This window comes from Orbicella franksi, chromosome 3 (assembly GCF_964199315.1).
Source record: "Orbicella franksi chromosome 3, jaOrbFran1.1, whole genome shotgun sequence".
Lineage (NCBI taxonomy): Eukaryota > Metazoa > Cnidaria > Anthozoa > Scleractinia > Merulinidae > Orbicella > Orbicella franksi.
This window is the reverse complement of record NC_138147.1, coordinates 12801000-12906843: the sequence shown is the minus strand read 5'-3', so window position 1 is coordinate 12906843 and position 105844 is coordinate 12801000. Positions and strand designations below refer to the sequence as shown.

General features: G+C 40.7%; 8 protein-coding genes across 13 annotated transcripts; 4 read left to right on the top strand and 4 right to left on the bottom strand.

Moving 5' to 3' along the window:
• Positions 1-15814: 15814 nt before the first annotated feature.
• LOC145482319 (uncharacterized) lies at positions 15815-17066 on the top strand. Its single transcript, XM_081460974.1, has one exon. The coding sequence runs from the start codon at positions 15816-15818 to the stop codon at positions 17064-17066; it is 1251 nt and encodes a 416-aa protein (XP_081317100.1). The 5' UTR covers position 15815.
• A 3613-nt stretch (positions 17067-20679) lies between these two features.
• LOC145482318 (uncharacterized) lies at positions 20680-25580 on the bottom strand. The gene is made up of 2 exons (XM_081460973.1): positions 21914-25580; positions 20680-20684 (listed from the first exon to the last, which is right to left on the bottom strand). Exons 1-2 carry the CDS (start codon positions 25578-25580, stop codon positions 20680-20682), a joined length of 3672 nt encoding a protein of 1223 aa, XP_081317099.1.
• A 956-nt stretch (positions 25581-26536) lies between these two features.
• Positions 26537-27923, top strand: LOC145483038 (BTB/POZ domain-containing protein 6-like). Its single transcript, XM_081461659.1, has one exon. It carries the CDS (start codon positions 26595-26597, stop codon positions 27921-27923), a length of 1329 nt encoding a protein of 442 aa, XP_081317785.1. The 5' UTR covers positions 26537-26594.
• Positions 27924-29741: 1818 nt separating this feature from the next.
• Positions 29742-33525, bottom strand: LOC145483036 (poly(A) RNA polymerase GLD2-like). The gene is made up of 3 exons (XM_081461658.1): positions 33012-33525; positions 31763-31979; positions 29742-31122 (listed from the first exon to the last, which is right to left on the bottom strand). The coding sequence occupies exons 1-3, from the start codon at positions 33327-33329 to the stop codon at positions 30665-30667; spliced, it is 993 nt and encodes a 330-aa protein (XP_081317784.1). The 5' UTR covers positions 33330-33525; the 3' UTR covers positions 29742-30664.
• Positions 33526-34906: 1381 nt separating this feature from the next.
• LOC145481326 (cyclin-dependent kinase 8-like) lies at positions 34907-52401 on the top strand. Of its 2 annotated transcripts, XM_081459796.1 has the most exons (13): positions 34907-35111; positions 35215-35290; positions 37012-37122; positions 40273-40413; positions 41265-41322; positions 43291-43422; positions 43987-44130; positions 46226-46295; positions 47493-47565; positions 48181-48278; positions 49136-49220; positions 49779-49874; positions 51477-52401. In XM_081459796.1, the coding sequence occupies exons 1-13, from the start codon at positions 34984-34986 to the stop codon at positions 51633-51635; spliced, it is 1371 nt and encodes a 456-aa protein (XP_081315922.1). In that variant the 5' UTR covers positions 34907-34983; the 3' UTR covers positions 51636-52401. The 2 variants fall into 2 exon arrangements, with proteins under 2 accessions (XP_081315922.1, XP_081315923.1); XM_081459797.1 differs by lacking the exon at positions 49779-49874 and having other exon boundaries at positions 34908-35111.
• Positions 52402-63435: 11034 nt separating this feature from the next.
• On the top strand, positions 63436-68995 carry LOC145481321 (uncharacterized). Its single transcript, XM_081459789.1, has one exon. The coding sequence runs from the start codon at positions 64877-64879 to the stop codon at positions 68012-68014; it is 3138 nt and encodes a 1045-aa protein (XP_081315915.1). The 5' UTR covers positions 63436-64876; the 3' UTR covers positions 68015-68995.
• Positions 68996-69031: 36 nt separating this feature from the next.
• LOC145481322 (endothelin-converting enzyme homolog) lies at positions 69032-105038 on the bottom strand. Of its 5 annotated transcripts, none has more exons than XM_081459791.1 (20): positions 104901-105038; positions 93730-93984; positions 85318-85508; positions 83833-84090; positions 83092-83157; positions 82856-82969; positions 82335-82457; positions 81689-81825; positions 81091-81319; positions 77950-78048; positions 76698-76775; positions 76224-76324; positions 76019-76077; positions 75153-75204; positions 74662-74729; positions 74042-74166; positions 72952-73017; positions 72516-72611; positions 72030-72106; positions 69032-71333 (listed from the first exon to the last, which is right to left on the bottom strand). In XM_081459791.1, exons 2-20 carry the CDS (start codon positions 93974-93976, stop codon positions 71234-71236), a joined length of 2286 nt encoding a protein of 761 aa, XP_081315917.1. In that variant the 5' UTR covers positions 93977-93984; positions 104901-105038; the 3' UTR covers positions 69032-71233. The 5 variants fall into 5 exon arrangements, with proteins under 5 accessions (XP_081315917.1, XP_081315919.1, XP_081315918.1 ...); XM_081459793.1 differs by lacking the exon at positions 104901-105038 and adding an exon at positions 100461-100637; XM_081459792.1 differs by lacking the exon at positions 104901-105038 and adding an exon at positions 97877-100454.
• On the bottom strand, positions 88488-91358 carry LOC145481323 (uncharacterized). The gene has a single exon (XM_081459795.1). The coding sequence runs from the start codon at positions 89401-89403 to the stop codon at positions 88714-88716; it is 690 nt and encodes a 229-aa protein (XP_081315921.1). The 5' UTR covers positions 89404-91358; the 3' UTR covers positions 88488-88713.
• Positions 105039-105844: the final 806 nt, after the last annotated feature.

Below are 105844 nucleotides of genomic sequence, written 5' to 3'. Positions count from 1 at the left end.
ATGTATCTTTGAAAATTGTGATCCGCAGCAGGGTTTGCTTTATCGCTGCATACGTATCAGTGTAAACAAAGCGGGAATTTCGCTTCTCTTTTACACGTATCTCCCAATTGCAGTATTTCACGGCCGATGGATTACTTTGAGTTCTTTAGCACATACTTATGTCTATGATCTTCATTTAATAGTATCCAAGTTCAAAACAATTCGTTAAAACGTCACTAGTTTACACTCCTTTCGAAGGTTCATTAAACAGAGTTTGAACTAATTTGCATATATGACCTTTCGCCGCCGACATTGTCAAGCTTTCTCTCGTTTCCTGAAAACATACCTGTACGGTCATGGCAGCTTACTTTACCTTTGTAGTTTAAATTCGCTCCCTCATATAATAGAGGAGGGTTTCTTAAATTGTTGCTGTTGTGATAACTTGTAGGATGTAGCAGATACAACTGGACTAAAGGCCACTGTGGCACAATCTCGTCCGCTGTGAAACTCACAAAGCGTCCGGTTTCCTCGACGCGAAGCGACTCGAAAACTCGAAGCGTTGTTCCTGCGATTCGTGCAGCAGCAGTCCGGATAACATTTTCAAAAGCCGCTTTCTCTTGTTTTCATGTCCTTTTTACTTTATGAGTGTAGATATTGTTTAATTGAGTGCTGGCCATTTCACCAAGAGTCCCGATCATTTTGCGATTTAAGAACTCCCACTCGTTCGCTTGCTTACATAAAATATCCTGCAAATATCCAATTAAATAGACTGGAAAGCCCCAGCATCGACTCTCGACCTCTTCATGTCTAAGGCTACTGTTATTATCTGCTTTACAGCTCTGAGATGTCCTTAAGATGTTTTTTGGGGGGCTTCGAACAGTAATCTCTTCTCCCACAATCACTCTAAATTTTCAGCGCGGCATGAGAGTAATACAAGCAGTGACGTCACTAGGCTATTTTGGCCGCGCCAAAATGGCCGCCAATTTTGGGCTTAACCAGCCAACTTCGAACGGCTGAAAAAGCAGTTTTCGCTTACCGTATGAAAAAAAGTTTGCAGTGTTTCCAAGTAAGGTTGAAACTTTATTACTAAGCAAAAATCTCACATACAAAAATTTCGTTTCAGTGGTACTTTAAGCCTTAGCAACTGGTTCTTTCCGGCGGCCATAGGTACACAAAAGTTACCCGATAACGTAATATAATACAATACAAGCGTTGGTGGATCGCGCAATACGATGCTACGGAGACCTTGGCAAACGGACGTAACGTATCATTCACACGTCACGGCTTGACAGATTTTGTCGAATCAATAAGAAATTCGATTCTCAACTTTCATGGCAGATAACTCTTCACTGCTGGACACTGTACCAGTTAGCTACTTTGGTCTGTACTAAGTAAAGATATATTGACAGGCATTCAGACCGTAGGGAGCGAAAGAAGAGCGTAATGAAAAATTAATAGGGAATTGTATGGGCAGCCGTTACCACCAAAAATACAAACGATACAAACAGTCTAGAATAAACAGAAGTGGTTTGAATATCCTTTGTTAATTAGCACAGTTAACATGGAAATGATGTAGCTAAAATGCAGTTGGTCCGGTTTTCCTTGGTGGAATATCATGCTGCAACCTGCGATATCCAAGAATTGGTGAGGGGCCCTTAAGAACGTTCACGCTGATTTTTTCTGCGCATCCTTACTACACACGCAAATTCTCACGCCACGTCATGTGTCGAGCGCGCGCCAAGTAATAAAATGAACAATGATAGGGTAGATGGCCTAAAACATGATAAAGATCTATCGATTAGAAGTTTGAATTTTTTGCGAAACGCACCATCGAATTCCGTTCTTTGTAGCTCTTCGTTTATCTGTGCGGCGGATTCAAATGACTCTTGAAGGGTTAACTTTCAATTGTGAAAACGTTGGCAACATTTGCCTCCGTTGACTCACCTTAGATATTTTTAACTATAAACCCCTGTAGACCATGCTGAATTACGTGCGCCAATTTTTCAAAATCAGGGTCATTTTCCACGTGTTTCATCTCTAAGGCGAAGTCGGTGACCTCCAATTTTGTTTGCATTTCTGACACAAGCAACTCATTATCTGCCTGCAGTACAAATTTTATCAAATTTATCGACTGGAATATTTTCGCGCGAACGTCCTTAATTTTACATGTTTGATTATTTCCCGAACAATGACCTCTGTATAAACTTACGTTTTCCTTCGCAACCCATACTGACTCAGCCTTCTCCATTTTGTTCCGTTGCGGAAGAAAACATTGGGATTGTTAAAAAAAAAGAAAATTGTTGAAAAATATGATAGTATGTGAGTCGAAAGTTGTAAAATAGATCGAAAGGAATAAAAAATACAGGTTGATCGAGATGTGCTGAATATCTGTTCATTAATGATATAATCCTAAACAGATTCATTTTATTTTAATTCAAATTATATAGGCATACTGTAGTATTTCATACTTTTATCGCGAGTATATCAATTTTAATGTTATAGACATATAGAAAATATAGAAAAAAATGTAGAAATACAACTGTTTTTAATGGGGCAATTTTCTGAATTTCAATTCACAGTAAATTAAGTGTATGTCCTGTTATATGTGAGGTATGGACTCAGAATAGAAGGTTTGCTATTTTTCCAATGTCAGTAGTGCTGAGGTCCTAAAGATTTAGTCCAAAACAGGCATCTAAATCATTGCAAATTAACCGATGATGTTTTTAAAAATAGAACATGTCTGTATTCCAGCCGTATTACTGATGAGTTGTAGGAGGTGTTTTTCTATAATAAACAAAAGTAAATTACTCTGAAATAAAGACGTCTAGTTACTTTCAGCGAACGAAAAAGCCTAGGCAATGGTTTAGAACCGAGGCCTTCTAAGTTCAATGAAAATGTTGTCACATTTAATTCGTTGCACTGGTAACTCCATCCTCGGAGAACCAACGGAAGTTTGTCGGGACGATGCGTTATTATCGGGCGAAAGTTTGCTTCAAGAGCGGGGGAGCTTCCGTTCTTGATGTAACTCGCGTCACTCGAAAATATCGCATCATCCCGGCAAGCTGCCTCTGGGTCTCCGAGGATGTGATAACTCCAGCTTTGCTTAGATACTTTACATGCAACTTCGATTTTGTGCAATGAAACTGGTCGTTGTGGTTCTCTGTGACAAAACAAAATTTAACATTATAAATCGAGAATAGTTTACACTGCCTTATCTCAAGTGACTCACTCGGAAGAGAGTAGTCAAGGAGTGGGGCGTGGTAAGAACATCAGAAGACTCACTCACCTAACCGCTCGTGTGGCACTTTTTTGTTCTTAGCGCATTTTGTCATTATCTTTCATCTGTTACTGAACAGACGCACCGTAAAACTGCCAAGCTTTCTTTCTTTCTTTCTTTCTTTCTTTCTTTCTTTAATTAATATCTATACACGGTGAAAAATTCATCAGGTACGATAAATTCCAATAAAATGTCTAAGATCCTAAACCTAAAATTCTGTCCTAATATTGTAGTAACTTACAACAATATTCTACTTATAAACCTGATTGCCATGAATACCGTGTGTTTAAAAATTATGATAGAGAAAGCGCTTAAATTGATTTAATGAACCAAACTCTCTAATGTTACAGGGTAAGCTGTTCCAAAGGGTTGTGCCGCTGTAAATAAAACTATTTTTCATGTAGTTAGTTCTCGGAAAGGGAACAACAAGTTTGTTAACCGAGTCCCTCAGAGCATAATTTGATTCATTTCGCGTTCCAAATTTAGAAGTGAGATATTCGGGAACCAGCAGACCGTTTTTAAAACCATTACAGCTTTCTGAATTTGACGTTGAGATTGCAAGTCTTTCCACTGAGCTGAGTTTGTGAAACAAGGAATCGACATCAGTGTCGTTATTTCTCGTGCAGCACGGTTAAGTTTTGTAGTTTTTGTAGCCTGTACATGTAGCTGTAGCTTTTCTTGCTTAGTCTGGCGATCCGTCAATAAAGTATCGGTCAGAGTTAAGGGTGAGAATGTCCAATTATTTTATGTCTGCAGACACACAGCATTTCTAATTACCTAAAGCAGACACATACCTAAAATTTTCCAAAACTTTTGTTATAGTTACAACTTTATTGTTTGCCGTGAAAACAATCTTACTTTTGGTGTTTGACATTACACGCCTATCTTAGACTAAATATCCAACTCCCCTCTTGTGGAAGTAGTGATACTTTCAAACATTCTCGCTGATCAACATGTGTACGTTACCAACATACTAACTATTTAAGGCTGTCCATTGCTGGGCTACAAAGCAATGTAAAAAGGAAGACCTAAAAGCAAAAGGTTCTGTGAAAAGAGAGATCCTTGGAGAACGGATCATTAAAGCAATTCGTTTGCCCGGCTGTGATGGAAGACTGAGAATTCGTCAATGTTGTCCTTGACTGGGATATTCTCACAAAGAAAGAGTCACTCGACATTATGAAGTATTTTAATTCTATACTGAAGTTACCACTGGGGTTCACTGAATTACCAAGAGCTTTTTCTCGTCAGCGAATAACTAAAGGTTGGGTGTATTCATTCAGTTCTGATTCACTAGTTCAGTTTGGGTGAACAAAAACCTAAAGCTGCATTCAGTGCGCCCATTTAATTTGAAGCGAACATAATGGATACTGCAGTGACACCAGAAGTAACTGATTGCAATAGTGTTGCTATGGGAAATAAACTAGGCAACTTTGTCTGAATTTAGCCAGAGTGAAGGCCTTGCTTATCATGGCTTTAATATCGCATTTAATGGAAGCAAATATCAGATACTGTTTTGAAGCTCGCATTAGTGGTCCACCTTCTTGGTATGAGAAAGGTTGCTCGTCTGCTAGAGAAAATTCTGGAGTCACATTTTTTTTAATAACAGGACCGGTGCAAGGCCAGCAGGACGAACTACTTCTCAAAAAGGGCAAGTTCTTAGATTTGAATTTACATCAAACAAAATGTAAGTCGCAATGACGTGCTTATTCGGAATGTCCTATTTTTCATTCGAATTTGATGTGTAGACCTAATGTAATCACTCGTCTGTCCTCTGGATTAATTTTTGATTTTTTCTTTTTTTTTTCGTGGAAGAAAGAATGCAACAAATCACATCGAAATGGCGTTTGATCTTTAGGAAATTATTCCTAACTAACCAAATTGAAGTTTACTGCATGAGTGTATGGGCTATACTTCATTTACGTTCAAGAAAATAAGTAATGAACCGAGAGGATTTGGTACGCGGACGGTGAGTACATAAAAAAAAAAGACGAGAATCTCAAATCATGTTGAATTCCATGAGGTACTTTAATTTATGCCACGTGCTAAGGGTGACAGTAAAATTAATACTAAACCATCATTAAATAAAAATTTAATTTTCATAGGCCAATTCCGGATTAGAGAGGATTTTGCCAGATTTGCGGCCATCTTAGCTACCCTTTGAGTGCTGTCAGTTCTTACTGATGGGATGCATTTCCAACTTTCAATCCCAGCCTAAAAGTTTTCATCAAACATTAAATGAATGGATCTTTCTGATTATCAAGACTGCAACAGTCCCAGCACCCAACAATGGTTGATAAGCATTTTAACTGCCCTAGAGGTCAGTTATGCAACTCAGAAAAATCAACTGAGAAACTGATCACCCAGATGATATGCATATTGGTTATTGACCAAGTGTGAGGTCAAGATGACTGGATATTGGCCAAGTTCTTTTTTTTTTTTGCGAGTTTGTGGACCGAGACGGAGTCGAGGTCCATAAACTCGCAAAAAAAGAACGAGGCCAATATCTAGCCATCTTGACCGAACAAGCTTGGCCAATAAAGAATTTATTATATGGCTTTCTGGGAAGTTTTTCTTGCGGGACACAGCGGGTAGTCCCGAGCGGGCAAGATAGCTCCATTTTGCCCGTTCGGGTAGCCAAACACAGCGCAGGATTTGATTCATGTTACCCGCTAGCGGAGCTAGCCATATAATAAATCACCTTACATAGATTCTCGGAGCAAGAGAGATAGCCTCTAACAATTAACTTCATGGGTCCTTTATGAGAAGGCTAGACTTTTTCCTGTTCTCATGCACTGTTCTCATCTGATTCTAAATTTAGTGCTTTACATTTTTGTCCTGGTCAATTTTCTTGTGTTCTATTCTATGTCTAGACACTTTTCTATCGCGGTAGCAGTCTCTCGTGCTCTCTACCGCCAGCAGACCTGGTACAAATTGCGGAGAGAGGAGTAACAGAACTTTGAATTGAACGGCTACAAAACATGGGGGACGAATCACTGGGGATGAACTAGGCTTATAGCAGACTTTTTACTCTAAAATCTACTTACTAGTCCCTAGAAACTAACTTTTAACCAATATGAAGAAATTTGAACGTTGAGAAAATGGATTGCTAAAGAAACGTAACATGACCGCAAAACTGCCTAGCCTTTAGTCTGGCGATAAAGCTCAGTTAGACGTTAGGGTAAGATTTCTAACTATTTTACATAAGCAAACACTTGCGTTCAATTTCAGTTTTCAAAGCACTTGTTCTACTGATTAGAATTTAATTGTTTGAGGATAATCTTGTTTTCAGTGTTTGACAAGAGAACTAAGACTAAATCTTCCAATCTCCCTCTTGCAGAAGTAGCTGATGAGTGTATGTTAACAAATTGCTTATTTCACGCAGTCTAAACTGAACAAAGGTTGCTTAAGTCTCTCAGAATATCGCAAAACGATTTTTAGTTACACACATATAAGGTGGGGGTTCTGGCACAGTGGGCAGCAAGAGGGCAAAAACCGTCCGAAAAAAGCCCCCCAGTTACTTCTCCTCAGGCTAAAGCTTCGGAGAAGTAACTGGGGGGCTTTCTTCGGACGGTTTTTGCCATCTTGCTGCCCACAGTGTCCAGAACCCCCACCTTATATGTGTGTGTGTGTGTGTGTGTGTGTGTGTGTGTGTGTGTGTACTGTGCCAGAACTGTGTGTGTAACGCAACAGCAGAGCGAAAAAGCGAAAAAGCTGGACCATCGTCCGTAAACAAAATGCGCGGATGTGCCCTTCACTAGTATATACAAAACTGTGCCAGAAAATTTTTCCTATTGGAGAAGTGCATGCTCAGTGTATACTGCGCCGAGATGGCTGCCGCGGTGAGCGTTGCGAACATCGCTCTTTCTCAGGACTGGCGGGTGAACGATTCGATCGAAAACGTTTTGGAGATTTTCGAAGAAAGCCTCGTCGAAAAAGACTGGCTCGAGATAGGGGTGACGTCGGGCGAGAACCGAGAATATTTGGAAAAGCTGAGGAGCGAAAACTGGCGGAGATTCGACGCGGCAAGAGCGAAATTCGAAGGAGAGCCGCGAAAGTTTTTTAATCATCTCAGCGAAAACTTTGAAAGCTATTGCCATCGACGGCCGAAAAGACCATTGAATATATGGCGAAAAATATCAAGAAAAGAATAGGATGCAAGAGCGAGGAGAGACCCCACATTTGTTGGAAGAGGCGGAAAGGGCCGCGCAGCGCCCCGCCACGCGAGATGGCGGCGGCCAAAGGAACGAAACGGTTCAAATAGCTGCTTGCGGGCTTACCGAGGCCATTCAAAGCCTCCCTCCAGAGCTTCTTGAGATGATTCAAAAGGAGTACATCGCGATAAAAATCAAGGAAAAAAAGGAAATGGGGTGGGACAAGGTACACGAGAATATTTTTAAACTGCCATTCTGCGAATTCAAGCAGCAGATTGTGCCGATGGTTATTTGTTTCGAATATCTGGACTGTTATTTCGAGGAGTGTTGTTCCCCCTGTTTCGAAAAGGAGGGAACTGTTCATAAAGCAACGCAAAGCCCGCCGATAATACCTCTCGTAGAAGCCACCCCTGAGTACAGGAATTTTTTAAAAGTATGCTCTGGGGATGGTTATGACTGGCACGAGTGGTTCCTTTTTGGCAGGGAGCGTTAGCGAAAAAGACGGCGACGTCCTCCTGTCGAATTACATTTAACAAGAAGATCTGTTAGATCTTATAACCGCGCTTTTAAAATTTAACTGTTTGCTTAGCACTACCGTCGGAACGGAGTGCACATTCCAAAGTAGTCATTGATGATTCTTTTCTTAATGTAGACATCACATCACTTGATCAACACAAACTGTATTATTGCACCATCAGTGGTAGCCATTGACAAATCTCCGATGACCTAATGGTCTTAATCTTTGGAGAACTTTCTTCGGGATTGTATGGGCATGAACGATGTAAATGACACGATAATAACACTATTAACAACAGCGTTCTTTCTTAAAAGTCATGATTAAATTTAATTGGTGTTTTCCACGAGTAAAGGGCTAGTAAAGTAGTCACACAAGTCATATAATTTAATAATACAACTCTATCCCGACCGATGTATCGATTTTGGTCACTCCAGTGACCACAGATTGAAAACGTGACAGAAAATTGGCGTTACTTTCGATTCTCACCAAATTTGGACAGTGGGATGATCTCATCATTAGCCAATTATAGGCCATCTTTCAGCTCTTTTCGTCATATCCCCCCCACGGGAGAATTTTGTCAAGTTAGCTAATTTAGTATGCAAGCCACCGTAATGGCGGTCACCGTCGACGAAATGTTTATTTGCTCAAAATTGGGGCAAAATCTTTCGGAGATGGAAGTCAAGACATTTGTAAGGATACAGAAAGTAATTTGGGACCAGTTGCTGGCTTCTAAGACTGAATTTATCCAGAAGTAAGCTGTATTTTCGTTTTCGTGACGAAAGCCACGCGATGAATTAATATTGTCGGCTTTTTCTGCTGTCTTGTTCTGTTTTTTCTCTTGGTCTTTTTTGTAGTCCGCCGAGGCCAGTCTCTCGTCTAAATCAGTTGAAAAAAGTTCGAAAAAGATGTTCCCATTCAAGTTTAAGCTCTCAGCCGATAATTCTGGAGATTTTTGGCCGAAACGTCAGTTTTGTTATGTTGGTGTTTTTCGGTTGCTATGGGCGACCATGGCTTCCTTTGTTACGTCAAGTCTAGGGAGTGAGGTCACAAAAAAATTCGAAGCTTTTGGCGAGTAAACATCACAGGTTGCGTGACTCAAAATTTGGCCGAGTGAAAGCTTGGCTCTGGTCGCATACAAAACGAAACAAGAAGATCTGTTAGATCTTTTAACCGCGCTTTTAAAATTTAACTGTTTGCTTAGCACTACCGTCGGAACGGAGTGCACATTCCAAAGCAGTCATTGATGATTCTTTTCTTACTGTAGACATCACATCACTTGATCAACACAAACCGTATTATTGCACCATCAGTGGTAGCCATTGACAAATCTCCGATGACGTAATGGTCTTAATCTTGGTAGAACTTTCTTCGGGATATGTATGAGCATGAACGATATAAATGACACGATAATAACACTATTAACAACAGCTTTCTTTCTTAAAAGTCATGATTAAATTTAATTGGTGTTTTCCACGAGTAAAGGGCTAGCAAAGTAGTCACACAAGTCATATAATTTAATAATACAACTCTATCCCGACCGATGTATCGATTTTGGTCACTCCAGTGACCACAGATTGAAAACGTGACAGAAAATTGACGTTACTTTCGATTCTCACCAAATTTAGACAGTGGGATGATCTCATCATTAGCCAATTACAGGCCATTTTTCAGCTCTTTTCGTCATATCCCCCCCACGGGAGAATTTTGTCAAGTTAGCTAATTTAGTATGCAAGCCACCGTAATGGCGGTCACCCTCGACGAAGTGTTTATTTGCTCAAAATTGGGGCAAAATCTTTCGGAGATGGAAGTCAGGACATTTGTAAGGATACAGAAAGTAATTTGGGGCCGGTTGCTGGCTTCTAAGGCTGAATTTATCCAGAAGTAAGCTGTATTTTCGTTTTCGTGCCGAAAGCCATGCGATGAAACATTATCGGCTTGTTCTGCTGTCTTGTTCTGTTTTTCTCTTGGTCTTTTTTGTAGCCCCCCGAGGCCAGTCTTTCGTCTAAATCAGTTGAAAAAAGTTCGAAAAAGATGTTCCCAGTCAAGTTTAAGCTCGCAGGCGATAATTCTGGAGTTTTTTGGCCGAAACGTCGGCTTTGTTATGTTGGTGTTTTTCGGTTGCTATGGGTGACCGTTGCTTCCTTTGTTAGGTCAAGTCTGGGGAGTGAGGTCACAAAAAAATTCTAATTAATTCTGGTTTTGTTCAATTTCGCTGAAATTTTAACACGATAAAGCTGGATTGTTAAGGAATAGATTTACCGTCTGCCGATGTGTGGTAGCTATTAACGCTGAAGTGTTATATCGCTTCGAAGTCAGGGTTTTGAAGAGATTTTTTTGCAACGTGTAGGTTCGGCGTGATTTTGTAATCGGAGGTTTCGGTTGACCCCGAAGGAAAAAATATCCGGAAAAGGTCATTTCATCGACGATTCAAACGAATATAAATATGTATATGTTCCGAGCTAAATTTCTGGTGAAAAAATATAATTTTTGACGAGCGCTGGGTTTTTATTTTTTCCCGCGAAAGATGAGATTTATTAATGTTTCAACAGCTTTTGGCGAGTAAACATCACAGGTTGCGTGACTCAAAATTTGGCCGAGTGGAAGCTTGGGTCTGCTCGCACAGAAGTCGAAAAAAAAAACTACGGGTAAACCATGAACCGCGCTCGGCCCATGGCCGCGCGGTTAAAAAAAACCACGGGTACACCATGAACCGCGCTCGGCCCATGGCCGCGCGGTTAAAAATCCACGGTTTCATTTGCATATGATAAAACATGCTTGTAAGTATTCACTTGATTGCGTTTCTTGTGAATGAATATTTCACGCCTGAGTGGCAGAGACAAGTGCGTGATATTACACGCGAAGTTGTTGATTGCTTTCATGACTCGCTTCCGGTTGTTTGAGGCTTTCAGACAGCAGCTTCCCGTTGCGAATTCCTGATGGCTTCAGTTAAAACTGGTTGCATTCCTCTTGGCTTCAGTTGAAGCCATCAGGAATTTTCAAAGCCATCAGGAATGTTGAAGCCAAGAGGAATTTTACAGGCAGATTTCAATTTTTTGTTTATAGTTTGTTAGAATACGGTATTTCTTCTCGGCCAGGTCAAAAAAATAGCACTTTTCACCTTTTTTCGAGGAAAAATTGAGCACGAAACGTGGTAGAACAAAGAGATTTCACTAGAGCGATAAAAAGAAACAGCTGTTCGGGGGGTTTTCCCTATTTCGCACTTGACTGCGTAAAGTGAGTAACATTCTCGAAAGTTCAAGGCTATTTTTGTGGCATGACAAACACCACAATCACCTGTTTTTGATAAGACTAAGAGAGAGTTTTGTGTTTTTTCGCTCAAAATTTAGTTCAAATCTGGTGTTTAATCCGCAAGTTTTTTTCTATATTCTTCCCGGACCTGGTCCCGAGCCTGGTTTATTATTTTTTCGATATCTGGCTGGATTGGACTTGTCTGTATTCGCGAGAAATTCGAGCGTAAAGTCTCTTTAAGCTGGCGATATTTCTGCATTTCACGTGTGATCAGTTGAAACCCCGTGTCAGAAACCCGATTATCATTAAGAGCCTGTGAGACGGCGAGGTTAATCGAGTCATGTTTCCCGATAGCCAGAGAATGGATTCTCGAGTGCTTATTGACTTTGCGTTCAAGCTTCTTGTTGACAACGGACAGGCCAGTGGAAACTGCGCCAGATAAAGCGGCTATCCCGGCAACAGGCGCGCCGACAACAATTCCAACACCAGTGAGTGATGTTGCAATAGCTCCAGAAGAAAGAACTGCGGTGAAGGCGCCAAGGCCAACCAGGGAATAGTGAAGCGCTTTCCGGGCTTTTTTGTATTTTTTCAACACAAGCCTGTAATGCTCGACCTCAGCAGATATTTTTTTTTCAATTCTACTTATCTGGGTTAGCCGGAAATTCTCGGCATTTGTCGTTTCGGGAAGGTTTGGATAGATTCTTCTTTCATTTTCGGCAGGCGGCGCGCTTGGATGCAACAGATTTGCCGAAGACATTGTGTATATATTGAAATTTAATTTAATTCTAATTCAAAAAGAAGCGGCAGGCCTCTGAAATCAAAGAGTTCACCATTTTCATCTTTGACTTTAATGGTGATGCTGTTTATGAACTTGTCTGTTGAAGCGTCACGGAAAGCATTTTGCGATGAGTCCATGTTATAGCTGACTTTTTCATAAGGCTTTCCTCTGACGTCAACCTTGGCAAGAAGGTCTGACTTCTTTCCATTCAAAAAGTTCTTTGTCGAGTCGATGAGATCGCAGTGGATAAAGTAGCAACTCGGGCTGTTAAGCTTTTTGATATATTCTTCTTTCCTCATATCTCTCCCGATTCCAAGAAAATTGGCCAAACCATAATCAACCGAAATTTTTTTCGGTGTTAATGATGTATCCAGGTTTGTAATTTTAAGAACAGAATTGGGGTTATTCGTTTCTATAGCCAATTTTTCTGTCTTCTTATAATATTCAAAACTAGATTTCAGTTCTTTTGCGATGCTTTCCACATTGTAATGCCCTTGAGGTAATGATGCAATCACGTCATTTGTTTCTTTAAAAAATATTCTGCCAACACGACTCATATTATGCCACGAATTGAAAAAAGAACAACTCAAAAGTCTGGCATAGCTTGCTTCTGGGATCGGATCTTCGAAATAGATGGTCTGGCCGTTCTGTTGCGTGACAATAGTGAGAACAACCATTTTTATATTCAACAAATAAAATTGTGTTCAAATAATATGGCAAATGTGTGGAAAGATCCAAACATTGTGATAAAAGACGCAATAGCCAAGACAAACGCATGGATAGAATTTGCAGCACATTTCCCCAAGGCCGATAGATCCCGTTTCATCGCTCAGGGGAATACCGACGGAAAAAACGTAACGGAAGAAATCTTTTTCAAAGAGGGTCCAGGCTCGCTTCAAAGCGTCTTCGGCTCAGACAAAAAATATTGGAGCGAGGAAATGAAAAAGGTGCTCGGTTTGGAAGAAAAGCGGTCGGGGGACATTGGAGGGTTTCCTTACCAGCTGGCGCCGCTTGGTTCAAAAGTTTCCTTGCCCGTCCCTGCCGTACCTTTCGACGGCAAAGCGCAAAGTTTGAAAAAAATATTCGACGCCCCAATCCAAATATACGTCACGCCTGAACAATATTTCACGACAAAATTCCGAGAAATATTTGAAAAAACCAAACTCAGGCACACGTCGGCAGTCGAATCAAAACGCTGGCTGGGAGGGCCTGACATGAAATATTGGCCGCAACAGCTCAACTTCGCGGTTTTCTGCGCGACACAGGGGTGCGGAGTTTCTCGCGAAATATTTGACAGCGGGATGGATCTCCCCCCGCAGATAAGAGCTTTCTACAAATTCCACGTATATTTCACGGTCAGGCGCATTTTGTACCAGCTTGGAGGTATTCAGAGCATGAGCGCTTTGCCCGGACCCCGCCTTTCAACCAATACAATAATCATTACGACGTCGCCTCGTACAAAAGGATATGCAGCGAGTTCGGCATTGCCCCCTCGAGCGATTTCCGCTTCACGCACGGGCCAAACCACGGTCTGGGAAGCGTTTACGTGTACACGTCAGGCGCGACTAAAACTGACTACCAATACCCGGGATGGAACAAATTCAGCGATGAAGGCGGGAAAGCGATAAAAGGGGACTTGATTTATTACATCGAGCCGGGGGCCGCTTCAGATGCTCAAGCGGACTGGTTTGCACCCAACACCGCGAACGGTTTGACGCAGGCGGGGTTGTCGAGAATCAACCAGTCAATTGAGGCTTTCGTTTACTACGTTCTGGGCGCGCAAGTCAACGTCCGCAGCAGCATTCTAGGTTCGGGCGGTCGGGCGAGAGAAGCGCAGAGCGAGTTCCTAGTGCTGATGGAAGACGCGATCAGACAGCCGGACTTGGCCGCGAGCGTGCAAAGGTACCAGCTCGCGGTGGACCAAGCGAAGGTCAGGCTCAATCTCGCTGTAGCCCCCATGGCCTGGCTCATGCCCGCGCAAATGATAATAAACACCGCAAGCACGATCGGTTATAACAACAAGCTGAAACAGGCGGTCTCCGGGATGAAACTGGGGGTGAACAACGAGGTAAATCCAGACACAAAAAAAGCTGGGCTAAAACTCATGGCAGGCGGCCCGTCAAAGATAAACCCTCCCAACAGCCACCCGTCCAACCCGATACACAAAGCCGCAACAGCCGAATCGGGGCGTGGGGTTCCACCCCACAGGAAACCAGCTTCGTCCGAAACTCAACAAGCGCAGCCACGGGCGCAAAAAATTGAGCCCGAGGCTCCTGATAAAACACCGCAACACGAAATTAACAAAACGGCTGTCATTGTTGGTGTAGTTGGATTATCGGCGTTGCTGTTCATGGCTTGGCGGTAAGTGTGGGGTTCCACCCCAGAGCCCCGCTGGTTAACGCTGCTTCTTAAAATATTCTTCGAACAAAAAGGCCACCGCGGCAAGAATGAGCAGCCAGGTGTACTGGGCCAGAAACCCGACGACTTGGCCGGCGGCTCTGAAAAGGAAGCTCACAATCGAGCCAATCAGCCCGGGCAGCAGAGAACCGAGTTTCGCGGCAATATCTTTGAGGCCATTTCCCAAAGCTTTGCCGGTGGCTTTCAAACCTCTGGTGAGGACCCCGATGACAGCGCCGATTGTGGTACCGGCGGCGAGAAGAATGGCGGTCAATGTCACGCCATAGTTTTTGAAGATCTCCTTGACCCTTTCCAAGAGAGGCCGCCCCCTTTCCCTTTCCGCAATCTGAGTTTGCAAACGCGCGATCTCCTCGTTTCTTTCTGCAACTCTGCCTTCTGCAGCTTCTTTTTCAGAGGGCGAGGCATTCTCATCTCGGATGATCGCCTGGTCTTCCTCGCTTTGGCGCTGCAGCTCGCTTTCTTGCTCTTTCAGGTCGTCCAACGGTTTTGTTTGGTAGAGCCTTTCTTCCATGGTGTTTGTTTCACTTTCTTTTGCCGCGATGCTGGCCCTGAGTCTGCAGACCTTTTCTTGTTCTTTTTTTATGTTTTTTGTTTTTTTCGTAAGCGAATCCAATTCTTTTTTCTTGTTTTCAAGATCGGTTTGATAGGTCTTTTTCAGTTCTTTGAGCCTACGCAGCTCTGCTTCACTTTCAAGGTTCGAACCATGTTCGTCGTGAATGCCATCAATCTTAGCGTCGGTTTGCTCGATTTTACGGCTCAGAACTTCCAATTCTTTCTTTTCTTCTTCTCTTTGCGAAGAGAGTGTTTCCGCCTGTTGTAGTTGGATCTCTGCCTCTCTTAATCTTTTGCGTTGTTCTCTGATGGTGTCGCCGTCTTCATCAATGATGTCTTCAGCTCTTGGCCCCAGAGCTGCTTTTTTTGCGTCTGTGAAAGTTTTTTGTAACCCTTGGTCGCCAATCTTGAAAATTTTTGACTCACCCCCCCGGGGGCCAAATGAAACGATATCAGATTCATTACCTTTTTTGCTGAAACCAATTGGGCCCAATTTTTTGAAGTCTACTTTCGGGAACCATCTTCTGATTTTTTCTTTTGCCCCTTCAAGAATGGCCGGTTTGTCATCGTCATGTACGAAACCACCGATCAAAGGGATTTCCTCTTCCTGAAAAGAAGTGTCAGGCATGCCGGACTGCTCGTGAGGAAAAGTACTCATTTCCGTTCGTTCGCCCCCGTGGTAGGGGTCGCCAGGTTGGTAGGGAGTGGACGCCGCGCCTGGCTGAAAAGGACGGGTTGTGTCAACCTCTTGTTTGCCTTCATCAGAGTCGTGTTCAATCCGGTTATCAGTGACCGGGTCTTTGAAAGCAAATGGGCTGTCGCCTTCCGCCATAGCGATATATTTCAAGCCAATTATTTTTCAAATTAGAAATAATCGCTGGTGTTTTATACAAAATGTCAGAGGTGCCGGAGAACCTTCGCGCAACGTACAACAAAAAAACATTACATGCCATGAAGGCCGAGCGCGCGGTCAAGCGGATCACCTTTTCCCGCACTGAAGCCAACCCCGGCGATACTCTGTATGTTTACGTGCCCAAGCTGAACGTGAACGACGTTCTGGTGCCGGGCTCGCTAGCGCTTGTCTTTAACGTCGACCTTTCTGGAGGGCACGCAAACAACTTCCTTGTCCAGAACGTCACGCGAGCGCTCGTTGACAGGCTTCACGTAAAGTTTGGAGGCACTACCATGCAAGACACGGTTGGCTACGGCATCTACAAAATCTTTGAGGACCTTTTCCTTTCGAAAGAAGAACGAGACAACAGGATCCTCGAAGGGATTCAGAGTGAGAAGCTATGCAAGATCCGCTCAGGCGCGGGAGACAAGGAAACCTCTGACGTCGAAGCTGAAAAAAAACTAAATGAAGTGTACGGAAGCAAGTACCGGATCAGGCTGGACCATCAGAGCCTAACCGATCACGGCGTTTTCTACCCGCAGGCCCTTTACAACGACCTCGTATTCGAAGTAACCCTTGCTGGAGCTGAACATGTGGTCAAAGGCTCCGATACAACCCAGCTGAAATACAAGCTGACGAACATCCAGCTCGAGTACGAAATGATCCGCAGCAAGACTCTGGCGAACGAGGCACAAAGCGTTTACTCCAGCGGAAAAGAGTTAGCCTATGACCACGTGATGCGTTCCAAAGTGGTGGCCTTCGAAAAAAACTCCGACACGAGGAAGAACATCAAAATCGACGCGCAAAAAAGGTCGCTAAAAGCCATCCTGCTACTTTTCATAGAGCCGTATGCAAATGGAGCCAGAGATTCAGAAAAATACGTCTTCCCGGATCTGACGAAAGTCAGCGTCACGATCAAGGGCTCGCCCAACATGATTTACAACGACGGCGTCGAAGGCAAGGACATGTGGGAAGAGGCCCAACGCTTCTTCGTGAAGGAAAAAAATAAAACCGAGCACATGGATGCGACAAAGTTTTACACTGGAGATAATTTCGGGCTTCTGATTGATATGCGCACCATGGCGGACCAAGAAATGCACGGAAGCGGCAGGCGCATTGTGAACAGTACAGACGGCGTCCAGCTGGAAATCGAGAGGACAGCATTCTCAGGCGACTTGAACTGCCACGTATTCGTCATCTCCGACTCCCAGCTCAACATTATGGACAGTCAGCTGGTAAATGTAGAGTATTAATAGGAACATGGACCCGAGCAAGATACCCTTCAATGCTCTCATCGTGGGGCCGACCAATTCAGGCAAATCGAGGTTCGTGGCGGACCAGCTCTTCGGCCCGTTCCGCGGAAAGTTCGACTACGTCGTGCTCATCTGCCCGACGTTCACGCACAACAAGACCTACCACCGGCTTGGCGAAAACGATCCGAGAATGGATGTGATAGTCTGCGAGCAGCACGACGTGGAAAGGTGGCTGAAGCTCGTGAGATGGCTTTTCGTGGGCACCAACACGCTCATAATCCTCGACGACTGCGCGGCCTCCAAAGATGTGAAAGGGCGCACAGGCGCGCTGGTGAATCTCGCCTTTTCTGCACGGCATATGGACATCAGCGTGTGGGCGCTGACCCAGAAGTTGACTGGAATAACATCTTCCTTCCGGGAGAACGTGGCGGCGATCGTTCTCTTTTACACCCCTTCGGCGAAGACAACGAAAGCCATCTTTGACGATTACGCCGGCGAGCTCTCCCGGGATGAGTACAAAGGTCTGCTTTCAAAGCTGAAAGAGCGAAAGTTCTCTTATCTTGTGTTCTCTCTACGCCACCCATACGGGAAAAAGTTATTTGAATAAAAAAATGTAAGCTGTATATAGCCTTTCGCAATGGCTGCAGAAGACGCCGCGTTAGCAGAAGTTATGAACCTTCTTCAAACCGAGCCCGAGCCGTCGAGTGGTGGTCCCGCAGGGGGCCTTTTTCCAACCGCCCCCGACATTCCTGCTCTTCGCGAGCAGCTGGCCGTGCTCGTGTCCACAGGCAAAGCCAAAGAGGCCATCGGAGTGCAGCTGACCCACGAGCAGGTGAAGCGCCTGAGCGACAAAGAGGTCGAGAAATACACCAAACTCTACGAGACATACGTGGGCTCGAAGACAACAGAAAGCCTGATCGACAGCTTTATTTTTCTTGCAACCAAATTGGTCGGAATGACTGTCAAAATCAAAGACATCGATGCTTACCAAAAAGAGCTCAGAAACGACTACATCTTGAACAAAGAACTCTCCAATCTGGCCGGCAACCTTGCTTTGAAGTGCGGCCGGTTTCTTGCTGCGGCCAACGCGGTGTTCATCACCACGAAACATGTTGATTTCAGTCCACAGTTGCCGGAGCATAGCCACCCTTCTCGTGATGAAAACGGCTATCCGCTTGAGGACATTGATGAAGTACCCGGCACAGCAGCAACAGAATAACTCGTCACCAATCATCAACAGTGCGGCCAGTTGGAGAGTGGCTGCTTTTGATGTATAACATCATGGAGAACCATCCGTGGAAAAGCCCTGCAAGTATCGAGGCAGAAAAAAAATGGAAAGAACTTCAAGAAGACTTTGAAGAAGTGAATAAATCAAAGCAAATTTACGAAAAAGAAAAAGAGTTTTTTGAAAAATTCTTCCAAATTATCCGATCTGGCAGTGGGATAAAAGAAGAGCATAAAAAAGAACTGATTTTGAGAATAAAGTCTGATGTACAAAAAAAGTTGGAAACATTTCGGTCAAAGCAGCGTAAATACGAGAAAAAAGTGTATCATCTTTTGGAGTCTTTAGATATTGAGTTGTTGAGATATTGGTGTTTGTTTTTGCAGACAGTGTAGGCGTCAGCTCACCCTTCTCGTCATGAACACGGCTATCCGCTTGAGGGCGCTGATGAATTAACCGGCTCAGCAACTGCAGAATAAATGGTCACCATTCATCAACAAATGCTGAGGTCTTGCTGACAATTTGTCAACAATTAGACTTTTTTCATTTGCTTATAATACGGTTCGCTTCAATGTCAACCGAACAATCCGAGAGCGCGCCTGCCGCCGTCACTGCGCCTCAGGTAGAGACCAAGGCAGCGCCTGCCGCCGATGTCACACAGCAAGCGACAACTCCGTCTGCAACCACGCAGCGCGTAAAAAAACCCCAAGCGTGTGGCTGCTGGAAATATGGTTGCCGAAAGAACGCGTCTGGCCCGGGAAGAACAGAAAAAAGCGTCTGAGGCTTATCACGCAGAAAAGCAAGCGAAAGCCGCCACAGCGGCCCCTAAGCCAGCCCCGGATACAAAAGAGGAAAGCTCAAATAGCGGCGGCCTTTTTGGCCTCAGCACCAGCCAATGGATTGGTATTGGCGGCATAGGCGTTTCACTGCTAGGGATTTATTACAAACGTAAAGAGCTCATGGCAATGGCCAAGCCCGCGTTCGACAAATTCAAAACGCCGGAGCCCGCGCCTGAGCCCGCGATTGTCGAGCCAGAACTTGCTCGCGATACACGGCCAAGAGGATTAAAAAAAATGTTTGATTAAGAAATATGCTTTGAATATTTGCGTGTAATATACCACGATGCCGAGCCTCGCGCAATTTCTCATCCATACAGCAGCAATCGGAGGGATTACGCATTTTTAGGTCGATTTCACCTTCAAGACTTGGAGGATGGTGAGACGTCTTACCTACGAAATTCTTCTTGAAGAGGAAGAAATGCGGCGAAAAATTGAAATTGAGGATAAAATCAAAAAAAATTCGTGAAAGAGGTTGAAAAGACAGACGCCCCAATTAATTTTGTTTTAAAGTTTCGCTCTTTACTCATATCGAGCGCATCATGTCCGACAACAAGCTTGTCAAGACCCTCATTGACGCCGCAACTCTCACGGGATTAGCCGCGGGCATCGGCTGGGCCGCGAAAAAGGTTGTGAAAGAGAATTTCACTTCCGATCCCAGCAGCAGCTTCATGAATTACATGAAGTTCACCGCCGTCATGGCGGGCAGCATTGCGCTCAAAAAGTACCTCGAGGACCAGAAAATCCTCCCCGACAGCGTTTGAAATCAACGATTTGAAAAAATCTTCCGATAAAATATAACCATGGCGAGCATCGCGATCATGATTGGCGGGGCTGTGTTGAACGCCACGGCTTTTATCGGCGGCAATTATCTGGCGAGGGCGCTTGGCGGGGGCGACAAAGCCGCGCTTGAAGAAAAGAAACGCCACGACAAAGCTCTCGAAGCTTATCAAGCGGCTTACGCCAAATACACGCGAGACCGGACACAACTTCTCGACTGGATCGCGACCAACGCGCAAACAAAGGAGCAGGCCAAGCAGAACATGACCAACACGGACTACGCCTTCAAACTCTACAACCAGGCACATCCTGACGAACGGATGGTGCCCCCCAAGGAGCCCACGTTTTCAGATTTCTATCAGCCAAGCGAGCAGCAGAAAAACGGTGAACTCGCGTTCGTGGGCGCCGGGGCGCTCGCTTTGACCTACGCGGCCTTCCGGTTCCTTTAAATTTCGGCGGAATATTTTCATGTTGAAGAGAAAAAAGATCATTGTTATACCATGGACTCTTTGGACAAGGCTGCTTACGATGTCGCGTTGAAATTATGCCCAGAAGCAAATAAACCTTCGAGTTTCGAAAGTTTCGAAGAAACTTTATGTCAGTTACAAAAACTCTTGGAATTTCCGTTGTTTTCCCAGCTTTTCAGGGAATGCGCCCCCAAAACATTTGAGTACATTTCGGCAAACTTTGATAAGATTGCCGAAGGCAAAGAAATAGAGTTCTTCGAAAATTGGACGGACGACGCCGCTTTCTTAGATGAAATTGGAAAGCTTCTTCAAGCTGTGGAAAAGATTAATGAAAACACAGCTGCAGATTGCTGAGACTTACGGCTCTCGCTGTGGCTCCTTTGAACATTTTGGCTCCTTACTTATATGGACGCCAAACTCGCGAAGATTTACTACGGCCCCGGGGGCTACTGGAAAGGAATCGCCGCGATCAAAAAATTGGCCGAAGCTGCCAAGGTACCTGAAGAAGCCGTGGCTCATCAGGCAAGCGCTCTGGCAGATATTCCTCCCCGCGCCGAAGCGGATTCCTCGGCCGAAATTCGACGTTCCCACGCCCAACAAGGTCCATCAGGCGGACCTTCTTTTTCTGCCGCACGACAAGCTCCGTCGCGGCCGCAAAGTTTTCAAATACGCGCTGACCGTTGTCGACGTGGCCAGCCGCTTCAAAGAGGCCGAACCCCTGACTTCGAAGAATTCTGATGAGGTTGCCCAGGCCTTTCAGAAGATTTACAAGCGCTCGCCTCTCGAATGGCCCGAAATGCTGCAGGTTGACCCCGGGCGCGAATTCATGGGCGCTGTCACACAAGAGATGGAAAAGCACAAGACATATATCCGGCGCGGGCGCGTTAACATTCACCGCGACCAGGCAATTGTCGAACGTTTCAACCGCACTCTGGCGGAGCGCTCGTTCGGGCACCAGTACGCCGTGGAGATGCTTCTCCCTGAGGGCAAGCGGTCCACTGCCTAGGTGAAAAGACTTCCTGAAGTTGTTTCGGCTCTGAATAACGAGGTCACAAACCTTATCGGCAAGAAACCCGCCGTTGCCATCAAAGAAAAATCTGTTTACGCAAGGCCGTCGACACCTTACACGAGGCCTGTTGGAAAAAGCGAAAAAATCCTCTCCTCTCTTGTCCAAGTTCGTTATCTCTACCAGCCCGGCGAGCTTGAAGGGGGCGTGAAAAGAGCAACGGACCCAATCTGGTCTTTGAAAGTTTTCGGCATTGAAAGATCTTTTTCCAAACCGGATCAGCCCGTTCTCTACTATCTGCGCGACGGGCCCAGGCGCGGCTTCGTGCGCGAAGAGCTGCTGGTTGTTCCTCCGAACACACAGTTACCCCCAGAGCAACTTTGAAACTTCGGCTTCCAACCCTCTAAGTTCGTCATCTGTTAATGTTGACAATATATCCATGCAGGTGTACCCGTAAGCTTTTGTATGGATACCATCGTCACCTATCCATCGCTTTGAATCAAATGGCGAAAGCGAAATTTTGTTAAGATGCATACCGTAGATCTCGTGCCCCTCGCTTCGAAGAATATTCATTCCATGCCATTGCTGCGTCGCGCCGAAAAGCGTTTCCTTATACTGTTCATGCGTTATTTGTTTCTTGATAACGTTCTTTTTCACACCCTTCGCTTTTTTGATATTTTTTTCGTCCGCCTTCAGGATGGAGTACATTTTCGGTCTCAGACCCACGTACTCTGCGATGGGGGTCCCTGCACATTCGTCTTTCATTTTGCCCAAGACCTTTTTGTTCTTGTTTGAGTGGAGGGGATGCTCATTCGGGTAGTCGCTCGTGTCGTAAAGGTCCATGTTGTTTTTCATGTCTTCGTAGACGTCTTCTGTTTCGATCATAATCAGAAGGCTGTCGGTGTCCGTGTACAAGAGCTCGCACTTCGAGCCGTACTGCTTTTTAAGCTGGTTGTAAAAGAAGTCGTACATCAGGACCTTGCTGTTGTCGAGGATCGTCATCCCCGTGTAGACCGGCTTGTTGAGAAGCAGCTTGCTTTTTCGCATGTCGATTCCCGCCATGTCGTTTGAGAATAAAACATGCCTTGAGTACAAAGGGCTGGCGATCAATTTTCTTATTTTGTCCGTCTCGTTGCCGCACACTATTCTTATGTCAACTCGGTTACGCAGGTTTTCCACGGTTTTGCCGAAAACGGAGTTGTTCACGAGCTTGTAAAAGTTCTTTTCGAAGTCGCTCTTCGCTTTCTTCCTGAACTCTGTGTTCATCCGGATGTACGGCTCCATCCAGCGTTCTTGTTCGAACTCCAGCACCCTGTGTACGCGCTTCAGTTTCATGCCCTGCTTCAGATAAAACTGCAAGTTCCTGTAATGCACGACGTAGTTCTTTTTGTCATGAAGCGTTAGCAGCAGCTTCTTGCTGTCCGGGGGTTTCAGATCCAGGTCTTTCATCAACCCCTTTTGGTAGTCCGACATCCACTCCTTTTTTACGGCCTTTTTTTCCGGCGCCAGGGGATAGCTGTTGTGCTCCTCGTGAAGTTCTGGCGGGTATTCGAGATCCACCTCGAGAATGCACCCCTTCTTGGCGTTTTCTTTCATCCCAAGAATCTCCTCCTCTGTGGGCAACTCGCTTTTCCACTTGAAACCTCTTATCGGGAGGGGCTTGCACATCGCCCATCCGTAAAGGTTGTTTGCGTCGAGATATAGGAGGTATTTTTTTGGCTTGCTGGGGTCGTAGCCCGGTACCTGCGGGTTGTTTGCCTTGGCGTACCTGTTGCTCACCATGGAGATTCCGCCCCGCATTCCCCTTTCCACGAAGAGATGCATTTCGTAGTCTGGTAAGAGCTCAAGCTCAACCCCCGTCTTTTTCAGGAGCGCATCCCAAGAGAGGCCTGGCGACGTGTAATAATGTGCCGGATCTAACCCGTACTGGTTGAGGCACAGGTTTCGGAAGTTCTCAAAAACATCCGCCAGCAGCGCGACGTCCGTTTTCACGTAAAGATCGTGGTAATCGCCCAGCGTTTTGCATCCAAAAGCCTCCCAGACGGCCTGCGCCTGTGCGTACTCTGCGTCTGTTATGTTCTCGTCGTTCAGCTTGCTGTAAAACTTCTCTTTGTCCGGAAGCCTTGTCTCGCTGAATCTTTCCCTTGAGTCCATGTACTCGTAAGGATAGATCCCTTTTTTGTAAAGCAGGCCGCTGCCTTTCGAAATCGTTGATGTTATTTTCAACGACTCCTTCGGTATTGCTCTTACAAGTGAATCGAGGCTTCCTTGCAAAAAGTTCAAGCTGTCGATGAAACTCAGGCCTCCGACCGAGAATGTGATATATTTCTCCATGTTGTTGGCGACGCATTTCACCTCTTTCTCCAGCTTCGACATCGCTTGCATCAATTGGTGCGCGTCGTAGCCCCTCAGGTTGTGGAATACGACTGGTATTGGGTCCGTCTTGGGGTTTATTCGCAATTTCTTATTGCATTCACTGTGCGCGGCTCCGCGAAATCTGCCAGTTATGTGGGAATGGTCTTTTACCGCGTCTCTGAAGTTTTTCTTCATCAAAGGTTCTGCGCAGAACAAACATGTTTCCTGATTTTTTGCAACCCATTGGTCAATTTCGTCTTTTTCTTTTCTTTCTCTTTTTGGCCCAACAAATTTTAATTTTTTGAGCGCCGCGTAATAACAACATTTGTGACTTTGGCCGCAATAGCTCCCTGTGTCATGGTCCCAGATGGGCATTGAGTCTAAGAATTCGTCTTTTATCAAACTTTTGTTACAAACGTGGCAGTCTTTTGCGTTTTTGAATTTTTCCCAGTCTTCGGCCGTCATATCAATCGGCTTTGGTGTGGCCAAACTCCCTCTTATTTTCTCGTCTTCCTGCAGAATGTCGCTTAAAAACTTTCCCACCGCGTTTTCGCCCTTGTACGTGTTCGAACCTACCACTTTTCCATCGCTCCTCACAACAAGGTAAGAGTAACCGCATGCCTCGTGCCTTTCGGTCTTCTCTGTGTAGCTTGTTTGCATTCTCCCACGCTCACAGCCCAGAATCTTTCTGATAATTGCCTCAAACTCCGCGTAAATAATGTAGGGCATCTTCATCTGTTTTTTGAAGTTTTCGAAGGAAAGGGTGTTTCCCCCCTCTTCTGGCATCACGATCCTTGTCGGCCTGCCGTTCACAACGTTGCAATATTTTTTGTGATCCACGAGCAAGTCTGCTCTTGAGAAACCGGTCAAGCACAGCATGCAAAAGTGCTTTGCGTCTCTGTGCTTGGTCTGATCGAAAAGAAAAGCGCTTTCTCTTTTTACGTAACAGTAGTGCTGGGTTTCCCCTGACTCGATTAACATGAAGTTTATCCTTGGCACTTTCGCTTGTTTTTTGCTTATCTGGCGCAAGATCACACAATCGTTTTCCCAGCCAAATACGTTAATTGCGAGTTTCGGGTTTTGTGCCTCGAGCTTTTCTATCTGTTTTACCGGTGTGGGAAAATCAATGCCTACGTAGTTGATACCGTCATTGACCGGATATTTGCTTGGTCTTTGCGGGTTCTTTCCATCTTTTGGAGAGAATAAAGCGGCTCTGAGTGCCCACTTCAAACATTCGTTATCCATGTTTTTCACGTTTACTATTGCCTTCTTATTCGCCAGTTTGGCGGGAAGAGGCAGATAGGTCCCTCCGCGAAGTGGCTGATAGCGCGCAACATTCACGTACGCGACCTGTATCCTTTCAACCGCCCGTCCTGATCCCATCTCGGACCAGTGCTCTATTTCTCCTTTTGCCTTTTCAATGAATTCGTCGAATTTTTGTCTTATCGGGTCCTCTTCATTCTTTTTGAAAACGTGCGGTTTATCATCTTTGAAATAGTGCTCCACGTATTGCGCTTCATCGTTTCTTTCTATTGAGAACTTTACTTGTAACCCGAAACCAACTTTAACGCTGTTTAACCTTTGGGTTTCTTGTTCGGCCAAATCGGTGATCTTTTCTTTGTTATCTCTTGCGAACCTCAAAAGATCTTTATTGTTTGGGTTCCTTTCGGATATTGCCATTCTCCACACATGGAGCCATTCTTGGAAATTGTTTTGGGATATTTGGAACCCGTCGTATAATGCGTGAACCTCGTATGTCAACGGCTCGGGAAGGTTTATTCTTTCCTCCCTCGGTATTGGGCCGTAGAACATTTCCAGAACATCGGACGAGTATCTTGCGGCAGCCATCTCGGCGCAGTATACACTGAGCATGCACTTCTCCAATAGGAAAAATTTTCTGGCACAGTTTTGTATATACTAGTGAAGGGCACATCCGCGCATTTTGTTTACGGACGATGGTCCAGCTTTTTCGCTTTTTCGCTTTGCTGTTGCGTTACACACACAGTTCTGGCACAGTACACACACACACACACACACACACACACACATACAAACACACACACACACATATAAGGTGGGGGTTCTGGACACTGTGGGCAGCAAGAGGGCAAAAACCGTCCGAAAAAAGCCCCCCAGTTACTTCTCCGAAGCTTTAGTCTGAGGAGAAGTAACTGGGGGGCTTTTTTCGGACGGTTTTTGCCCTCTTGCTGCCCACTGTGCCAGAACCCCCACCTTATATGTGTGTTAGTTAAATTTACAGCGCGTCAGGCAAAGGTCGATTTTTGGTGCATCGAAAGACGGGAATCTTTGAACCTAACCTGATCGAAAATTTCACGTAAATGGACAGAAAAAAATGTAGTAAAACTTGAAAACCAAATACATATATAAACAATAATTTTCACACATTTCTATCATAAAAATATCTGCGTCACTGGGCCTTCCTTCCTTCCCATCCAGGAAGCGATTTCTGTGACGTAATGACTTTTGTTTCTCCTTGGCCAATCAGATTCCATGATACAATGAAACTCGAGTGCTCCACGCAGCGAATACCTCGCGCAGTAGTTCTGGTGCTACTTGAGCTAAACTGCGATTGGCTTAAAATTCCTACGTCACAGAAATCGTTTCCTGACTCGGGTTCGCAGACGTCATTTTCGGCGGAGACAAGCGACAGCCGGAAATACGTCTGCGTTCGCAGGCTATCAAGTTTGATGATGGGAATATGGATTGAAAATTGAGCCCGCGATGAGGAGCCTTAGACATGCATTGGACATGCTTGACGGTAGCGTGACTCTTCGAAAACGAAACCATCTTAGCAGAGAATTGATCATACGTTTTATCAAACTCGAACTTAAAAGTTCAATCATGTCTCTCGATGTAGCAAGCGGAGATCTTTGGAGTTCGACAGCTAGATGTACAATCAGAGAAAGATGCCAATTTATGTTCAACAACGAGCTCTTGAGCGATGTGAAATTTGTCGTTCGTGACTCTGAGGGCGGAAGTGAAAGTATGAAGAAGATTCCAGCTCACACGTTCTTGTTAGCGATCAGTAGCCCAGTATTTTATGCAATGTTTTGCGGTGAATTGGCCGAGAAGAAAGACTCAATCGATATCTCTGATTGCGATCATTCAAGTCTGCTGGAGTTGTTTCGTTTCATTTATAGCGATGAAGTGAACTTGAACGCAGACAATGTCATGCAAGTTCTGTATTTGGCCAAGAAATACATGCTTCCTTCCCTCGCTGACGAGTGCACAGAGTTCCTTCGAGAAAACTTAGATGCATCAAACGTGTTTCATGTCTTACCAGACGCACAAAAGTACGAAGAGAAAGATCTGGAGGATCATTGCTGGGAAGTGATCGATAAAGAGGCGAACGAAGCTGTGAAATCGGATGGTTTCGTGACAATTGAGGAATCAGTGCTGGAGGCATTAGTCGAGAGAGATTCGTTGGAAATCAGAGAAGTGGAATTATTCAAAGCTGTCGATTGCTGGGCTACAAGGGTATGTGAAAAGCAAGGCCTAGCAGCAGAAGGTTCCGTTAAAAGAAGGATCCTTGGAGAACGGATCGTTAAGGCAATTCGTTTCCCTGTGATGGAAGAAAAGGAATTCGCCGATGTCGTGCTTGACTGTGATATACTGACAAAGAAAGAGTCGTTCGACATGGTGAAGTATTTTAATTCTGTGTTAAAGTTTCCAGTGGAGTTCACTGAATCAAGAAGAGCTGGTTCTCGTCATCGAATGACCAGGTTCGAATCAGGACAAATATTTGAAAGTTGGGGGTATTCTTCCGGTTCTGATTCACTAGTTGTTTCGGTGGACAAAAACATTAAGCTGTATTCAGTACGTCTATTTGGAAGCGAAAACAATGAATATTCTGTGACACTAAAGGTAACTGATTCCAAAGGTGTTGCTCTGGCAATTAAAACAGGCACTTTCCTGTCTGAGCTCATCCAGAGTGAAGGAGGTGATTATGACGGCTTTGATATTGTGTTTGAGCATCCAATTATTTTAAAAGCATATATAAATTACTGTTTTGAAGCTGTTATCAATGGTCCACCGTCCTGCTTTGGGAGCGGTTGCCCATCTCTTATAGAGCATTCTTCAGGAGTAACATTTTTTTACAGGGACATTACATTAAAACGCACTTCTTATGAAAGAGGACAATTTTCTGAATTTGAATTTATATTGAATTGATCGTAAAGTAGGTGCTGTATTTAATAGAGCTTTTAAGGTCATTTCATGTCAAAGGCTAATAAAATTTTGGTCGTAGTCACCCAGGAATGTGGTGTTTCATTGTGCTTCGTAGCTCTTCACACAAAAAGCAATCGTGTGAATAGTGGCGTGAAACTTCTGAGTTTGATACTTTGACCTACAATTCCTACGGTCACCCCAAAATGCAGACCATGCAGACTGTAGACCGTGCAGACCAGGCAGACCGTGCAGACTGTGCAGACTGAGTACTTTTTGTCTAACACTTGACTCACTTTTTTCGCTTCTAGTGACAAAATAGTGTTCAATATCTCCTAAGGTTTGTTATTTATCCACAGGCGGCACAAACTCAACATCTGACTGTTGATTCACGCGTTTAATAGACTTTCTATGGGAAGTTCCCTTTACTGGTCCTAAATATACTAAAACCAAACGTAAAAATAAACTTACATACATTCTGGGCGCAAATATTGTGTCAGTTTTTGACGGGTTTGTGGGTTTATTTATTTTGTTTAATTTGTTGTTTTTGTTGTTGTGGGTTTTTTTTTTCGACGTTCTTAGTCCTCTTAACTGATTCATAAAACAAAGCAAGGACGGTGACTCTAAGGGACCTTGTCCTACAAATCGCTTTTGCTCCACAAAGTACAGAATCACCATCTTTCGCTTAGTCCATCGTGCGTGACGCATACGGAAATCCACGAGGAAAAAATTTCACACTTTTTAGAAGTCAGTCAGAGTGAGTTGTGAAACTCTCCTTGCAACAGATTCAAAACTGGTAAATTTGGCACTCCTTTAACGTTACTTTAGTTGTATAATTTTGAACTTGTAACCATTCATTACGCGAAAACAGTTTCAGGAAATGACGTCAGGTGTAAAATGCGTGCCTGAAGTTTGCCCCAAGGATGTCTAGTAAGAGCTCACTTGGTCAAGTCGTAGGCCCCTTCCTTATATTTAGGCTGTGTCCATTATGAGGTTTCACCTGTGCACGAGTCTAACCTGTTGACGAGGTCCCTCCTTTATATAGAGGGTTTTCACTCACGAGGGCCACAGCCACGCATATTTATTGCAACAAAAGAAAGCGTTTACATAACAAAACATGGCCGCCGTTTCATTGTTGTGGTACACCGTGTGAAAACGCTCTATATATGCAATAGGCCACTTTCGATATATCAAAATTCGGCTTGATATTAAGCCTAGAGGACACAAACAAAAGAAATGGTCCTTCGATTTCCTCTGTTTGTGTCCTCTAAGCTTCACTGCCAAGCTGAATTTTAATACATAGAAAACAGCCTATTGCAGATGCAATTGGGCGGCCGAAAAACGTGATGGTTGAATCATTAGTTATACGAGTGGTACCAGATGATTAGGCCGCTTTTGTATGACTCCAAGTGTTATAATGGGATGCGGTTTCACAACTGCATCCTTTTACTTCGTTGAAACGTGTCTGAAATGAACGTATAGAGGCAGCGTGGCCGACTGGTCAGCGCGTCGGATTCCGTAATCCAGTGGTCCCGGGTTCGATCGAGTTCCGCCTTGACCACTACCTGGATTTTTTTTCACGGTAGCCCTGAGTTAAAAAATCCTCAGCCACGCTTGTAAATAGCCAACTGGTTTGCCTCCGGAAAGTCGGGATTCTTAATTCTTCTGAATTATTTGCTTCAGTTGTTTGCTCGGCCCCATTAGCCTTTGTGCTATAAACACTGCCGAGGGCAATTCACAAATAAAGGTTACATACATATTTTTTATTTTTATCTGACATCTGCCACTTGATGGTATCACTTGAATTTTTACTTTCCCGACTTGAAACAAGAGGTGGGATACGCTCGAAATTTACAATGTCAGTCTTGATTTCGATAGAATTTAAGTATTTTTGGTATTCCGTTCGTGGTAGATATATGTAGTCGACGAAAGCTTTTGTAGAATTGCTGAAATTTTTTACCGATAGCTGACTAATAATCGCCGAAAAATTTAACCGATAACTGAGATTCCAGCACCCCTATCCAGTCCGTCTTCCAGCAGACTGACGATTTGTTTAAATGGAGATCACTTTTTCTGTTTTCAGGGTAGTCGCACTGAAAAGTTTCATTCATCATGCATCTTTCTTCCCTTGTCGTTATTTTGGTACTATTTTCAATTCCTAAGCTCTTTTCATGTCTCCAGTTAAGTTGTCCTTTTTTTCCAGTCTTTCCTTCTAATTATACTACCTAAATATATAAGAAATGGATAAGGCAAAAAGCCAACTGGCATCTTTTTATTGCCGGGATTGTATTTTATCATAATTTTATTGTATTCTATTGTAATTTTAATTACTTAAAAGTAGTGTAGCATGGGGTGTCAACTTTAATAAATGGTGTAATATTTTTATGTGTATTGATTAGTTTTTTGTGTGTTCAGAGTAAAAACTGAAAAACTAACCCTTCTCTGCTTCGCTAATAAATGTATTACTTTGTGGCCCATGTAAACTAGTGTGCAAGTTATATAAGTTTACATAGGAAGAGGTGAAGTTAACAACCCCATAAAAAAACGTCTCTATGAAAAAAGTATTAAAGTAATTTTATGATCATTAGATCCAAGCTTCAAACAGTTACAGAACGGTAGGAGCACAACGAGAAGACACCGCTCTTTGTTCTTATAAAGTCTTTATACATCCAATATTTATGGCCTGAAATGAGCCATAGTGTTGTACTGTTCCAGAGTTTAACAGTACGTTTACCAAGTTCATGGCGTTAAAGAATCTCATGTAAACGAGAATGCTCATAAGCTAGCCTTTGTTTGGCTGTTTTGAATGCCTGCTTTATAGCCCAGAACTGTTCATCTCTGTACACAGCGCGTGTGACATTTTTCCCATCGAACGGGTCTTCGATGCGAATTTTAGGGCGGGTCCACTTTTTATCATAGGGCACAGTTTTGGTGCCGGCCAGACGAACCGATAACACTTTATACCAATCAAAGTCGGTGTAAAAATTGAAAAAACCGACGAGAAGGCTTCCAAGGGAATCTGTATTAGGTGACGTATATGAGGTGACGACTGATGGAAAGGAGCTGCTGGTCAGCTTATAAGCTGTAGCGCTGGCGCTGGACGATGTACTGAAGTGAGATGGGTTGGAACTTTGTAAAGATGGAAGGACAGGTGGGCTGCAACCTCTCTGTAAGTAATAAATGACCAACAATACGACGGCGAAACCTAAATGAAGAGATAGAAATATTAAGCAATGTTCTCAGAGCTTTACCAAAGGCTCATCAAGTTTAAACAAAGGGAATCATTACCGTGACAGTGTTTGGATAAGTCTGATCGTATAAGTAAAAATCTTTAGCATTTTATTTCTCCTTTTTCTGTGTAGTTAAATGTTTTAATCTTGATTGACAAGATATATCACAGTCATCAAACCGACTCGAGAAAGTATTTTTCTACATTTCCAAACGCCTCGAAGTTCGCCAAAAATATTTCGTTACATGGATTATTTTAGCTCTCTTCTCGACTTTTGAAGTGTAATTATACTTTTTAGGGTTAGCTATTTAGGGTCCTATGTTAGGGTCTCTCATGTTTGATATATGACTATCACAACCTTGAGCATGTGTGACCTAATATATCACTCCTTTTATAGCTTCAGTGCATTCCATAGTAATTTGTTACCAAAATAACCGTTATTTTTAAGGTTTCCATTAGAGAAAATATATCTTTTGGGTTTTGGCTTTCGGAAGTCACGTTTTTGTGATAGTTCCCCCTTGTGAAAGTCAGTGTCGAAACCTGGCTAGCTAATTACAAAGTATGGCTCCAAAGACTATTTAATGTAAATAAAGAGCTACAACTATACGTCACTGACCCGATAGCTTGTGGTCATGCGCACCAGTGATTCCCGACATTTTGGCCCAGTACTTCACGATCACTACCAGTGGAGTGACCCTGGGGTCCATTTCACCATAACACTTCTGCAAGTACGTGTTGAATATAGAATTCTGGATGTCAACACTGATATCTCCCTCTAGTCTTTCACTCCGGTCATTGAGTTTCAATATAGGAACAACTGCACCATCGATCAGCTGAAATGACAAATACGACAGAATGCTTTCCTTATCAGGCTGCTCGTTATCAGGGTATCCATAGCGTCGAAATACACGATAGCAGTATAGTCCGTGTTGAACAAAACCTTAACCTGTGTCCCCACTGTACCCGTTTACTGCGCTAGATGTATTTGGCACGCAAATAAAGTTACTGACTTGTCGGCACGCAACGCTTTGCGCTTCGTCACACAACACTGAATTAATATTGCGAATGCGGAAGTAAAAAAAGAGTAGTACGATACGCTGAACTCACAGATTAAAAAGCTGAAATAAGGCATTTTCACAGTCCACGGCACAGTCAGGTACATTTGGCGACTCTTTAGCTTTTCTTTGCATGCTTGTAAAGCGCAAGTAATGGGAAGGGGGTTAACAACAAAAGAAATTGACTGCTAGGATAATGATCTCGGTATTAAATAGTCGCGCCACTCCTTTTTAGATCACTGATTATGCTAAATTGTTTCGTGTTAGTGTGCGGATTGAACCTGCTGCCTGCGACAAAGTGGAACTTTTCACAGTCACACTCTCTGCTTCCACGGCCTGTTTTCCTTCCTAGTCAAGCGTAAATTTTATTCATAATTTATCGCAACTGTCACCAATCCGACAAATGTGTCATTTGTACTAATGTAATGGACGATTCCAAAATGGCGTGATTGGAATGAGTAGATTGTATATACGTTCTTGGATAGTCCACAAACGAAAGCATTCGCAGCAAAACATTTGAAATAATTTCCTTTCATCACGGTATCTGAAATGTGTCTCAACATGACACTTCCATTGTGGTCAATTTACGACTGACCACAATTCTCCAACTGCAGCATATTTCCAAACTCGGCTCAACCAGTGTTTCATAAATGGCCAAGGTATAAACATAGTTACTCAGGAAATCGAAGTTTACAATGAATGAGATAAACGGTGTTAATTGCTTAGTTATACATTACAGCAGTTACCTTTGATTATAAACATGCGGCCATTTAAACTTATAGTCAGTTAAGCGCAAATGGTTGAAATTACCTCTGTGTCAATAAACAATCTTCTCCTCAGTGCATCCCGAATTCGCCTGAGAACTTGAACCCCGCTGTCCATAAATCCATAATGCGTCATTCTTTCTGTTCTTATAAGCGTCATGTCCACATCAGATCCTTCGATGGCAAAGCCGTTTGTTGACGAACCCACCAGAACGAGTTGTCGAGTCGGGAACATTTCCTGTATGTTTTCCTCTAAGCTTTCGCACCATCTCCTCTTCTTTCTCGCTGTCGCCTCACTTTCCTTTACAGATTCAAACTTTTGCACGATTTCTCGGGTTAGAGATTCGCGTGAACGCAGAAACATGTTGTTATTTGAAATGTTTGACAATCGAGTGTGAATCAGTTTCCCAGAAAACCAGACTGCTCAGCGAGACAAAGAGCAAATATTACTGAACCAAGGGAGGGGAGGCTAAGGCATAAATTGTAAAGTGCACTCGCTCGAAGGTAGTGTGGCACACCTGGGAAGGCTTACATTCTTTGACAAGTCCAAGACTCGCAAAAATAATTTGTACAGTTTTTAAAGCTATTATTTTGAAATGGCCAAAGAACAAGAGTGTTTATGATATTATTTTAAAGCTAACAATTATGCTCCGAAAAGCACAAAAAGGTATAAGATTTAGAAACACTAACTACAGGTCCGATCTACCAGCCGGCAGCCGCTGATCGGGGCTAAATAGGATATGAAGGGAAATGAAATTCTAACTGACAGACAAAGGTCAATACCTCTACCTACGGCCTGAAATCGTGGCGTTACCTAGCTAGCTGTGGAACTTATTACCAGATTCACAAAGAACTATAAGAAATTTTTTAAAAGGCCTTTTATTGACCTTTCTAACCAAACTTTCTGCTTAGTCATTTATCGATACATTTGACTATCGTTTTTACTTTTTAACAATAACCTACTTTAGATTGTATTTCACGATCCTGAATTATATTTTTAAAATTTTTACTCGTATATCATGTTATCACTTTTAATGTTAATTTATGTGGAATAACTGTAAATTAGTTGGTGTGTTATTTTATCATGTGATGTCACACCTCAAATATAGCTAAGTTTACTACACAGTAAATTCTATTGCTTTTTTTTTTTTTTATTTTTGTTTGTTATTAAAGGCTTTTGTTCTTGGGCCATCGTAGTTTAACGAGGAATAAAACACAAATAGCGGTGATAAACATATTAAACTTACGCATTTTAATAACTTGACGTTTCGTATGCTAGGCAACATACATTTTCAAAAGTGGAATAAAGACCGTTACAATTTTTGAAAACTACATATGAAATGTAAATAAGACTCCTTATTTACATTTCATATATAGTTTTCAAAAATTGTAACGGTCTTTATTCCACTTTTGAAAATATATGTTGCGTAGCATACGAAACGTCAAGTTATTAAAATGCGTAAGTTTAATATGTTTATCACCGCTATTTGTGTTTTATTCCTTGTTTGTTATTGTTACCCAAAAAAGGCAAATGTTCACTAGTAAACTGTCTCAGTGGGTGGTGGATCTCATTCATTTTCGCACGTTATGTAGTTAAGAGAAATGGACACAAAGGACTTTCATTAAACCACGAAGGGAAAAAAACCCTTAGATGTCCTGCAAGTTTAAAGGAGGGTAGAGCTCGATTGAATCGCATAGTAGTTAATTTTCTCTCTGTCGGTACGGTGTTTCGAATGTTTTTCGCTCCCTTCCAAAGACTACAATCGTTACCATTTAAAACCTTTTACTTCGTGTATGCCTTTGTTGACAAAACGGAACACAGGTGCTATAATATTGGGGTCTGTAATCAATCGTGTTAGTGAAAAGGAGCTGTCATTCCACGTTTCTTTCGTCCGCTGGCCCACCGACCGAAAGCCCCACGCTGAGGCGGAGACTGGAAACTAGCGGTCACCAAGACGAGGGTGATCGTCAATTCAACATGGCGGCCGGTTCCTGAAAGAAGGCTTTGTTTTCTTGTCATGGATTTTGAATTCAAACTTAAATCCAACGAGCAAAGGGAACGAGTTGAAGATAAATTTGACTTTGAAGGCTGCAAAGTAGGCCGAGGAACTTATGGACATGTTTACAAGGCTAAACAAAAAGACTGGTGTGTGAAATACAGTTCTGTTGAACTCGTTCGATTGTGTGCATGTAGCTTCCGCGCTTATTGTCACTCAATGTTCTGTGTTTTTATTTATTTTTCATCGAAGTCCAAATGGGAAATACTTCGCTCTCAAGCAGATTGAAGGGACCGGTATCTCGATGTCAGCATGCCGCGAGATAGCAGTAAGTATAGGGAATTATCACATTTTAAAGTATACGAATAAATTTAAGCTTAAATAAGTTAAACATGTACAATAACATGTAAGCCTAAGCTTAACAGATCTTTAGTATTTTTTTTCGAACTTTTTGCTTAAGTCTTAGCTTATGTTTGTTCGTAATTTAATTAAGTACCGTCGGTACAAAAAAAAAAAAAAAAAAAAAAAAAAAAAAAGAAATTTGCCACGTAACCTCTTTTTACCTATTAAAATACTTTACAGTTTTAAGCATTTTTAATTACGGATAGTTCTGATAGTATAATTTTTGACAGGTGTATAAATCATACCAAGAACTCCTGGCTTAGTTTTCTTTAATTAATTTCATCTCTTGCATCTGACTGAATCAAACCTAAGGCTGGCAAAAGACCATCCAGATTACAAAGCTTCTGAGCTGGGCCATTTACTAGATGATCAGCCCAGGGGGAAGGGAGGTACTCCCTTACATGAGCTTATATGGGTTTGTTTGAGTAAACAGCGTGAAAACATATGATATGCTTTTGCAGGTGGAAAAACAAAATTACAAAGGTGAAATAATAATAATAAGAAAATCAATTATCTTTCTAAAATCTTCTCCTGAAGCTATTGTTCGTTTAGTTCAAAAGGTATTGATTACTTCTAAAACAAAACAGAAAATTACACCCAACCACTCTCCAGAAAGTTGTGGCAACTTGGTATGCACTAAAATTAGACCCGAGTGAATAAACCATTAAATGGGAGCATTGGTCACCCATTGGGATTTGTGATTGGCAGGCTGAATACCTTGGCCTTGTTATATAGGCTTGTTTCATGTTTAAGCCCCAGGGTTAGGGGTGGGTGGGCTGACCTAGGGAATTTGACATTTTCAAAGAAGCCAGAGTCAAATTCCTGACCCATGGATGCCAAGTAAATGCCAAATTTCTACCCCTCAGGTAACTTATTTCTGTCAGACAGACAGGATTCATCAACTGAATTCCTAACACAAAGGAAGGCTCAGTACCAAGTCAATTTCCCATGGATAGCCCACCCCCAAACCCTGCAGCTTAACATTGATGGGTGTATTATGTTGAAGATCTTCAGTGTGGATTCTTACATTTTTAACTACATATAATTAATAATAATGCTTGCTTCAAAATTTTGTCATATCTTCTGGCTGTGAGCTTCATATAGACTGCACTTTAATTTGCAAAGTGATCAGACATGTCACCTACATGTACAATGTACTGTATGGATATCTGGCATTCTGATAGGATCAGTAAAATAATTATATATGGAAAGCATCGTGTGCAGTGATGAAGAAGAATATAGTGAATGTTGAGCTTTGAAAGTCATACTGTACATGCACTAAGGAATTTCACTCATTGGTAGTTTCCTCACTGAACTGTAGTTAATACATAATTTCCTATAAGCAGACTTCTCCCTTGGTTCTGAGGAAGTAGAAAACAATTTTGAGATTTAGTCTAATAAAATTATGTCCTGTAAGTGGCAGTGGAAAAGCTCAAGATTGAAATCGATGTTGCCTTTTATGTTTAAAGTGGACTGAAGCCTTGTCATGTTTATATTTACTTTGCAAGTTTAAGTGATCTACAAATGAATGTAATTAGTTGTTACAATGTACATGTCTATCACTAAATCTAACTACAGTATATACAGTTTACAAGTATGCACTGAACTTGTTATTAAAATAATTCTTTTTGCACTCTCTTTTGTTAGCTTCTGAGGGAACTGAAGCACCCAAATGTGATTGCATTACAACGTGTGTTCCTTTCTCATGCTGATCGCAAAGTTTGGCTCCTTTTTGATTTTGCAGAGCATGATCTCTGGGTGAGTAGTTACTTGTCAAGGAGAAATTTGTGTATTAAACCTAAATTTGTGATCATGTAAAACTCTTGTAAAGTTTTGTAAGAAAAACAGTACAAGGTATTTAAAGTGAAGCGTTTAGCATTTACACTGTACATACATACATACATACTTTATTGTTACCTCCCCAATGGGGCTTTTCAGGAACAATTACTTAAATTACTAAGTTACTAATAACTACACAATCAAAATTCATCTAATTTAAAAAAAAAAAAAAAAAAAAAAAAAAACATTTACAACATTATCTAAACTTTGTAGACGCGAAAAATACTAAAAATAAATGAAGTTTAGGGAGTATTTACAAAATTGTCTAAAAGCTTATTCTTTAAGATACGTTTAAAAACTTGAACTGAACAGCTTGATTTTAAAAAGGGGTCTAAATTGTTCCAAAGTCCAATAGTTCTGTAATAAAATGTTCTTTGTCCTGAGGCTGTTTTAAAAAAAGGTATATCAAGCTTTTGGCCACTCCTAGTTGTACGCTTGGTAACTTGCTCGCGGGTAATGAATTGTGACGTCAGATATTTGGGGGCGTGTCCGGAAATGCATTTAAAAGCCATGGTAGCTTGGCGGTAGTATAGTTGGTCCTTAACGGGTAACCAAGACAAACTTTTTAAGTGGGGAGTTACATGATCGTACTTTCTCGCGCCACTAACGATTCGACATGCGTAGTTCTGCACAGCCTGTAATTTCCTTATATTTTTCTCTGTGGTATTTGCCCAGACGTTCGAGCAGTAGTACAACTTACTGAAAACCAAGGCATTTATCACGGTTGACAACGACGTTCTGTCAAGACAGTGTTTGACACGGCTAATTTGCGCGAGGCGTGCAATACATTCCGATACTGTGGTCTTAATATGATCATCAAATGTCAAGTTCGAATCCAAAATCACGCCGAGATCTTTGGCTGATTGTACTGGGGAGATGTCTTTTCCCAGCAAAGACAAATGAAAATCATGGAGCTTCGAAGTCATCTGTCGGCTCCCGAAAACAATTAATTTCGTCTTGTCTGGATTTAGTAATAGCCGATTTCTGAAGCACCAGTTGCGCACACCGAGGAGGTCTTCGTTCATCTCCTCAACATCATGATTATTTGAATTACAGTGCACATACATACATGTATTAGATTGTTGAATTGTGTATGTGATTTGAAAACAAAAATGTGTTGAGTTAACATGATCAGGGCTTCTGATATTTCGCGCAGTTGCAGAGCCGCAAATTTCAAGTAAATCTGCGAAATCCCACAAAATTCGCTAGAAATCATACCAAATACTCGTCGGCACAACATGTTTGAAAGTTATCTTGGCTGTTGGGGCTGCTTACTTGCTGTAAACTTGCTAAATTACCTTGAAACTTCGTCACTTCAATGAGTAAACAACATCCCAAAACTGCCAGGTGTTCTTAGATTAATGTTGCAAAAAACTGGGCAGCAGCCACGATGTAAAAAGCTTTGTCATTGGCGCATTTCTAGAGCGCACTGTTGTTAAAAGAGCAAATAATGTTTTCTGTTAAAAATAACCTCGTGGTCACCTGCCTCGTGGTCAAACATAAAGCAAAACCTAAATAGAACAGAACTTCGAAGATGAGGCAAACAACATGCAATTGGATAAAGAAGATATTCAATGAAGCAACTTGAATAGTAAACATCTAAGCATAACTCTTGTGTTTTAAATATCCTGTTTTTCTTATTTAATCTGTTTTTATTGTGTTCAACAAGCTTTGTAAAGTGCAATTTTATATTGCGGTACGAAGCCTGAGTAAATGTTCTAAGAGTGTTTAGTTTCATTAAAAACTCTCCTCAAATCAGCACAAAACCAATTGCTTTCCAGTGAAATTTGCCCAGAACACTCCTGCAAAATCTGCCGTTTTTTACTGATCATTTTTCAGTCACGTAGCCTTGAAAATTCCTGCAAAATTCCTGCGAAATCGGCCTTTTTTTCGCGAATTCGTCCCTGAAAATCCCGCAAAATTTGACTTTTTTTTCCACGACCTACCAGTTGCCCTACATGATGCCTTTTCTTTAAGACCAGAACTGCATGGGATTGATAGATTTACATTTTCCTAGAATGTACATTTTACACATGTAACTGTACAGTGGCCCTGATTTCAGGGGCGTAGCCTGAGATTTTGAAGGTCTACGCACAAGAAGAAAAATAATTTCAAGCGCCAAAGGCGTTGCAAACTAGGGGGATCTGGGCATGCTCCTCCAGAAAATTTTGAAATCTGGGGTCTCGGAAATGCCATATCCTGCAATTTCTGAGGGACATTTCAGTAAGCAAATGCGGGGGAAAATGCACTGATTAGTTGTTTATTTTACACATCTCTAGAGTTTTCGGCAAGCTACAAAAACAGGGGGTAAAACAACAGTATAAACAGAGGGTTTAAAGGGCAAAACGTCTACCCTTCATACAGGCATTACTGTCACTCTGTTATAACATTATCAGTGTCAACTTCCATGTGCTTGTGAATGTGCAGAATTGCTAAAGAGCTCAATCTTCTGTCTTTTATGATACTTTGTTAAGGAGTTTTCAATCTCTTCATACTGCTGAAGCTACACTCAGGATACGTCAACAATGTTATGACAGCAACAATGATATACTCTGGGTTAGAATTGAGGGTTGGCATGAAAAAGAGTCAGCGCTTGACACTAACTTTTCAACTTACTAGCCTAGTGGCTAATGACCACTTAAATGTTATTAGCCAAATTTTTTTTTTACCAGCCAAGGCTAGGTCCAATAACAGCAGTATTACTAGCAATAACTAGCAAGCAAAACGCAAGCGACTCTCTTTAAGTTAATTAATTTTCATGTCAAACAGACCCTTATTTCTTGCCAACACGAGAGAGCCACATGAAAGTGGCTTGGTTTGAGTAGTCGTGCTGCAAAATTTTGGTGCTTTTATTTGAATACAAAAACAAAGAAACATCAATAGCAAGCATCTTCCAGAACAAGACATTCCCAGATGCAAGCTATTAAATAATTTTCTAGATTTCAGTTTCAGATTCAAAGTTAGGATGTGCTGCAGCTCATATACTGGCCTTGTGAATTTTGCATTACTATTAAATTAAATACACCTACATGTACTTAACTATGAAAATTGCCTATTCCTCTCATGTAGCACATTATCAAATATCACCGAGCCTCTAAAGCCCAAAAGAAAGCTGTCCCTGTTCCAAAAGGAATGGTGAAGTCTTTGCTTTATCAGATCCTGGATGGCATCCACTACCTTCATTCCAACTGGGTGCTACATAGAGACTTGGTGAGTTAAGCATGTGTACCAGTTGTATTGCCTTTAGTCTAGATCTATATTAGATCTGCTTGAAATTATGGTAAAGCACCATTTTATTATATAACAATATGACAAATACCTGTACATACTGGCAATGCTTTGCCATCACATTTCCAAGCACAGAGGAGAGAGCTGAAAGTTTGACAGGTGCCATTATTTAAATTTTGTCAAATTGTGTAAATGTGATGAAACAGTGTTTTGAGTTTTTGGTATCTCACCTCACTGGAAACAGTTACCTCATCTAAAACATACTTGCTACGTATATGAAATAAACTAAAAGTGTTATAATATTTATATTCATCTTGAGAAACATAAAGATGTTGTTGTTGCTGTTGTTCTTGTTGTTGTTGAAATATAAGAGGGAACAGGAAACAAAATCATCAAATTTTGTGATAATCAATTCCACTGTCATGGTCGTAAATTCCCTTTGTTTCAACTTGGCAAGTTTCAGAATGTTGTGTCAGTAATAGCTACATGTACAACTGTCATGTAGTTAAAGCCTGCAATAGGCAAGTGGCCAATACAGCTTCTGTAGCATTAAGTGACTAGGGGTTTTTCTCCCCCCTCCCCCCTCCCCCTCCCCCCACCCTGTATTGGATGCTAATTCATTGATGGCTTATTCCTGAGCATTAAAATAGACAATTTTTATACCCATTTAAATATACATGTACCTTCATGTAAAAGTGTCTTGCTCCAGAAAATGCATCTTTCTTTCCAAGGCTTGAATGCAGACCACTCTGCAAGAATGTACAGCTGTACATACAGATGCGCACGTATAAATGTGAGCTGACAGTTTTTTTGCTGTACGTCTTTTTATTTAGAAACCAGCAAACATACTTGTCATGGGTGAGGGACCAGAGAAAGGAAGAGTAAAAATTGGTTAGTTGTTGAAATGGATATTTTTTAGTTCAAATGTTAGATAATTTTTATAGTTTACATGCAGTTCATTTGCATGTGCTAATGTACATGTACATGTACATGTAGTCAGGAAGAATTTAAACATTTGAGTGGTACTTGGAAGTTTGGTCTACATTGGAGTTACAATAACATTTCAAGTATCAAATTTGTCTTCTTTAAGGTACAGTATTTCAGTTTGTTCGTCACATTTTCGAACAATCAATCATTGAAAGTTGTCAAAATTATTCTTACCCTAATGATTTGATTTAGACACCCCCTTTCTAATAAGGTCTTCCCATTGTGTGCCGTTGTTAATAAGTGCCCCTATTCCAATATTTCGTAAGTGCCCCCTTCCAATAAGCAACCCCATAACAAAATTAACTTTCAAGACATTGACAAAGAATAATTCTACTGATTAGAAGAAAAAATTATGAAGTCGGCTTTCTGATCTAAATATTATGACTATCAGAGCCTCTATTTTTACAGTTCTAATGAGTCAACTATTTAAAAGGAAACAAGACGCATGTCTGCGTGAACTCGGGATTTTTTAGAACAACACGACACTTTCATGTCATTACCGCCTCATTCCTTATGAACTAGCAAAGTTGTGACCTGGACGTGTGAGTTGACTTTGTAAAAATTTGGAATGCCAGGGGTTTTTTTGTTTTGTTTTGTTTTGTTTGTTTGTTTGTTTGTTTTTCAACCCATTGACACCTGCATAAAATTTCATGCGGCCCACCCCTAATTCCCTGGCTTTTTTTTTGAAATATTTCAGAGCAAGCATAAGCACAAGAATAAACCATATGCGCAGTATTCAAGACACCGCTTATTTAAAGTTGAATAAATGAAGGGCCAAAATATTAAAAAAAAATCAACAAAAAGAACTCAACTTGATGTGTAAAGCTGATAAGAAAATAAGAAATGATAAGCTTATTTTTTCTCTGCTGCATGATAAAAAATGAGAATATTGAATACGCAAAAATGAGTTAATTATTGACTTTGGAGGACAAAACAAAACCGAATACAACAGAATTTCCATTAAAAACATGAAATCAGATTATTTCTTCCCTGAGCGACGAAATAATACAGTGCAGTGAAAGAAAGATGAAAGTCGTAAGTCAACAAGCCAATTATTTTGAGATAAATCGTATGTCAACACAGGTGGCACGATTAATACGTGACATTATGCTGTTGGCGATTGCGTTACAATTTTAGCTGTTTATAAGACAATGCATGAGAATGCTTCGAAAATTGTGTAGAATGCTTTGAAAATACAGGTAGAAAGGGCCACCTGTGATGTCAACTGTGTTAAATTAGAACCCACTTAGTTCTTTTCTCAGGAATTCTTTAGTAGCTGAGTAAAACTCCAAAAAATATATTTGAATGAAACGAATAAACTATTAAACAATCAAACTGTGGAGGTCACCGAACTGATTAAATACACAGAAATCCAACTTGTAAAAATACTGTTGTGTTTGTGTTGTTGTGTTATCGCGACAGTTAAAGGAAATAAAATTCTTCACCATAAAGGTGTGAGCATTCTGTACACCTTGATTTTCCATTCTTGGGCCACCTAAACAGTTACTTGTGTTCTCCTTTTCATTTTAAGTCCTGAAGAAGTATCATTCTCATCTCCAGAGGCCGTGCTCCTTTTGGTCAGCAGCATAATAACATTGCACGTGCATGTTAAGGACTTGACTGTGATTTGCAACTGAACAACAACAACAAAAAAACGAAGCCAGAATTTCAACTCGGGCGTTTCCTTTGGAAAGCCCAAGTAATTAGCACGATGGGTGCTAATTTGAATTATTATGATAATTAAAATTGTTGTTGATTGGCAGCAAGTACAATACTATACACGTAAAATGCTTATTGTTTAGCGCAATTCTGATAAAGAAGGAAATAGCTGTACTTGATGATTTTTGATGTAGTGTTGTTTGATTTCTGCAGCTGACATGGGATTTGCCAGGCTGTTCAATGCTCCATTAAAGCCTCTTGCTGATCTGGATCCAGTTGTGGTGACATTTTGGTACAGAGCACCTGAGTTACTTCTTGGTGCTAGACATTACACAAAAGCCATAGGTATGAGTACTGTTAATATTTTTAGTTTATTTTTGCACAATGTACTTCTAAATGTACATGTGTACATGTATAAATTATATGCAACTGAATCATCTTATTAAAGCTGCATGACTGTGTGTACATTACATGTACATGTACATGTATATCTTTGTAGATTTTATCATAAATGTCGTGTACAAATTAAGTTGTATTAACACTGAACTGAAGTAACAGTTATAACAGAAGCATAATGTAGATGGATACAAACTTGTATTTATTTTACATGCTTAGAGGGACACTGCTGATTCTCCTTAATGAGATGCGTGTATGCTCATTATGTACACGTACATCACAGAGGTTTCATCAAAGGCCGGGCACTGGGCAAATTGACCGGCTGCAAGGACGATTTTAACTGCCTGGTTTGACCATTGAGTGGAAAGTTTTTCTTGTAAAGAAGTTCAGTTTAAATAGTTTTGCCTGCCTGTGAAAACTAGTTGCCATCCTGCTGAAAACATTAATCAAAGGTTCCCCTTAAAATGTCATCAGTTCTTATCCTTATTATAAATTCTTTACTTTTATTCACAGATATATGGGCTATAGGTTGTATTTTTGCAGAGCTATTAACATGTGAACCCATATTTCATTGCCGTCAAGAGGATATCAAAACTAGCAATCCTTATCACCATGAACAGCTTGATAGGATATTCAACGTAATGGGATTTCCACAAGGTGAGTTTCATGTGCTGCAGTGATGTCTGACATAAGATAACCTTCTTGTTAGACTGATGTGATGGCAGGTGTACAAGTAGGTATATACGTACATTTTTAGATTGATGCGATTCGTCAGTAACGCCTTTGATGCAGACAATATCTGAACATACATGTACAAAATTGCTGCAATAATCCCCTGCAAGCATGTTAGTGCTAATCCTATTGTTATCTTTTCTTAATCTATTGTGGTTTAGGTCTTGTTAAATCAAGTGTTTAACTTGGGATGATTAGGTACATGTAGTACAGCCTTCAATAAACAATAAAAATAAAATAAATTATATAGTGTAATACACAATACAATACAAATTTTATTTCAACTCCCCATGGGGGCTTTTCGGAGACAATGATAAAGATAATATTAAAAAAAACAAATACTCAAAGATTATCGATAAACAATTATTGAAGAAGTTAAAAATTGATTTAAGAGGAAGGCTTTCATTTTATGTTTTATGTTTAAAAATGACAAGGGATTCACTTAATTTAAAATGGGGTTTGTTTTAAGACATTCCACAAAGTTACAGTTCTGTAATAAAAAGATCTCTGTCCCGAATTGGTTTTAAAAAGTGGCATATTAAGCTGGGTACAGGGTTGGTATGGGTCCTGGAAAACCTGGAAAGTCCTGCAATTTTATTGTGGCATTTTCCAGGACTGGAAAGTCCTGGAAAAGGGCTACTGGTCCTGGAAAGTTCTGGAAATCTGTTAAACTCAAGTAAAAAAGTATGAAATGTATGGCAGACAGTAAGGAGAATTAACATTAAGATCTTGGGAGTGAAAGGGTTAATGTGAATTTTAGAGTCTTGGAAAAATCAATCTGAGTCCTGGAAAAGTCCTGGAAAAGTCCTCGAAATTTGTTTCTGAAAAAGGGTACGAGCCCTGTGGGTATATGATCTAGTCGCCTGACTGCTAATGTTTCCTCTGGAGATAAAATTTGAACTGAGGTAGTTTGGTACTTGACCTGTCATAGATTTAAAAGCCAACACGTATCAGAGAGGAAGCCACATCAACCTTAGCTGGTTTTCATGCAGGTCTTCTATCCTGACCAGTCGAATTTGAATTTGGAGTGTTGGTTTTTGTGGAGGGAGGAAAACCAGAGAGCCTGGTGCCTTGTAGGGGACCTATGTCCTTTTGTCTTTCTACCTGCCAGTTGGAAAATATATATATCTATTAAATTAATAAATAGATATATTAGATTAATAGATATTAGGTGTCAAGAACCCCTGTTACAAGTTCCCATATAAATTTAATGCATGTTTCAAATGATACAATTTGTACAGTGGGTACATGTGTATGTGATACATGTATCTAGTATTAAATAGTACTGAGCTGGATTAAAATTGACTTGCTCTGGGGCAGCCTTTTTTTTTTTTTGACTTTATCCGTGTTTGCATGTACAGTGGTACATGGCTTTGGCTTCAGAACTTATTAATACTGTACAAACTTTCATTTTCATAAAGGACATGCTGAGTAAAGCATACAAAACAGTTGCAAACATGCACAATTTCATTCACCAGAAATAACAAACTGAATTGCTTTTTGGTCCTTTTCACCAATGTGTGGTCCTTTTCACCAGTTGGGATTCTTAATAAATTGTGTTCTATTTGTAATATTTGTTTGTTTATTTACAGTGTCCTCAATTAGCACAAGAGTGCTAAATACATTTGACCCTTAAATAAAGTTATTATTATTAATGTTGCGAATAGTAGCATAAAGACTGACATCCCAGTAATCATCACAGTTATGTACACAACTACACACATCACTTCAGTGATCATTGAATCAATGTCTTTACATCTTCCTCCACAGTTCAATTTAAGATCTTTCTACATATATTTGCTTGCAGCTTACAAAATGTACGTGCATGTACTTGTACCATGAATGTTAAGTAGAAGTCTTATTGATTAGGTATTTAGTAACCTTGTTCTTTCTCTCATCGATTTTAATGAAACTAGTCATAATTCATTCAGTAATACAGCATACATGTGTATACCTGTATGTAGTTTTGCGTAGCATTGCAACTTTACTTTCCTCCCTTGACTTGTTTGTTTGTTTTCAGAGAAAGACTGGGAGGATATCAAGAAGATGCCAGAACATGGCACCCTTCAGAAAGACTTCAGAAAAGCAAAGTATGGACTATTTTTATGCTAGTTTCAATAGATCAAATTCTTCCGGAGGCTTAAGAGACTAAAACAAAAGAAATTGTTAATTTGTGCGTCAACTTCAAAGTAATTTCCTTTGTTTTAGTCCCCTAAGGCTCAGAGCCACATTAGAATTTTATTTGTTAATTATACTCATATGTTGTAATACTCATATATATGTGCATCTACACCAATACATTATATTACTGTACATTGAACTCACCATCTCTTTTCTGATTGGTCAAAAGCAAACTGTGAATTTTCAAAATCAGCGTCTGTGACGTCATCTCTGCAGATTATACAATAATCATGTCAAGGACACTCAAGGTCACGGGTAATCATGTCAAGTTCGCGCGCTTTGTGTTGCTTGCCGTCAGTGAAGAAGCAAAAACATGACTTCCATTTTTTTTCGTTCAATGTACAATAACACAATTATTAGATTCGGTTTTTGTGATATCCAGAATAATCAAGGTCTCGGAAAGGGTTATCAGCCTCAGCCTTCAGCTTCGGCTTATAACCCCTACCTCGACCTTGATTATTCTGGATATCACAAAAACCTTAGCCAATAATTGTTTATAATTACATTTTTCCTCAAAGTACAGAAATACTGTGTATATTAATGTAGTACATGAAATGTACAGACTATAACAAAACTGGGTGTTGTCCAGTCCAACACTGAGATGTGACTTTGTATTACATATCACGTACGTGTATTATACAAAGTTTTTTTTTGTTTTGATGTTATTTGCCACACAAAAGAAAATTACAATTTAACTTATCAGAAAATTAAATTACTTAAAGTGGTTAGGAAAACTCATGGAAGCCAGAAAACCTGTGTGTTTTAAGGACTCTTGAGTTATATACAGTAACATATGCAGTGAAGTTAGTTTCAAGGCGCAAAGATGACAGTTGAAAATAAGCTAAACATTACACCTGTAAAGTACGAAATTGTCAAGTATCGTTTATAGTTGTTTAAAATGTTAGCCTTAAAGCAAACGAAATTGAGTATGAGTGTATGATTTATTGTCAAGCAAAAAAAAAAAATGGTCCATTGAAATAGACAGATTGCATGTAGTTCGACAACAGGGTAGATAGAAGACATTGAAAATGTGTGCAGTCCATGTGCATTGCCTAGCAAACAGATTGTTTAGTATATTTTGTGTATTTGTTTACTTTTATTTACAGCTATGTAAATGCTAGTTTGTGGAAATACATGGAGAAACACAAAGTCAAACAGGACAGTAGAGCATTCCAACTGGTAAGAATTTAAATTCAGTTAGACTTCTATAGACGTGTACCCTGTATATAAGTTTCCAGCAGCCATGAGTGTTTCTGCTGTGGAGACGAAGGCACCCATGTAACGGGGCTTAATTCCCACTATATTTAATCATAATTTCTTATTATATGGCTTGTGTTTGTCGCCAATCTAACGCGCGCACTGATTGGCTAACTTCATATAGGGCATTATTCTCCCGTAAATGCCCACGGGCAGATTACAGTCCGGCAAAGACAGAGCAAAAAGCCATAAATTATAATAAGTAACTTATTAACCTCGAACGGTCTTTAGGGAAAATCTGAAAGTTCGACCATGTCATATTGACCTCGCTATCGCTATTTTCCCGCAACGACCTCACTCTCGGTTAATAAGTAGTTAATATTACCTCTGAGCTGTGTTTCACAAAGGACAAGTCATGAACGCTAGCTGAAAAAATAGATAGACCCTGAAAGATAGATATGAGTGGCCCTTTCAGAGGTAATAGCACCTGATATGAACAGAGACCCTGATAAAAGAATGCAGCTTTGACAAAAATGTGTCAGCTACAAGCACTGGAGGTGTACACAATGTGTCTTGTATATGTTTGTTAATTTTAAGCTCTCCAAGTTACTGGTGATGGACCCAAACAAAAGGATAACATCGGATCAGGCTTTGCAAGATCCTTACTTTAAAGAAGATCCTTTACCAACACCTGAGTAAGTAACATAGGCTTCTACTGTGAGCTTAGCATTGTTAGCAACTGCATTGTTGCAATCAAACTGTGCTGTAATGTTCCCTCGTGTGACAATACTACATGTAGATGAAATAAAAATGCAAATTAAAATAAACCAGAACCCCTGGATAAATGTATTTTTATACATTTATGTAATCTGCACAACCCTGTTAGAATGGGCATGCTTGAAATAGTATTTCCATAACTCGACAGAAGCAAAGAGCAAGCGAGAGTTCTTGACGTAATGATGAAGATAGCAAACATACTTAAAATTTTGATTAAGAAAGAAAAAAAGATTGTCCTTTCTTTGTATTGCTATGTTTTCTAAATGAAAGAGATTTTTTAAAAAATAACATTTTCGTTTTTCTTCTAGGAATACACTTGCGTATTTTGAACGAGCTTGTACAGCTCTTAGACGTGACGTGTCTAAATAAAGTATTGTATTTTGTATTGTGTATTCCATCGAGATATAAAACCACTCACCAACGTTTTAGAGAACTCGAAAAACTGTGAAACCACTCGGCTATCGACTCGTGTTCCCGGCCCACAGCATTTCTCGTTCTCCCAAACTTCCACTCGTGTTTCTATAACTCTGCAGAAAATGTTTGCAATTTCTTAAGAGAACTCATTCATTTCCGACATACATGTACATGTAACGTGCCTGTGCTGTTCTGCTTCAACAGTTTTTTTTAGTGTAAGTGTTTTATTTTAGCTTTTATTTTTGCCCAATAGAATGAGTTTGTTTCAGATTTCAGTAACAGAACAAAGTATTATTTGTAATACTTATGCATGCATGCTGTATTCTTGTCTAGCTCTGATGCAGCCTTTTGTTGCTTTTAGTGCCTTTGCCGGGATGACAATACCTTATCCTAAAAGAGAATTTCTCAATGATGATGACAGTGACTCGAAGTCCAGTGCTGCAAAGGTAATGGAATGTTACTGGGTGAACCTACATGTAAGCATTACGCATATACCCCATTTACATTATATTGACCCGACATCGGACTGGCAAAATAATGGCCTTAATTCAGCATTTGACCAACTCTTGCAAAGTGTTTGCAAAAGGTATGTTAATTAGACTGATTCAGCATTGGTCAAATTTAGGACCAATGTGCCGATTCAAATGGAAATCGGCCAACTCTGCGAATGTGCAATCTGGTGCCAGAATGTAGGGTATGCATGCTTATTTGTTAGTTGCATGTGATCTTACACGACTATTATCAGGTAATGCATGTGTGACAAGTCTTATCACTGCACGGCACACACTGCGCGCAAGAAGAAACATTAACCCTGAAGATATCGCCGGATTGGCCCACGCTAACACTTAGCACACACTTGTCGCTAGGTAGTGCCGTAGCATCCACTAACAAAGCACATTCCCTTTCCTGCTGAGAAACAGGCCATTGTTAGACGAGGTACACAGTGTTTCCATTTCACAGTGCCTTTATCTCGCTGAACCAGGCCAACATTTTAACACTTCCAGACTAACCCGGGCAAGCAAGAGAACTCGGACAATAACGGGCAGCCGAGTGCTAAGAGAGTGCGCGTCGTATCTGCGCACACGACTGAACAGTTTCAGGTAACGTATCACGTGTTTGTCTGTGAGGGACAGTTCTCTCCACTCTCTGGGGGCACCACAAAATTTGGTCCCTGGGTCAAATCGACGCACGTGATTGGCGGCCTAGGTCTTAACAGCTAACGGCTAACACTCACTTTGTACTGGTTAATAGCATTAGCAGCTGATTAATTTGAAATGATGCGCCCACGAGTTCTTATTAGGCTACGTACCTCTTACCTTAGTTAAAAATAAGCGCTGATGGATTTGAAGTACGCGGGTAGGGAGGTTGTTACGGAGAGGCGCTTTTTCTCCTATGCTCCTCTCGCCCCACTTCCTCAGGCCTCAAAAAAATAGTGGTTGAAAACACTGGGCGCCTGCATTGGTGTCGAGGACTTCGTAGAACACGAGGTTGCGTGCCAACACTGTATGATAATTTCCAAGCACTGCTTAAAGAGCAAACGTATCATGGCATGTTTTCGTCTGACAATGCTACTGTAAAAAAAATACTTCTCCAAGTTAAACGCTAATGGAGCAATAACGTTTCAAAGCAGGTTAAAACGTTAATTGATGACGCCTACTGTGTTAAAATAATACAGTCTATTAGCTTGCGTGCAACACGTGCTTGTTTTATCCTCCGACATCTTCACTGTTAAAGGAACTACGTCACGGGTGGCGTATGTCGAAAAGTTTAGCCTACATGTTTCAAGCTAATAATCCGTGTTAATCTTCTCCATCCCTAACCATCCTTGTTCCTTTATGGTTTATTTTATGTCTTTGGTGTTTTTCTATCTTAGTAAACAGATATTTTCAGGTTTTTTTCAATCCAAAGGTATTTTTGTACCTGACCAAAATAACTCAAAATATCGTGGCATAGCTCCTTTAAAATTAAACCTTGAGATTTATTTTGAACACAGCTGGAAATGCTGTTGTTTCTATTTCTTGTCAACAGGCCCGACGGTGTTAAAGATGTCAATATACAATTTCTCCTTGCCTTACTCCATAGACCCGTTATGGTACTAGTTGAGAAAATATCGTCATACAACAAAGAAATTCCCTGGTGTGATCAGTTGTTCTATCCTTATAGCATGCCGTATTGAGCTTGTGCGAACTTTTCAGGCTCATTCTTGTCACTTCTTGCTCACAGCAATTCATTGTTAATGCAGGAAGCGGGGTTATGCCAGCGATAGTAAGGGCTCCTGCACATGAAGGGACCCGTTGCAGAGACATGTCCCAGGGACAGAGTAAAAACGTAGACACACAAGGAAACGTAGCAGGGACCTTTGGCTGGAACAAAATCAGAGGGTGCACATACGATAAAATGTATTGATCAGTGACCTATTGCAGGACATGATCCTTTAGTGTGAACTGTACTTTCACTGAGCTCACGCAACACAGGCTGTAGCTGAAGCATGGCCCTGCTTAATTTCCTTGTGTGTCGATATGATATGTTGTGATTTTCTCCCTGTCTCAGCGGCTTGTCTCGTCTAGCTTACTGACCATAAACTGTCTTGCATTGATTGTCTCAAGTGGGGAAAAAAATAGAAACTCATATATTTGCCTTTGTTACGTTCATAATGACGTAAGCCTTCTCATTTCCTTATTCTTTCATTATTTGTTTTTTAGCAAAAGCAGCAGTCGTTCGCATTCCAAGGACAGAACAATCAACAGGCCCAGGCGTCCAACAGCCAGCAGTCTGCTCATGTTGGACGGTTCTTACAACAGCAGCAGTTTTCTACAAATAACACTCAGGGCCAGTCCACCCCTACCAACCGACAATTCTGAATTCTGATAATTGTATGCTGCCTGGCCTCTGTGCTGGGTTAGTCCTTTTGTTTTGGATTATACCACTTTATTCCGAGCCGTGGAATTTTAAGGTACGCCACTCTAAAGGCGGGAAAGGCGTTATACGGGTATATCTAGTGTTGTCCCGCCGGCTAAATGGAAGACATAAAATGGCTCTGGTTTCACAGCTTCCAGTGTTTTCCCGCCATAGAGTGACACGTGCTTCACAGCCTCCAGTGTTTTTCTCTACCATTCCCGTACAAGAAGGAGTCGTTTATAAAGCAATGATAAAGTCACTGATTTTTTTTTTCCAGTGCTGCATTTTGTTTTGAATTCATATTATGAAAAATATAACACGAGTGGCTGTACTTTTCCTCCACAAACATGCACTAGCCTTTAGGCTAATGTGTTTCCAAAGTTTTAGATCACCGGTCACGATCCCTGGCTATGCACCTATCACCAGCAGGACATTATGGGCACTGTGCGGAGCTTTTATGATGTTACCGGGGTACATCAAAGAGGCGATAGGAGGAATTCTATGTGATACACTCTGTGGTGAAAACGAAGAATTTCGTTTAGTGTTTTTAAATCTTGCTCTCTCAGCGGTATCTTTAGTAATATCTTCAACCGCTATTCTGGATACTTTTTCAGGGAACTCGTTGCTTAATCTCTAACTTCGATTATATTGCCCACCTCTTTGAAATCGAATTTATTTTTGTTGTTGTATAAATTAGGAAATAAACGTGCAATACATGTAATAAGTCAATATTTGCAATATCTCTCTGTTAATTTAATGAAGGAGCTTTCTAGCTTCTTCGCCAGCGTTACGGTTCGTTTCTGGGCAGAATAGTTATTGTGATTTTGTTACTGGACGTACGGTCATTTATACTCTTAAGGGCTTTTCATTACCCTAACAATCTTGCGGGAGGGCTTGAAACGTAGATTAGTCAAAATCAAACGTCCGTACCAAAACAATGGACATGGAGAACCTACGATCGACATTCTTCGAAACATGAATGGATGACTTTACTTATATAAGTTCTAATCGACCACTTTACAATTCTGTGAAATAAAACTAAGCCTCGACACCAACGCGACGTTGCAATAGTGGCGCTTAAAAACATGGTTATTGAGTACACGACTGTCAAATAAGCTATTTAAGATGGTCCCGCCTACATCAATGTGCACATAACAGGGCAGGGTTACTAGCCTTACACCCAACCTCCAACCAGGGGGGCAGGGGATCACTCTTCGTGTGGCCCCTAGCCTTCGACCTTTCCGGCACGCGTGACCATACCAGGAGTTTAGACATCCCACCTAGCTCTAGGTGTCAGAGACACTACTACCTAAAGGTGGTTATCCTGACGGCTGTCACATTGTCAGCTGATATCAACCTCCTCACTGGTTTTCCGAACTACACACTTCCCCAGACAATCATCGCACATCCCCTTACGGAGAAACCTGGACTCCAAGCCACCATTGCGTGGTAGCTTGATCATTTCGAACACACCGGTGATCCGGGTTTCTGCCGGCGAACAGTCCGAAGCTGTCCTCGCTGCCCACACTGCCTGTCCAGGTCACACAGTTGCTACTGCAGGGGCATTCCTGACCCTCTGCACTAGCAATATGGTTGTGCTCACCCGATTTACCAAAATACAATGCTTTGCAATCCCTACATTCATTACCTCGAATATTAATCCGTTCAAATAACGTGCACCGTCCTCCCTGTCTCACCAACTCGATTTCAGTAAGTTTACCTCTTAAGTAGTCAGTATAATTAAATCCCTTGTTAAACTCGCAGGTGGCTCTGATATGTGTCGCATCAATGAGAAGATGTGTTCGTGCACTAAGTGGCAAGCGATGCTCAGAGAATTGAGGATCGTCTGCCCTTATGGGAATGTCCGTCAAGAAGTCATATCTGAAGGCACTCCTTTTGATCAGTTCAAAGGATTCAACCAGAGTCCAAATGAAGCTTGGCTCGCTGGTGAAATCGCAATACACTTTAAACACCTGGCTACCATCACTCATCTCGTACACTCCATTCTGTACTGAGTTGTCCAAAGCGAAGAAAGTGGCACAGGATGACCGCGCCTCGCACACTTTGCCAGTAAAGCCAGCAACACAGGAGCAGGAAAACTTGACAGTGATATTATCACAGTGTTCAGAGCACGTTCCTCCATTCAAACAAGGATTTGTCTTGCAACAGCCATTCATACAGCTTCCGGCGGGTTCCTGGCAAGGGAAAGTGATGTGCTAAATAACAGTGACCAACCCGGAAACCTGGGCAATAAGTTCATTTACTAACTTTTGCACGTGCCTTTTTGTATTTTACCTGATGAGATGTTTTTACAGTTCTTGAAAGTGTTATTTTTCCACTTAAATCAATCAATCATCAATCAATCAATCATCAGCCCTCATTCAGTCATCAATTAATCAATCATTCTATCAATCTTTAGACAATCATCAATCAGTCAATCAATCAATCAATCAATCAATCAATCAATCAATCAATCAATCAATCAATCAACCAACCAGTCAGTCATCAAGCAAGCAATCAATCAATGATCAATCAGTCAATCAATCAATCAATCAATGATCAATCAGTCAATCAATCAATCAATCAATCAATCGTTTATTAATTAGTGCCCAGAGGCTGACGAGGTCGTTAAGAACGTATGTGTAGAAATCTAAACAACGTCATTTAATTATATATCAGTATTGAACTAGCATGAGGTCCGTATTGGAGACATTGGTCAATTTTTTTTTTTGTTTTGTTTTTTGTTTTTGTTTTGTTTTGTTTCGTTTTTGTTTTTTGTGCACGTTTATGGACTGAGCCACAGGCGAAGTCATTAAACCTGTCAAAAAAAAAGAGAACAACATTTTCCAGTACGGACCGAACAAATCAGTTCAGTAAATTTTTATCAAAATGGCTCTTTTTAACCTGCTGATAAACTGGTGCGTCTCTGCAACCCATTCTCGGTTAACGCGCGCGCATTTAAGCATTAATTTATACGTTTCACACGTCGCTTTTGTGAATATTTGATTTACTAAAATTGTCCTCCAGACATGACAGTCAAAAGAGTTCTACCTAACACAAACCTGTTTATTTAGTGCAATGAATTGAAGACCCAATCAATTTCTGACCGCTATGGAAACCAATCAGAATTCTCCAGATTTCCAGTCCATATTGCGCACTCTCGAGACTTTGCTTTTGCATTTTGTTTTGATTCATGGAAGACGTCACAAAATGTGGTTTTTCGCAACTACTTTTGAAGTAAATTCAAAGTTTCATGTCAACCGCCATTATGGATGCAAAGCTTTATGCTTCGTTCTTTCTGATATCACTTAATGAAACAACGCCGTAGCTGTAAAAATCAAAGAAACTGTTGGAAAAAGAATTTAAAATGTCTCAAAGATAAGGTAAGCGGTTCGTAACGAATAGCATCGATTCACATTCCATCGATTAATACTCGCAAGCATTGGGGTGCTGAGACTGCGCAGTACGAACTGGAAATCATCTTTGTACTAAACTGTAACATTGGCTCTTTTTGTCTCAAAAATGGAACAAAAATAACAGTATTATTTCAACTGAAGCTCAAAGCATTTCAAATTTAACTCGTTCAGTCTTATCAAAACAAGGTCACCTGCAAGGTTATTGAACAGACAACTGTAAAATGGTGTATTTTACTCACGTTTCTGTCGAGTTCTTGTTTCACGTCGAAGTATTTATACCCTTGTGCTTGGTGGAAGTCTTCAGGAATGAGCGAACGGTCTTGGTCAAGCAATTCGCATCTTGTTTCTTCGAGCTGAAAGGCCATGCAACGGCACCTTGCCAGGCAGGCCGAAAGGCACTGGTGAGGAGCATACACAGTCAGGTTTAAGAACGAGTGACCAACAAGAGCTTTGTTACTAGTCACATGACTCTCCTCTATAAAACTGCCTTTGTAACACGTTCCTAAACACGTGAACTGACCCTCAACTGGGGAAGAGAGAGTGACATAGATTGCCACCACGATGATAACACCTTGGAAATTCATTTCTGAAATCAAGAATAGAATATCATGTACTCAACTTTTATGTTTTTGCTAACCTAAGCAACTCAAGGTCTACTTTCCAAGACATTTTCCAGGAAAGGGCATTCTGAGTCTCGTTTCCTCTGATTGACCTCTTTTGCAAGTCCCTTGTTTGCTCGTTCGTTCTTTCGTTCGTTCTTTCGTTCGTTCGTTTGTTCTTTCGTTCGTGCGTTCGTTCGTTCTTTCGTTTGTTTGTTCGTTCCTTTTTTCCTTCGTCGATCCTTCGTTCGTTCTTTCGTGCGATGCCTCTTTCGCTATTTCTTTCTTTCGTTCGTTCTTTCATACTCTCGTTCGTCCCTTTGTTCACTCGCGCGCTCGTTCGTTCGTTTGTTCTTTCCTTCTCTCTTTCTGTCTATTGGTTCCTTAGAGAAAGTCCCTATTTTGATTTCTTTTTTATGACGCTCACAAAAGATAGGTTTGGTCTTGTCAATTGTGGCTCATTAAAAAGGGAAAAAAGAAAAACTCGGATAATAGTCGGTTGTTAAACTACGCCGATAATGTATTCTGACTTCCTAGCAGCATCAGCATTTTGGAAACACCCTAATTAAGCTGGTATGAACACGTGTGAGGATAAAGGACGAGAATTCCAAAAGCATGTCCATGCCCTGTTTTATAAGCGTCGAATTTTTTCCAAAAAAAAAAAAAAAATCGATGCTTGTTTTTGTTTTGTTTTGTTTCGTTTTTTTTATCATTTTAATTTTTTAACAAAATTTCAGCCGTAAGTTTATATTTGTAACCCCCTAAAGAGAGAAAAAGAATATTCTGAAAAGTGATTCAAAGTCGATGGACACGTTGTAAATTGTTAAAAAGATTTGTCTGAAATGATTTCTAAGGAGTAAAAAATATGTAAAGGGAACAACAATAGTAATAAGCTGTTACAGTTTCATTGAAGTTACCGTATACCTTTAGAGGTGTCTCGTGTCCAAACCATGTAGCGCGCCCGGTTTAAATCATAGATACCTAAACCCATATATCAAATTTAAGCCTATAGAGCTTGCTATCAAACTATACCAAGAATTGCAAAATAAAATCAATTGTCGAATTTTTCGCGACCTCTCAATGCAAGCGTCTGAATTAGATTTTGAAAGCTTCAAGTCAAACTGAATTTTGCTTTTCGCTAATGTAATTTTTTCCTCCGTTTGCGAACCCAAGGCTTACAGAACATTTTCGAAATAGGATTAAAAAAATGTGGAGTAATGGTACCAAAGTCGCTGTGGTAGTAAAAATATTTCGAATTAAAGAATTCGCAGACAAGTTTTTGTTGTTTTTATGCCAAACTAGCTATTGTCCAAATTTGAGGACAAACCGGTAGAAATTCCCTTTGACTTGTAGCTTCCAGTAGGCGATTCGGTCGTTCACATTTAGACGTCGTGAAAATATCGGCAATTCATTTTATTTCCAAATTATCGGCAAAGTTTGATAGCCACCTTATAAGCAGTTTAATTTGATAAAGGGCTTTAAGTATCTTACTTAATTGGGACGCACTACATCACTTGGACGCGAGAAAGGTATACGGTAACCAGCCGCGCTGACTATGTTTTTAATTTTGTTGAGGAAACAGGAGAATGCAACTCGCTTCAGTATCGGGCGGTTTAAATACAAAATGAAAACTAGGGAAAAATTCGAAGCTAACTTTTGTCCGCCTTAGGGGTACAAAAACGTAAAACAGAAGTACAACACGATAACCTGACAAACAAAGTTCAAAAGCTTTGTTTGTTTTCAAGAAAGGTGAAAGTTGAAATCAGACGATACCATGATGGCTTATTTTTTTTGATCGTTTCTGTGAGGGATAATCATATCACAGTTTTTTGTTTTTCCCAAGGCTAAATTCATATCGTTCAGACTTTAAGATCTCCCAGTTTTTATCTAGAGTTTTGCTCAATCCCAGATGTTAATCGTTGCTCCAAACGACCGCAATTTTTAAATCTTTTCTCAGCATGCTCAGTTTTTGTCGATACGAACTTATCCGAAAACAAAATCCTTGTATAGGCTCACTGAAATACTAAATCATTACATAAAAGAAACAGAAACTAAATTAATCTTTTCTTAACATGCAGCGCACGTTTTCATGTCTGAGTTAACTATTTGGATTTTATACTCTGATTTTGAGTATCAAACTGATTTTCGTAAAATAATAATCGGAGACAATTTTGTTGCACCGTTTCGTACAGTGATTTGAACTAATAGTGACTGAAAAACTACTATTGCAAACATATATAATATTATCTAGGATAATTTGTACCTGTATCTGAGGCTTTACTGATCAAGCTGTGGCGTCGATTTTATTTTGTTCCAACGAAAAATGATTATTTTCCCTTCCAGTTTCCACCCTGATATCCATTTGATGAATCATTTAGTCATATTCCACTGTGCTTGTTTAATCTTTGCAATCAGAAGCAAGACTGACTTCTTTTGCGTAGAACAACTGGTTCATTAATACTTTTCTTTGACGGCTTTACAATAGATTGACGACCTACCTTCTTTCACTCGCAAGCACCTGGCTATAAAATGGAAAACAAACTCATAAGCTGTTGGTGTCCAACGTTTTTGCAGGACTCAAGCTGATATCGTTACCAATACTCAATTAAGTAATACGTTTTCTTATATGGCGTGTGTTTGTACCCGATATAACCGCGCTCTGATTGGCTAATTCTAGGGAATTATTCTCCCGCAATTATACTGCCCACGGGCCGATTACTGGCCTGCAAAAACAAACCAGAAAGCCATATGATAAACAACTTATTAACCTGAAATGTGCGGTCATATAAACAGGGCAATCTCAAACCTCGGCCTTGCTGTATTGACCGAGCGATCGCTCGGTCAATACGGTGAGGTCTAGGTTGAGATTTTCCCGTATTGACCTCATTCTCTGGTTAATAAGTAGTTAGGACCAGTTACGACTGCCTTAGGTAAGCTAAGCCGGTTTTCAATCCCAGAATAAGTTGTTTTGCGTGTAACTGGCTTTATTTTCACTTGGATTCCAGAGTGTCCATGGCAATGTCATTCTTTCTTTTTCGTTTTCCCTTTTGTTTTGTTCTAGTTATTGTTTTTTCGTCTTCTCTTTTCGCCGGTGGTCCAAAATGCAGTGCCTTGTACTGAGTGTTTTGAGAAAATCAAACTTTCAAATTAGCTTCATTTGTGTGTCTCTTTGTGTTGCCTTTTCATATATTCAGCAGTCAAGCTTTTCCCAAATGCCTGGGGTAAAGGATTTGAAACTCATCGCACCAAACAAGATTTCAGGAGATGGTGGCCTGCTTTCTGACGACCTTTTTCAGTCCTAATAGGCCACGTTCGATATATTAATATTCTTACTTACTCCGAGGCTTTCGGGTCAAAATTGCCATTTTTTTAAAGTTTCTTTTGTCCCTCAATTCTCAAAAGAAACCAACACCAAACATAAATATTTGCCCCGAAAGGCTCGTAGCCATGTTAGCATATTGATATATCGAACATGGCCTATTACAAATTATAATAAAGTTTCCCTATAACGCGCGCTCTGATTGGCTGAAAGAGCGTGCTTTATCAGAGAACAGAGCACGGGTTGATGACGGTAAGTTGGCTTTCAAATTTTTGCTTCGGAATTTTGACAAATTTGCCCCAAATTAAACATCCTCTGTGATTCAGACAAACGCAATGGAAACGAGCTCTATGTCTACAGTAAATATGGCTCACAGAGACCATTAATAGCAACAGTAGTAGCAACTGTACTAAAATAACGAGTTTTGCTAGATTCCCGCCGACAAAACACGTAGCGAAATAAACAAATTCTCAACCTAAACAGTGCTTCGATAAAAGACATTATATTTGTTACGAAGGCAGAAATTATACTTAAGAAGTAAAACAACGACAGAAAACAACAATTGAACTGTCTCTGTTTATGATGAGAAACTTTATTTTTGTAAAAATGCTCAATTGCTCAAACAACACTTACGTGCAGTGTAGTAACGCTCGTTCTCCGGTCATCTCAGCGAAGTGAACCGACGAGTGGTCAGTGCAAAGCTTGCTCTGATATTCTCTTCTGTGCTCGGATTAGAACCAGTGGGAGCCGTTTAGTCTTTCTAACTTTTACGCTAGTTCGGGCAATCTTGTTGCATGCGGCTACAAGCCGTAAATAACTGTAGCTCCTTTCAAATTCAACTCGGCATTTCGCATATTCATCCGCAAGCTTTGAGCTCAGCGTTTCGTAATTTCCACTGGAAAAGTGCACGTTTTCATGGGCCACAATACAGCCGGATTCCTCTGGACTATAAACCTTCACCTGCCTTAAGATCCGTATTTAAATATTAACTTGAAAGGGAACTTTGAAGGTATCGTTCTTCTCTCGAAAGCCGCTCAAACTACTCGAAACTGAAAGCTTAGCTGAAGTCCAGTTTGTGATTGACAGCTGTCGCTTCGTTAGCCAATCAAATTATTTGAACAATTCTAACAAGGATTGTGATTGGCTTATTTTAGCGTGCTTTATCAGAGAACAGTGTACGGCTGACGCCACTTTTGCTCGTTTGGAAAATAAAGTTTGGTTTGAAAATTCAGCTAAATGTGTGGGGAAATTATCGGATTCTTTATCATAAAACAAATAAAGAAGCCTCGACTGTGTTCTGTTCTGTTGTAAAGCACTTAGGAAACAGTAGAGCACTCAAGAAGTAGGGAAAAACACTCGACTACGTCTCGTGTTTTCCCCTACACTTCTTTCGTGCTCTACCGCTTTCTGCGTGCTTTACAACAGAACAGAGCACAGTCGAGGCTTCTTTGTTTGTTAAATACAGCCACATGTGTAAGCATTAAACGAATTACAAAAAGGGTAGACAATAGCAACACTAGCAAGCCCACGTTTTTACATGCCATTCTGTTATTTATGGCAGAATTGTGATACTTCTAAATGCATGTATCTCTCCACCATTGACACTTCCAAACGAATCAAGGGGAGTGAGCAAACGGAACGATGTGGATGAAGTACGTTAATGCAACCGCTAGAATCAACGAGCAATTAGTTGTCATAGCAACTTAAGAAGAGGTGCAACGTGCCCGTTTTGACGTTCTGACGTTCATAACTTTAAAAATTCTCAGTAAATGTTCCTGTCTTTTTACATTTTACCTAATAGATCGAGATTTTACTTTTTGTAAATTGTGAAAGGTCTGTTGATCAGACAATAGCGTATCAAAAAGATCAACGTTTTCTGAGAAGTGTTTAAGTTACTAAAGAGGCAAGCTAACAAGCCGGGCAACTCTACCAGAAAATTAACAATGCTTTGCATGAGAAACAAACGGTGAAACGCAGTGGAACCAGGTAGCCCCTCAAGGTGGTTAGCCATTATAGAAAGACCCCCTGCTGCTGACAACAACGATATACTTTTGTTACCAGTTCAACCACACGCCATGTTACAGAAACTCAAAAGAAACGTGAAAAAACGCACCCTTAAGTGATACCCCTTTATTGTGTAAGACGTACACTGTAGTTCCTTTTTTTCAATTCAATGAAAATTTTCTTGTGCCAAATTTGGAATATTACAAACAGAGTTGATTGCTAAAGTAGGATAAGCTGGAGACGACATTTACGATCGAGTCGATGCGCTGTGACAGCATCAAAAGCCAAGGCAATTTTTCGTACATTTGTAAGCTTCATTTGGAAGTAGTCCTTTTTGTAGCACTATCTGCAAAGAATATCTGCTAATGTTATTGATTGCACATTGATGTAGTGGAGTCAAGTAAAGTGGCCCTTTTTCCAGTCTTGTACTTAGTAAACATGTTTTTGAGGGACACAGCTTTCCCACCCGGATAACCTGTCCATATAAATTGTCATTCTATTTCACAGAACTGTTAAATGGTCGAGGGACACAGCTTTCCCACCCGGATAACCTGTCCATATAAATTGTCATTCTATTTCACAGAACTGTTAAATGGTCGGTTAGAACTTAAAAGTAAAGTGAGTGCGGGTTCCCTAAAGCCTAATGCTACTACATTGTTGTAGGTCGGACAGGAGTCGGCCCGCTCTCAGCATGCATGACCCTGTTGCTCAAAGCAGGGATAAGTTTAAGTTTAAGGTCGTATTAAGCATCATTTCAATCTTCAAATATCTTCTCGTCAATAGACCATTTTATAGTTGTCTGCTCAGTGACCTGGCTTTTGAATGGCAGCGAGGCTGGAGGCGACCTTGTTTTGACATAGATCTCACTGCTTTTGTTGTGTAAATCAAGTTGTTCTTATGCTAAGTATAGGTGCATTTACATGACAAATAAGCAAAAAGTGAGACAAAAGAACTCTTTGTTTCACCATCCAATAGTTTTCTAACTAGCATAGTAATAACAATAGGTGACATCACTGATGCCCTCGCTATCACGTGCAATTAGTTGTCGTAGCGACTTAAAAAGAGATGCAATGTTCCCATTTTTAGGTTTAAACGTTCAAAACCTTAAATGTTCTCAGTGAACGTTCCTGTTTATCACATTTTGTCTAATCGGTGATTTTATTTTGACGGGCAGTTTTGAAGTTAGTAAACAGGCGAGCAAAGAAGCAAGGGAACCATACCAGAAAATTAACCCTGTAGCACAGGTGAAGCAAACGTTAAAACACAGTGGAATCAGGTAGTCCCTTATGGGGGTAGCTATTAGAGAAAGGCCCCCTGTTGTTGGAAACAATGATATAATTTTGTTGCCAGTTCGAATTCAACCACACACCATATTACAGAAACTCAGAAGAATCCCAACACGTGAAAAAGCCTCCTAAAAGGTATGCCTTTTCAATGACACCTTCATTGTTGTTCATTAAGTAAATCAATAAAATTTTTTGGTGTGATCTAAATTCTAAATGTTCTAAATGTGAAAAACGCACTTAAATGATCTAAAGAGGGGAAAACTGGAGACGACATTAACGAATCAATGTGATGTGACAGTCTCTTGGAAAACTAAAGCAATTCGTAAATTTATACTGATGTTTGCACCCTTGTTTTCATTTGCTAAAAGTACAAAAAATATTGAAGCTGTCCGAAGTACTAAGAAGTCAGTTAAAGAAAACAGCGAGATAAATGTATTTTCACGAGGGGCTTAAATCTACCAATGAGTTAGTTTTTTTAAAACAAAAGCTTTAAACCTAGATTCCCATGGCAGAAAAGAGAAAGAGCTTGCCTTGAGCAACCTCTATTAATTCAAAACGTTTTAATAAAACGTAGGAAATTTTCAGTACTTCACAATGCTATGCACTCGTTTAATTTTCATTTCTAAAGAAACGTCTTTGGCAGTAACTTGATCATTCGATGACTTTAACCTTAAGCTTCCTTCAATTCATTTGATCCTTTTTGAAATGAACGAATTAAATGTATTTACATTTAATTCGATTTGATTTAAATTTGAAACTTAATTCTTTTGGAAACACTGTCTTCAATTATTTATGAAGGAAAAGAAGGTTCCTTACGAATTCAGACAGAGAAAGGTAAAAAAATATAATAGGAGAAAAATAAAAATAGGTAATATTGATATTTCTCAGTGGTATTGCCCTATTACTATTACTATACCAGTTTGAAAAAGCTAACAAAAACAATGACAGAATAGTGAAACTTTAGTTCATCCATTTAAACAATTGAAAATAAGAACCTGCCTCTTTTTTCCTGCTTTTATGCAGAAACAGGCTCAGAGAAAAAGGGTTGCTAACGTGGTCACAACAATTAAAAAAGAAAAAGAAAGACATTAAACAAAATACGAAAAATAGCTAACATATTTCTCAGTAACAGAGCCATTTTACTAGTGCCAGTTTGAATAAGCCAATAGAAATAACAGAGGTCGTTTGGATCTCTTGAACCGTTTGATCTAAAGAATGTCCTTTGTTCCTAAGTTAGCCACGAGCCAAAGGCAAAACTCTGAGGTTAGAATTGCAAATTACGGAGCAGTGGAATAAATTTTTTCGGACAAAAACACATCATTCACATTGACAGGAAACACGAATGCAGAGTCATTAGTGTCTACGGTCTTGAGGTTAGTAGAAAAAGAAATTGCAAAAGATGTTTTTCTTTCAATAAGGTAGATAGTTCAGTTTTATAGCCCTAGATTGTACAATTCTACGTTTATCATTTTATATGTACGGTATTTTCTGGCAGTATATCTATACATTAAATCACTTACTTGTACTAATACCAGAAAAAAAGTTCGTTTTTCCATACATAGCTACATATTTAACCCACCCTTGACGATTGTGGTTGTAAATTATGACAAATCTCGCGTGATTTTTCCTGGAAGAGAAAATATCTTCCGAACCAAGACATAATTAAGTTATATCACATGAGTTTCTGCCATTCAATAATGTCGTATGACAACAATAGTATTCATTTCGTTATTTCTTTTAGTTCGCACAATGCTGTACACGTGAAGTTCCTGTATGACAAAGTATAGAATGTGAAGATATATATATATATTTGACCATTTTAAATCGTGTATTTAATTCAGGTGTGTCACTAAGATTGAACTGTTTTTTTTTTTATTTGTTGGAAGCAAGCAGCCATTTGCTAGGTAATAGCTGCTCGCATGACAATCTTTTTAAAAAAATAATATTAACTGATTTACAATGAGCTTTTATCGCCGGAAATAAGTCTGTATCTCTCTTGGTAATTTGTAAAAATGACCTGCTATTGCCCGTTTCGCCCGTGATTTCTGTCACAGAGGGTGATACAAGATGACATTAACAAGTTAGCTCTACTTTGTTTAAGTTTTGCCATCTGTCAATTGTCTTTCAACCTTTTGGCCGTTTATCAAACATTGTAGGCGAGGATGATAAGGTCAAGAGACTACTTGTGAGAAAAAATTATTGGAGCTATTGTCAGTTGTCAGTTAAACTGCTGACGGTTTGATGGTTAACAGTAACCCCATCCAGTTCTTCTTCAAAGGGAAGACGACCTCACTAGCTGGTGATACCCAATAGAGATGTTTCTGTTTTCTTGCCAGACGCATTATCTGACGGATAAAAGTTTACGAATTCAAAGGTGCCTACAGAAGACGTCCGATTGGTCGTACAAAAACAATGATAAAGACCTGTTGAACCAGGGGGTAGAATTTTCATGGATCCTTAGCCCATTCAGTTTGCTAAGAAAATTGAAACAAAAAATGAGTACGTACGAAAGTTCGCAAAAGTAGAAGTAGTATTGGTTAGCCGGGCGGCTGTCCAGTTTAACCAGACTTCTAGAAATTTATGACACACATAATACTTAAGGAGATCGAAGAGAGATTTCTCGAAGTTCTCTCTAAATTCTGCCAAGTTCCGCCTGACCAGTTATACCTCTCTTTTCTCATTTTCTTAGAGTGCAAGCCAAAGATGGCACTCACATTTCAAGCTCTTTTTGTGGCTTTAACTCTCGTTGCCTACGGCGATGCTGCTGGTATCGGAAACGTCTTTAAGCTCTCGCGTATTGGTAAGACTTTCCGGAGATTACCCATGAGTACCAGGGGTCTGGAACGATCTGCAGATATGGCTGGTTACACCTTTGGTATTGTTGGGGCATACTGGCGCTCCAACACACTGGCTGCATACGCCCAAATGTCACGTGGAGAGATCCAAGAAGCCATGGAGACCATTCAACTCGCTATAGCAACCTTGACAGTCTGGGATCTTGGTCAGGGAATCGCATATCCAGTGGTGCACAAGCTAGTCGATAGAATGATTAAGAACAAACAACTATTTGGAAACACTATTCAGGCGTTTGATGACTACCGTAACATTATGAAGACGGGAGTTCTTGATGACGCCACGAGAGCAGCAACTCCAGACGCTCTGAAGGCCAAACTTTTACAAAAGAAAAGGAGCATAGGCAACGCATTTCAGACAGATGTCACCAAAATTATTCAAAAGAGCCAGTTGTATACAGATCTAGTGACAGATCTAAGAGGAATCAAGAATGTACTCAAGGTCGTTAAGTGGACTGATGTTATTCTGGGACCTCTGTTCGATGCAGCAACGGTAGGTGTCAGCGCCTGGCAGCTTGCAGAAGCCATCAAGAACAAAGACGGACCTGCAATCGCTGCAAGTTCACTCTCCCTTGCTTCAGGTCTTGCTGGGATCACGGGATTTGTTGTCTCCGCACTTGCAACTACAGGATCTACGCTGGCGGCTGTTGCTGGTCCCGTTGGAGCACTCGTGGGCGCTATTCTTGGACTGGCGGCAATTATGGTTGAAATCTTTACAGCCCTTAATCCGTACAGGCAAATCGAAAGCCACGTTAAGATGATTCGAGACCTCACGGACAGATCAAAAAAGCTGCTGGACCGAAATATTAAGGATCTCCCCAACCTTGTTCCGCAACGAGATCATTTTGAATTTTCGTGGGTGTATGAGGTGAACCAAGGTCTTATGATCGAAAACATCCAAGGTAGACTACAAATGTGGGGGCATCATGTTACGTTCAAGCCCGAGAATCCATCGAAAGAAAAAAATGGTTATTTGGTCATTGGGCCGGAAAGACATTTGGACAAATCGAAGTATCCAGGCAATTTTTTCTGGAATCCTACAGGACTTGAAAACATTGGTTACGACTTCTACGGTAAAAAAGTTACAGATGAATTCAAGGGTGCCACAGTGATAGTCAATACTAATTTGGTAGCTGGAAAAGCCAGCGTGGAACTAAAAGGACTGGACATTACAACTTACATGAGCGAGACTGATGACAAGCCGGACAATGTGATCATTGACGATATGTACGACGTAACACCCTTACCCGGATGTGTTACAGTTAAAACAGGCGCAGGCGACGACGTCATTCAAATAAATGGCTTGGTCGGGAAACCCAGAATATTGAATAGTCAACTACGACCTAATCCGAACCGGAAAGCTTTCTTTGCTATCCGTTCAGCGTATGGAAGGTACAAAGTAATGCAGAGAAATAATGACGTTCTTTCTTTTGAAGGAATGCCGAAGGTACAAAAACGCGACCACAAAATTCTCGGCGTGGAGTACGAGATATTTTTTGGAAAACTACACTATAGGGTTGCTGACGATCAAGGAAGGCCAGTGAGCGTTTACTGGGGTTTCGTAGAAGGGATCAAGATGTTCGTGGGGACGCCGTACAACGACATAGTGGATGTTATGTTGGGCGGAATGTTTTTCATTCGACAGACAAAGGGACAAAACGTGTATAAACTGTACCTTCATCCGGTTTTACATTCCCGTACCACAATTGATGATCAGTCCAAAACACCAGGCAAAATTATCCTCGAAAGCCGCAGCTATCAGGGTGGAGGTGGTAAAATAACGAACAGATGTCTTCAGTTTTCCAAAGATGATCGCACATTGTACATTTACGAAGACAAAGGGCAGGCATGCGCAGAGTATTCTCGCGCAAGAATCGTTTTTAGCAAGAGAGCAAGCAACACCCACTTGGTGAGAACGGAGGCAGATGGAATCGAAATGACCTTGGAGCAACTTCGGCCGAAAACCAGCGATGCAGCCATGTTTGATGCAGGAGGAAATACGCAGTATTTTTCTGATTCTGCTTCGGCGCGAAACCGAAGCTACTGCCAGAAAGCGAATGTTGCTCTTTATCCACCTCATCCTCACCAAAGCAAATTCGTTTTGAAAACCATTCAAAGTAATGATTCCAAGGGTGCACTGATCTTGTCTTCCGACTTCATAAACAGTTGTATGCATAAGTCAAACATGTCAGTTTTACTCCTCCGTAGCTTTGACCTGGATCGTCCTTCCTGGCGTCTGAAGTTCTTTGTACCGAGAGATCAATACCATGTTGAATGTCCTGGAAACGAGTTCGAGCTCCCCATTGTCAAGAACTTTGCAAGGCTCATGGAGGAACGGAATGATGGGGAGGATCGTTTGGTGGCTGATGTTCGTCATGACAAGCGTATTCAAATCGATGTGAACGCAGAGTTGGCGAAACTAGATAACCGACAAAGCTACCATTTTGACAAAGAATTCGAAGGAGAAGTGGGTGTTTCCCAAGATTTGTTGTTGAAGCCGCCTATAACCATGGATCCGACATCGACCTTGACCTTCCAGTTGGATGTCAAAGGTGGTCGGCAGTGGGATCCAGACGCGTTGATTTTTACTGACGAACTAAGGAACTGGCTGAAGGAAAATGGACGGAGGATGCTGTTGATAAACGAACTCGAGGGGGCTTGGAAACTGCAAATAACCAAAGGTGACGACACACCCACACATTCTCTGAATCTGAAGAACATCGAACGCATCGATTATGAACCGAGGGATGGGTCCCTTAGGCAGCCTATTGTCCTGGACTTAGCCACTGAGGTTAAGAAAAGGATCGATTTGGAGACCACCACTGTTCATGATTTACTAACGGAGACAGATTCTTGCATGGATTGAAGAAATACAGCGTTGATCACTGAGCTCAACATGGAACATTTACTACTTCTGGAGTTATATAAGTTTCTGGCTGTAGTTATTCCATGGATGAAAACATGCCAAGTAATAATCATTGCAATAGTTAGTATCACCGAGGTGTACAAATCAGTAACAATGAAATTAGAAATGACAGTGTTCGTAAACTAACAATGTCATTTTATTTATGTTTCACAACAACAACGAACATTTTACAGACTGACAGAAAAACGAAGCTCGCAAAAAGCCGGTCCAAAAGACTATTAGAGGCAAAAGAATCTTGGTAATACTAGAGGAATATGTCACACAAGGCTTTGCATGATTTTCACCGAATTTCAGAAAGAAATTGTTTTGGTTGATTCTGAAAGAAGGCCGGGATTTATGATTGTAACTTTAATTAGTCAAAGTAATCAATTGAAAGTTAAGTCAGTAAACTGTATTCAAAACCAAAAAAAAAATGTTTGTTTGTTTGTTTGTTTTAAATATGTCAATGATACACTCACGTGAGTAGCCCACAGTGATATACTGCAAGGAACCCATGCAGTTTGATTAGCTTTGGCAAATACGACTTCTATAAGTGGTTCGAAGTTGTCAAGCAACCTCGGCTTTAAGGATATAAACCATCGTGTTGGCAAGTTACTTTTCGTTCCATTAGAAGCCAACATGGATTGAATTCGAAGGGTATATGCCTGGTGTTCAGCATTAAGAAAAGAAAAGGATTAACACCACAAATCTTGGAAGACGTGTAAGTCTATAGTCAAATCTATAGTCCTTCTGGTTAGTTGGTATTTCGTTTGTTAGTAAGAACAAAATCATATGAACAAGTTTTCGCACCGTTTTATTAACCATAACAATAACCGAAATGCCACTCTCGGTTCCTGACATTTTCAGAGACAACTGTGAAACCCAAATTATTATCCTTTGAAAACATGCTCTTAGCTTATTTCTGGAAAAAGTTGAACACAATGCTAAGTGAGTACTTAAAGTGCACCTCACCCCCAATTTTTTTTTTGCGCTAAAACGAATCTAGACTTTATTTGAAGCATTTGGGCGAAGAAATTTTTGAATTTGGTTCAATCCTCGATTTTTTGTGCCCTTTCAAAGTCGCGCTTGAAGTGTTTCACGACCGCGCTTTAGGGAGTCTGGGGCGGCGGTACCTGATGACGTCTACCCAGGAACCAAACACAATGGCGCCTCAGTCAACTCTCTGTATTTGCTCGAGAAAATGAAACACAAAACTAATCGTTCCGATGTATTTTGGGACTAAAACGTCCAAGTTTTGTCCCAGACTCATTTCTTTTTCATCACTGGAGTCAGAGTTAAGTTTCGATTCGGAAGACTCCGAAATAAACTTCGATCGAGCACGTTCGACAACTGTGAACTCACTGCTTAGAGCTTTGAGAGCAATTTACAATATTTCAAGCGACGAAGGGGAAGACTTCTTTGCGGACGAGCTACTTGTATATTAGGAATGGAAAGCTAGATACGAAGTGAAGGAGCAGGCAAACGAAAAGCAGGAAAGAAAACTCAAGGACTGCTTTGGATGGTAATTTCGTCAACTAAACATAAGATTCCCACGCGTGTTTATAGCCCGTTTACATTTGTCCTTAGCGAGAATGTATTTTGTCAAGGTGTGATTGTTCTGTTAAATCCAGTTTGTGTTTTACTTTCAGTTGAATGCCTCATGTTTATAAGAGCGACGTACGTGTCGCAGTTTTCGAGACTTGATGACCTCCAAAACATTGGCTTCGATCGATTGAAAATCGTATTGTTTGGACCTGTATTTTTGAAGCTGCGGGAAGCAAGGCGGAAGGAAACATTTCATACAATTACCGATTTCACATTGTCACACGTTTTAAGTCATAACTCCAAATAACCAATGTAAATTGTTCTCAAAGTTTGCAGCGAAATTCGTCGGATAAGCGAAAAGGATGTGTTCCCTAAGCGGTCCGCAGATACTGTTACGCGGTCAAATTTTCGACGCTATTACACAGAATCTTTGTCGCACTGCCGATTTCCAAACCTTCGAAAAACTCTGTGAGTCTAACAATTTGTCATCATGTAATTCTAAAGGATTAATCTTCGACTTTCATCTAAATCGAAAGAGAAATAAGTGTTGGTTAGCGGCGTACAGTTGCGATCTATTTACATATCAGTATAACGCTTCTTGATCATGATCGGATCACACAACTTTGCCGTTTATGTTATAAATACTGCGGGATTGGAAGATATAGGTTGTCGGTAGTATTTCTACAAATTGCTGGTTAGCTTTAAGCAGAAAATTTATGAAAATAGCGTTCGAAAGTCTGCGGAACAAATTCCAGTGAGAGTTCTTCAATGGTTCTCATGATCACAGATTCAGTTCGCTTGTTTCGGTTCGACAAAATCAACCATCGTTTACGTCTTTGTTGCACCATTAGCCGATCATCGTCAGTAAATTGTACAGTATATCTTTCCTTAAATCTGGAATATTGCCGCAACAGCCGATAGCACCTCTGGAAGGCGTTTCTGCCTACTTTTCGAATGTGTATTGCACCATCCTGAAGGAAATGAGAGGACGTGAGATATCCAACCTTCCTGAGTAGACGTCACAAGAGCCGCCGGACCCATTCTCCTCAAACTCGGTCGTGAAACAAAATGGCGGTGTTTTGGAGCTATTTTCGAGATTTCGTCGGGGCACAGAAAATCGAGGATTTAACGGAATCCAAAAATTTTTTCGCAGAACTATTTCAAATAATAAGTAGATTCGTTTTAGCGAAAAAACATTTTTGAGGTTAGGTGCACTTTAAATTTTAAGTTCGAATTTAATCAAATTTTATACAAAAAATACTTTAATCTACCCCAAAAAAATGCAGCTTAAAGAAAATATGACAATATCTTACATACATACAACAAAGTGGCAATGACATAAAATTTGAATTGAAGATAAACACTTAATACTGATTTTATAATATATACCTCATGAAAAACAAAAAAAAAACAAAAAAAAAAAACGATGAAGCATTGCATAATGCATAAATCATTGGCACAACGGAGAAGCAATATAACAACTGTAAGCAATTGAATTTACTTATTGATAAAAAAAATGGTGGGTTACTGAGATATCTAAAGAATTTTTAAACGGGTTTATTTTTGTCGTATTTATCTGTATTCTCTGTTGATTGAAATCAAATGGAAAACTTATGGAAAACTAAATAACTCCAATCACCAAAGGCTGCACTTTTTATCCGGGTTCATACCAGATCCAGGTTTACATTTAAATGCCTCTTGGAATTTATCATAGTTGTGAAGAGTACCGATTATCCTGAAAGAGAAAACACGGAATAAGAACGTTTTGGTGAGTTTTGCTCCACCAATCAGAATTCAAAGGAACCCTGGTGGTAGAAGACTTATCAACCAACCTCGTTCTCGGGGTCTGTAAGGAGACCTTGGGAACGAGGCTGTTTGCCAGGTCAGTTACCGCCGCAGCGAACGTCACCTCTTCGTCAGAGCACAGCAAAATCAAACGGGTTTTACAGTCACTGGCAAGAGTCAATACCAGTCACAGAGCACAGGGCACAGAGCGCAGAGAGCAGAGCGCAGAGCACGGAGCACGGAGCACGGAGCACGGAGCACGGAGCACGGAGCACGGAGCACGGAGCACGGAGCACGGAGCACGGAGCACGGAGCACGGAGCACGGAGCACGGAGCACGGAGCACGGAGCACGGAGCACGGAGCACGGAGCACGGAGCACGGAGCACGGAGCACGGAGCACGGAGCACGGAGCACGGAGCACAGAGTACGGAATACGGAGCACAAAGCACAGAGCACGGTGAAAGGAGCACGGAGCGCAGAGCACGGAGCAGGGAGCAGGGAGCAGGGAGCAGGGAGCACGGAACACGGAGCACGGAGCACGGAGCACGGAGCACGGAGCACGGAGCACGGAGCACGGAGCACGGAGCACGGAGCACAAAGCACAGAGCACAGATAGTCAACAAAGGACAGACAACATGGACTCACCTGTACTGAGGGAACGAATGCGAGTCAGTCTCAAGTTGAAGAAGAGCTGCTTTCTTTTTGTAAATGCTACACCATGGCTGACGAAAAAACAAAACCAAAAAAGAAGGATTCCTTACAATCAGTACTGTACTCTTTGAATAAAGTAAAACTACTGAATGTGTACTTGAAAGCGGACCATTTTAGTCTAAACACATCTAGGTTCTCGGTTTCAACACATTCAGCGTGGGTTTATTTATTTAATGATCAGCAAGTCTCCAAAAAACAACAACAAAAACACTCTTAAAAAGGAAGAAAATGCCAAAGCCGTAAACGATGCAATTGGAAAGGTGAGAGATAAACTCGTGATTTGTCTTCCACTGTGTTGAACAGATAACCAAATGATTACTCTAAGAACGTATTACACTTGCATTTTGTCAAATTCTAAGTTAAATCACAAAAATGTTAGAAAAAATGCTTGTGAGGATTAATTTTCTCTATTATACCAACCCGCGCAAATCCAACAAAGAACAGTTGTTCCTCTGTCAATCCTAGTCCAGGGAGAGCTCCATCTGTGCCTTCTTTCTCCACCAACTTTTTATATGCCTGAGGAAAAAAAATTGGAGAAAACTAAATGAAACAGACCAGGATAAAGCGAAGAAAAGTACTCAAGGAAAAAGATAAAAAACCACGAAACTGAGAGATTGTAGACTGACAGAAAGAAAGTGGACAATCTTGGAAAATTTTTGCGCAGATTTTTGGGGCGAGGCACTTGTATGCTTTGCTCCCCTGGTCTCCGGCGTATCGTTGTAACTGTTAACGTCACACGCTTACTCTGACGAGTTTGTCCCCCCTATTTTTGCATACTTAGAAAATGCTCGACAATCACAATCACATCCTTCTTTAAGTGCAAAATTAAATTCACAATTATGAAAGACTGTCTTACGTTGAATGCCAGTTTGATCCCTCCATTATCCGCTATGTTTTCGTTAAGTGTTTGGTTCCCGTTTATCTGAAAGCAGAAAAGGATTTTCACCTTTCAAAATTTCAAGAATTTACCAAAAATACAAATATCTAGGCGGATAGCTTAAGCCCCGGCCAAACGATCGAAACATCTCAACGCGACATATCGCAACATTGTGCAACGTGTTGCGGGCGTTTGGCCACCCTGCTGCGACGTGTTGCAACATATTGAGTGTTGAAAATCGAACTAATGCACATACCAGGGCGCAACATTGTTGCACGAACCTGGCCAAACGAGTACAACATCATGCAACATACACAAATGTTGCATGAAAAATTTGAACAGTTTCAAACTTGGGCAACAACAACCAACACGTCGCATCATGTTGCAACAAGGTGGCCACACGCGCACAATACGTTGCACAGTGTTGCGATATGTTGCGTTGACATGTTGCGATCGTTTGGCCGGGGCTTTAGTTTAATTAAGGTCACCTTCTCTGCAGTGTGTACTGAGACCTAATGCAACGTTAAAAGGAAGCTTAGTACCTCAAAGCAAGGTCTTGATATCTATAACTTTTGCACATATCGGACTTTATTATATCTGTCAATTACTATACGCGCGTTGGGATTGGTCAATTAAGCGGGCCGTATTATACTGTATAGCCCTCTAAAATTTAAAGCTGCTTTTGTGTCCAAAACGTCTCGTGATTTATAGTCAAGTGTTCTTAACTTACAGGGCGAATAAAAGTTAAAACGTTCGCTTTCTTTGAGTTGTATCAAAACGTGCTAACGACTTAAAACAATGTCGAATTAACTCCTCTTGCATCGAGACTCTTGCATCAACGTGCGTCAGTCATTTGATCATGAGGCATTCAGTCCGCACGTGTAAAAATAGTTTTCCGAACTCGTCAGGAACACAGTAGATCATCTCCCTTCTCCGTCCGTACTGTAAGTTACGATCCTCGCTTTTTTTTTCCCAGGTCCGCATCTTACAGTACGGACCTCAAAGTCAGTTACAGTTTTCTTCTCTATACCGTCAATCAAGCGTAATGGAACACTGCTCGCCATTTTACCTTTTTGCCATAAACGTCAAATTCGGAATACTGTTTGGAAAGACAGGTTGCTCTTATGGAAAATCCATTCAATGACATGAGAGACCACCAGTTGTTCACATTTCCATCTTTGTCAAAAAGTCTGCCTGAAGGTGAATGAAAAGTTACTTTACATAATTATTGTGCTGACTAGCTAAACGACAAACAGATCTTAGGCATTGAATGGGAAATGGGAACTTAGTTAAAGAGAAAAGTATACGTGCAGTGTAAATGTGTTGTCCTCTTTTGTTTCAGAGTTCCAGCTTCGAATTCTCTTGTCTGTGGTTGTAATCAGTACGGCATTAGAGCATGATAGGATAATATATGATAGCCTTTGAAATGAAATATTTTCATCTTTAGTACCATCTTTAGTATATATCTAATGACTTTTTGCGCGAGTTGTGCAAACCCTGTGACTTCAACAAATCGAAATGGCCGCGCAAGCAAATGCCTTCCTTGATGGCTTGTCTTCGGGAAGGTCGAGGGAGAAAATAAAGTTACAATAGAAAAATTTTCTGTCAAAACATTATCATCAATGCCACAGAACTATCTGGGGCAACTTTTTCATTTGGTTTCATGGGCACCGTTTGAATCATTCATACCTGTGGAGTCAAATCCGTGTGTTACCTCATGACCAATCACCATGCCAATACCACCATAGTTAAAGTACCTGAACAACAGGAATAAAATACATTTTGTAACGTTTTGCTAATTACACTGGAGTACGTTCATCATGTATGATTCGTGTTCAATGTTGAAGTATTTTGGGCATACTTACTAGGTGCTAGTAGGCTATTTAAGATTTGTAAGTTATGCAAGAGCAACTCAAAGGCATCTCTTTCAACTTTGATATTTATTTATTTTTTTTGTTGTTTATTCACGGCAGTATTTTCTTTATGATGACGTACGCTCGCTGTATCATGTATCAATAAACGAGATGCCCGCTCATAATGCTGTGTTACAAAATACTTTATAATCGTTTCAGGGTGATTAGAGTATAAACGTCTTATTACATTGTGCTTGTGCGACTTGAACTGAACTGTGTTATTTTCAGTTCGTTATGTCATTAATGAGTTTGACCAGTAAAACTTACTTGGGGTAGCTGGGATTGAAGAACGGAGGTTGCAAAATGGCCGCTAGGAAAACTATACCAGAACAAAGAGAAAGTAAATAGAATAAATGAATCAATAAATCAAATATTTGATAAGCAATTATTATTTTAACGACGCCCAGTCATAACTTGATACTAGTAGAACAAGATCTTTACTCACCCCGGTCAAAATGCTTTCGATAAATTTAATTCTATATATTGACTGCTGGGACTAACAGGCCGAACGAGAAATATTAGTTAGCAGTTAAAAGTGAAATAAGATTTGCCTAGTTGTGCTCATCTATATTTTCCCATCTTGGTCTTAATCTAATTAACTCGGTGTTAAATTTAATCACGCGTTATGTTAGATCTGTTGTTCGAAGCTAAGTTAGGAAAGAAAATCGAGAAAAATGAGTAGGTTATCTTTCTGTGTGTAACGAAGGCATGCAAGGCTTACGAAAACAAAATTAAGTCATGATCTCGACAGACGTGCTCTAAAATGATTTGAAAAACAGACAGTTAAGATATTTTGATTCACCGTTGTTTAACTTGCTTTGGGCGATATTCAACATTTCTTAGCTTGAAGGGAAGCTATTTCGATGTCCAAAACCACCAAACAATATTATATACAGTTTAACTCCCTTAACCCGAGAGTAACTAACTGACCCAACAATCCTGTTTTGAACAATGTTATTTTACCCTCGTGTTAACAAACCTACGGCTAATTTAACCCCCTTTTGAGCAACCGGGCTCTGATCTAGTATTGAAAGAAACGCGTTGGGCGCCATTCCACGGGACTCCATAGGCGGCTCACTGATGGTTTGGCATATCTGCAAAGCATGGGCACATAAAACAGTCACGGTACTTACCAATTCGGTTTTGCCTCGGTGAGTAGTAACCGTTCACCTGAGATGGGCCCAGGAACCATCTACACACGTCAAAAAACAAATCAGAATTAGTGAATAAACAATATCATATTAAATCTCTATTTACCCAGGGTATCAATCTCACTCTACAGAGAATATAAAAGCTCGAAAAATCGCTTTAATCACAAGTGAGCCCTAATTTCCTTACTGATCCCTATCGACAGGCTTATCCAGAGATCCGTACGATTCATCAGCGACAAACGTGTGGATGTTGACTGCACTCTCAAAGAGATTATCCTCTACTTTCAGCTGTGAAACGAAAAAAAAAAAAGACAAGAAAGAAATGGTGGTAAAAGATATAAACCTAGAGAAATTTAAAACCAAAACCAAAGTTATCACTCTCACCAATCACAAAGGACGCAGACAAACTAGTGAACCAATCAAACCTCGATCGAAGTATTTACACGTAGCTGACGTAAAAGCGCGGGAAAAAAGTGCGAGTGATTTTTTTTTTTACGACAACTGCAGAAATTCTCGCGCGCCCATTGGCTAATTTTCATTGTCAATAAGCGGACAGACACATGAATTTAAAATTTATGCGATGGGGCAACCAGCGAGAGCGGACAATTTGATAATTTGTTACCGTAAACAAAACAAATTGACGTCAGTTTGTTAAACTTACTCCTTTGATTTTAGCAGCTAATTCTGTTGGATTCTTGATGTAGCTTGGATAACCAATGTCTTCTGAGATAGCGTTAGCCTACAGAAAAGATGGAAAAAAGAAGAGATACCATTATTATTATCATTATCATTATCATTATCATTATCATTATCATTATCATTATCATTATCATTATCATTATCATTATCATTATCATTATCATGATCATGATCATGATCATTATCATGATCATTATCATTATCATTATCATTATTATTATTTACCATTATGCTACGATATCACTGACCGCAAAAACGAGAAGTTAATGTACATACATATTCTTAGATTTGATGTAGCCATTCGCAGACATGGAAGACAGAGCGAGACGGACATTTTAGTAAAAGATACATTGATGCATGGAAAGTTATTTTTCCACAATTCATTTCAACACTTTTACCTGTAAATAGTGTTTTTAAACGCTATTATATTTTCCATGATTAGATTTTACGACATTTTCTGAACAGGAGCGTCTAAAAGCTGAAAAATATGTGGAATTACCCTTTCAAAGTCTAAACGGGAAGTTCTTCTGAAGTTATGAAGTAATGATAACCTAAGCTTTCAAAAATCAGATAACTGGAAATTTAATTTAGGGACTGCAGGGATTCGTGTTTAGTATTACAGGCCGTAACTATCCACACTAAAGCCACCAAACTTGCTCATATGATGTCACAAGTCAAGAGAAGCGGAAGGGCAAGACAGTTAGACGGCCATATATAGTTGTAGGCCTTATTCACAAGGTAATCCCTCTGAAGGTTATTTTAGATCATTCTTGGTTTCGATAATCCCAGAAGGGTCTAGAAATACTCGATCCTGCGACAGGGATGTTGCTCACGTGAACAGCCCAAAGGGATTTACACGCATTTTAATCCTGTGCGAAAACATATACACGCATATATCCGCGGAAGAACTGGGTACCATGTCTTAAAGTAACTTCGGAAGGATTTCGTTGGGAGTAAGCCGATGTGGAGGATTAACTCTCTTATCCTTCTTCTTAGCTTCTCTTGTAAAAGCTAAGAATTTATTACAAACGTTAACTTCTGATGATATTTATTACAATGTATTTCATATAATATTTCATAATAATTGTTTGTCGCCTTTGGCTTCAGTCGTTGTGTCGTTTCCAAAAATCCCGCAGTCGCTCCAAGGCAACTTCTTAGCAAACAAAGTGTTTCTTTCGTTGTATTAAACCTTTTTTTACCACAGATCACCTCACCTTTTCTGTTGCAGCCGCCCTTGTCATGCTAGACATCCAGGGTAGTGATTCAAGGCCATTGATAAACTCCTCTTTAATGAGTCGGGTCATCTGTGTGATCTTCAATGATGAAATAAGCGGTTTTTACTCATACTAACAGAACTACATATCATTTGATATCCCGGACGTTTGTTTACATTTATCCCTTCACATGCTAAAAGGCGCACCGCAGATCTTTCAATGACTTTTTTACTTTGGCGGTATTTATCCACGCATACGAATAATGCGTCCCTGCCAAATAAGCATATTATGCGTCTAGGTAAAGACGGAAAACAAGACGAATCCGGCACACGCCAGAAGAACTAAATAGTTTTATGCGCCTAAAAATAGATTAATATAGAAAAAATAGAACAAAGTAGAACAAAAATAGATTAAAATAGAAGCATTAGATATGTCAGGTGAATAATTCGTCCAGACGAACGTATCTGAATTGGGAACCCGCTCAATTGAAATTTGTCACCAAGCGACTAACGTACCATGTCTCTCACAATAGCTTCTTTTGACAACACGTAAGTGTTTGTGTTATAATATTACACGCATGACAAGTCTGAAACCCTTGGTAAACACGGCCACTACGCTGTACAAGGCGTACAACTATTGCCTGTGACCACTCGAATGAGACCGAAATACAAATACTTGCATTTGGCGCTATTTGTTTTTCGATAATAAAGTGTATTATCGTTTGTCTCACGATGTAGTCACTTGAGATGTAGATCGCGACGTTTCGACTGCTTGCTGCTAGTCTTCTTCAGGCGATAAGGTCGACTGATTGCACGGTATCATTTATATCACAAAGGTCGGCTGTGATTGGTGCATTTCGATCCTCCTATTGTTCCATTGTTCCGGCGAGTAGCGAGTAGTGGTTTCCAGGAAACCAGCACATACTGATCAGTACCTAGCGTATGATTCACAACCCCCCCCCCCCCCTCCTCAGTCAGTAAAGCGCGGTATTGTGAAGTGTCTGTACGACCGGGCTAAACGTCTCGTGACCAAACCATCAGTAATCGCTGGAGAGAAGAAACATCTGTCTTCTGTACTTGTTTCTAACGGATATCCCTCCTCTTTTGTACAGAAGATCACAAAGGCACGAACAACCCCAAGAAGAGAGCCTGTCGCGGAATTTAAATCCACCGCCGTTTTACCTTATGTCCAAGGAGTTTCGGAGTCTCTCCGCCGCTGCCTAGGACAACAAGGCATTCGCACCGTCTTTAAGTCTGACACGACTCTTCGGTCACACTTAGTGCGACCAAAGGACACCGTCAACCCGGCTAAACAAGATGGTGTTGTCTACAGGATTCCCTGTGAGTGCGGCAAAGTCTACATCGGGGAAACAGGGAGATCTATGCAGGAGAGGATCAAAGAACACGACAGAGATATACGACTCGCCCGTACCCAGACCTCCGCCGTTTCTGAACACACCCACGAGACCGGCCACTATCCTATCTGGAATGAGGTCAAGTTTATTGATCGAGATCCTCACTGGTACACACGTAGGGTCAAGGAAGCTATTTACATAAGACTTCACCCTAATAACATCAACAGGGATAGTGGAATTGAAATTCCTGAAGCATGGATGCCCAGGATGAAAAAAACACAACAACAGGAGAACGGTATCACAGCGGACCACTGAGGGAGCAGTTACTCGTCGGAACAATGGAACAATAGGAGGATCGAAATGCACCAATCACAGCCGACCTTTGTGATATAAATGATACCGTGCAATCAGTCGACCTTATCGCCTGAAGAAGACTAGCAGTAAGCAGTCGAAACGTCGCGATCTACATCGTGAGACAAACGATAATACACTTTATTTATTTACACGATAATACACTTTATTATTACATCTACCACGATGAATAACAACAACCTTTTCCTCGACATTGTTTTTCGATCTTTTAAAAGAATGAGTCAGGCAAGGGGGCAAGCTATTTAACAAATAGATTCCCTGGTGCCGTGCGTCTGTTCAGTATTAGTATAATTCTACCAGCGTTCTATCACGAAGGCTGTTCTCTGACTGGCTACGCTACTCACTATCTATTCTATGATAGATAGTTAGTAGCGTAGCAATATTCGGTTTTTAACAAAATGACGGCCGCTTCTTTGCATTTTCGAGGTGTCTGTGAAGCGGTTTTAGATAAAGTCTGGCGACTAGTAGATTTATACTAAAACAATTAGATTATTCGCTCTCACGCGATAGAAATCTCGAGCTCATAATCTAATCGTTTATTAGTATCACCTAACTAGTGGACCAATGCAAATCCTGCATTTTGATTGGCTACGCTACTAGAGGTCTATTAGTAATAGTCCTCGAGTAGCGAAATTGGCGCAATCGAGCGTGACGCTTTCTATCGTTTTATTCCCAAATAAATATTTCTTCAACTTGCATTTGCTATTGCCTTCGCCCTCAAGGGCCACGGGTCAATAGCCCATTCGGCTTCGCCTCATGGGCTATTGACCCGTAGCCCTTGCGGGCTACGGGTCTAATTGTTAAATAGATCACAGATGACGTCAAAATGAGGTAAGAACAAATACGTAGCGCACGAGGCGAAAGCTGAGTGTGTCACTGATGTTCTTATCACGTTTTGACGTCATCTGTACTCTATTACTGAACAGACGCACGACAACATAGAATATATCTGTTTTATATAACAAAGAAACAAACAAAAAAAGATTCCATTGACGTCATTTATACGTTTGTCCGTCCGATAGATCATAAGCACAAACAATTGTTACAATTGTTATTCAGAGCCCTTAAGGTTAGACCATCTAACTTTTGAAGGGGAGGGGGAGGAGAGGGATGTGGTGAGGGTGATCTGGTACAGGCACGAATATTTGTAAAAAAACCGTTTGATGCGAAAGTAAATGCTTTACTCGGGACGTGTGCAAGCCGAGCACGATATTTTTTCCCCGTGCAACATACATGCCTTTTCTCGGCTCTCTAAACTTGCGTAAATGTTTTTTTCGGCATTGATCTTTTGCTTGAACTTTTTAGGTACAAGTATGCTTGCAATCTACTTTTTTTTTTCAAAATCACCCACCCCATCCCTAAAAAGTCAAATGGACCACCCCCAAGGATTAGCGTTACATTTTCATCCTTCATACCGTTTCTTTACTTCCTTCGTCAAATGCCGCATCCACAAACAGTAACCCGAGCGGCATTGAAAACACGGTCTGCATGTTATCAATACACTGCTTCCAGCGATCACTTGTCCTGTTCCCTGTTATGGTGACGACATACTCGTCGTAAGCATCTCTGTACTTCTTGGGCATCATTGTAACGAATTTATTGATGACCGTCCACATAATGTAATTGACGAACACCACTGGATCTCTAAATCATAAAGAACCGACAGAATCAAGTTTGCACTTGTCAATGATGAGCCCGTGCGTGGGTAGGAGGGATTGGGGTTACCGATCGAGGCGATACCAGCAGGTTGGTCGAAAGGGGGGGGGGGGGGAGAGAGAGAGACGGGGGTCCGGAGATATGGGTACGCGTTTCTGGGTCGTCCGATGCGGTGTTAGGTATCTTACCACATCTCTTTTTTAACTTCATTTATATGTTAGCATACACTCTCTAAACGCACACTCTCTAAATGCACCTCTTGGTAACGGCAGAGTATTTTCTGAACATGTTAGAAAGACAAAACAAAAGACAGTCAAAAGTGAGATTAAAGGACAACTTGCTGTGTCCACCACTTACGATGTGGTCATGTTTTTGTAGAAGGAGAAGAGACGGCCGTAATACGTCAGAGGGTAGGCGACAACTTTCTCGTCTTTCGTGAACGTACGGTTGGTTCTAGCGAACACTGCGTTTACCAAGGAAACAAGTTGGTTAAGCTGCAGAAATTCAAAACAAAACAAGCAAATAACAGATTATCTAACAGTAACTGTCCCTACAAAATACACGTTTCAACTCCGCATTTTTCCAACTAAGACTTGACTCTTTTTATCGAATTAAAATCACTCAAGAAAGCCATGTCGGGGCAAAATTGGACTTAAAGATTTACTGCGCATGCTACTGAGTTTTAACCTTTAGCACTTGGTTAAGCAAAGTTTAAGCCGATTACCCCGGAAGAATAGTAGGGAACTTTAGTTTCCGTTAACCCTTGTCGCCCTTCCAATTCTCCTTGGGGTGAGTATTATAGCCTAAACATTACGCTAAATTGGAAATCACTAACGTATAAAGGGACTCTTGGTGACGCGCAAAAGTAATGCGAAACGTCTTGTCTCTTGTGACAAGTACGTGTCACTCTAGATCTCTCAAACGCCTGTGCCACCTGTACAGTCTTCTTGCCTCTCTTTCTCAAAACACCATTTGTTGTAATACTTGTCATCTTCAAACTTACATCCGTTTTAGAGTAATTACTGATTTCTTCCAGTGTGTTCCTCAGGTCAAAGTCTATCATTCCAGGCAAGAGTTCTTTTTTTAATGTTTCTATCATGTTGCTCTCGTCCACGTCTTTTTCCAGCTATTCGACAGAAAGAAGAAATATATGGAATAAGCCCAATTAATTTAACCAAAATGGTCTGAGCTCATATCCAGGAGCAACAGTTGAGGAAATACATGCACAGAAATAAATGTCCCACTCCCTTACTTAACAACTGTGAAAGAATTTGAAGGCTAAATCCCCGCGCACCACAATTATTTGGGACACTTGCGCCCGTACGTGTCGGAACAAATTCATCGACATGTACGTTTTCGCCTCTCAGTTTCCTTCTGTTTTCATCAACTTGTTAGTGTAAAAATTGACTGGAGAGAGTGGAGAATTAAGAACAATTTAAACACGAAAGGAGCATCAGTGATTTTTAGAGGAAGTGAAGAAGAATTTCAGGCGAACGTTCTTTTTTTAAATCGTTGTTAACATACCATTGCCAACTTGGTCTCGAATTCATAAACTTTCATCATCTGTTCGTCCGAGTCAGGGCCTCCTCCAAGATACTTAGCGATTTTCTTCATGTACGTCTTGTAAGCCTCTCGAACCTTTAAAAGGAAGTCAGAAACGTTATTGATAGTAGATATGGTCTGGCTGTGTAGAAAATCTTCAAACTGATACGTATCTGCAATTTTCTTGCTTTTTGAGCACAACATATCTTCTTACTTACGGTCCGATAATCCGACGTATTGTGTGTGTAGTGGGTCTTGCGCATTCCAAGCTCTCCCGGTCCAAGCTGAAAGGAAATCAAATTACAAAACAATGATGTAAAATAAAGCGCATTTTCTTTATCTTCCTCTCCCGCCACCCTTCGACAACAGTTAGTTCCACTGCTGTTCTACTGATATAGTCTGATTGGCTAAGGTGTCTGTTTTTCTCCAGGGGGAACCTTCCATGTAACAGGGATAGGGGTACTTCTCAGAAAATATTAATGAAGAACCCCTCTCAAAGTCGGCCAATCTTGGTGGGGCTCAAGCGTTTTGGTCCCCCAAAAGATACCATTCTACAAAACACAGACATACATGTATAAGAATTAAATTGACTTTTAGGGGGGTCTCAACCGTCAACCGTCAAACGGGCCGAAAAAGTGAGGAAAAAGTTCACCGCCAGCCGTCAAACAACGGAAAAAGGAAAATTTAATCGATAAAACATTGGCGTCTCGCCATGGGCGCCCTAATTTGTGATAAAACGTTTCGAAATTGACACTCTTAAAGAAATGACAAACTATCTCGCCCCTTTAAAATGGGCCTCTCGTTCTTTAACCTTCTTAACCTTCCCCATGTCTGTCCTGATTTGCGACAAGGCTGACTGACGCTGTGAACAGTTTAATCCGAAAGAGGGCACTTTTGGCTACTAACCACTAGTATGACGAAATTTGTTAAAAAAAAAAAAAAAATCAAACAGGTCTCACCTGAAGAATGTGTTTGTTTGAATCATGGGGGTCGATGAACACTCTGATGTCAATAAATGGCTTGCTAAACAATTCACTCGTTACTTTGCCAATCCTTTGGGTAATATTCATGGACGAGAGAGCCGTCATGTTACCCGTCACATTCCATCCTCCCATGTCATCAATTAACTTCAGCAGCGGACCATCTCCCCGTGCTTCAACAGCCGTTTTGTTCAGACAGATGTTATAAAACTTGACGGTCTTCATCACAGCCTCATTCTGGTAAAGAAATTGGGGAGATTCTTCTTTAAACACACTGCCTCGAGGCGGGTTTTAGGCAGAATCAGAATAAGCGTTTTAAAGTAAAATCGTGTGCGCTTTCTACTGAGAAATTGCGTAGTTTTCCGGATAACTGTCGTGCCATTAAAACTATCGTATACATACCAGAGCCGTACCTAGTAACAGGAAAACCGTGGCACTTGTCTCAGTCATCATAAACACCTTAAACGCCCAGGAAGAGAATTTAACCATGGACATTGCCACAGTTATAATTTTTTCAGGGGCATTGCCTCAATCAGAATTTTTTCTGGCTTTGGCCCTGCTTACCAATAAACTAAAAATGTCGAATGTAGAAAAAGAACGTGCAAATCACATGACAATAGACCATGTTCGTATTCTCGCTATTTGACTGGAAGTATCTCGTAACTGAGGCTCAGGAGAGAAAGTCCTTTCAAAAGCAAATGACATTTAACTCTTTTTTAATGATATTCCCCCGCATGAGCCTCGACTGCAAGCTAGTGCCAGTCCAATACCGAAAATCTGCAAGTAGTCTGTTGGTGGCGGGTTGGACGTGACCTTCAAGGCTGAAAATCTTTAACGCCATTCTCACTGGTTTAGTATTTTTTTTCACGAGTTTAGAGTTAATTTTGTAAAGCAAAACAAAGAAAACCAAATTAAGCCCCAAGTGACCCAAGCTGGCAGAGTTTCGTTAATCCCGGCATAGTTAATAGAGGGAACTGGTTATGAAGCCCGGTAAACATCAGAGAAGCAAACAAAGATGCCAAGATTTATGTTGGAAAGTGTACGACCGTGCACAATCTTCTTTTTTTTTTTGCGCCCATACAACGTTTCTATTGGTTAGTGTTTCGGTCAGCAGTAAACGACTATTGTGTTTTGTGTACGGTCAAGGCAAAAAGAGAGAAAAAAAAAACATGCAACAAAGAACTTTGTCGAGTTTCATTACCATTCCCATCTATTTCAATAGATAAAACTATGATCTCGGTTTTAAGTGCTTCTGTTTTCCTGTGACTTCTTCTTCGCCTCTTTTCTCGGTGACAATAAATTGCATCACCCAAAATTACCATACGAAGGTGATAATCATATCTGTCATCAAGGCAACGTCTAGTCATAACACCACCCCGCTTCCTAGCGCCAGAAATGGAGTATTACCCAGAAGTCAGCTTCACGAGTATAAAATATACTACCAAAATTCAAGCATTTTCTTACAGAGGAGTAGTTTTTCTCGGCATTCTCCAGTGCTTGTTTCAACACATTGAAGCTTTTCTCTCTAACCAGTGAGAATCCAGTAACTGACGTTTCTCCAGGCTCTAAAGCATTCTCAGTTTCCCAGCCGCCACACACGTATTCGTAAAAATCAGTACAAGGATCGGCGCTCTGGTTGAGCTGCTTTAAAGCATCTGAAAATGAGAAAATGTAGGTAGCTTAGCTTAGCTTAGCTTTCTTTAACTTAGCGGAGCTGAGCCCGGCTTGGCTGAGCTGAGCTGAGCTGAGCCGAGTTGAGCCGAGCCGAGCTGAGCCGAGCCGAGCCGAGCCGAGCCGAGCCGAGCTGAGCCGAGCCGAGCCGAGCCGAGCTGAGCCGAGCCGAGCCGAGCCGAGCCGAGCTGAGCCGAGCTGAGCCGAGCTGAGCCGAGCTGAGCCGAGCTGAGCCGAGCTGAGCCGAGCTGAGCCGAGCTGAGCCGAGCTGAGCCGTGCTGAGCCGAGCCTAGCCGAGCCTAGCCGAGCCGAGCCGAGCTGAGCTTTTGCGCGTCGTCGGCGGGTAATACACTTGGCTATTTATCAAACTGGTGGGGAATTGTGGATTGTATCAAACCCCACTCTGTTCTGACGAAGGGCTAGCTATCGCTCGAAAAGTCAGCCTCACAAAATTCTTACGGCGGTCAATTAATCTTATCAACTGCAAGTTGACTAATAGCTAACGAAAGTTATGCCCAACTGAGCATAGTGTGCAAACGAAAAGCCAATCAGAAAGCTGTCTAGAACAGACGAGATGAACATAATTATGCAAATCAAAATCCAGTCGTGAAAGATTGTGGCGGGGACAAAGAAACAATAGAAAGTATTAAGAAAGCAAAGAATTATTTACATAATGCCATAACGTTTTTCAGAATTTTCGAATTTTCGACGATGGTTTCCCACGCGAATACAGTATGAAACGAGACGGTCAGCTATGTTTGCATTCCATAGATTACTCAATTAGAATGTTAACTGCCATGAACTACTGCTCAGTCTGACGTCATTCAAAGGGTGATGAGATCTATTAAACTGTGTAACGTCATTAGTGTCACGTCAATGTGGACCGAAACCACGAACTGCTCTTAAGTCTGACGTCATTTAACTAACCTGCGAGCAGATTCACGGATCACTGCGCTCGACGACTGGCTTGTCGCACGCGCGTGAGACTCAAATGTGAGCCAGTCCTCACAGGCTATCGTTAACTAAAGACTAACCCGAACAAACTATAAATTAACTGTGTTTGATGTGACTGCGGCCAGCATCTGACCTAAAAGGTATTCTCCTCAGCTTTTGTTTAGTTCGTTTGCTAGCTTGCTTTCCTTTTTTGACCTTTTTTAGATTTTTGCCCTGCGGTGTGCCGTATGTGGAAACAAACTGTCAAACCTATGAAAAATAAATATGTTGACCACCCCCCTCCCCGATATCACTGTTCGTCGCTGTCATTTCTGTCTTTACCTTAAATCACAGGTTTTTAGCAACTACGTCAGAAATTACAGTGTTTCTATGGGAATCCGATGGAAATTAATTTTCTTTAAAGAGAAAAAAAAAAAAAATGAATGCTGAATAATTTTTGAATAGCAGAGTTAAGATTCTAGAAAATGGATTGCATTAATCAAATTTGAAGGATGATGTCCAGTGGCGTTTTTAATTTTCCATACATTTGTCTGAAATTACTTTCCGCGAACTTGTTGTACGTGACTCACAAGTTCGCGCCAATATGCGGGAAAAAAAATAGAGACAAAATGTATGAAAAATTAAAAGCGCGACTGGAGGCTTTCTAGCACAGCGACATCCCTCATATTTGGTCAATGCAATCCATTGTCTAGTATCTTACGATCCGTAAATTGTTCAGAATTCGACTTATTTTCGCCATAGGATTCTCCTACAAACACTGAAAGTTCTGACGTATAAGTTGTCCACCCGTCGAGACGGCTTCAAAACAGTAATAACGTCTATTCACTACTGACAATACTGCGGAGAAATTGCATTGACAATGAGGGCTAAAACAACAGCCAAACAAGAAAGCCTTTTACATATTCAATCTGCTCTCATTTTAACAAATCAAACCACGTTTAAGCCATGTGACGGCGACCAGTTATCAGCTAACGTATCCCCACCCGACCCCTCTGATTTGTTTATGGTGGTGTCGCCTTGACATTTCTGGAAAAATCGATTCTATTCTGGGAAAGATTGACGCGTCACCTCTCAACTATATACATAAACATGGCTTTAAAAAACAAGTGCTATAATCGCATCGAATTCGGATTTTAAAAGCTCCAACCAGTACGATTTTCTTGCAAATTGGTGGTTCTGCTTAAATTATGCAGAATTATGTCACGCAACTGTCTACACGTGTAAATTACTCATTCAAGCTTTCAACTGGATTGATTTATACTTTACATTTGAAAGATCTCGAATACAACACCCAACTTCTATAAACAAGGAAAACAGAAAACATTCAAACCTTACCCAGTGAAGCATAAAGACACGCCTTGGTGCCGCAAAATGTTTGAACACTCGGAGGTTTTCCCGGCTCGCAATCCTTAGCTTTTTCCACGGCGAATAATGTTATGAATATAATCGACAACAAGAGAAAAATCACGGTAGCTATAAGTAAAACCTTAAACTTATTGAAGTGCCTTAATTTGTACTTGACACTGCCGTGCTCTTCACCATATTCATCATATTCGGTTAACTTTTCCATTTCGATGCTTCAGGAAGGTTAAACAAGGAATAAGGCGCTGAAACGTCAGAGACAAAACTTGACCACGAAACTCAAACGAACGCCAAGATATTAAAAGAAAACGGAAAAATTGACACGTGAAACAAGGGACAGCTGGCTGCGACAGCACTGATGACTGATGAATCTCAATGATCTCACATGACGCGTGACGGATGTCACGACATCTCGGGTATTCGGACTGTCCCCTCTCCCCACCGCAAAAAAAGAACAAATGAATAACGGTTGGTAGCACTGGAGTTACTGAATATGCTTGTCATTGAAACTTGGTAAGATAATTAAAATCGATTGCGATATTATTGTAGGTCAGAGGAAACTCTGTGCTTGCCCTGGGTCATGGGGGAGCCTCAAGTTCTTTACTCTTTGTGTTGTTTGTTTTTGCTCACTGACTCGGCTGACTGACAGACTCACTGACTTACTGACTGACTGACTAACTGACTGACTGACTGACTGACTGACTGACTGACTGACAGAGAGACTGAATGGCTGACTGACTGATTGACTGATTGACTGACTCACTGACTCACTGACTCACTGACTGACTCACTGACTGACCGACACTGAATGGTAGAATGGCTGACTGTTTTGACGGATTGAACTATATTCCTAAATAAATGGCACTAAACGGTCTAAACGTTGTTTAGCGTATACAACACTACATAGGCTACAGACCAAAATTGTAGCGCAAACTTTCGCCCACCTATTGAGGCAAACAGACATGCTTTAGATCCACAATATCTCAGTTGCTGTCCTGGTTTCAGAGATGTGGGAATATCAGGCGTTTTTGGCCTTGGTAACCTCAGAGATGTTTTTGGCCGTGCTGTACTCAGAGATATATTGGGCCTGGCTCTGCTCAGAGATAGTTCTGTTCTTGCGGTGCTCAAAGATGTTCTTGTTGTGTTCAGAGTTGTTTTTAGCCCTACTGTGCTCTGAGAAGTTCTTGGCCTTGCTGTGCTCTGAGAAGTTCTTGTTCTTGCTGTGCTCCGAGCAGGTAAATTTGGCCCTGTTGTGCTTTGAGAAGGCTTTCGCCCTGCTCTTGTCTGAGATTCCAAGGTACACTGAGTGCTACGGTTCGTCGCTGAAGCATTCATCGAACTAATACTCGCCACAGCCTTACTGTGAGTTCCTTGTTCCAAGCAGTACAAGGTGACAAATACGATAGATGTAATCAGAAAAAAAATTACTGCCACAGATAAAAACAGCAGGCAAATGAACGTGCGTGACCTTCTTGTCCGCGAGCTGAAAAATATTTCCTCATCGTTATAAAACTGATGCATGATATTCTCGAACGATCGAGGCCTAAGCGTGTAACACAGCATGGATGCTCTTGCCGGCTAACCAAGCATTGGGACAAAATTAAAGTGGCATTTTGTGCGTCGTTTAATCAGGCACTCTAAATTGAACTTATTATGTCGCAATATTTACTATTAGCTAAGGAATGGGCTGAAATATTAACCGTGAGAGCTTAGAGATCGCCCAAAATTTAATAATTGAGATTCCAGCATCCCTTCCAGATGTTCTACATCTTCTGAATACTCGAATTTAAATCATTCCCAAGAATGAAACAAATCCAAATTTGAAAACCCTTCTTTTACCTTCCCTTCTAAAGATGCTCAACAGTAACTTCCCTGCTTAATTTAGTGATTGCATCATATCGAAAAATATTTCTGTGTAATAAGTGAAACCCTTAGTAACCTTAATGCATCAGACTTAGCCTCCGAATAACAAGAAGAACTGGATCGATAGAGAACTTATCTCGTACTCAGATCACCTCTCTCTCCGTTAGAGAAACTGGGTATGATATTATCAAGAACAGAAAAAAATCATTTATTTTTCGATCGGTCGTGATTTGTCTTTTTAAGTTAATTTGTATCGCGAATGGCTCACTTAATGGCCCTTTCTCTATTCATATTTTTTACAGTCACCATGGCACCATTGAGACCCTCTTGATTGGATTATGTTTCCTTTCAATTGTTTGCTCTTCTGTTTACGTAATAGTACCTTATTGTCACAAGCCCCAACTTGTCTCTTTTTGGCCGAAGGTAAAACCGATGAAACACCATCGCCGAGGAATTTTTGTAGCTCAGAAGTGTTCAATTAGTTAAGATAAACCAGCTTGGGCTCTCTGTAACATTCTGATATCGACGGTTAATAGGTTGATGTACTTTGAAAACAAAAAAAGAAGTATACTGAGATTAAAGGTCTCATTTTATGCGCACTTTTACCAAATGAAATTCAAACAAAACAAATTCCTTTGTATATAAGTAGCTGCATGAATACCTTCGTAAAGGTTTTAAGAACTTGGAAAATAAGGCATCTTTACTGATCTAAATTGAGGGGGATGAATAGGTTTTCGGATCTACGGATTTGGCCTTAAAAAGCGCGCGGATTGTGGATTTTTCCAGTAAATCGAGCGGATTCGCGGACTTTGAAAACACAGTGGATCGTGAATCAGCTGTGAATTTTGGCACGAATCCGGATTCTGCCTGTCTTGATGTTCGGATTAAGAAATTGGGATCATGTTGTCATAGATCTTTTTTCATCCTTAGTCGGTATGTTAATGAGTTCATCCAAATTATTTCTTTTTTCCAACGAAGCTCATTTAAACAGTCATTGGAATTGTACTGTGTTATAGTCATCAAGCATGTTGCCTTCTTTACTATTTGTGCAAAATTAACAATGGCATTCGCATTTACCAATTTACCTTTGAACTCAGTTACACCTCTGTTTCCGGATGTGGTTGTGGTTTCGGATTTGAACAAAAATATTGGCGGATCGACGGATTTGGCGCAAAAAGGCACGGATCGGCAGATTTGCATACCCCTATTCACCCCCCTCTGAATTGTACGCGGTATTCAACTTGTTCTTGAAAAGCCTTGTGAGTTGAGTCAATTGTACATGTCAATTTTTAGCCGTGACCCAATCTTTTAAAGTTAGGTTACCAATTTGTGAGCACAAACGGAGTGCTGCAAACAGAAAAGGTGTTCTCATTTGAACATAACATGTAATAAGGTTACCTTCCTCTCCTATTCAGGCACAAACTAAATTGAACGTCTACAGACGACTTTTTCGCTCTCCTAGAACGTCTTTGAGGTTACCCTGCGAGCAGAGCCGGAGCGCCTTTGATCAAGTCGATCTTCTTGAAAAATCGATCATTCTAAGAAGATCGAATGAGACTCTGTTCGCATGGTACTCTAAGATTATTGTAAATGTTGCCAAAAGAGATTAAGCACATCACTGTATATATCCTGATCAGTCCCTGAAAGAAGTATCAGCTTACCTAATGAGGCAAGTAGACACGTTTTAGATCCACAATATTTCTGCTCTCCCGCCTTCTGCGTTGTGGAGAAATAAGTCGTAGCGCTAGGCTTTGCTGTGCTTGGTGACGTCATTGTCTTGCGCTCTGTACTTGGAGCGTACACCGTGCTGAAACTTGCGTCCTCGGTGCTAATCTTTGAAGCAGACGGGCGCTTTTCCATGACGTACAATGTCACAAAAATGGCAGAGATGGTCACCAAAAGAACAACTGCCACTGATAAGATTACCGGGCATATACATGAACGAGACGTGCGTTTACTCGAACTAAATGAAACACCGACTTCTGTGTCAAATTTTTGCATCTTCCGAGCACAAAGGAGCTGTGTTAACTAGCACTGCTCAACTTGCAATCACAATGGAAAACTTTCTATGCCAACTCGCGATCTCTCTGGTTTCGATTCAGTTTTCAATTTCAAGATAACACTGAGAACTATAACATTTACTTTGTATCTAATTACATATCTTTATGACTTGTTGTTGACAGTGTGAAGTTATTGACGTCAAGCGAAAAAAAAAAAAACAGGTTCAAGGCTATATGCGAAATATTTCAGAAACTAACAACACATTTGAATCTAACCTGAGATCATACTCCCCCACCCATCCCTCCCGACATCTCATCCCTCTTCCCCGATGATCTCGCTTTCAAAGTAAAAAAGTCCCCGATCAGCAGGTTAGTTTGAATCGAATTTTTAGTTATCGCAAGTCATGGTTCCTAAATTTTCAAATCAATGGAAAGTTCACAATAATTTTTTTTTTTAGGTGAAACACTACCGTGACCCACAGAAAATCATCATTTCCTTTTCGGCATTCTTCCAAATGATGAATCAGATTTGCTTTAAATGACACGCTGGCAACGGTATTGTTCTTCTTGTGTACAGGAGCTTGCTAATTTGTCCTATGTAATCAGTACGCAGTCTTAGCTCACCCGCTGGTCGCTCGGCTTGATCTGTATGCTGAACCGTAGTGCCATTTTGAATTACGGTGCCAAGAAATCCGGGGGAGACCCATTGTGTCAAACATGATTGAGGTCCGTGGACCAGGCTTGATAACATAATTATAAGAAAGGCGCTTAGCTTCGTTGCTATGGCATGAAGTGACAAAGAGTATTCCTGTCTCCCTGTGCAAAAACTAATGCATCACAGGCAACCCAGCCCTTAGCCGTGAGGCCAAGTACTTTAGTCACAACGATTCGGCGACTTTTTGGCGTCATAATGCAGATGGAGTCAGCTTTACAGTTCCCTCGCCCATTGTTTTTATTGCGTTAGTGCAGAATAGTATGGAACAGGCTTTCGTGATCAATGTAGTTCCCTTAGAGCTACATTGAATTGTTCAGGCTTTGCCCACGGGCCTACATGGTGGGGTAGGGAAGGGGTAGTTGTTAGAAATTAAATCCCTTTGGCTATCATTGCTATAGTACAACATCTGCTCGTCAACAAGCAGGTAATTTATGTACGCTGTCCATGCATGTGATACTAAGGCCCTCCACAAGTTGCTCGGCAACATTTTGACAACGTTTTTCACATTTAATGCCAACCGCACACTTCGACATTTGTCCGAAATGCTTCCCTGAAAAGACACTTTCTTCATCCGGAATAAAGAGAGGATAAAGGTGAAAAGTGTTAATCCCCCACGTAGGCCTTGGTCTAAGGCAATCCTCTCAGGTTCCTTTTTAAAATAAGCCCACTTTCGGAAATCCCGGGAGAGTGTAGTTATAACCAACCCTGTGACCACAACCCTGCGATTTGCCCACGTGGACAGCCCGAGCGACTTTACACGCTATTAATCCTCCCCCCAAAAAATCAAACATTGCACGTGGTAACATGCGAGGGAGACTGGGTAACATGTCTAAAAATAACTTGAGAAGGAGGATGACCTTGAAAACAAGTCCTATATGTTGGATTAACTCCCTTACTCTTTTTATCCTCGCTAGTGCGGAGCGCGTTCACGTCTTTCGGGCATTTACTTGAAATGAATAGCGGAAAAAGCAGACTTCGCGTTGATCTGTTTTTAGCGCCGTGTTTAATGCAACACGGGACATACTTTAGGCAACAAAATGGGAGATAAATGGAAAAAGCTGGTTCAAAAATGCACGTTCTACAAACTAGGTATGCTTGGTCCACATTTTTCAGGTCTTGAGAAGAACAAACGTACCTCGATCGAATAAAAAAAAGACCACTGTATGCAGTTAATCTTTTTTTTTTTTTTTTTTGCTTCGTCAACTGTCTTTCCACAATGAAAAGCTCACGGACCCCCTTGATTTCAATGTCGACCCATGGGAACCCAAACTGGCACCGAACAAAAATAGTTGATTAGCGAATTAAACTTACCGACGGCAGCAAACAAGCATTTTTTCGAGTCGCAGATCTGGAGTTGTGGTGCTGATTCCTGAACAGCTTGCTCGTGAACTTTACTCTTCTCCAACGCAAATAAGACAATGAAGATCAGACAAAGAACAAAGACAAGGAGTAAAACCACGGTAAGAGCTATTATTATTCTCTTTGCTTTCTTCCTGGAAGATAAATTCTCAAACCCAACATCCTCCTCATCGAATTCTGACGTGGCGAGTTTCTTCATGTCGCGATCTGGAGAGAAAACAAAAGAGGAAGGTGATTCGAATTCTTATTTATTCAGTACACAGCTGTCTTAAGTTGAGGGTATCAGAGAATGAATGTCATGTGTCGCACATCTGCCCTGTCATGCTAAAGTATATAATGAACGGCGTTTAAAATTTTAAAACTGTTCTGAACAAATGTCAATTTCTCATTAGGCTGCGAGAACTAGAATTGAAAAAATAAAATTCCTTTAAGATCTCCAGTTATTGATCAAGTTTCACGTCAAATTTTGTTTAAATTGTGCGACTAATATAAAAAATCAACAAGCCTGAATCTAACGGCTATAGTGAAAGCTATTGCACCATTCATCCTAGTAAGTTTTTACGGGAAAATGTATAGAAAGAAATAGTTTTTTTTTTACTAATAAGATTTTGAAAGCAGAACGCAGAAGCAGCGCAAAATCAGAAAAACTAAGCATATCGCGGCGAGAGGAAACAGACGGAGGGCAGCACTGAGACAGCAAGTCTGGCGGCTGGTTTAACGAAGAGGGGAAGTAAAGCAGAATGATAAAAGCGGTCTATTAAGAACAAAAAAAACAACAACAACAACAAAAACAAAAAACAGGAAATAATCACGAACGAATGCGATGTCTTTTTATAAATACTTGAATTATGGTGCTCTACGGCGGACAGTTTGTCAGCCATGTCCAATAACCCAATCTGACTCCATTCTTCATCATCTCACGTAAGAAAATAGCTTGGTTTATTTCAGCTCTTAAATTACTAGATAGGTAATTATTTAAATAACCTCAACTACCTTACTGACGTCTTTACTTTAATTATTTGCTTTCAGTCTAAATGCATAGATGAGTTTTGTGGTAAGCACAAATTGAAAAATTCAAATACCTTCCTATTAGAAACAACCTGCTGTCCCCATTTACAAACGAGATAGACGTTTATGACTTCAAAACATGATTTCGAAGTTATAAGCGCCTATGGAACAACATGGCTCTGAGAATCATAATACATCATCATTGCTAAGTTTCGATGGAGTTTGATGTAGCTAAGACACCAAATCGCCAAGTTCAGTTAGCCGGATTTAGCCATAACACTTCAACCTCTTCTAATGCGGAAAAAAAAGGATATTAACATTATTTAGGACGCCATCATGAAATTTCCAAAACAACTCCTTCCTTGAGCCGTGTAAACATATACGTACAGACACAATGTTTGCAATCGAGGGCCGTTTCCCACACATGTAGACCGAGGGGTTTTGTTTCATGTAATTTGGTCTACGACAGACACGGAAAAAATAACGAAGAAATCAACTCCAGGTGAAACGAAGCAATTCTACTGTTAGTAGAAACAGTCGTGAAAGACGCGCGCACGGTTTGGGGGAACTTTAAAAACACCCGCCTGTTCCTACAGCATTTCTCATTCTCCCAAATTGAACTTTCAGTTGTGTTTCTATAATCACTATAGAACACGGAAAATATTTTCTATTTCTAAATCAATCAATGACCAATATAAAGAACAGCTACTAGCAGAAAAAAAAAAAAAAAAAAAACACAAAAAGTTCCAACCTTTTAAACTGTCACCAACCCTAATGGCCAAGTTAGCACAGATCGTTGATCAAAGTGCCCATTGCCCACGCTTATGCATTGTAAGCTATAACATTTTAACAAAATTTAGTGCTGGACTAAACACATTACGTTTTCTTCTCCTCTCTGTCCAAAGAGCATACTCCAGTGTGTAATCGTCAGCTATCTCAAAACATGGTCTGTGTTGACGGTTTTTTTTTTTTTTTTTTTTTATCATTATCATTATTATTTTGAAAAATATTTGTGACAGCGGAAGATTTTGCAAAGTATTTTAGAAGAAACGGTAACGACATAAGAACATGATGTTTCAACGACGACATGTAGCCATTATCTACAAGATTGGTAACGTTATATTATACGGAAAAGAAAGTGTGAAACTACATTAGAATGAAATGAGGCATGGAAAACAAGAGAACAGTTTCGTTGCATAGTTCGGTCCATTTGAGTGTTTTAAGTAGGTCTCATTTTCCTAATTATTAACAACCCATAAGTAAGGTAGACCACTCAAATTTTCCACGGTATTTTTTGAGATGGCAAATTGCTCATGGAGATTGGTCGGCTTTTGTTTGTGTCCTTCCTTAAGACGTTATGCTTTAGTTCAACATAAACAATGCTATTCATCATTGACCTCTATATGATACGTGCAGATAAAACTAGAGAAGAGATCAATTTATTGGCAGTTTATTTTCTTTTTGCGCCATATGGTAACTTGAACTATAAAATTTGTCGACAGCTTTCAGACTCCTTGCACTCCACTCTTATTTTTCCGGCAAGAATTAATGTACTGTAATTTTTGGTGGAGTGTGCAGTCAGCTTCCTCTTGAAACCCAGGCAGATTTTTCGGGCCATACTTGGTTTTTCAATAAGCTTTTTATTACCCTGCCCTTGAACAGATCAAAATGAATATTGCATCAGTTATTTAAAAAAAAAAATTCGATTGAAGTTGGTTGTAATGTGTTTTTAGGAGAATCGACATTTCCAAGGAAACGATATACAGAAATGTTCGAAATATGTAGAACTTGAATTTCAACTGAGCCCAATTTGACATATAGAGATTACCTTGATAATCTCTTGCTTAAACCGATTACTGTGTATTGCATATGAAGCATGTGGGAGCATAACAATTCTGTATGTTTGATTTGGCACAATAAATTCGCAACATTTCCAACCGTTGTTTTAGCAACAATGAAAATACCGAAAGATAAGCACTGTTCCGATTAAATTGCCTTAAAATAATAACAAACTGCGATTTACAGTTGTGTTTTTAACTCATGAAAGTTTCGTCGAGTTTCTTTTTTGTGATCCGGTCCAAGAACGAGTATTTTGTTCTTAAAATTATAGTCGTACTATAATTTGGGTGTAATTATTTTGCATTTCGAGTGTTTTATCAAAAGCACTCACCAAACCCCTCCACAGATGGTTTTTTTTAGCAGGTATGCTTGGCAATGCAACAAAAAGTCATTTGTTTGTCCTTGTCTACTCTGCGGATCTAATTCATTCTATAAACCAGGACAATCTAGAAGGAAAGCTCACAAGTCGGGTTAATTTGCGGCTTTAAAAAAAAAATCTCCAGTCGACTCCCAATAACTTGAACCCTCGCCAACTCGAACTTCGCGCTAACACGAACCAAAATCGGGTTAGATTAAAATGTGCACCACTGTTTTAATAGATATACAGTTAACAGTTGACTGTTTCTTTTTTTTCCTTATTTCTGGTCATTTGTTCTCAACTCCCGATAACTCGAACCTTTTTCAATTTCCCTTGAAGATCCGCTCGAAAGTTTGAGTTATCGCGAGTCGACCATCATACGAGCAACACTTGATCCACGTCAGAAAGATCAACACTGGCCAGTTATTAGAGTAAATATTATTTCTTATGTGAACCTTGAACTTCATTTTGGAAAGCGTAAATGGAGTGAAAACCTGTCTCATTTGATCAGATCTGTGTCTTTCCTTCAAGTTACCTGTCTTTCGTCTTTGTGATCTTTTGTTTCCTATAAAGATGAATCTCACTTGCTATCAGTTGGGGGGATTCAGCTGTTTTTTAAATTAGGTGTTCTGGAGTTCATTTGTCTGAGCCCAGCAATTTTGTGGAAAAAGGCTAATATAAGGCTTTCTAAGGCAAAAGTACTGTCAATGGTGGAAATTCGGGAAAGCATTGGCTTACCCTTCTAATTGGATCATTTACAAACACTAACCAGATGACTAACCCGTGGGACCCCGGGCTCTAAACGTTTCGGTTCGTATCTTCGTTCCTTCGTCATTTGAAATGAGTACTAATGTCCTTGTCTTTCAGTGTAGAATGTATAGCGAGTGAATTTACCTTCTTTTTACGTCGGAAAAAGTATGGCTGATCCTCTGAAAACGTTGTTCGGTTGTAATCTACCCTGCGTATGTTCTCCCGATGGCAGCAATTACAGAGAAGAAATAAACAGCTCTCACAGAGATTTCGTAACAAACAAAAAAGTGTCATATGACATGCGTAACTAAAGTGCAACGTGGTAGCCTGTCGTGTTGACATTTTTTTCGGCTCGTCGCGTAGACAACACAGAAGAAATTATATCCCCTTTTATCGTCTCAGGTCAGTGATGTCAATGATACATCCAAAATTATTTATGCAATTTGTACTTTTGCATTATAACGAATCAGATTTAATCTAGTTATGTAACGCTTTCGAATGGAACACCATGGGATATCCCACGAGTCTCGGTGTAAACAAACGAGCCTTTAGCGTTGCATAACTACTTTATACCGTGCCATAGCTAGAAAATGCAGCGGTCAACACAATTTAAAATGCGACATACGCGCAGCGGTTGGGTGTAATACTGTGATATACAACGGCTTTCCTGTATTCTGATTGGCTGTATTTTCTGTGCCATGGCATAAAAGAAAGTAGCAAATCTAAATTACATCATAGATATGATGATTCTTTTCCCACTTGATTTTTACTTCAGTTTATCTTGCTAAATTGGTTTGCTATAGAATGTAGAGTTGTTCATTTGTTTCGTTGCCGCTGTTTAGTTTGATGCCCCTGTGATGATTTGCTGTTGCCGATATAGTTTGCTAGTGGCGTGTATAAATTAGTGTTCGCTCTGGAGGGTCAGCTGAAATCAGATTCCTCGAAGACGTGACCCGAATGTTTTTGAAATCTAGGCTGTTGCAAGAGACAGGGTTATCGACCAAGCTTGTCCGGTCAAGATGGCTGGATATTGGCCAAGTTCTCTTTTTGCTTGTTTATGAACCGAGACACAGTCGAAACCCATAAACACGCAAAACAAGAACGAAGTCAATATCCAACCATCTTGACCGAACAAGCTTGGTCAATAAAGGATTTATTATATGGGATAAAGAAAACCAAAAAAAGATCTTCGCTCTCGGGACACAGAGCGTAATTCCAAGCGGGAAAGATAACGCCATCTTGCCAGCTCGGGTAGCCAATCATAGCGCAGGATTTGGTTTATCTTTCCCGCTCACGGAGATACAATTAAGCGAATATGATAATTTTCCCCAATTTTTACTTCCTTGTATCTTACTGAAATGTTTTGCTGTACCATGTATAAATATTGGCAGACCCAAAAACGTTGTTGTTGTTATTGTTGCTGCTGTTCAGATTGTAATGCCCCTCAATTAATCAATCAAACTTTATTTAAAGAGGTAGCACGTAACAGTTTGTACAACTAATGAACCTATGGCCCTCTGAATGAAGAACATTGTACGTAGTTTACTTGTACTTCACTGTAGCATATGCTTTCCTAATGCTGTTTTTCAATATTCGCTCTGGAATCGAAGACCAGGGATGACAAATACCGAAACGACTTTAACCATGCTTTTGTTTATTCAGTGACGCGGTACGTCCGAATTGATGTTTTTGAAATCTACTGGGCGCTGTTGCAAGATATGTGCGGTTTCTTATCACAAACATCACCTAAGTGTATTTTGTAGCCGGAAGCTACACTCTTTTATAGTCAGGAAACTATTCAGGAGTTTACTGTTGTCTTTGGATGAAACTTAATGTTGTCTCAAAACCAAGCCAAAAAAAATCATGAAAAGTCTAGATTCTGGACTTTCTACAGCGTCTCGTCAAATAAATATATCAGGCGTTCGTTATTTTTCCTCTCTTCCACCTTCGAGAAGAAAACATCTCCGCGTGATTGGAGGTTGTAATATCAATTTGATGCTAGAAATTATCACGGTGGTGCAGATGACCTCCGATAATTCGAATCCGCGTTAATTCGGATCTCACGCTAACTTAAGCCAAAATTGATTTCTCCTAGGTTTTTAATTACATTTTACTGTACTTTTACTAACCTTTGTTAACTCCAACCCCAGCCATAACTCAAACTTCTCTAGCTGTTATACACAAAGTGATTTGTTTTTTTGTCCTTCCAGGTTTTTTTCTTTACAAATTTACTCTCTTTATTTCTCTTGAAGGATCGAGAAATCAGAAGTCAACTGTACCATCAAACTGAAGACCTCACGACCAAGCTGCTATTATCAAATTCTCCCCAAGATCGGATGGTAGAAACCTGTTGTCGTTGGACATTTCGCGCAGTCGACGTTTGACTCAATTAAACAAACTTTGCAAGCCCCCTTACGGTTGCTACATATCCTAAGGGAATACTGCTTGAATAACATTTCTCAGAAACACAGCCCTCCCCCTTCCCCGCGCCGTGAGCGTTAGTAAGTTTAAAATAAGACCCAATTTGGATCTAGGCTGCGAAACATACATTTCTATGCAGTTCGGACACTTACACCCGAGTGTTCGTTTCGGTTCTCGATGTCTGTAACACCTTTATGGCCTTATGTTACATAATCTAAGACACACAAAACCCCCCTTTGGCCGACTTTAAGATCGCTGTATTAATTAACTGTTAAGCGCCTCACCCCATACAATAACTCTAACTCACCCTAACTTATGAACTGATCGCTCAAGCATCGATTCATTCTTTAGCACCACGGAAGAACTAAGTTTATCTCAGCTAAAAAAAACAGTTCGGCTTGGCGTCAAAATAGAAAAACATTTCCTTGTACCTGTCACTGTCACAAGACAATTAATATTTGCACTTATCATTTACAAAATCCCAGTTAGGAACTGAGAAAACAAGCTTTTAATGCTACGGCAATTAGTGTCATAACTTATATAAATGAAAGATGTCAAACATGACTATTAAGATAACATAGTGGTAATTGATTATAAACTCTAAGCAGGATTTACAATGCTTTCGTAGCCGTTTCTCGACTAGGGCATACAGTTCAGCTTCTATTTGTGTATACTTAAATATTTAACTGACTTGCACTAAGCTACTTTCTGTTTTTGTGTTTCACGAAAAGCCTTTCTGAAGTTACGTGATTTTCTACGTGATATTTCGTTATTGATAAAAGGACAGAAATATTTTGTTCCGTCCATCACGGGACACCGTAGCTCTGTCTTGACATTTATAGTTGTGAATGTGCTTTTAGCTGACAGTGTTGACCCTCCAATTGCCAGAAAATGCATTACCTGAAAAGCTCAATGAAGTAAAGTTCTGATCTGATGTATCCGCTAGAAACATCTGCCTGTTTTCGTTGTCCTATTAATGCTTCTGATTTCCAGTATTTAAGGGAGATCAAGAATCGCCAGTACAAGGCCTTAAAAGACCGCCATGTTTTCAAATTAACCCGTTTACCTGCTGCCCAACCTCTCTTGCCTTTCTACTAACTTCACGTATTATTTACGCGATCTTTCTTTGCTCTTTTCAACCGTTGCATTGTACGTGTCGTGTTAAACTTTCTGTTTGTGTGCCATCCTCAACACTGGCGAAGTGACTCCACGTTTTCCCTCCTGTCAAAAATGCCCCCCTCCCCCCCCCCTTACTAATGTACAAAAACGCCGGACTCGCCTCGCGCTCGCATGTCAACGTTTCCACATTTTTTCATTCCAACAAAAACCAAGCCTCACCGTTTGATTTGTCATGTCTAATTAAGTAAATATGTCCAGTTTCATAAGAATCCATTCTAAAGTCATATATGGGACCCCAAAATTGCCAAATTTTAAAACAAAGCAATATGTGCCAAGGGGGCAAGCTCTTGCCCCTCTCCCCCCCCCCCCCCCCGCTCCAGCATACATTTCTCTGTGAAAATACGAAAAGTTGTGGATATAGATCGTTTTCACGTCACGCCATCACTTTTTAAAATCCAAAACTTTAAGGGTCACTAAAGTTTTTCTCCTCATCAGACATGAGAGGCGATATCTTTATAGTGGTGCTCCGGCGGCCCGAAGGGCCGCCAAGCGGAGCCCCATACTCATATAGGAAAGCAAAGGAAACCCATGAGTTGACTTTCTCATGGTTATCATGGCTAGCGGTACTGCTCGTGGGCCGGTACGCACGACGGCGGCGGCATCGACGGCGACGGCGACGGAGTCGCGCAACATGGCGGCCATACTCCAAATAATACCTTATTACTAGGAAATTAACACACGTGTTAATTAACTTATTTGAAATTAACGGGGCTTAAATTAACGCGAATTGAAGGTAAGTTTGCTTCCCAAAAAAGGAAATTAACGCGAGAGAGGGGGCAAAATTTCAAAATGAGGGAAATTAACGCGTCTGCGACACCGAAAGAAAAAAAAAAACAGAATTTGTTGAGAACAGGAACCAATTTATTTTAACACTGTAAAGCTGACAGCGAACACGAACAAAATTCAGTTGAAATACAGTTAACGATTTCCTAATGTGAAAGATTAATGAGAAATGTAAAGTGCGCGAATAAGATTTGTAGCTGGTTTTTCGCATGACGTCAATAAAATTCGAACTACAAAACTATTGATCTTCCTGAGATTTTACTTAAATGATGTATAAGAGCAGCTGAAAACTAATATTCATACAAATTTTCGCTCCGAATGGGTTCTTGGTTTTGTGATACACTACGCTTGAATTTCTAAGCTTTCGCGTGAGGCGGCATATACATGACGGCCTAGAGAGCTGTCATGATGGTTAAAAAAGTGACTTATTTCGGGGAACTTAGCTATCTGAACAGTTCATGTCTTAGAAAAAGTATTATTTTAATGTTTTAGAGTTCCGCAAGGGATGAACTCACGCTTTTGTAGCAAAACTCAGTGACAGATGTTTCTGTTGGTTTCCGGCCGCCATGTTGGTGCCATGCATACGGATGGGCACCAGCATGGCGTCTCCATACAAATCTCTATAAATTTGGGTAAAAAATTTCTCCGCATATCTCGCATAAGAAAAATTGCTGTGACCAGAATTTTGGCAAGAGTCTTTGCATATTTACCTTCTTCCATTTTCCAGACATACACATACATACATACATACAGATTCTGGACTTTATCTATTGACCGGTTTTAATTTTTATTTTGATCTATTTTGAATTGCGTGACACTGAAAAACAGCAATTGTTTGGGTGTGTCAAGAATGTCTGGAGTGTGTCACAGATTTGGGAGAAAATAATGGTAATCAACGTCGCGGAAATTAACGCGCAACCTTTTTGGGCAGCGCGGAAATGAACATTAACATAAATTAACGCGACTTAAATTAACACGAATTTTTGAAATCCGCGTTAATTTCATGAAGCGTTAATTTCCTATAATAAGGTTGACAGAAACATGCAGCCTTGGTTTACCGTGTACTTCTTTGATATTAGACATCCATGTTATGATCAATTGACACCTGTCAAAATAAGGTATCCGCTGACCAGTATCACGTGACCATGTCGCGGACTTAAGTTTTATAGCTCATCGAGGTCACATGTTTCTTTGAAGTTGACCGCTGATAAAGTGTTAATTTTCGATTGGATCGCGGGCTCATGTCAGGTTGACTTGTTGAAAACAGCGCAAGACTGTTCGGAAGCCGGTTAACGCTAACTCAGGATTAAAAGTTAACCGAATTATAACTATTTCTTCTATACAAATGTTTTTTGCTGCCTTCATTTTTTGTACATGGTGATTATTAAAACTCAAAACAGAAGGCCAAACAGCATACAGAAAACCTCACCGGAAAGTTACAAAACTCAAATCAAAATTCTACCTTTTCCTGGGTTAGCTTAATCGGGCTTTGAACAACCAGGCCCAGGAGCTACGCTTTTAGGCTGGCCTAAATCTATATATTACAGCTCAATAGCGTGCTCCGTTTGGAAACCAGAGCATTTTAAATTTTAGGGCTATGGAGGTGCGTGACACAAGGCTACGATCGAGTGTGTTGTAAACATGATATATACTTATCTCGTGATTTTGAACCTTTTCAGAAGTTAGAGCATTAGAAAAGGTGCTTATTTAATGCTACTTTGTTCAGTACTGATAATTCGTCGCCTAAGTTCCAGATTTCCGGCCGCCATATTGGTGTACCACAGATGCACAATGACATAGCGTTCTCATATTGGGCTCTGTAAATTTCTGCGAAATATTTTTAGTTTGGGGAAACGCACGAGCCTAAAACTTGGAGAAGTGTCTTACTTAGTTATCTTCTATAACATCACAATTTCTTAGCTTTTTCCACCGGATGGTTTTCGATTTAGTTTTTCATTGAGTGATATCGTCGAAGTAGTTCAGTTTGGCTCTCTGAGCGGAAACCGGAGGGTGTGTTAAAGCCTAAAATTAACCGATACATAAACTATGCTTACATTTGCTGTAAAATTCAAAAAATAGTGTAGACAAAAATGACTGCAAAGGAAAGATTTACTGACCATGTTAAAAATTTTTACAACCAAAATCTTATTGCCATTAGTCGGCGCTCACCAATTGACTCGGCAAATTGCGGAAGCCATTGGATTGAGCGGTGTGTCTTGTGCAAATTAATCTTGAAAAGATTTCGGCAATAATATCAGTTATTCACCAAACACATGTAACTAGTCCCTCGAGGTTCCTCAGATTTTGAATTAGCTAGTAGACTGTTTGTAAAAGCTTGCAGCTCGCGATCAAGAGAGTGCTTGGTGCGACCCCGTAACTCGAATTTAAAGCGACTTTGACCATCATCAGTGTTTGCTGTCTTCTCCAAAACACAGTGAAAGGTTTCACAGAACTACTTAAAAGGACCTTTCATGTCAAAACATGACAGAACGTAGACAAAGGAATGTAAATTACAATAGATAAACAGCGAGAAGTCAATGCGAAAAAATAATGAGCAAGAAGCTGATTTGTAGGATAGCACTGAGTGTCCCTGGATCTGTTGAAAAATATATTGCGGAAAGTCTTCCAATTTTTGCACAGCTAATATTACAGATTGTATTTAAGGAACTTAGAAAATATTGCGCGTCTCCTTGGTTCATCACTGCTCATAATGGTCATATAGGTTTGACCGTCGATCTTAAAATTTATACAAATAATGCTAGCTACCAACAGTGTACGTACTCACAATTTCAGTAAACCCTTGAAGATGGAATCCTTCCTGCTGCACACGCTGGGATTTTTCAAAGCGTTTCTCCTCGACAGGATTTTCACGAGACCTCCGAACTCGATTCGCTTTCACTAGAATGCTTCAATATGACCATGATATGACTCACTGATTATGCTCACGGCTTGAGAAAATTTGCATAAAACTGACACGAAAAACTAACAGTGTTTCATTAGCCAGCTGGATCGTTGTAACTTTTTTTCAGGGCGCGTCGTAGATCGGCATCCTGTAAGAACACAGCATTTTTAGTGATTTAGTATAATTGGTTGTTTGAAGTAGGGGACATATCAGTAAAAGTTAAGGTGGTCTTACAACGGGTCTCAAATAGCGGGACCGCTGAAATAGATTTTCCGATCTTCAAATTTATTTTCTGAGTTGAGAGTAAATTAAATTAAAGCAATGAGGAGACTCGAGCCGTGAGCATTTGACATGTTTTTGTACCGTTTTGTTAGTGACCAAAGAATGAAAGCCCTTCATATCAACAGTCTGAGTGTTTAGTATGTTGTTAATGTAAGTCTCAATCATGCCTATCGTCACCGAAAAAAGGAATAATATATACATGTACAAAAAGAACAAGAAACAAAAAAAAAAGTGAAATGTTCACGGTTCAAATGTGCTTACTGTAACTCTATGATGCCCGCCAACAACCTACTGTAAAAGAAAATGAGCCACGACAAATGGAAAGAAGACGGATTTAGTGTCAAGAAAATTAACTGACGGCTGACTGCTGGCTTCTTGCCACCATGAGCTATTGGTGAGTGTTGTTTCCTCATGGCAAACGAGAGCATAACTTAAGGAACAAAAGGAAGAATCCAAATATTAGGATTGCAGCAGACAGACTGACAAACAATAGGAACTCAGTCTGGGTTCCAGGTGACGACTCTATCATCAAACATTTTCGCTCG

Bases quoted from the DNA above. Each gene is read 5' to 3' on its own strand.
- LOC145481322 (XM_081459790.1), bottom strand. From the start codon at position 91,704: ATGCAAAAATTTGACACAGAAGTCGGTGTTTCATTTAGTTCGAGTAAA. The intron at 72,612-72,951 runs GTAAGACAGTCT...TTTTTTCCTCAG, and splicing joins GGATCAAACTGGCATTCAAC to GCATATAAAAAGTTGGTGGA. The intron at 72,107-72,515 runs GTTGGTATAATA...TTTTTTCGTCAG, and splicing joins TCTTTGTTGGATTTGCGCGG to CCATGGTGTAGCATTTACAA.
- LOC145481323 (XM_081459795.1), bottom strand. From the start codon at position 89,403: ATGCTGTGTTACACGCTTAGGCCTCGATCGTTCGAGAATATCATGCAT.
- LOC145483036 (XM_081461658.1), bottom strand. From the start codon at position 33,329: ATGTTTCTGCGTTCACGCGAATCTCTAACCCGAGAAATCGTGCAAAAG. The intron at 31,980-33,011 runs GTAATTTCAACC...TTGTCATTTCAG, and splicing joins GATTGTTTATTGACACAGAG to CTGATCGATGGTGCAGTTGT. The intron at 31,123-31,762 runs GTCAGTGACGTA...CTCTTCATTTAG, and splicing joins GCATGACCACAAGCTATCGG to GTTTCGCCGTCGTATTGTTG.
- LOC145482319 (XM_081460974.1), top strand. From the start codon at position 15,816: ATGTCAGAGGTGCCGGAGAACCTTCGCGCAACGTACAACAAAAAAACA.
- LOC145482318 (XM_081460973.1), bottom strand. From the start codon at position 25,580: ATGGCTGCCGCAAGATACTCGTCCGATGTTCTGGAAATGTTCTACGGC.
- LOC145481326 (XM_081459796.1), top strand. From the start codon at position 34,984: ATGGATTTTGAATTCAAACTTAAATCCAACGAGCAAAGGGAACGAGTT. The intron at 40,414-41,264 runs GTGAGTTAAGCA...CTTTTTATTTAG, and splicing joins GGGTGCTACATAGAGACTTG to AAACCAGCAAACATACTTGT. The intron at 43,423-43,986 runs GTATGAGTACTG...TTTTATTCACAG, and splicing joins ACATTACACAAAAGCCATAG to ATATATGGGCTATAGGTTGT.
- LOC145483038 (XM_081461659.1), top strand. From the start codon at position 26,595: ATGTCTCTCGATGTAGCAAGCGGAGATCTTTGGAGTTCGACAGCTAGA.
- LOC145481321 (XM_081459789.1), top strand. From the start codon at position 64,877: ATGACACACATAATACTTAAGGAGATCGAAGAGAGATTTCTCGAAGTT.